General features: G+C 42.7%; 1 protein-coding gene across 3 annotated transcripts; it reads left to right on the top strand.

Moving 5' to 3' along the window:
• The first annotated feature begins 40839 nt into the window (after positions 1-40839).
• Positions 40840-112027, top strand: BAALC (BAALC binder of MAP3K1 and KLF4). Of its 3 annotated transcripts, XM_079108953.1 has the most exons (4): positions 81676-82351; positions 91384-91495; positions 97576-97742; positions 109701-112027. In XM_079108953.1, exons 1-4 carry the CDS (start codon positions 82340-82342, stop codon positions 109809-109811), a joined length of 402 nt encoding a protein of 133 aa, XP_078965079.1. In that variant the 5' UTR covers positions 81676-82339; the 3' UTR covers positions 109812-112027. The 3 variants fall into 3 exon arrangements, with proteins under 3 accessions (XP_078965078.1, XP_078965080.1, XP_078965079.1); XM_079108952.1 differs by lacking the exons at positions 81676-82351; positions 91384-91495 and adding an exon at positions 40840-41156; XM_079108954.1 differs by lacking the exons at positions 81676-82351; positions 91384-91495; positions 97576-97742; positions 109701-112027 and adding exons at positions 40840-41156; positions 42998-44163.
• Positions 112028-114248: the final 2221 nt, after the last annotated feature.

Here is a 114248-nt window from a genome sequence, read left to right on the forward strand (position 1 = left end):
TTGCATTTGGACACTAGACTTTAGTTCTTGCAAATAAGTGGGACCAATTTTGAATAAAGTATAGCGAAACTATGCAGTTTTGTAATTTGTCTAAGTATTTTGCTTGTTTATTTTTTAAACAACTTCTGTTTTTTTTTTTTTTTTTCTTTGTACTGGGGATTGAACCCTGGGGCGCTCTACCCTGAACTACGTCCCCAGCCTTTTTTGAGACAGGGTCTTGCTAAGTTGCCCAGATTGGCCTCAAACTTTTGATCCTCCTGCCTCAGCCTGATCCTCCTGCCTCAGCCTCCTGAGTTGCTGGGGTTACAGGTGTGCACTGCTGTGCCTGGCACATGTTTCTTTTTTAAGGTAATTATAAAAACTTTGATTTTGACAGTATGTCATTTCTGACAGCCTCTGTAAATAGAGGCATTGCTGGCTTTTAAAGCAGGGTTCTCTGGTGATGCTGCCCTTCCTGTGGACTCATAGTCTTCCAAATGGGAGGAAGAAGTTTGCATCTTAAGGGCGTCTCTAAACAGTCCATTCCCTTTAGGAAATTAGTCTCCAAATTCCTTTTTATTATGGAATTTTATATTGTTATTTCACTTAATATTAACTTCAAGCAAACATGGAACATGGGAAACAACCCATACTGCGTCCAGTTTCTAACTCCCAATGGAAACTTTGCATTCTTCCATGCCATCCTAAAATTTATATCTCTAGAACATACGGAGCTTTCTTTTAATAAAACTAAGATCATACTACACACATTCTATCACTCATTTTGCTTAATACTACATCCCAAATACCTGCACATCAGCATAGCTAGAGCGACCTCATTCTATTGACCAAAATCACGTGTCTTTGCCATAATGTATTTAGTCAGTGATGGATATTCAGGTTGTTTGGTTTTGTTTCTTATAAACACTGCTGCAATAAGCATCCTCCTACAGATTGCTGTATACTTGTATTAATATTTCTGGAGGGAGAGACCCTAAAGTGGACTTTGTAGTGCCATAGAGTAAGTATAGTTGAAATTTTGACATACTGCCAAATTACCATTCAGAATTCTAAATTCCAGATGTATTTGGAATGCAGATTTATTTTCAGTTTTCCTTTCAACAAGAGAAAAATTTTTGGTTGTGACGTCAGAAAATTCTGGTTGTTTTCTTGCAAGTGTTCTTTGAGTCAATATCTGTAAGATTGGGGATACCATGAGAGGGTGGTTTTGACAATCTGTGATTGCTCGGCCCACACTATGCCTTAAGATTGTATTTTGACTGTAATATTATTCTGATGAGAGAGGCAGGGACTGTGTCAGGTTTAAAATCCCAGCATATATTTCACACCATGGGACTTCGCATAGCTTCTATCAGGAATGCAGTACAGCAGAGGGACTGAGTAACTCTGGGACCAGACCTCAGCTCTGCCACTGATGAACTCTGCGGTTCTGGGCATATTGTACAACTCCTTCGAGTAAGAGTGTCCAGCATAGGGCTGTCGTGATGAGTAAAGGAGACTCCTTGCCCACTGAAGAGCCCAGAATGTGCCTGGTGAGAGCTTGACCCACGGACTTAATATCCTTGAGGAGTATGTGTAGCTCCTTCCCACTGTTTAATGTGGTAATTTTGAGGAACACATTATTGTAGAGTCTAAGGTCAGTTGTAACTGTGTAGAGGAGGAATGATAGTTTGTGTGTGAAACATAACACTATGACAGTTTGAATGTCACTGAGCCTCAGTCCGTGTTGGAGAATTTCTGTTGTTCAGGGTGGCCACCATTCCTGGGAAAGGACTCACTTGCCTTACTGAGGAGTGTCCTGTTCTTTTAGGCTGGAACTCAGCTAACTTTGAGATTCACTAAACATGTGGAGAACATGTTGCTTCAGCCCTTCACTGTGTTGTTTAGGATGGGAGGACTGGTTGTCCCCATTTTATGTATGGAAAGACTCAGGGTCAAACAAGTTAAGTGATTTCTGTGTTAGAAGTTACAAATTTTGAGTCAGTGTCAGAATTTGAACCTACGATTTCTGACTGCTGGGTTCTTTGTCATGCCACCTGCCCTTCCCCAGGTAGTGTGTGAGTGAGCGAAGCACATCCATCCCTTAACCCTCGTCCAAGACAGTGATACAGGAGAGGTTTTAGGCATGGATAATTGGGTGTTAAATTGTGCTGTCATTTGGCAGGAGCCCAGAACATCCCCAGTGATGGGTGATGGTGTGTTCAACCATTGCATGCTAATTTAGTAGTCTGCAGTCTTCAGCCAAGGAAGATACTCTCCTGCTGAAGTTGCTCTTTAAAGCAGAAACTCTTTGTGGCCATATTCCACGTGGTTTGAATGAGCTTATATCAAGTAGTACCTTTAAAGTAATACTTTGTGTATATATATATATATATATATTCAGCAATGTGAACTTTTACTTGCTCTCAGTTCAAAATTATAGTTCCAAATGTTGGAAATAAAGTATAAGAAACTGATCTAGATATGAGGGTTTTCTCCTTTATTCTCGGCTACCTTTTCTTTCATCTTAAGAAGAAATCAAAGAACATGTGCACAAGGTTAAAAATCACATATGCAAATTTAACAGCGTACAGTGAAAACCTTGCCTGCCTTTAGGATCAGTGCAGTGATCAGTGATCATCTTGTTAACGTCAATAAAAGATGGTGTGTTGGGGGAAGATCCATAACAGTATTACATTCTAGAGAAAGAGAGAACTTTCCTGATTGAGTACTGGTCTCTAAATTGAAGTTCACTCGTTTCAATAATGTATATTCACACATGGTGTTTATTTTCTAGGATAAATAGCATTCAGACTAATATCTGAATATAATTTTTTTTTTTTTTAAATTATGGTACTTTGGAGTCATTTCATTTACCAGCAGATTAACCTTTAGACTTTTTAGATCTGACTTCTATAACATACGAGAGGGAAAGAGAACAGTAAAACCAAGAAATTCATAAACAGTAAAATGTAGGAGAAACAAGACAACCAGGAATGGGCGAAATAATGCAAGAAGAGAAAAGCTTTAAAACAAAACAGAAGGTGGTCAACACACACAGAGGGATATTTCCTGGCAGTTGCTCAGTACTGAATCTGATTATTCTATCCACAGTGGTTCTTTCTTGGGGAATTTAATAAAAGTATAGATTTGTTACTAAACTCTACAGAGATGTGATTTCTAGTCTTGAATAGGTCTGAGGAATAATCTGCATTTTTAACCAGCACCCAGGAGAATCTCACCCAGAGATTTTTTCCTTTGAATCTCAAGCTGGTGTGTTGACTACAGTTTGTGAGTATCTTGAGGCCTGGTACAAATAGTGATTCTCGTTTCATGAGACCACATGCCATAGGGTCATTTCCTGTGATTGGCTTTCCTTGCTTTGTCACCTGAGGAAGCACCCCATCAGAGCCAGTCTGTGCAGATGGCTTTACCCCTGAGATCACAGACTATGGATTGATATTTACAAAAACTGTCCACAGTGATCAAGGTCACATTTTTATCTCTTAGTTGAGAACCCATTTGGCATAGTTTTTCACTATTTATAAAGTGTAAAAGAACAACCAAAACACAGACTTTGAAAGAATGGTATGAGGAAATCAAGAAAAGGGTAAGATGAAAGTGGAGACAGTAAAGATTATTTTTGATGTTAGACAAATGAAACAATAAATTTCATGTACGATATTACCTTGAACTTGAAGGTAGTTGTTTATCCAGAGGATGAATAGAAACTATTCAGAATATTAAATCCCAAGATTTAATATTTATCCCATGTTTTCTGTACTTTGCCATTTCCTACCTAGGTGGATGACCTCTTAAATGAGAGTTTTTAATTATCTTTTTCACCAACACAACTTACTATATTTTATATTTATTTAGGTACATTTTTGGAGCGACTCTTAAAGCAGTTATAAGTAAGTTTTATGTGTAGAAGCATAAATTTACTTGCTTTTTAAATAAAAATTGTGACTACACAGTACTGTATCTTACCACAGGAGGGCACTCTGGCACCATCAAAAAGCAAGCAGGTAGTTTCTTTCCCCTCTCCCTCTGGTGGTTGGTTCTGAAATACACAATTGAGAAAAGCCCACACACCCAACAAATCAGAAACATTCCAGTTTGGAGTTTTTTGTTATAACCATTTAATATAAAATTCTCAGAAAATGTTAGATGACCTGTGTTTATCTTGTGACAATACAGTGTGTGTGTGTGTGTGTGTGTGTGTGTGTGTGTGTACCCCACAACACATTTCAGCATACTTATGCTAACCAGTTGCAAAGTTTTCAACAAAAAGAATGAGATAAAGGTAGACATATGTATGTTTGTGCAACGTGTGCGTATATAATCACTTACTTAGCAGATAGTTTATTGAGCACGTACTATGGACCAGGCAGTATTTTAGGAACTGGGGACAAAGCTGAACAGTTAACTGGAGAGGCATAGCACCTATCTCCATGAGACTTACAGTTTAGTAATCTGATGGCAGCCTTGCATGAAAACTGCTGACTCATTGGCCCCGAATTATGATCAGTGAAATTCATAATCTAAAAATATACTTAATAATGGGTCAACCTATAGTATCAGTTTATGATAAAGAATAATCTATTTTTTTACTATGATCACATAGGTGTGATTGAACACTGTCCAAAATAAATTGTTGTGATGGACTTTCTATGCTTGTGCTACACACTGGGAGAGCCCCTGGCCACTTGCAGCTGTAACTCACTGGAAATGTGGCTAGTTTGACCAAAAACTAGAATTGTCAATAAATTTAAATAGCTACACATGGCTGGTGACTACTGCATTGAACAGGTTTAGCTGGTCACCTACAGGTAATGAGCTCTTTTATCCTTGAGTTTCCAATATACTCCATATCCTTTGGCCTTTTATTGTCTCTATAACTGGAAGAACCAGCCCAGCTTCTATTCACTTGGATTGCCAGATTGAATTTCCCAACAAGTCAGAAAAATAAGGGAAGGACTGCTCTCTGAATCATTGTTGATGTGCCTCAGATTGCTACAGACAGCATTCCCTTTGATCACAAAGACACTTTATGTGCATGAGGATAAACCGGATGCAATATTGAAAGACCAAAAAGCTGTTTGTGATGGGAAATATTGAATCAGCAGAATTGAAAACACAGCTGTGTGGTTCTAATGGGAATATCATTTCCTCTGTCAATCAGTGCTCACTTAGCATCCATTGTGTACACGCCTTCACTTGCCAGACTCTGTAAGGAGATGATGCTCGGCAAACGTTCTTGAATGACGTTACTTAGATCTACCGACCGAGGGATCTGAGAGGTTCATAAAATGATGAAGCAGTTCAGTTCTCTAAAGAAGTCTGTCAACTCACAGGTGCCCGCAGGAAGAGGCCAACTGCATAGGAAAGGGGTTGTGTTGAGCACTGGTGTGTTGGCATGAGTCTTGCCTCTCCCCTAGGTCAGAGGTGCTGTCCTGCAGGACTGTGGGCCCGGAGAGCAGGCACCAGACTCCACGCTCCTCACTGCAGCCCTGCACTCCCCTACCCCAGTTCATTGCCCCTTTTCTTTCTCAGCCTTTGTGTCCAGGTGAGTGGCACATTCTGGAAGCCCCTCTCCTCCTCCTGGCTTTTCTCATCTGACAGCTTCCAAATGGGCTGCTTTGTCCCTGACCTGCCTTCCCCTTCAGTTTACCTTAGTCTGCAACCAGAGGATGGGCTAGTCACTCCAGGCACAGAATAGAGTCCCTTTGTTAAAATTGGGTTCTCCCCTCCCCTGCTTATTTGTTTGTTGAAATTGCCTTCTCTGTGTTTTCTAAAAGCAGAATATGTTTACTGTTTCTTTTTTATTTTGATGGGAGCAGTGTTTGTGAGGAATGGCCAGGGGTCTGCTTTCTCTCCTGCCTTCTTGGAGCTGGCCATGTTGACTGGCATCAGATCTGTGCTAGTGTGATCTTGGGCAGCTTAACATCCTGGGATCTAAACCATTTCTTTATCTATAGGAAAGGGATGATGAGGATAATGCTGTAGGGTAATTGTGACAATGGGGGTTAATCCTTAGATTCAAATTTTCTAACAGGGCCCTGACACTGAGAAGAGGCTCAATATAGTAACTGGCTTTTTTTTTTTTTTTCCTGTTGGTGATCAAAGGAATCAAAAAAGATTCTTGTCTTTGATAGGTGATTGAAATTATTTCCCCTTTAACTACATCTACTTAGAAGGCAGCTACCAGAATCACATGACTAGCAGTTTTACTCCTAGGTGTACACTCAGGAGGACTGAAAACCACATGTCCATATAAAAACTTGAACATGAAGGTCCAAAACAGCATTGTTAGTAATAGCACCAAAGTAGAAACAACCCCACTGTCCATCAAGAGGAGAGTGAGTGGCACAACAAAATGTGACATGTCCTTGTAATAGATATTCCACCATAAAAAGGAAGTACTGATCACGCCACAATGTGGATGAACCTTGAAAAGTGACACCAGACACAAAAAGTCACATATCCTATGATTCTATTTATAAGAAATGTCAGACAAATCCATAGATTCAGAAAGATTAGTGGTTGGCAGGTACCAGGGAAGGATTCGAAGCAGGGTTTCCTAGGGAGTGATAAAAATGCCCGTGAAGTTAGTGGTGATGGTTACACAGTTGGTAAACACACTAAAAAAAAAAAAAAAAAAAACCAAATTAGACACTTCACAAGGGTCAGTTTTTTAGTATGTGAATTATGTCCCCATTAAACCTATCAGGGATTATCTGAAATTCTCTTAATGTTTATGTGCTTAAAAAAATTAATCTGAAGGCCCTTTTTTGAAAGACAAAGAATTTTGAACTTCAGGGTCTCACTTACCAGTTATTCCATTGGTTTGTCTTTTTGTTGGCACTTGCTCCACTCAGCCTCTCTGTCTTAGCTGTGGCAATCTCCAGAGCCCCCTCCACTTCTGTGACTGTTACAGATCTGTCCCAGGAGAGCTCACTCACTGGTTATCACATCAACAATCACCATTCATCCCCAGCAGTCGCTGAAGAGAGGACAGCTGACTGAGGATAAATTGTCAGACTGCTGGTCTGATGATCTCCTTGGTTTAGTAAATGTCAATCACAACTTGCTTAGATAAAAGTGCCCTTAGATCATTCATTCATTCAACAACCATTTACTGATGGCAGAATCTTCAGTCACTCAGCAAATGTTGAATGACTGCTGAATACCTGGATGCTGGGACAGAAGCACTTAAATAACAAAAAGGACTCTGCCCGCCTGAAGCTTACCTAGTAGTGTATAACAGACAATAAACACTTAGTGGACAAGATACGATGAATGTTAGATTTCCATGGCTGTGACAAAACACCTGAGAAAATTGATTTTCTTAACAGGAGGATTTATTTTGGCTCATGGTTTCAGAGGGTTTGGTTCTTTGTTGTTTCTGTTTTTTAGGGGGGCCTGTGGTGAGGCATAACATCATAGGGGTGTATGGTGGAGTGAAGTTGTTCGCCTCATGGCCACTGGGAAGAAAAGAGAGAAGGGAGAGGCCAGGGTCCCAATATCTCCTCCAAGGGCACATCCCCAATGACCTAACTTCTTCCCATGGGCCTTACCCCCTAAAGATTCCACCACCTCTCAATAGTGCCACTGGCTGGTGACCAAGCTGTGAGCCATGAGTCTTGCTTGAGCCTTTGGAGAATTTTGAAGCTCTGAAGCATAACATTACACCTCTAGCACCACAGGCTCATGAATATCCCACAATGCAAAATACATTCAGTTCATCTTCCAAAAGTCCCCAAAGTCTTAACTGTTCAGCATTGCTGAAAAGTCCAAGTCCAAAGCCTCCAAGACTCAAGGTAAATTCACCTGTGAGCCCTGTAAAAATCAGAAAGTTAAACACTTCTAACATACAGTGGTCAGAGCAAACATTCCCATTCTAAAAGGAAGGAAAAGGAAAAGGGCAAGGAGTCGGACCAAAGACAGATTGAAGCCCAGCTGGGCAAGCGTTCAGTCCTATAGCTCCATGCCCAGCACCTGGGGCACACAGTGTCATGATACGAACCCTGAGGGCTTGGGCAGCCCTGCCTGGGGACCTTGCTGGCCACCACTCACCTTTTTTTTCCCTTGTAGTACTGGGGATCAAACGCAGGGCTTCACACATGCTAAGCAAAGGTACCTTCTCACTTTTTTAAAGAGTGTTTTACAAACATATTTCGTGCTGTCCTACAAATACAAAGATCCAGGGAAAATTTAGTCATTTAGTAAGCTTTATTATTAAATTCTTCGGTAGCCGCTCTGATTTCTTTAAAAATGTGATTGTCACCTGCTTATAAAATTATTAGGCATTTTAAATAATGGTTGACACATGTCCATCTGACTCTGTAGTCACACTGTAGTCTTTTGGTAACAGCCAACAAAAGAACAGGGTTTGGGGGGGTGCGGGGCAGGGACACTCATTTCCTTTTTATTTTTTCAGTACGTCTCTATTGCTTACTTCCACTTTCCCTAGTGGGAAGAGTTGTCTTTTTGCTTCAAACTATTACAACCTTGTGGGAGACGAGAGGCAACCTCTGGTCACTCAGCAGAGTGTGAGTATCTTGTACATTGCTGCTCTATTGGATCCCTCACATTCTTCTGGGGGAAATACAACAGCTTTGGGGAGACATGACCCCCTGGTGTATTGAATTGATTGCTTGGGAATGTTAGCCTGCCTTCTGGAATCGGGGTGGGTATCATTAGGCACTTAGGTTGAAAGGAAATGTAAAATTTTCCATAGTTGGAACTATCCAGATTTTCATTGGCTCCCTGCCCTCGCATCAGAGTTCCTTTTCTAAAATAAATGTTTTGGAAGGCTCTTATCTGCACAGCCAGACACCCAGCTCCAGCTCCTGACTAGGCAAGTTAACTCTTCAGCCACCATCTGGTACACACTGCTGTTCCCGTCAGCTTCCAGAACTCGTCAATCCTGCGTTGGAACAGAGTGGACAATCACATATATTAGGCTTTTAAAAAAATTTTTTGTATGTCATAATTTGTTAATTTTTCTAGGCTTCTTCTTTCTCCACCCTATTTTTTGCTACTTAATTTTGTTTGGTCAGAATCTTTTTTTAACATTCTGACTCCCTTTTGACTTTTTCACCTTGGTAATTCTGTTTATTCTTTCTCTTTTCTTCATTTTGGGGTCCCTTTCCAATGAGCTTTTTTTTCTTATAAGGATTGCAGTAAACAATAAATAAAAAATAAAGCATGCTTGTCTGAAACTTCATGCAGCTAAGCAGTCATTTCAGATATTTTCTGAATTTGAGGAAAATAATGATAAAATCATGCGGTGAGATCATGTATTAGAGTTCTCTAGTGAAATGGAATATGGATATTTGTGTGTGTGTGTGTGTGCATACATACGTATATATATTTATGTAATATGTATGTTATACACACACACACACACACACACACACACACACACACACACACACTTACATTAACAAGGAATTGGGTCGTGCAGATCCCTGAGTCTGAAGGCCAGAAGCTGCTGTAGGACTTGGAAGAGCCAATGTTGCAACTTGAAGGCCATCACAGGAGAACTCTTTCTTCCTAGGATCAGCGTTTTATTCTCTTCAGGCCTTCAACTCATTTGTGGGGCTCACCCACGTTATGGAGGGAAATCAGCTTTACTCAGGTCTACCAATTTAAATGGTGATCTCACCTGAAAACACCTTTACGGAAACACCCAGAATGATGTTTGACAGACCATCAGGCACCCTGTGGCCCAGTCAAGTTGACGCATAAATGAACCATCGCAGGCAACTCTTGCTTTCTCAGTGACCACACAGCCCAGCCCTGGGTTTGGGATTATTTGTTTTTCGGTGTATCCAGAAACTAAGCCAAAGAAGTGCTCCGAAACCTCAGTTCACCACCCCCCAGGCGTATTCAGTTTTGCAGCACCCTGGCTTTATATGGGGAGTACGTTCCCTTGTGCTGTGTCCTACGTGTTCTTTTTACTGGTCGCTGTTCAGCTCTCTCCCATTCCCCACAGAAAGGGTTCCAGCTCTTCTCCCCATTTCACAAGGTCACTCCTCAAGCCCCTGTCCCTTCACTCTCTGCCTAAGATCTTGTCTTCACAGATGGGAGAAACCGAGACCACAGCAGCTAGTTGGCTTGCTAAGGTCACACCTCTTCTGAGTGGGATTAATTTGAAGCATTTTGTCTCCTTAGTCCTGGGAGCCCACTGGGTGCTAGATGCCTCACCAAGTGCTAAACACTCTCATCTCCAAATGCCCTAGACTCCTGTATCCCTCTGTTCTCATTTCTGGAAAACTCTGCCCTCCTGCAGCTGGCCTGTGCCCACCCTTCATATGAATGCTCTGCTCTGATCTTACCATCTAATGCCTGCCTTTCTGCATACAGGCCCCTGGCACCTCATTAGCTCCTGTAATAGTCTCCTATTTCCAGTTTTTCCTCCCTTTTATGTGTATGTAAGGAAAAAAGAAAAAAAAAAAAAAAAAAAAAAAAAAAACAAACCTCGGTTCTGTTTCATTTAAAAAAAAAAAAAAAGCCCCAAGGGAATTGGGACAAATCAAGCTGACGGAAAAATAAGTATGGCAGGAAACAAATCAGGTGTTCAGAGACTGCATGAGGAACAAGCTGTGTCCCTTCATGCTGTTTGCTGACGAGTGCGCAGCCATGGAGAGATGCAGTTGTATGGCCCCAGGTAGTACCCAAGGTAGACTCCGTAGGCCTGTTTGACTGTGTTCTACTCCCTGTCCAGGGAGAGGGATTTTCTTGCCTCCAGGTGCAGAGAAGACACCTCTCACATCAGGGTCCCAAGACCTTCCTCAGCACCAGGTCAGAATTATGACCTGCTTCAGGGGAGAAGGGCAGAGGAAGCTGAGAGAGACCTTAGGGAGACAGATGGGCTCTCAGGGAGAGAGAGAAAGAGCCCCTTCCTAGAAGGAGCCCCACATCTGCCAGGCCAGTCACAGTTGTCCCTTCAGTTAGAAGAACAAAACCTCCAGCGTATGCTTGAACCCAATCAACTAGAAGAAAAACCTGATCGATTGGAATAGCACCAGGTTCAAAGAAGACCCCTACAAGGTGCCCACAACTGATCTGTGGCCGAACTGTTTAATCAAGAAGGAACAGTCTGAAGCCCAACTATCAAATAATTGACAAGGGGTTTGATTTTCACAAAAACTTGCCTGGAAACCTGCATTTTCTTCCCAGGAAAATCACATAAGTAGCCCGAGTGGACCCTGGGTGAGTCACTTGCCTTCCCTGAGAGGTGAGCGACATTGGCACCCTGCCTGGGGATGGGTATACCTTTGCTCTGTTGCACTGTCTTTAATAAATCTTGGCCTGTACTTGCTTTCAAAGCATCACTGAAATTCTTTTTCAGAGGCTTGAGTCAAGAACCTGCCTAGGCCAATTTGAGGTTTCACTGACCCACTGCAAGGACCTCCTTAGACTCCTGCCAGGTGACAGGACTACTTCTGCTGCTTCTTCAGGTGCAAATGTGCCCTATTTGGGAGGTAGCATACTACTGGACTCTACTCAACTATGTTGTTAAAACATAGAGCAAAACTCGGTCTGTTTAGAAATTTGTTCTTTTTAGGTATACATGACAGCAGAGTGTATTTTGACATATCATACATACATGGACTCTAACGTCCCACTTTTGTGGTTGTACGTGATGTGGAGTTTCCCTGGTGGTGTATTCATATATGAGCATAGGAAAGTTATGTCTGATTTATTCTCCCGTCTTTCCCATTCCCCACCCCTTACCCCATTCCCCCGTGTCCAATTCAGTGAATCCCCACCTCCCCCATTGTGAGTCAGTATCTGAATATCAGAGAGAACATGCTGCCTTTGGTTTTTGGGGACTGGCTTCTTTCACTTAGCATGCTAGCTGGAGATAAGTTAGCTGATGTGGCCGCATAGTGCAGGATTCAGGCTTCAGTGTGCAGTCGGGACTGAGCACTGGGGAAATCTTGCTTCAGTGTATCTGAAGGCAAATCAGTTTTGTTGTCCATTCTGTTTCCCATAAAACAAAACAGTTCCAGTACTTCCTGATCCCATGTGTTATTTTCATAACACATTGCATTTTATATGTGTGTAAAATATAGTTGATTTTCTTATGTCCTGTTTGGTGTTCTGTTTTTACTTATTTAGTACATTCTTATTTAGTGTGCTTATTCATTCATTAATTTTACTGTAAGTGTTGGGCTAGTTCCTTTTAATGGAAAAGGAAGTAGAATCAGATATAGATGATCATGTTATTCAAATCTATTTTTACTCATAAGTAGCGGTGCTCCTGCTGTTTGGCTATCAGAAATTGAGTCTTAAATAGGAAAGTGACAACTAGTCGTGCCCTATTTACTACTGAACTAAGTCCCACCTACCAGCATTCTTAGACTCCAGTTCTATTTAAAACCCATATTATTCTTTGGGATACTCAGCCAATTCCAAAATCACTGGTATTTTGCCAGTGATCGTTTGGATGGCGGGCCTGGTTGGCTAAAAGCCCACCACGTCCTGGTGTGATGGCTCATGTTGTGGGAACTGGGGATCACCCATGGTTTTGGCTTGAAGGGGAAGGAAGGAGTTGAATCCAGAGCATGTCCTCCAGGTAGCCCTTCCCAGGCACAAATTGGGGAGACCAGGGTCCAGAGCTAATGGGCAGCCAGACTGCAGAACCAAATTGCTTTGGACAAGGAAAGCTTAGGAAAATGCCTTTTCACTAATGTCCTTCCAAACGCCTGGCTGACGGAAACCTTGATCTATATAGTTGGTTGTAGGAGGTCCCATCCTGCCTCTGGGTTTACTCTGTGCTGTGGTAGATAGCAAAGAGAAGAGGGCTGCCTTTCAAGTTGCCTGTAATATCATGCACTTGATGTGAAGAAATTTCTGGAAAAACCTGAAAATTCAAAAGACATTCCCATAGACAATAGAATTTTTCTTTACTTCATTTGAGTTTCAATTTCAGGCAATGAAATTTGAGTCTGTTTGGTTTTCAAACTACAGGTTTTGTCTTATCTCATTTGAAATTTGGCCCCTGGCACGTTATCCGGCAATACTTCCCCTTCCGCAAAAGCAACAGTGATATCACATACATGGCACATGTCTTTATCTCCATTGCGGATGAAAGGAAATTAGCATTTGTCTTTAAAAATCTTGGTAAAATAATAGCTCACAAAAACTATCCATGTATCACAGGTCATTTAAAAAGCATGCACCTCAGTTGGCTCTGCAGCACCTCCACCTTCTCACGTGCTGATGGGCTATTGCCCCAACTACATGAGTTTCCTTTTGGGCAATTTCCCTCCATTGTGGAGGAACAAATTTAGCAGGAAGACCAGCAGCCTTATGTTGGTCCGCCTCCCCTTAGCATCTTGTCACCTGGGGGTTTTCCCTTGGGTGTGGCAGTAGCAGCTGGGGCTCTGGCTCAGGGTAGAGTGGAGGTTACTCTGGGAACCACAGAGGTTGGATGGCGCCGGGGACAGCTAGAATTTCATTTCTTCTCCCATCATCCAGAGCTGCCCCACTGGGCGTGCTTCTGAAATTCTGGCCTGTTCTGAGATCTTTGACCCAAGAGGGATTCTGAACAACCGCCTTTCAGGATCAACAACAGCTGTCCTCACACTGTTCTCAGAAGATGGACAAAAGATTAATTCCACCATGGCAACATATTCCTTTTTCATAATTTATCTAGTCAGTTGATATCTACTGGATTATTTCTATTGTGCTCTAGTTGGAAATACCCATCAGCTGCTCATCAACTACACAGGGAACCTTTGCAGGGCGGTCTGAGTAGGACGATTCCATCATCCATCCATTTCCTGAATGGACGTCTATCTGTTGAGTGCCTGCTGTGTGCTGGTCATTGTTAGTGGCTGGAGAGACAAAGAAAAGAAAAAATTCTGACCCCAGAGAAGCTCATGGATATTTTTTTTTGGTTTGTTTTTGTTTAGCAATATTGAAAGGACTCAGAAGATGGTTCACTCTGTAGTCCGAGGGTCCTTTTTGATCCTTTCCTTGAAACTGAGGACCTTTCTGTTCTACTGCAGTCAGAGGACATGGAAAGTGGCAGCTTAAGTTAGGGATACTCCTGATGGTCCATAAAACAGTGAGGCGACCTCAGCGCCCACTGAAGATCTGGTGAGGATGTTAGGGAGGGACAACTGGCGTTGCCAGGATACACTTTAGAGATGTCGGGTTCAGAAGCAGAAGAAAGACTGAGTTGCTGGGAAGCAGGAACATCTCAGAGGAGGTGGGGAAGGGTTCCACCCGTGTTCCATGAGGGAGAAAGCTCTCCCACTCCTACCTCCTTTTATCTGGTATAATTCTTCACCCCAGAACCTGGAGGGAGCTCAGACTCTATTCATTCTGAGTCCTTAGGACAGAAAACAAGAGTTGATAAACATAGTGTGCTTAGAGCCTAAACTAGCACAGAGCAGAGCTATGTCCGTGTCCGTCTGTGGTTGTCATGCTGTGTGACAGTTCCCAGATGATCAGACATTCACTCCTGAGCTTTTCATCTGAGTGGTTCATCAGCAGTGAGAATGCTGGTCTGAATTCTCTGCAGGCCCCTTTTGGCAGATGGGACATCTCTGTGCCCACCATCTCCAGCGTCATGGGACTAGATTCCCTCTGCTACTTGCAATTAGAGTGTGCTTCTGAAAGTCCAGGCTTCGGGAGGCACAAAAGAGGGGAGAATGGGGACAACGAGATGTCTGCCTTGGGTAGTTCTGGTTCTTTCTGTGTAGCAAAGAGCCCCAAGGTACTTCCTGTACAGAGGTGCAGCAAGAGGATTTTCAACTATTTGCGAGGAGGATGGAGGCTCTTATTGGGGTGTGTAGAATAATAAAAAAAAAACAAGAAAAACCATCTTTTGGGGATGCCCATTATCATGGAGACAGCAGGTAGCCTCATGTCCTTAGTGGTTATGGGCTGGGTTAACCAATCCTCCTGAGCCTCACTAGGACTCTTCCTAGAAGGACCCCAGGAGTTTATCTGGAAATTGAATGAAAGACAATAAAAAAAAAAAAAAAAAAAACAAAGCACCAAAAAGAACAGAAAACAGGTAGGTTGGGACTTTGCTGACAGAAGGGTGCTCCAAGCACCCATATGATACACGTAAAATAAGTGTTTTCATTATAGATTTGTTTTGGTAGCCTGACTGGACAAAGTTTTAAAAAACACGTAGGGCTGGGCTGTAGTTTAGCAGTAGAGCATCCCAAGACCCTGGGTTACATCCCCAGCAACAGCAAAAAGACCATTATAGAAATTCCCAGAACCATTGTTCCCAGTATCCAGCATCTACCAAATACGTAGCGTGGATGATCATCATAAGTTCACAATACTGCCACCTGCATTTATATATTTCAGGCCCTGTGCCAAATGCTTTTGTCATTGTCTCACTTAGTTTTGAGAACATCCCTGTGACAACGATGGTAAGACTCGAGAGTTGGAGTCAGTCACCTGCTCACAGCCCCGGGCCTCTCGGGCAAGTCTGGCTGAGCTGCAGCTGTGTTCTTGGAACCACTGGGCCACACTGCCCCAATTCTGAACTAGAATTCTGGAAACCAGTCAAGCCTTTAGAGGAAGACTTTTGTTTCAGATCTGGAGGAGCAGGGAGAGAATATTACTCGAGGTCTGAAATAAAAAAGGGGCCCAGGAAAGGGTGCGATTTGTTCAGACATCTGTCATTGAATGAAGTGGCAGGATCATGACATTTCAGAGAAAGCCATGTTTTCTGTCCCATCTGCTCAGGATTAGGCCTGCAGGTAGGAAATCTGGATCCTACCCCAGTTCTCATTAGCTGGGGTCAAGTCCTTGGCCTCCTAGAATCTTCCTTTTCTCGAATGGAAAGTGGGGACACTCTCATGGCCTCCCTCAGAACTCAAGTTAGAAACGTCCAGTGCGTCACACACGACCTGCAATGTGTGACCAGGGCAACAGGATCATTTTGGGTAGAAGACGCATTCAGCCCTCCTCCTGAGTGAGGCAAAGCACGCCACCCAGCAAGGAAAGCTTTGCAGAAGGATATTTTTGAGACTGATGCAAAATCCCAAGCAGTGACGTCCCAGTGACTCAGCCTCGTGGGTGGAAGTGATTTTCAATAATGACAGTATCGCCGTCTTCCTCCTCCTACAGTGTCACACATCACCAAACACATGCTCACTGGCCCTCAACCCACTAACTCAGCTGCTGTCCACAGGGCTGAAGTGAACAGAGTGGACCTGTATGTCAGGGAACATCCGTCTGAGCCATGAGGACCTCAGCGCCTCTCTGGGCAATGTTTTTCTCTTCCTTAGAACAAAGCCCAGATACACAATGGTGGTAAAAAAGATCACCTTGTACATCCCTCAGTTTTATACAGTTCTCTGGGAGTTGAGGCGTAATTATAGGCACCATTACCAGGGAAGAGGCCACTTGAATTAATTAGAAAGGGAAGCCACACAGTTAAAAACATTTAGAAATTAGTGACAGTTTTGAGAGAGAAACTGCAGTAATTGTGTTGGGCCATTTACAGATGCCCTTTCAGACAGAGCAATTCAGAAATCAGCTCAGGAAAGAGAGTACAGGTCGTGGCCATGTTCGGAGCTAATGAGTGACCCAAACAGTGCTTGGCCCAGTGGCAGTCTTGTGTCCTCTCTGACCCTGGTTGCCTCCAGAGCTAAGGGGTCAATTAAGGACTTCACCAGGGTTTCCACAGGACTGCTGTGACCCCAACAAAAACCAGGGCCCTGGAGCCAGTTGGAGGAGGAAAGAGAAGGGGGGTTGCTTGCCCACTAGGGAACAGAAGTGAGTCGGAGCTGGAAAGGGTCGTGATGGGAAAGAACTGCCGAGCGCAGACCGTCCACTGTGCCAGCCGAAGCCTGTAGGGCTCAAGCCTGGGTTCCACCCCTCACCTGGGCCCCTCTCAAAGTCTGAGGCCCCAGATGGAGAACTGGGACCAAAAGTGATTTGTTTCATGTGCATCGTTTTATGAAATATTCATTGTGGGCTGGGGCGAGGCTTAGTGGCAAAGCATGTGCTTACTGTGCTCCCGGCCCAGGGCTCCATCCGCAGCCCGGCTACATTAATTAATTATTCAATTATTTTACTGGGAGCTGTACGGACAAGTACAAATTTAAAATGAGGCTTAATTCTTGTCAAAAATAAGTGATTTTCTTATCCTTCTTTTTCTTTGAGCACTTATTTATCTTAGAATGAAGCAGACCAGGTACCCCCACCCAAAAGACCCTTGCCGTAATTCAGCTTCTTCTCTTGTCAGATCAGCAGGATGTCTGCAGAGGTTATTGTGGTTAGTAGTTTTCTTTTTCTTATCCATGTCAGTTTTGCACACAAAAGGTATGAGTTAGTCTGCAAGCTTATTGTACAAAAAGATCATCGCTGACCCCCACCCCCTGCTGGTCATAAAGTTCAAAGAATTTCCAAAATCTTTGTTCAGAGGAAGAAGTTTTAGGCGAGAGCCACCTCTGAACCCTGCAGTCAATAAACCTGCTTCCTGAAAATTCCTCGGGTGTTCAATCTCTTCTGTCCTTCTTTGAGAAAACTCAAAATGATAAATGCTTTCTTCTTTAAAACATATGTAAATGCTTTGGAATACTTGACTAGCATTCTGTCAGCTTTGTGACATGTGAATGTCTTTCTGAAGTCCCAGAGAGCCACCTCTTTGAAAAGTAAACATCTGGAGAGGACGTGGAGGAAAAGGAACACTCATACACTGCTGGTGGGACTGTGAATTGGTGCAGCCACTCAGGAAAGCAGTGTGGAGATTCCTCCGAAAACTTGGAATGGAACCACCATTTGACCCAGTTATCACACTCCTCGGTTTATACTCAAAGGATTTAAAATCAGCACACTACAGTAATGAAGCCACATCAATGTTCATAGCAGCTCCATTCACAATAGCTAAACCATGGAACCAGCCTGGGTGCCCTTCAACAGATGAATGGATAAAGAAAACATGGTCTATATACACAATGGAATATTACTTGGCCATAAAGAATGACTTTATGACTTTTGTCGGTAAATGGATGGATGTGGAGGCTATCATGCTAAGTGAAATAAGCCAATCCCCCAAAAACCAAAGGGCCAGTGTTCTCTCTGATATGTGGATGCTAACTCACAATGGCAGTGGTGGGGTGGAGAATAAAATTTCATTGGATTACACAAAGGGGAATGAAGGGAAGGGAGGGGGGAGGGGATTAGGAAAGACAGTGGAATGAATCAGACATAACTTTCCTATGCTCATATATGAATACACAACCAGTGAAACCCCACATCATGTACAACCACGAGAATGGGATTCTATCAGAATATACTCTATCATCATGTATATCTGAAAAGAATAAAAAATAAAAAACCAAAAAATAAATAAAATTACACTTATCTAAAAAATAGAAAAGAAAAAGAGAGACGCACACATCAAGGTGAACAACATTGTCCCCCAGTTTCTGAGGGATGACAAGGGCCAAACTTCAGTGGCCCCCTCAGAGTTGCAAAACTCCCTTCTCCCGGAGATTCAAGTCCAGATCTCTACTGTAAAGCTCATTAGCTAACCCAGATGCCACCTGACTGCCAGGAGAAGCCAGCACAGGCAGCATGTGATCCGAGCTGCTGTCCAGTCCTTTCACTGAAGGCTTATTTTTGTTTAATTTGAAAACATGTTTGGACCATGGCACCTGCTTGACTGTATGAGGGAGTCGGATCCCTTTTCTGCCTTTGTGATCTCCCTGACTGCCCGAGACGGGCACCACATTCTGGGTTTAATGCTCATCTAGTGCCAGAAGCACGTCATTCTCTGCTGCCTTTGTGGACAGGACTCCTGGATCGGAGATTCATAACAGTGTTTCCCTAGCCGATCCCACTATCCCACAGGGTCTGTTTTGGCCTCCTGCCCACACTCCAGATTCTTCTTCTTCTTTTTTTTTTTTTTTGGTACAGGAGATTGAACCCAGAGGTGCTTTACCACTGAACCACATTGCCAGTCCTTTTTATTTTTTATTTTGAGACAGGGCCTCACTAAGTTGCTGAGGCTGGCCTCAAACTTGCAATCCTTCTGCCTCAGCCTCCCCAGCTACTGGGATTACAGATGTGCACCACTGCTCCTGGCATGCACTCCAGGTTTCGGAGAATAAGTTGTATGTCACTTTGGCTTTCCTATAGCAAAAGTTCTCTTTTAGGACTCAGATATTTTTAAGAGATGGTCTTAAAGCTGATTGAAGTTAAGGATCAGATATCACTATTTTCATTGGAAGAAAGAGGCTTATGGAATCAGGAGAAAAGCAAAGAATTGTCAAATCCCTGCACTTGAGAATGCTCGGTCCATACCTCTCCCACAGGAATCCCCACCATCTTCCTATTCTAATCACCTTCAACATCCATGTTTCTCTCAAATCCCTGTCATGGTCGGTAGCATTATGTTCAACAAACTCTTTTTTTAAAAATATATATTTTTAAATTGTAGATAAACACAATACCTTTATTTTATTTATTTTTTTATGTGGTCCTGAGGATTGAACCCAGTGCCTCACACATGCTAGGCAAGTGCTCTGCCACTGAGCCACCACCCCAGACTTCCATTCAATAAACTCTTAAAAATATAGTGTGCTCCACTCCTGGGTGTCGGAGCAAGAACAATGAATGCACATGTCCACAGAAGGACTTGTGAGTTAATGCTCATAATGACCAAAACCTGGAAGAAACCAAACACCCACTGACAGGCAAATGGAGAAACGAATTTGATGTATCTATACAATTACATGCTACTCTGCCACTAAAATAAACAACTAATACATGCAATAGCATTAGTGAATCTCAAGGACATTATACTGAGCCAAAGAGGCTAAAGACACCAGACACAAGCACTACACAGCATGCAAGTCCTTGAATGTGAAACTGTACAACAGGCCACCTAACCTACTATGACCGGAAGTGGCTTGGTGGTTGCCCGCGATCAGAGTGGGAGGGACTCACTGCAAATGTTTTTGGAATGATGGACACACTGTCTTGATCAGGGAGGCCTCCGCAGGCTACCGCACACACTCACTTCTGCCTCAGCCCCTCGCCCTCTCCCCAACGCCTTCTCTGCTGGAGTGGCTGGCAGAGACATTAGGTCACCTGAGTCAGGATTTCTGGACTGGGAAGCCCCAGGCTGGTGCACGTTCACCCCTCAAGCCCTGGAGGAAGCCCATGATCAAGGTGGATGGAAATCGAATCAGTATACAAGAGTCTCTCTGAAAATCTCTCTGGGATCCCTTTCTGATACTTGCTGACTTTATGGAGTCCATTTAAAACACTGAATTACAGTCGGGTGTGGATGGAGCAGCTTGGGAGGCTGAGGCAGGAGGATCTCGAGTTCAAAGCCAGCCTCAGAAAAAGCAAGGCACTAAGCAACTCAGTGAGACCCTGTCTCTAAATAAAATACAAATAGGGCTGGGGTTGTGGCTCAGTGGTCCAGTGCCCCGGAGTTCAATCCCTGGTACCAAACAAACAAAAAACAAAAAATGCCGAATTACAATCCAGGTCAATGTTCCCCTGCTAGAGCTGGGGATGGGGAAAATAGTCACACACAACCCCTCACTCACCTCCCCCAGCTGATGACACTCAAGGGCAATGTCACTGCCTTCAGGGAACAGGAGTGATGACTTGTATGACAGAGAAGCAGCTTTTCTCTCCACATTAGTTACCACTGACAAAGGTGGTTTTCCTACACCCAACACCGTCTTGTTTTGAGAAAGAATTTTTGTGCTTAACCAAATACAAAACCTGACAAGAATTTTTTCCACATGAATCAGCAGGGCGGAGTTGAAGTGACAATTAAAAAAAAAAAACAATGAAATATTTAAAGACAGCGTTTTCTATTTCTCTCCCCTGCGGAAGAGACCCCTTAATATTCCCATCAGCATTGACATGAGTGAATCACAGTCCTCGGGTTCCTATAAAAGCCTCATGACCACAGAAATGAAGAGCTGTGCTCCATTTGTGTACAATGAACCAAAATGCAGTCTGCGTCATGTGTAACGAAGTAGAACAAACAATAAGATGAATACATAAATGCACGGTGACTCATCACCACCCTGCCAGCTGTGGGCTGCACACGACTCTCCCCACCAAGGCTTTCCCCAGGGAGAGCTGGGGATGCACTGCTCCAGCCACGTGTGCTATTGTGAACAGCCCTCTGTTTGCGTCTTTTCAGAGATGAGGGATAACCCCGATGCCAGCTGGGCACTTATGATACAGTCACCGGGCTCGGCAGGGGTCACTCCTGTTGTTATCCTGAGGTTCCTTTGGATTTTTGACAGAATCTATGATATCAGGGACATCCCTAGAACCTCTGCAGATTGGTGGCATGTGCTTCACAGTCACACCTGTCAGCCCTTCCCAAAGACCTGAAGGCAGAGGCAGGCCAAGGTGATGGGGAGTGAAGGCAAAGGCCTCCAGAAGACGCGCACTCCCCACTTTCTTAGACTTAATGGCAGCCTCAAATGTTCCATATTATCTTATCTGTATGAAAAGTTGATTCATTAAAAGGAGAAAAAAAATCTGTTCATTTGCTGTGAAGTAGAAGTTGGGTTGGCCCCAGGAGGCTAAGACCTGGTCCTTACTGTCAAACAGCTCCCAGGCCTGTAGGGGAAGCAGATGCAGAAACCCAACCCTAACATTCAGGGCTTCAGAAGCGATGATAGTGATAACACGCTGGGAAGACCAACCCACTGTCCCCTGGGGGCCAGAGGCATCCCTATGAGAGGAAGCAGCCCTGTGGCTTCCTTCTGAGTGTGCCGAGCCCCAGCGGATCCTGCTCTCTGTTTGCATTGGTGTTGATCCTGGGGGTGACTCAAGAGAAAGAAAAGCCGATGCAGAGCTTGGGACCTGAAGATGCAAAGAATCCACAGTAGGGAGGTGGGAGAGGGTGAGAGATTTCTGGGCACAGAAAACGGTCATGGGTAGAGGGTGCCTCCTAATCCAAGGGCATACCCCAGTGCCTCAGGGTCTGACCTTACATAGACATAGAGCTGCTGCAGAGGAATTGAAATGAGGTGATACCAGAGTGAGGTAGGTGAGTCGTCTTAATCCAAGACGACTGGTGTCTGTAAGAGGAGGAAGGACACGCAGAGAGAAGGCGGCTGGGTGGTGATGCCGCAGACTGTGGTGAGCACAGCGTCCACCAGCCGATAGTGCCAGGGACTCTTGCCCATCACCAGGAGTGAAGCATGGAAGAGATCGTCTCTCAGAACCAACCCTGCCAGCACCTGGAATCCAGGCTCGTCCGTCACCTCCGGAACTGCAAGAGGAGTGCACCTGCAGTTGTTTTAAGTGGCCCATTAGTGGTACCTGGTTGTGGCAGCCCAAGGAAGCTCACACAGAGTGCTAACACGAGAAAGAACTTGGTGTTTCTGAAGAACCATTGGCAAGCCCTGTGCCGGAAGTGCCAAGAGAGAAGAGAGGAGGCTTCCTGCACCTCTAGCTGCACCATGTGTCTGGTCACTGCCCCGAGGTGCGGGGGACTGTGAGGTGCTCCCAGCCTCACGCTGACCTGCGCCCTGAAGGAGCCTTCAGTGGAATTGGAGGAGCTGGGTTCAACCTCCCCATCTCTGCCTCTAGGGAACTAAATTCCCACTTCCTCACTGTCGCAGGGGAGGATGATGATGACTGTCCTTGGGCTGCCTCTCTTGGGGTGCTGGTGGGAATAGGAGAAACTGTTGGAAAGTTCATTGTGAATCACACGCACCGGGGTGTTAGGTGCACCTTCTCCTGTTGCCCTATAGTCAGCAGAGACTCCTGAGGGAAAAAAAAAGAGCAGCAGCTGCTTATTGAGCAGGGCTTACTATGGTTATAACAAAATTCTCATGACCTGGAGACTGCTCAATCAAAAGAGGCTGGGGACAGAGACAGGGGACAGGCAAAGAGGCCTTTATGATGAGAGCTGATGGAAGGATGAGGTCAGACCTTCTCCCACACCCTCTTACTGTTCCCATTCCATCCCCACCCTTACAGTAAGCCTAGGGAAACTTCCAGATTTCCAAACACCCGACAGGGGCACTCTGGAGCTGGAGGGATCAAGGGACTGACACTTGAGCCGCATTTTAAACCACAAAGAGAGAGTCTGGCTGGGGTGGCCTGTAGCAGCAGAACGAGAATGCTCAGGGGGCTGTACTCACAGCCGCAGGACTCAGGTGGGCCTGCCCATGGCGAGAAGATGACCCCACTGGAGAGGGCTGGCACTGATCTGTTTTGAAATGTGTTCTGCCCCATAGAACTCTCTGCAAGGCAAGTGACCCAGCAGAGTAAGCCTGGGTCTGAATATCAGAAGCCAGGGCCTGGGGGCAGTCATCAGTGGGCAGCTTGAGGCACATCCTCTGGGCCAGGAAACTACAGTCAGGTCCGCTCACAGAGGGGTCTCCAAGGGACCTGCAAAAGCTCTACATGGGAAAGAGTCAGCGTTTGCCATTCCCAGACACCAATTCCGGAAAACTCATATCTGACAAAGTACTCTACTGGGACATCCTACCTTTTAACTTCCTACCACCCATCCCTCCCCACTCCAGGTCTAGAGGTGCCAGAAGAGTACTTGGGCAAGCTGAGGCAATGAGAAGAAGTCCACCATTCCTCCTTCTCTACATTGAGTTGCTGAGTCTGATTCAGGCCTGAGGTGCTTTTGTCCTTGTTGTTAGTGGTGGTGGTGGTGTTAGTTTTTTTAAAAAAATTTTAAGGGGTAGTTCCCCCCTCCACATTTCTTATTGGTGCATTATAGTAGTACTTAGTGATGGGATTTACTGTTACATATTCATACTTGCATGTGGTATAACAGTATGATATGCAGGCCCAAGTTTAAATTAAATTGGTTGTGAGATAGCTTTGATAGTCAAAAGGACTGGACTTTCCAATAGCTGAAAAAGACTGGGTCCAGAGGTACATGCCCGTAATTCAGCAACTCAGGCGGTTGAGACAGGAGAATCATGCTTGAGACCAGCCTCAGCAACTTAGTGAGGCCCTGTTTCAAAAAAGAAAAAGGAATAGGGATGTGGCTCAGTAATAAAGTGCCTGTGGATTCAATTCCCAGTACAAATCCAAAACAAACGAATGAACCCTTCACCCCACAAATACACCAATACCTGAAAAAGGATACTATACCTTAATAAATAGAGTGACTGGAAATGTCATGGGGCTTTTCTTGGAATTCATCCGGGGCAGGTAAGAATGATTTGACAGTAGTTGCTTAAAGAGGAAGTAGTCAAAAAGAATTGAGTTTTTTCTTCTTTTCTTCTCTATATCATACCAATTAGTCTGCCCACAAAGTTATAGTTCGATGAGTGCCAACCACGGAAAATCCTTTTCTGGGAAGGAAAGAATTTGTCAAGCCCACCCGTCCCATTGTAGCCACATAAATATTCACATAAGGGACGTATGTTAAACAGTTATCAAACATGGGTGTGAGAAACCATCATTCTCTGTCATTAATTTTATTTAGATTAAATTCTAATTTAGTAACTGCAGATCTCCACTTAGGAAATGCTCTTTTCCTTCAAAGAAATAAATGAGTCTATTCCTTAAATTGTGCTGTGCTCTGTATGTGAATTGAGATAATTGGAAGAGATTGCAATTAAGTGTCATCATTTATGATGGTGGGCACTTTGAACTTGTTAGGAATGCACTAAATCATAAACTATTAATAGAACAGCCATATAGAATAGAAAGAATATGATACATGATGAATACCAGATTCTGGTGCTTGAATCTGACATAGAGTTAACTCTCCATATCCATGGTTTCTGCATCTACAGATTCAACCAATCACGGAGTAAATATATTTGGGGAAAAATTGCATCTGTACTGAACAGTGCAGGCATTTTTCCTATTCCCTAAACGGTACAACTATTTGCATAGTATTTCCATTGTGTTAGGTATTACACGCAATGTAGAGAAGATTTCAAATATACAGAGGTATGTGCGTGGGTTATATGTAAATGCCACACTATTTACATAAGGGAATTGTGCATCCATGGGTTTTGGTATCCATAGAGATTCAGGAACTAATCCCCCAGGGATACCAAAGGATGATTGTACGTTGCTTTTGGCATAAGAGTAAAAGCAACCCAACTCAAACTAGTTCAAGCTAAAAGATAACACGCTGGTCATGTAACTTGGTTTGGGGCCATATTTAGTTTTAGGCATGACTGGTTTCAGAGCTGCCTCTCCCTCTATGTCTTGGCTCTGCTAGTTAAGTTTCAGTTCATTCAATGAACTTTCCTCATATGATGGGCAAGATGTCTACAGGCCCCGTCTGTCTCCCATTCTCCCTCCTTCACAGCCCAGCAACCACAACTGGCCCATTCCAGCAGAGTCCATCTAGCAGTAAACCCCGTGACAACTCAGGTCACATTCTACTCCTGAATGACCAGATGCCATCCAAGATATGGGAAGCTGTGATTGACAGCTGGTGACATGTGGCTATCTCTGTAGTGGGAGGCTACTGCACAATGGTTGACAGTCTCATTGGGACCTCATAGAATGAACAAAGAGTACCCTCCCCAACCTGAGGAATTAGTAGAAGGAGATGGAACAGCATCAACCTCAGCCAATACCAGTCCCATTTTCTTCTTTATGTACAAAGTTGGCACTTTCTTACCTGGAATTAAAATGGCATTCCTTCACCCTGTGCTACTTTCCCTCCTCTACTTAGAGTCAGCCTTCCTGTCGGAGACCAAATCATGGAACTACTGGTCTGGAGATAGAAATTATTTTGAGTATGTGTAGTTTTCTCTGAACTAAGATAGTAGAGATTATTTCTTAGCCTTTTATCATTTATGTATAAATTATTAATATACTGTGTATAAATAAATCCTAAAGAGTATTTAAGACATCTTATAATAACACAAACAGAGTTTAAAGAGTTGAATGAGAGCAAAAACCAGCAAACACCAAGTAGGAGAGGTACTGGGAAGTAAATCATCCAAAAAAAAGAAAAAAAGAAAGAAAAACCAAAAACCAAAACCACCCAACCAAACAAACAACAATAAAAAAGGAGGCTAAAGATAACTACTTGCAATTCTACTCCTAGTTATGTCTAAATAAGCTCTTATTAGATGACCCTCCTATAAATTATACCTATAAACTCTAGACAATCAATACTTGGAAGATGGGAATGGCATGAGGTGAGTTTTGGGACTTTTAGATTAGGTCAGGCCTTATTCTGCCCAATGCAATGTGGCTAAAATGCCAATTTAAAAAAACTATAGTTTTTCCTACCTGAAGAGTCAGATGATAACACTTAAGGAAGGTGTAGGGGAAAATTGAAGGAGGGGTATGTGTAATTTGGGAATGGAAAGAGCCAGAGAGTCCCAAATTCTGTGTATAAAATGTGCCTGTATATGAAATCTGTATATAAAATTTCTGTATATAAAATCTCTCACTACTAAATCATGTATTCATGGGGCAGATTTCAAGAAAACCAGTGAAGAGAACTTAACTGAGATTTGAGATTCAGCCCTAAAGAGTTTGCAGTTAGAATTCAACCAAGTGAATTGTCTTAAAATTGGTACTCACTGGAGGAATATATCTGAATCCAGAATCTCCACAAAATTGCATTCACAATATCAAGGACATCATCCAAAATCATCCACACACTAAGAAACAGAAAAATACACTCTCAAGAAAAGTGATCGTCAGTGGAGCCTCACCAGAGTGACCCAGATGCTGGAATGAACAGACAAGACTTAAAGCAGTTATTATAACAATGTTCAATGACATAAAGGAAAATATGTTTGTAAAAACTTAGAGGTAAAAAAAAAACTGAGCAGAAAAATAGAAACAATGAAAAGAATCAAATAAGGGGCTGGGGATACGGCTTCAGTGACAGAGCACTCACCTAGCATGCACAAATTCCTGGGTTCCATCCCCAGTACAATAATCAATCAATCGATGCCATAAAACTGAAACAACGCAATATCTAAAATAAAGTCATTGATGGGGTTAATAGCAAAATGAAGATTAAAGAGGAAAAGAGTCAATTTAAAGAGAGTTGAGTAGAAATTATCTCATCTAATTTCTACTTCTACTTTGCAAAGGTCAGTCATAAGTTTACTATCACCAAAGCACAAAGGGAAATCAGATAGCTCATGGACCGTGCTGCTTCCCTGAAGAGTTGTCACATTAGGTTGCAAAAGGCTCTGACAGCCAGTCCCTACCTACCTGGAAGACACTTCATGCCAGTGATTAATCTGCTGACCCTTCACTCCAACGCCTTGCCATACTCTGCTCTGCACTCCACTCTGCTGGAGTGGGTATTCTGCAAACTGCATTTCTTTTTTGCCAGCTGGTTTCTTTTTAGGTTTTTCCACTTAGGGCAACAGGAGACTGGAAGGTAGGAGGACAGGGAGGGAGTTTCTTTCTGTATGCTTGCCATTCCTGTTAGTATTTTCTCTGGCCCGTTTTCTGGCAGTTCCAGCTAGTTCTGCTCTCGACTTCTCCTCTGGGGCACCAGCAGCCACTGGGCCTCTCGCTGTCTCCTTTCTAGAGGTGTATTGTGCCACTTTTGTGACCCCTCTTTTTTTCATTTAATTTCTGATAACCTCAAACTCTTCCCTTTATTCTCTCAACCTCAGGGGTGAGAGCTGCTTCCTGCACTTCCTGTGTGTTAACCTGTTTTCCTTTTGAAATTTTCAGTCTTCTCATATTCACTTTAAATTTTTTGTTAAAATGACTCACTTGGTTTCTGTTTTCCTAACTGGACATACATCCCTTTTAAGACAAATTGTCCATTTCCTCAATGGACATACATCCCTTTTAAGACAAATTGTCATGTATAAAGCTGGCTGTGGAAGAAGACTGTGAAAGACAAAGTGTGTTATTGGCTCCAAGATGCCTCCTTTCAGGTCTCTTACCCACCACAATCTTAGGAGGCCCCTGGGGTCCACAGCCCCTGCCAGGCTGTACCCTCCATTCTACTCCAGGCCCTCAGGGACCACATCTGATAGTAGCAATAAGGGGTCATGGACTTTGATAAGATAAACTAGTTCCCTGGTATGCCAGGTAAAGTATCTACCTCCTGATAACCTACCTCCTTGACTTAGATCAACATGCTTAGAAAATCTTGGACAGAGTGGTTAACCAGTATCTTTCCATGGGTGTTGACCCTGCCATTTGCTCTGTCCACGCAGGAGCTTGGCTATTCCTTCCTTCTCCGACATCTTCTTTCCTGAGCCAGTGGGAAGGTTGAAGATGCTCATGAGTCAGAGCAGTCAGACTAACATGTTCCAACATGGCACTGTATGACAGTGTGGCTTCTAGAGCTTCACAGATGCTAGGAGAAATACAGCGGTTCATTTTTAGCTGGTACAAAGAAATTCATTTGATTTTCTCAGGTAGTCAATTAAACTTTCCTTCAAGAAATTTGTGTTACAGATAATGTGTAACTCCTGTATATTTCATAATTAAACAACTTTCCCTACTTTCCGTGGAAAAGGACTTTATGTACTGTGACTCAGATATCCCATAACACATAGATTTCCAAGCTTAGAAATACTCTCCTAACCATACAATTTAATCAACCGACCCAATGCTTTAAGATGATTCAAGATAGCACATACATGTCACAGGTATATAGTTCAGTAAATGGTAGCGACAAGAATATTGTGCTGGATTGTATTTTCCAAAAATGGTCATGATAATCTTTTCTCCTAGGACACATATTCTTTTAGAAACCTGCCATTCCCCCATCAAGAGTTGGAGTCTACATTTCCTCCCCTTGCACCCAGTTGGGCGTTTGTGACTACGGTGCCTGGTGGAGCATGGGGGACATGATGCTCTGAGCCTTCTGATGCTAGGTCATCAAAGGTGACAGTATTTGTTCCTGTCAGCCCTCCTTCCACCCTGCTTTTCTTTGGAGCCCTGAGATTTTATGTAAGAAATCTAGTTATCCAAAGTCCACCATGATGGAAAGTTCTAACAGCAAAATGACATATATACACTCCAGGAGTCCTCGTATTCCAGCACCAGAGGCTTCCAAGCTGAAGTATCTGACACAGGAATGAACCTTCAGATGATTCTAGCCCCAGTCACCATGTAACTGCTATTGCATGAGAGAGAGACCCCCCCCCCCCCCACCCCTGATCTACAAGGCAATAACACATTATTGTTATTGTGTTAAGTCACTAAGTTTGGGGTTGACTTGCTATATTAGCAATGACTGTTATATTAGCAATACCTAAGTGGGTGTTAAGTCCTTTGGAGGAATTTCCTTATTTAATCCTGACTGTCCCTGAGAGAAGCATTTTTATTCACAGTGAGAGCAAGGATGTAGACGAGGTCAACTATAGTAAATCTGGGATTTCAGTCTGGTCAGGATGGCTCTAGAGCCCAAACACCCAACCACTGAACCCTAGAGTGCAGTATGCCCATCTCTGCTTTTCTGCTGGGTAACAGTATGTCTTCTGACTCACGCTTTTATTGCCCTGTTCCCCGAAGCAGAGAAGCATCATGAGTGGGCAGAAAGACTGTTCTCATGCATCCAGTCAATGCCTGAACCCCAATATTAGAGTTTTATTCCTTTAAGACTGTGAGTTGCTTTTAAAAAATCTCCACTGGCGGTGGCCATGGTGGGTGGATACCTGTTATCTCATATTAGTCACTATACTTAGTGAGGATGAGTACATAGGAAGCTTTCCTGTTGGGAGATTTTAATGGCAGCTGGAGGCAGAAAAGGGAAAGAAAAAGGAGGGAGGGAGGGAGGAAGGAAAGAAAAACAGCAGTGAAGGCAGAGAACGGCATGTAGAAGGGAAAGGATTCATGGGAGGCTGAGGTGCCAAAAGCAAATGTTCATTGTCATTCAAAAATTGTACTGAATGTCTACGATATTCTGGGCCCTTCATTCAGTTAGCACCTATGAATAGAGTTGAACATAATGTTCTGCAGAATCCTACTCCTCCACAGGCAGAGACCAGAGGCTTCTTGGAAGAGGCAGCAGCTGAGCTTCCAGGCCAACAGGCAGTGGAAGGCAGGCAGAGGTACAGCAGGAGCAAGTCCAGAGCCTGGAACTGTTCTCAAGTGCTGAGGGAAGAGAGCAAGGTAGGAGCTTCGAGAGATAAGCCTGGCCTGGAGGTAGGAGACGTCGTCCTATGGGTGATGCTGAGCCCCCCGCAGGTCTTCATTCATTGGGCACTTCTATGGTGTTACCTAGTATCAGTGATTGATTTTTATCATTTAAATACTAACTCCTGGACTAGATCATTAATTTCTTCTAGGTAAGAGACTTAGAAAAATTTGTATTCCCATTTATAATTTGCTCAAAATAAGGTATTCCAGGTCAGGTGCAAGGGCTGGAAATGGAGATGAGATCCTGGCCCAACTTCAGTGAATCCAGTCTGCTTGGGCAGATAGAGAAGGGGAAATACGGTCACATGCCACATGGTGACACTTTGCCAATGACACACCAATATACAGCCATGCTCCCCTAAGATTCTGACAGAGCTAAAAATCCCTATTATCTGTGATGTCCTAGCTCTCACTATTCTAGCACAACGCCCGCATGGCCAGTCATGCAAATGCACAGCACGTACATGCAATTGCATGTAGTACAAACTGTTTGATAACAAGAATAAAGGACTAAACTGTGTATTTACCGTTTATGTATTTACTTTTTTCCATTATTTTAGATTGTGCTCCTACTTATAAACAGCTTACTGTAAGGCAGTCAATTGTGTTACTCTGGAGCAGCCTCATCCATCTTACGTTTAATTCATCTCTTGATCACACCAAAGGCTAGGGATGTAGCTCAGTGATACAGCCTTACCTAGCATGTGCTAGCATGGGATACCACAAAAAAAAAAAAAAAAAAAAAAAAATGAATGAACAAATAAAACCATAAAAGAAGCCACATCAAGTGGTCGGCCTGTGTAACCACCTAGGTTTGCATAAGTACATTCTATGATATTTGCACAAAGACGAAATCACCCAGTTGTGCGCTGCTCAGGACACATCCCTGTGGTCAAGTGATACATGGCAAGATGATTTGGCCTATGATTGCTCTGGCCTTGAGCTGTGTTGGACTCCTGTGGTTTGGAACCATTCTGAACCTATCTTCCTACTTTTTCTCTTAAAGACTCCCTCCTCCCAAGTTCAGAAGTGGCACTCTTGGTCTAGGTTTTAACAACCTGTACTCACGTCTGCAGTCATAGTGATTATCTCAGGGCTGGGCAAGAGAGAACTCTGCTTTCTGGCTTAACAGGAACCTGATAGGGGTGAGGTGGGGGCAACAGCAGTCCTTTCCTATGACTAAACTGTGAGTTCTTTTTCTAGAGAGAAATTCAGTCAGTCTTGACCAATAGAAAACACAAGGAGGTATTTAACTCAGAGGGGGAAGTTAGGGAGTCACATACAATTACACATCCCAAACGTGTGTGTGTGCGCGCGCGTGTGCACACGTGTGAGCATTTGATGAACCTGAGCTGAATCTTGAAAGGCCAGCAGGAATTAACCAGAGTAATTCCAGGCAGAGTGGCAGGTCTGTGCCTGCCTCCTGATATCAGAGTAGGTGAGATTCCAGAACCTTCTGAGGATTGGGGGTGGAGGGGCCAGCACCCTATTCCAGTGCTCCCCCCAACTTCTGTTGAGGAAAGACTCCTTCAGATGTTAATAGATGTACAGAGAGAAAACCAGTCTCCTGAGAAGAAAATTGCTCTAGTTTCTGCTGGTTTTCTCTGAGCCTTTAATATGTTAATGTGCATCTAACAATAGCATGCTTTGTCTGTAGAGCACAGATTCTGAGCCCTGTGTGGAAGGGTTTTGTAAAGTTTATGAAGTGTACTTTTCATTGAGGTGTGGAGTAATAAATGATTCAGTAACTCTTAAGTCCTACCGTCCCAGGTCTAATTGGCTATACTGTTGTCAAAACAAATTACACGATATAAACACATCTATTGGGGCGAACACTGGCATGGTAGATGACTGCAGACTTGTCAATGGTTCTGTCGTAATTCAGCCTCTCTCTGCTTTGCATATGAATGGCTTTTGGCACTATTTGTTCATTGGAATACAGTGTAGACAGCTGGATTACTGCCATGTACAATGAGAGTGTACATGTATTATTGGTTCAGTTTGTTGAAACTCCAAACAAACAAGCCCATTTTCATTAATCATACCAGGGGGATAATATTCCACAGCTGGTTAGGGGAAGGAGAGCCAGCAAGACAGACATAGTTGTGGGGCTTCCAGTGCTGAGGCACTGGACAGAGGTACAACTAAGTCACAAGACATGAGTTTGTGTTACAGCTCCACTGATTACAGGCTGTGTGATGCAACTCATGTAACTTCCCTAAGACTCAATTTTTTCATCTGTAAAATGGGCATAATACCTACTTTCTGAGAGTTCAGAGAACTAAGGTATGTGACATTGTTTTTCAAACTGGGAACTGTGTAAGTGGGTCCAGGTGATCCTTTTCCCCAAGACTGAATCAGCCTGGGTCACTTTAAGAGGGTCTCTGATTCTGACCTCACTTTCTTAGTGTGAACTCTAGTCCACTCAAATTCCTCCCCATGCGGAGACTCCTAGGCAGGAAGCACTTTCTGCCCAGGGGTCTTTTTGCTCTGAGCACCTCATGTCCCTGCTGAGGGTGCAACTGGATGGACTAGGGGTGGGCCAGGCGCTCAGAGGAACAGCCCAGCTATGGGTCCTGCGTTGGACACCCAGCCCTCTCCTGTAGAGACCTCTGCCTGTCTTCTTGGACTCTTCTCCATAAACTCCTTCTTGTTAAGGTAACTGGAGGGTGTGGCTGTGTCTCTTAGCTTAAAGGAGCCTGTCATGGAAGAATCTCAAGATCCCAAGGAGAGAATGGCATTAGCTCACAGTAAGGAGCTATTGGTGTCTACTGCTTGGGGCCTGGTAAACAACAGCGGAAACCTGCAGTCAGAAACAGAGCAAGGACACTCTTTAGGTACTGATATGGAGTGATCCACAAGGCATTTCCTAGTTGAAAAGTATGAGTTTTGCAATGGTATGTATAATCTGCATCACTGTGTACAAAATGGAAATCATCAAATATCTCTGGAATATTACATAGAATCTAATGACCCTGGCTGTCTATGAGGAAGCAATCTTAGAAGCTGGGGCACTGGGGGCTATGGTAGGAGAAAGAATTTTCACCGAACAATCTGTAGCACTTTTTCTAAATCTTTAAATCACTACTTAAACCATCAAATTAGAAAAATATATATTAAGAACAGCCTATGAAGTCAAGCAGTCCTGGATTTGAAACTGGCTCTATAATTTATTGCTGTGTAATGCTGAGCAGGTGACTCAATGTCTCTGAATTGTTTTCTCTACTGTAAAACAAAAAGCAATGCCTGTCTAGTAGTAATCTTGTAATAGTCCATCCTTCCCAGAATCTAAGTTGCTCAGTCTAGCCTCAAACTTGCAATCCTCCCGACTCAGCCTCCTGAGTCACTGAGATTACAGGCATTCTTCTTAGCTTTCTCTTTGAATCCATTTTTCTCTTCCAGCCTTCTAAAGGGTGGTTTCCTCAGGGCCTGAGCTTGGGTCATTCCTTATCTCTCCGCACCTACTACTCTCTCTATATGGAATCTCACATTCTTGTTCATAGGGATATGGTACTCATTACATCCTCCATAGTGTGTAAAATGTACAGTGGAGGGCATCATCTATAATATTTAGCACGTAGAATCAGTAGGTAGGCCAAGTCCAGAGCTTCACCAGGCACATATTAAACAGGCCCCCAATAAATTTTCACTGAACAAATAATAAAGTATTCTTTTGTAGTAAGTCAATTCTCGACTCTAAAGTCAGTTTTCCACACAACTGATCTTAAAAAAGAAAGAGGAGAGAGATTATTCTTTCTTCTGACACTACTTCTTATTCTTTAAAAAAAAAAAAAATCAAAATTGTCACCCTGGTCTGTACCAGGCACCTTGGCTTTTCTCTTGGGCACTCTTGTTCCTTCTGGGTACCTCAGTCTCTGCCAGTACTGGGAGCCCTAGAGGTGCCAAAGTGAATTTCTTTCCTGTTTCATCTAAGAGGTTGCTGAGGGGGTAAAATCTATGCCCTGACATCAAACAGCTTTGAATGAAACTATTTTCTAACTTTTGCACAGTCTCCTCCTTTCTATGGGATCTGGGAGAAGTTCATGGTGGAAGGGAGTTTGGAGACTGGGTTCAGGCCTGGGGAAGGAGGCCAGACTGAGCAACCAGCACCAGGTTGCTCAAGAATCTTCCCTGTTTCTGACAGCTAAGGCCTGGCTTTTCGAGGAGACTGCTTTCCCGAAATCTTCCTCCCAGGATGCTTCTCAGTCTCTCAAACAAATAGAGCCCATCTAGCCCATCAGTCTAAATATGTTTACACACATTTGAACAATTTAGTTTTAAATTGTCCCTCCACCTTTAAAAAATTCTTATCACCACCTTCTTTTCTCCCTAGAACATCTGTCTGCCTTCCTGTGGGACTCCAAAAGGTCCACTGTTCTTTCTAACATGAGGCTTATTTAGAAAGTTGTTCTTTTTGATTTTTAACAATCCTAAAGTTCTATTCTTATTGGAGATGCTTTGATAAGAGGGAAGGACCTGCATTTTGACGTGCATGATGCCAGTGGATCTTCGAAATTCATTAAGTAAGTTTCTTGCTGATGGCTGAGAAATGGAAATGCACATCGGTTAGTTCAACCTGATAAAAGAATCTGTCAGGAGGCAAAATCAACAATGTGGATAGTTCCGACATTCTAGCAGCCCACACATAATTTTTACTAGCTCATTTCTCCCTGGTGCTGCCAGAATAACACCCCATGCAGCACAGATGATAGATGAAATCAAACCACCATTCATATTCACAGCTTGCTCCTGGATTTGGCCATATGCCTGTTTATGAGGGAGCTCTAAACCGTGGAGGGACTGTTTTTCACCCTCTTTCCAGTAAGTGTTTTATTTTTCTCAATTTTGAACAGGATTACTCACAGCATAGATGCTGCTTGGAACTGGAAAATTTCCCCCAGCATTCTTAATAATCTTTGTTTCACCCCCAACCCCATGACTTACAGGGAGCTCACGTAATTTCCCACGATGGGGCTGTCTGTCATTTAAGAGGTCCTCACAGACTTTCCACGGGGCCCTGTGACGTAGCCATTTCTTAGATGCGTGCAGGTCACTGGTCCCATGGAAACTGCTCTAAAGTAGGGGACTGATGTTGTAACTGTACCCAGAAACCAGATCTTTCTGTTGAATTTCACTTCCCTGGCCCAAGGTGGAGACACCAAGAAAAGGAGAGAGTCCTCCACACTTTCAAAGTGCCCCTGCAAGGGTCACCTTCGCTTGTCCCTGTTCTTTGTCTTGCTCTGAGAATGTCCGGACTTTAAGGACATTGGCAGTAACACATAAGCTACAATATCCAAGGCAGGACAGAAAGAAGACTCAACTGTCTCAGTCAAGGAAAAATGATGACCAGAACAACACCTTTAAAGATTTAAAGAGTAAAACACTCCCCTCTGCACTGTTGTGTGCCCCTCTGTTGGGGGGGACTTGTCTCTGACGCTTGCCAGGCATGGCCCTGGTTTCCAGCAAAACTGTCAAGCAGGTACCATGGGTTTCTGAACATGGGTTTATCTGTGGGAAGTGGGAACAAAACCAATTCTAAAGCTTGATTTAATCATCCTCAATTCAGGCAGAGTCAGATCAAACCACCCTACCAGGCAGCATCCCAGGGGCTTCATGCCTGTGGACACCACTCATCTCAAGACGCCCCATGAGCTGCCTCTGCTTCTTTCCCACCTGCTGCTTCACTTGGGCTCTCCTGGGAGGCCATGTTTTCGCAGGGTTGTCTGCCCTGCTCATTTTCCCCTCGTCCCTGCTTACTTTAATCAGGAAGTCATGTTTGTCACTTAGGATAAAGCAATTACTCTTCTGGTGACTAAATACCAGCAAAAAGCACACTGAACCTTATTTCCACATTTATGTTATGAGGACAGAATGGAGAGGTGGCCCGACTTCCCAGCTGCTCACTCCTCTCTTCTATGTCTCTACCTTACCCGACCTAAGCCATCATCGCGATAGCCACCATTGAGATGGCATTGGCAGAGTAAGTGATCTAGTCTGTTCTCTACCCTGGGAAATGATAAATATCATCACTGCTTCCCCAAGCCCTGCTGTGGCAAGATCTGACTTCATGCACAAATACAACTAGCAGCCTGGTCTATCCCAAGAAGTGACAGAATCAGTGTTCTGCAAGTGTTTTTTGTTCAGAGCAAGAAGGTCAATTATCTGACCTACTTTGTGCTACATGAACATTTCTGAGAGCCTTCAGGAGCTCCAGGAAACAGTTTGCCTTCAAGATCCAGGCATGGTCAGAGGTGAGAACACCGTTCTATGCCTTGAGCTTTACCTTAGAAACCCAAGCCTGTACTCCTGTACTCTTGGCATTGTAAGATAGCAATCTTCTGCCAAAAGCATCAGCCAAAATCATATTATTATTATTTTATGTGGTGCTAGGGATGGAACTCAGAGCCTCATGTATCCAAGCAAATGCTCTATCATTAAGATGTACCTCCAAAATCTTCTGTATTCTATTTCAGTTCTTCTCTTTTCATCAGATTATATTCCTACAGGCATCCTATTGATTCTCATACTGAGTTTTAGATTCACTTACTGAACTGCTATATTCTGAATTTGTGGATCCACTCAAAATTCATATGTTGAAACTTAATCCCCACTCTGATACTATTGAGAGGTGGAGGTCTTTGGAAAGTGATCAAATCATGAGGGATTAAGTCCAATGCTCATGAATTGAATTACAGTCTATATAAAAGAGAGTGAAGAGGGGCCAGCAAGCCCTTCCAGTCTCTTCTACCATATGAGACATGGCAAGAAGGTGCCATCTTGGAAGCAGAAAGCAACCCTTACCAGACACTCAAGCTGTGGGCACCTTGCCCTTAGACTTCCCAGCCTTCAGAACCATGAGAAATCAATTTGTTATTTATAAATTAGCCAGCCTAATATATTTTGTTATAGCAACAGGAATGGACAAAGATGCATGCTGTTAAACTCTTAATAGGAGTGTGCGTAGAGAGCTGATACCTGGCATTGAAACTGCTGCTCTTCAAAAATGCTGTACAAATACTTGGAGTCATAAAAAGTGCTCTTCCTCCAAATGTGGGGAGAACTTGTAGTCTTGTAGTTCACTCTTTCTCTAAGTGAAATTCTATGTTTATAGACTAAGAGATCTGGGGCTGGGGAGATAACTCAGTCGATAGAGTGCTTGCCTTGTAAGCACAAGGCCCTGGGTTTGATCCCCAGCACCCAAAAAACAAAACAAAACTAAGAGATCTAGGCTCTAATTTTTCTGTCCCTGACATTCATAGTGCCCTTTAGCAAATTACTCAAAAAATTTCTTTGTTCCAATAGAAGAGAAAGTGCAGAGGACAGTATTATGAACTCATAACACTTAATAATTGCTGGGGTCCAGCCCTAGTAGCTGTCGGGAGTCCAAGGTGGATGGGAGGCGTCGGCGCCGTGGAGAAACAGCACACAGAGACACCAAGTGTTCTGAGGCTGAGTCTGAATCTTTATTGTTCTTTTTGTATGTTTTTTCTTTGGTATTGATTATATCATTTCATGGTTAATACAAGGAAATGTTAAGTAAAAAATCTTCAAGAGTATAATTAATGATCTTATTCAAGAAACATATTCTTACTGTATGATAGCTTAAAAAAAAAAAAAAAAAAAACCCAGTTCGCAGTAAGGTAGAGGGTACCATGCTCTGTTTCGTTTTAATTTCCCTGAAAGAATACATCATTAAGTTTCTATAGCAGTTACCCTTTCCAAGAACTCTAATGTTAGTTATTAACAGTGGAAAGGTTTTGTTATTACTACCTGAGAATAGAGGAATCAACTTATAGTTAATATTTATTCTATTTCATGTACTCAATGGTGGACTAAAACTCTATTTTGATCTTTAAAGAACTAGACATAGGAAGAATACAAATTGTACTTATGATCAATCTATTTATCTTATTAAGTGGGAAAAATATCCTTAAACTTATTGATAAACACTAAGAAAGCAATGAAGACCAAACACCACATCAAAGCTCAGAGGAATATACTCTCATATACCTATATATAACTTTTAGAGAATTTGTATGCTAAAAGAAATCACAGGCTCCTTACAAATCATAATTGCTTATTTATAATTTCATCTAAGTATTAATATTAAACTTTATTGTATGTTATTTTGTGTCCCAGCACTATGAAATTTCCCCAGTATTCTCTATAATCTGAATCTAAGGATATATTGATTATTAGTATTAAAAGCAACTGCACATAGAGACATGCCATGCCTTGGCCCCCAAGAGGGAGGATGATCTTTCTACAGATCCGTGTCAAGTGTTGAATCCTCTACTCCAACAGAACCATGTCAGGTGTTGGAGTGGTAGAAAACAGATGCAGCAAATAATGTTTCTGGAATTTTCTATATAAAAATTTTGGAATTCAGTTGACTGTGGGTAAATGAACTGAGAAAGTGAAACCAATATTCCTCCTCTACCTACCATTTCCAGATCTCTCCAAGTCACTATGTATGTATGGTATTTCCTTCCTCAGTGATTGGCAATCCTACCAGTTCAAACCCTTGTATTCTCCAACATCATGTCTTCTTTCTAAAAGCCGCCTAGTGCTCTCCAGAATCCACTCTGGGCTATCTGCGCACACATTTTCCATCTGCCTTCCAAGTGATGGTTTCTAAAGCAGATCTGATGTTGACAGTGTGTGGTTTAAAGTCTTCCAGTATGTTCTGGTTTTGTTTGTTTTAAAGTACAAAGTTCAAATCTTTTTCTAAGATCCTTTCCACCCCTGTATGGCTCCAGCCTATTTCACCTCACCTCACATTCACTTGGTCCTTTTCTTACCAGGCTCTAGTTCCAGGGCTTTTATTTTCTGGAAGTCCCTGAGCATCTTCCAACTCAGGCACTCTCTCTATCCTGACCGATTGCTCTCATATAGACTGTGATCTCAACCTGAGAAGGAACCCCTGGTCTTGGTGCTATGAGTCCGTGCTCTCTTCTATCTTATAGATTCTTTTGTTGTTGTTCTGCTTAGTTATACCTGACAATAGAATCCATTTTGACACATCATACATAAATGGAGTATAATTCTCATGGTTGTACATGGTGCTGGATTTCACCGGTCGTGTAATCATATAGGCAAATAGGGTCTTAATGTCCAATTCGTTCTATTATCTTTCCTACCCCCATATCTCCTCCCCTCCCTTCACGCCTCTCTGTCTAATCCAAAGTACCTCTATTCCTTCCTAGGCCCCCCCACCACTTATTGTGCATCCACATATCAGAGAAAACAGTCAGCCTTTGTTTCTTTGGGACTGGCTCATTTCACTTAGCATGATATTCTCCAGCTTCATCCATTTATCAGCAAATATCATAATTCATTCTTCTTTCAGGCTGAGTAATATTCCATAGTGTATATATATCATGTTTTCTTTATCCATTCATCTGTTGAAAGCATCTAGGTTGGTTCCATAGTTTAGCTATTGTGAATTGAGCTGCTATAAACATTGATGTGGCTGTGTCACTGTGGTAGGCTGATTTTAAGTCCTTTGGATATAAACCTAGGAGTGGGATAGCTGGGTCAAATGGTGGGTCTATTCTAAGTTTCTGAGGAATCTCCATTCTGCTTTCCATAGTGGTCTGTCTTTTGGATTCTTATTAGTACCAGCCTCAAGGGCTGCTTACAGCTCCAACCTAAGCTTTTAGGATTGAATTGCAATAATTAAAGTGAATTTCATTACTACAAAAGGATACTTCATTATTGTCCAGTGAATATTTATTGGGGGCCTATTTATTATGTGCCTGGTGAAGCTCTGGACTTGGCCTATCTACTAATTGCATGTTAAATATTACAATATCCTCTAGTGTACATTCTACACATTATGTAGAATATAATAAATACCATACCTATATGCTATATACTTTGTTGTGTTAAACAGAATGTGTTACAATCTAAATATAATAATATATATGATTTATTACACAGCTCATTATATATACTGCTACAATGTCTTGCCATAAGAATTTAGCAAACATACTTTGAATAAATATGATATTTAACACCATATTCTATTCTAGCACAGACTAGTCAAACCCTTCACCTTTCCCAGCCCTCTAGGATGGTTTCCTTCTTTTACCTCCTGTTCTAGGTTCTTTGGGACAAATTCATCAGTTTATCCAAGTCTGAGCTCTAGGTCTGAATCCCTATGGACTTTAGAGTGCACCAGAGAAAGAAAGGCAGAAGATTGCGGGGGTGGAATTGAAGAACTGGTCAAGGTCACTCCTGGGTTTGGAGGGAAGCCTGCCATGGCTCCCATACCACCCAGGGAAGGGTCCTGGACGGTCCTGGTGATCTTTCTTTCCCTTGAGAACAAAGTTCAAAGAATCGTGAAGTTGCAGCACTGAAAGGCGTGTTATATACAGGGTCTAGTTCAAGTCTCTGAAATCATAGGCCCCACTCCCCAAACCAGCCCAACAAGGCATTCACTCTTCTTAATTCTTGGTGGCAACCCTGTCTCAGTTTTCTAGGACTGCCCAGCTTTGCTGCTTCTAGAACAAGTGGCCAGAAAGCTTGTGAGCCCCTTTCTAGGAAAGAAGAAAGGGAGGGAGGAAGGAGGGACAAGTGGGTGGATGGGTGGATTATGCGTGAATGGATGGAACCATAATCCAGGCAGGAGGGGTCGAGTCCCTCCGGAGACCCTCCTCTCGCTGCGGTGGCTCCTGCACCCAGGCCTGCTCCAGAGCACTAAGGAAGGGTGTAGAGAGCGGGGGACTTGGGACAGGGTGGGGGAGAGGTGAGGGGAGGTGGGGAGAGGTGAGGGGAGGTGGGCAGGGGGAGGGCCTCAAAGCAGAGAGGAGGCGCAGCAGGAGCTCCGCGCGGGCTCCCAAGCGATGTCGCTGCCGCCGCCTTCTCTGCCGGGGCTGCGCCGCCCGGGCTGAGCCACAGCGCCAGCAGCGAGCCGAGCGGCCGCCGGGCGCGCCCACAGCGCGGGAGGATGGGCTGCGGCGGGAGCAGGGCTGATGCCATCGAGCCCCGCTACTACGAGAGCTGGACCCGAGAGACCGAGTCCACCTGGCTCACCTACACCGACTCGGACGCGCAGCCCAGCGCCGCTGGCCCGGACAACGGCCCCGAGGCAGGAGGCCTGCACGCGGGTGAGTGAGCTGCAGACCCCCGCCTGGCCCGCCGCTCCCTGAACCTGAGCGCGGCCCTGGCCACCCAGAGAGAAGCCGGAGGGGTCGAGGCGGCAGGAGTGCGGCACAGGACCCTTGGGGACCCATGGCGGGTCGGGGGCAGTGACAGACAGGACTGCCCAGTGATGGACTGGCTGCCTCAAGCTGGGGACGGGGCGGGGGTCAACAAGAGCTGCTTACAGAGGGCTGAGCTAATCCTGAGCTGCCCACCACCCAGCGCTTCCTTGCCTTGGCCAGTGCATGGCGCCGACCCGGGAGGGATTGGTGGGAGGACTACCCATCTGGTCCAGACACCTACCTCACAGCCCACGCCAGGGCTCCCACCCGATCCTGTTTGCCTTTGCCCTGCTCTGGTCCAGCTTCCCCTCTGGTCACCTGCGTACTCAGTGGCTTCATCCACTGGCCACCTGGACCCTCTCTTGCGTGATTTAGAGACAAGACGCAGGACGGGGATTGCCTGGGTGGAGTCTTCTTGTTGATTCCCTTATCCTTCCTGTTGGGCTTCAAAAATCAGAATCCCGATTCAGGGCAAAATAAATGCATGCCTGCCCTATCATGACTTTAACTTACTTTTCAAGCAGTTATTTCCCAATACAGAACTTCCTTCCCTACCCCCGTCGTCTCAATTATAAGGCAGGGCATAAAAATGTTTAACTATAAATTGAATACTCTTACTTAGGTCATTCATTCTCCAGCCACCAGAAATCTCCTAGAAGGATTTGAAAAGAACTTTCTAGTCCAGTCACAAGAAAGGATTGTTTTTAAGCAAACACTAATAATTACAGAGATGAAAACTGTTGTCATGTACTAAACTTTGATTGTAAATGGGTTGGTGACACTGAAAGGGAAAAAAATCACTACTTATTACATGGATGTTGTCACAAGCCAGATTGATAACTGGATTTAAAAAGTTTTGTTTTCTGACTGCTTTATGTAGGCATTTTTGATTGAAGAAATTTAAAATTTAAAAATAAGGCTAATTTGAAGCATAATGCATATTATATGGAGGAGGAAAGACATGTGAACTACTTTTAGGACTAATAACACACAATCAATGCCTTTTAAATAAGAGCTGCCACCTTAGCCTTGCAAATAGGACTCTCCATCTTTTTTAGGACCAATGCTGGTTTTGTTTGTTTGTTTAAACAAGAGGGTTTGGCTGTGTTGTCCTGGCTAGCCTTGGACTCCGATGCTGAAATGTACCTCTTGCCTCAGCTTATCCAGTAGCTGGGACTATAGGCATGTGCCTGTGTGCCTGGTCTGGCTTCTTTTTCCACATAAAAAAATGGCTTTTTTTTTTTTTTTTTTTTTTTTTTTTAACTGAGAACAATCTGTGAAAGCTGTCAGATCACTGGATTTCTTTCTAAATTTCCTGACTCAGAGAGGCAATCATAATGATTATTTTGTGTGGCCAGTGCTTTCAGCAAGTTACCAGGTGGTAGTAGGTCAGTCAAATTCAGTGTCAAGATAAAGATAAGACATGAGCCTCTAAAGGGATTGGTACACATTGGAGGTAACAGCATTTCCCAAGGAAGTGGTGGTACTTCTCTGCAGAGATTGAGGCCAGGGCTGCCCAGCAAAGAAATAAGATTGAAAAGATCTAGCATGAAAAAAGAACAAAGTACAGCTTCAGGGAATGGTTGCCGTGGTGACAGGGAGTGTATGGTGTGAAAGGGAGGGAGCGAGGGGGAGAGAACATGAATGGGTGTGAGAGTTATTATGGACTGGCTAAATATGTACATATATGCTCCTCAAGTCTTTTCCAACATTTATTCACTCATTTCTCTGCCATCCTAACTCAGATCCCATCTATCAGGAGATCTGATCCCTTCAACAGGTGGGGATTGGGACAGGCGTGCGGTTCATGGAACTTTGCCAAACATGGGACAGCCTTGCCAGGCAGATGGTCCTGAAGGTCTGCATCATTCATAGGATGGACTCAGCTGTAGCTCCGCGACATCATGCTATAATTGGCAAGACTCGTCGATGGGCAGCAGTATTTCAATTCTCTAGAAATTTCCATCAGCCTTGGAGGAGAGGGACATTTCTGAAGACAAAGCTTGAGCCAAGACTTTTCTTGGAGTACATTAGTATTCTCGGGAGTCTCTGGAAGAGTGACTTGATTCCTGTGGCTCTGCAGCCTGGAAACTGGTCATCTTTAGTAGTGGGACATCCGAGAAAATTACTAATCTCCTGGGTTTCTGCCACCCTGGGAAATTAGCCAGGATTCATTCTTTCTTTATTTTTCCTTTCTTTCAGCTCTCCCTGCTTTTCCCAGTCCTGCCAGTACTTTAACCATGAATTCAATCCCATTGGGGACCTCTAACGGACCTCTGTGACTATGTGGTCATAGGTAACTAGAAGACCAGTTTTTCTTGTTCCTAGCAGTCCTTTTCTGATGGAGCAGGGAGGACAAATGGAAGAGCTGGATTCAGGAGAGTTCAGATTATAAAAATCCACCGGTCCAGTACAATGGTTTTGCACTGGATTCTAGAGCTAGAGAGGGTCTCTGGAAGTCATCTACCCAGTCAAATGGACTCTTCAGAGAATTGTCCCAGTGTGTACACTCTGAAGCTCTTACTTACACCCAGTTCCCTCAGTCCTCAAGAATACTTTCTTTCTGGGCCCCTGGTCACTCTCCTTTACTATCAGACTGAAATCACCTTTCTTCTGGCTACCTCAACCTCAGGACCTTAGCAGGTAGGGAGTGGACCTAAGTCTTCTCTGTGTCTTCCATGCTTAGCACATGTGTGACATAGGTTGGTGTTTCATGAAGATTTTCTAAATAAGCAGGTGATCTGTCCAATGCTGCCCTTCATTCCCATCAGCTCTTCCTAGAAGCCTCTTCTTCAGCTTTTCCCTGTCATGCTTGCCATTGAACTTTCCCACTTAAATCTATTTAATATCAGTCCCTCCAAGTACCTTTCTGATTCCAGTTTCTGTTAAAACAAACAAACAAATAAACAAAGCCTAGCCCCAACTTTATCACACACTGCTGAAACTCTGGCCCGTTCAAACACTCCATAGGTCCCCACGCCCCAACTCCATAGCTGTGTCAACTGAAAAACTCCAATAGGCATATCTGCTTTTATTTTTTTATTGTTTGTTCTATTTAGTTATACATGACAGCAGAATGCATTTTGATTCATTGTACACAAATGGAGTACAACTTTTCATTTCTCTGGTTGTACATGATGCAGTCATACCATTCGTGTAATCATACATGTACATAGAGTAATGATGTTCATCTTGTTCTACCATCTTTCCTTCCCCCCACCCCACCCTTCCCCTCATTTGCCTCTACACAATCCAGTGTTCCCCCATTCTTCCCTTACCCCCCTCCCTCAGCCCCCTGTTATGTATCAGCATCCGCTTATCACAGAAAACATTCAGCCTTTATTTTGGGGGGATTGACTTATTTTACTTAGCATGATATTCCAGTTCCATCCATTTATCAGCAAATGCCATAATTTTATTCCTTTTTATGGCTGAGTAATTTTTTTGTTGTACATCTAAACCACAGTTTCTTTATTCATTCATCTATTGAAAGGCATCTAGGTTGGTTCCACAATCTAGCTATTGTGAATTGAGCTGCTATAAACATTATGTGGCTGCATCACTGTAGTATGCTGATTTTAAGTCCTTTAAACCAAGGAGTGGGATAGCTGGGTCAAATGGTGGGTCTATTCTAAGTTTCTGAGGAATCTCCACAATGCTTTCCAGAGTGGCTGCACCAATTTGCAATCCCACCAGTAACATACGAGTACCTTTTCCCCCACATTCTCATCAATACTTATTGTTGCTTGAAATCTTGACAATAGCCATTCTAATTGGAGTGAGATGAAATCTTAGGGTGGTATGGCAAATCTACTTTTAAATCCCACTTTAATTTCTTATACTCTATCCAGATAGTCATAAGACAGTGTTCAGTAAAATTTTGTTGAATGAATTCTGCACTTCACTGTGGGGTGGGTATGTTTTTCACTTCAATGAAGGACAGAGTGTCTTGTCCCTCCTCCTCACTCAAAAAGTGATCCTAAGTTCCTGGTCCCTGTCCTTGGAGATTATCTCTACTAGCTAGCAGAATTGAATTAAATTTTTACATTTGACTATTTTGTAGGCTGGAATTTAAAACTTAGCTGAGGCCAGTGTCTGATATCCATTATGTCTCTGTTACCAAAATCAGTCTATCAAAGAAGGAAATTAAATTTCTGACATGACTTAATCCTTATAAAATCAGTTTGCTAGACTGATTTTTACTTCTGTTGTCAGATGGGAATCTCCAAGGTGATGGGGAGTCTGAGGTTGTCATGACCCATGCTCGCTCAGCCATTCCATACATTAATAACTTCCTAGCTTGGTCTCAATTTAATTGCAAGTCCCTTTTTTAAAATTGTAAATATTCTCTTTAACTTTTTCTCTAATATCTTGGGAGAAAACAACATTTCATATTATTATTCTATACAAATTATTTTAATATAATAAAGTTTGAAGAATTAGAGACTCACAACAAAATGATTTACCTAAATAAAAGTCAAATAAAATGACAAACTTGAATATTACTATCAGGGACCAGGCACCATACCTGGCACTTTATGTAATTCATCTCATTTAATGTTTACACCCAGGATAAGGTAGGTACCATTACCACCTCCCTTTTACAAGCCAGGGATTGAGGCTTAGAGTTGAGTAACTTTTCCAGCTCAGGCTGGTATCCAACTCAGATTCCAAAACCCACACTCCTAACTACTGCCTTCCTTGTTAATTGAGATTTGCTGTAGAATTCTTGATTGGCAATTGATGGTACCCAAAGTTTAGTGCATCCTCTAGATGGTCCAGTCTCTCACAATTTTCCCTGCATCATCCCTGAGGATGGGCCATTTCTTCTTAGGAAAGGGGGTCTCCTCATGCCTTTGCAGAGTATCTTCCCTGGGATTTCCACTGGTGAAATTTGAACTTGCACAGATAGCTCCTTTCAATCCTTGAAGATGCTTTCCATCTCCTCTTACCTCCTCCAGGCCAAACACATGCAGTTCCTTAATCATTTCTCATGTCTCTTATGGGTCTGACCATATTCCTCTAAACATACCACTAGGTTTGTCAAAGTCTTTCTAGATACAAGGAACCTAGGGTTAGCTCCAAACTCCTGCTGTCAACTCAGCTGCAGAGGGCACCTGGCACATTCTGAAGTGGCCACAGAAGGAACCTCTTTCCTCCTGCAGGTAAAAATCAGGTTAGGATTGTTTTTCTGTTCTTGTTGCCATGTTACCTGGATGACTCACACTAAGCTTGTGATTAGTTAAAACCCTGAGATTTTTTTTCTAATTAAATTGAAGTTCTGTGGCATTAGGGACACTGTATTTTCTCTGCTATATTCCCAGAACCTGGGACAGTGACTGAAATATAAGTGGCACTCAATAAATATTGAATGAGGTTTTTTCCCCCTGTGAATCTTGCATTAGTACTGTTGGTTTCAGTAATCACCAGTTGAGATTTTTGCATTTGTTCCTGTTAAAATTCATCTTGTTGGGTTCCCTTTAATGTTCAACATTGCTGATCTTGATTCAGGTTATAGTGCTATAAAGAGAATATTCCAGGGTTTTTTTTCCCCTGTGTTGACAGACTGAAGATGAAAGACATTTGCTCTCTGTTCCTTCAACAGACATTGGGCACAAAGTTAGGTAAGATACATTTGACTTTTAGAGGTTAATACAGGGGACACAGACACAAAAGTGGACACACTTCAGGTGAGCATGGTTCATACTGGAACAGCATGAAGGAAAAGTGCCAGAGGTGTCAGGGGACAAGCAGTTCATTCTGCCTGGGAAGGAGGTAGTGTGTGTACAGACATCTGTAGGAGCCCAGCTCAGGAAGCAGGTGTGGGTATAGCCCTTTCTAGCCAGGAGAGGTGGAGGAAGGCAGCTCAGGCTGTGAAAGGGTCGTGGCTTCCTGAGGGACAACCCTCCACTCCAACCCCCTTCTATATATTGGTTACCACTTGTGGTTTTATTTTAAAATGCTTAATGACCAATGCCTGCTACCCTTAAGAATGGCTGTCAGGTTAGATAAGGGGTCTTTTCATTCACCATTGTATCCCCTGTGTCTGACGATGGTATGACTTTGAGTGAGCTCTTTTGAATAAATCTCCTAAAATTTTTAAGTGTCTTTTTCCCTCATAGACCTCTGAGCTAATGATGTCCTTCCTCGTCAGTTCCATCTGCTTCTCTTTTTTTGGGTTCTTGTCCATGTAATTGATTACACAGTCAGAAAGGTCCCCACCTTCCTCATGCCCCTTTTCCAAACACCAGCCTTTTTGTTATAAGGGTTGTTTTGCAAAAACTAAAAGAAACAGGTGGTTACTGTGCAGTTTATGAAGTTTTAGGAAATCTTATGTCCTCTGGCCCTTGTCTCCCAGGCAGAGCATCACAGCCTGCTCTGTGAACCCAGGAGAAACACTGGCTGGATCACGTTGCCCAAGCTCGCTTGTGCTCTGCCTGTCCAGGTAGGCTGTGAGCTCTTCCAGGTTGGGGACCACCTTACTGATATCTGCATACCTGGCATCTACCACATATTTGTTGAATGACTATGAAAATGAGTAAATGGATTAATGAGCTAGCTATGCAAATGAAGCTTGGTCTGTCTGTCTTACAACCTCTTTCCTGGGTCTCATCTTGGATGTTTTTTGTCTTAGATACTTGGTCCATGGAACCTTGTCTTTGTTGTACTCCAGAAAGGCAATTCCGACCCTCACCTGAGATGAGTTTAAGGTGACTCCATGGCTGGGTATAATAGCTTCTAAGTGCGTTCCAGATTCCCTTTCTGACGGTTGAGGACCTGGTGGGAATGATAGTCTCCTCTCAGACATCAAGGGGTCTTTTCCTGGTCTGCCCTGTGCTCAGCATACTTCAAACTGGACCCCTCAGGTCTGCCTTCACTCTAGGGTCTGTGCCCTGTGACCCACAGCACCTTCCTGCTGTTAAGACCATTTGACTTATTAGTGAACTTGGGTGTCTGAACCTGTTGGTCTTGGCTGGTGTTGCCTCCAGCCTCCAGCTACTTCCAGTAGACCAGTTGACTTCTGCTGCAAAATTCTGTCCCTGTCAGGTCAGGACTCCCACAGTTTCTTTGGCCATTCCGAGTGTCACCTTGGCTCCCCCTAGACTGCAGATTTGATGGGTATACCCTGTGTCTTAGTTCAAATTGTGATCTAGCCCCTTCTAGTTTAGCTACCAGGAGCCCTCGCTTCTTCCCATGCTCTTCCTGTCTTCCCCACACCCAGTCACCTCCATCCCCATGGAGATGAAATTCTTTTAGAATGTTGCTATGGGCTGAGTTGTGTCTACCCCAGTCCCACCCCAAATTCAGATGTTGAAGTCCTGATCCCTAATATATAACAATATAATCTAATTTGGGGATAGTCTTTACAGACTATCAAGTTAAAAGGAAGTCCTTGAGGTCCTAACCCAGTATGACTGTATCCTTATAGAGACAGAAACGAATACACAGGGAGAACACGGGCAAATATGGCTACACTTCTACAAGTGAAGGGGCACCGAAGGTGGCAGAAAACTGCTAGAGACTAGGGGAGAGGATCAGCTCTCTCTGCCCTTAGAAGGAACCAAGCCTTCGGCTGCCGTGATCTTGGACTTCTAGCTTCCAGAACGGAGACTATAGATTTCTGTGGTACTTTGTTATAGCAGCCTTAGAAAACTAATATGAGTGTATTTGTGAGCACAACTGTGAACATTTGGAAATAATGAGAGAGAATTTCTGCTCCCTCACATTCCCTTCTGAGATTGGGTCTATTTCCTTGACATTGAGAGTCAGATAGTTTTTATTGATCATCTACTATACGTGAGAATTTTTCTTTTGGATATCAGTTCACATTACTCTCCAAAGTAACCTCATAAACTATCATTATAACCGTAATCTGGATGAAGAAATCTCAGTTTCCGTGAGCTTTAGGAACTGAGCGAGGTGACCCAGCTAGAGAGTGAAAGAGACTGGATGGGAATTCATCCCTCATTTCTAAATCCAGGGCCATGTCCATTGTGCAACTGCTAAGCATGCATTTAGTACCCTCATCCACCCATCTGCCAGGTGTGGGAGCCTCTGCCAGCATTTACAGGGCTGAGGATGTGAATTTGCAGCTCTGGCACTTAGGCTACCCCCTTGCTGTGCCAGTCTCTGCAGAGCAGGGATGCTCTGAGAATCAGCTGGATCCCAGTGGACAGAATAATGTGGTCTGTGGTTTCAAATGAAATATATGTTCCTTATAAAACTTAGGAAGTATAGAAAAGCATGCAGGAGAAAACACCACCTTGGTCAGCATCTAGGCTTCATTCTTCAGATCCTGCACCTGGTTGTCAACTCGCATGATCCATTTGATGTGGGGGTGATGTTTAAAGTTCGGTGGGTGTGGGGGAAATCTCTCAAAGTGTTTGGAAGCTCAAGGTTCAAGACAAAATATAGTTTTTCCTGTGTTTATAAAAATATTTGGAGAGAGCTGGAACCAAAGTCTCTCTTAAATGGAGGAAGAGCAAGGCCCTGGATAAGGGAGGGGACTTTTCTCCCTTTATTTTTTCCATACTAAGCAAATGTCACTGAATTCAGCTACTCTCTGCTGACAGTAGCCAGAGGCTGTGAGCTTTATGTGGAAAGGCTTCAGGCACCATTGGCCAGTTACACAGTTAATATTTATTATGATAAACACATACTGTGTGATATAGTTCCTCCTACATCCCCTCCACCCCGTGCAATGGACTCATGATGATCATGCAGTCTTATGTTCCAGCAGTTTTCTGGAATGTACATCCTTTACAGATGTTGAGGCATAGTCTCTGTGTGCTTGCATTCATGCATGCATGTGTGCGTGTAGGGGGTTCGGGTGTAGGAACCAGCTCCCTGAGTTTCGAATGCTTATGAAGTCAGGCAGGTTGGCTTTCCAGTGTTCCAACTGCCCCCTCCCCCCCCATATGCACCCAGCCCTGGGTCTCTGTGTCCAGTCAACTAAGTATGGAGTGTCTGCCTGCATCTTATCATGTGGTTTTTGTGTAAGGAAATAAAGCCAGAAGCCTGAGTAGGTTGTTCTTAATCTGGCTCCATCTGCTTTCCAAATGGTACAAATTTCTCCCAGATTCCAGGATTAGGTTCCCTGTTAACCTTCATTGGTGGCAATATTGTCATGTTTCCTCTGTGTCTTCATGAGTATTTTGGTGGGCAGTTAGACAAAGCTGAATCAGTGGCAGCTGGCCTGATGCCCTTTGGCTGGGAAGTCCCACCCAGAGCCTTTTGACCTTCTGCAAGCCATTGTGCTGTGCTTCGATGCAGCCACACCCCCAGGACCATGCCAGATCTGGTCTTTCTGATTAAACTTCCCACACTTCCTTCCTAATGAGCCATTTCTCCTTGAGCCTCAGAGCCTCAAGCCCTTGGTCCTCTCCCTGCTGTCTTCATGCAACACCATCCATGCTACTTTGCTTGGAGATGGGATAGTTCTGTGGTGAAGGAAGCTGGTGTTGAACAAGGGACAGTGTCAGCTGTGTAAACTTGAGGTTTTCTTAGCAGTCCTGGTTTTGATTCTCAGTCAGATGGGAATCATAGAAGAATTAGTATATTCACAAACATAAGGGGCCCAGTTTCAGTGCTGCCCATGCTAGCAGCCGGATCATTTGCCTCCCTGGGCTTGATGGTTCATCATGCCAATCTTAAGCCACGGGTCACCCTTCCCCTCTGCTCCCTACATCTCTGTTTCTGAGCTGCCTGGCACTGCTGGAGAGGGTCATGAGTGACCTCGGGGGTCTTGCCATCTTTGGCAATTCTACTAATTCTTATTAGTACACTGTGACAGTCCCTATGTAATAACCCCTAGTGCTACCTTATTCTTTTCCCCTGAATACCAAAATAAAGACATGCTACACATTCTTTCCAGTCACCCACTATGCCTACTTCTTGCCTCTTCATAGTTTTGAAAACATCTTTAGCCATACTTTCCTCCAGCCTAAGTGAAGGGAAAGGATTCTAAGTGCACAGATGATGCCATTCCTTGTAACCACAGCGAGGACCTCATAGGCAGCTCCGTTTGGGTGCCAGTCTCCTCTACATCTCCACTGACCCTCCCTGAGCCCATCTCCTTCCACTTGGACCTCTGCAACAGCCCACTCCCATTCTTGCCCTTAACAATGCATCCTTATAGCACAGGAAGAACAATCTCTTAAGCACATTTATCACATCCTGTCTCTGCCTTGCTTAACACCTTCTAATGGCTTCTCTTTCTACTAGAGGTAGAATAAACCCCAATCCCTCCCCTTGTTCTCCAGGGGCCTGCCTGACTCATTCTCTGCTGCCTCTCCAGCATTGTTTATTCTGTTCTTCACTCAGAGTTTTCTAGCCGCACCAGATTCCTCTCGATTCTTTGAACACACCAAGCCCTTTCCAGTTGCCAGGCCTTGGCAATTGCTGGAATGTGCTTTCTCTGCACAGGTCAGACCCCTTTACATAATTAACCCCACCGCTCCCTTTAGCTCTGGGTTCAGATGTCACCCTCTCAGTGACATTAGCCTTCCCCAGTAACTGTCTGGTTATTTTCTTCCTAACGCCACAGTCATTATCTTATTCTTTTACTGTTATTTCTGAACTTCCTCACTCCATGAAGGCAAGGGCCCCACTCACTCACTCACTCACTGTTGGAGCCCAAGTGTGTAACCACAGCACTCAGCACAGAGTGGATATTTGTTGAGTGGAGGGAACCCTTCTCACCTCTTATTTGGCTGCATGAACAGAAGGCAAGTTTAACAAGTTAACAGTTTGCACCCCAAGTTTGGAGGTGGATGCTGCACCTGCTCAAGGATGCTCTCAAGAATCTGGGTCCCTCTGAGTCTGTTGCTCTGCAGTCCTTAGTGTGTGGATTTCATCCTCATGGCTGTTTTTTAAGATGCTGTACTGTCTTATTTGAGATAGGAAGAACCCAGTAAGCTATGCTTGGGTCTCACTGACTGGAGCTGTGGGACATCCTACTGGCTGCAAAGTAGTCTAGAGAATCAAGACTTCTAGTTGAGCACATGCCATCCTAAAAGTATCAGGGTCCTTTTGGCAAAGGAGAAAGAGAACAGACCCTGGGTAGGTTGCCAACAGGGTGGCTGCATCTTTCATCCCAAGGCTGTGATCAGAGAGCAGATAAGATTAGCAGGAGCAAGGAGTAAAGGAAGTAGATAGGTGGGGAGGGAGAAGTCTGCCAACATGATTGCTGGCTTTAAGATTTTGCTTTAATAATAATGTATTTAATAATAATGTGTCCAATGAGTGCTTAATGCAAGCATATGCTACATATTCACATATTACATGTGCTAATACTGAAATATTTCTTAAAATAATGCAACAACACCCTAAAGACTTAAATCTTTGACCTTGGACTCTGCTCTCTTGCATGAAATGAGTGGTAAGCATCCCTTTGTTTTCTGTTTTGTTTTCCTGTAAGACTAATGCCAGCCAGAGACTGATGTGCAGCTCATATTCCATGGCACCAGTTTCCAATTAGTGAGAACATTTGTGGAGGTTCCCTGTGCAGGGTCACACGTCTGCTCAGCCTGGGGGCTTCTGCGGGAAAAGCTGCAGTCAGTCCATTGACAAATATAAAAGAGTTGACAGCGTTTCTTGTGGAAGTTCAAAAAAAAAAAAAAAAAAATCCCCTTGCTGCTGTCACCAGGGCTTGTAGACTTCAGCATATGAGGAAACCAAAGGGGTTTGTAGAAAACAGCAGGGCTGTTTGGAGAACCAGTCACCATAACAACAGGGCAAGGCATTGGTTACAATGAACCTGAAATTGCCTGTGTACCCTTCAAAAGAGGAAGGATTTAGGTTTAAGCACCTCAATAAACAGTAAGTGTGTTTGAAACCAAGTCCTCATCAAGTTATTACCTTCAAGAATCACTTCCCAAGGACACTCTGGACAGTCTTTATAGTAGCCAGGCTCAGACTTGCCGGGCTGATCGTGATGTATGTGCACAGCCTCTGCCTCATGAGCCTGGCTTCCATGAATCAGGTGCTCTGCCTGTGCAGGTGCTGCATATTTATTACCTATGTTAGCTCCATCTTACAAAGACGGGCGTCCAAGAGGTGAGATGACTTGCCAAAGTGCAGACAGGTTGTAAGTAGTCAGTGGGGTTTAAGCCCAGATCTGTCTCATTCTGAGCCCTGTGGCCTTTCCTCTGTGACAGTTCTTTGGCTGGCTACTAGCTTTGCTTCTCATTGTCTTTCACTTAGACATTTGCAATAGCTTTTGGACTCTTCCCTCTCACCCCCATTCATGTCCACTCCAATCTCTTTCACACTCTTGCCTGGGGAACATTCCTGAGCCAAAGCTGGGACCGTTGTCCTGCTGTTCTGCTCAGAGTGTCATAAAATGTGAATGTGCCTGCCATTTTAGGCCTTCTTGCCAGCCTTGTTTTCCATCAGTTCTCTGCAAATCCTCTCCACTCAGTCTGACTGGGGCTGGCCTTTGAAGCACCCTGTCCACCCACTGCCTCTGCCCCAAACATCACCAGTCCCGCCCTTCCAGTTCAGCCATGTGCTCCTTTCTAGCGCATGCCTTTTAGGATACTTACTCCATTTTGGAATTTTCTCATTTACAGCTATGACTTATCTTTGCTACCAACCCACATTCTCTTAGAGTTGGTTAGCAGAATCTGATGGATTCCTACTGGGGAGAGTGCCAGGGAACACCAGATGTAAGGGGTAAGGGGCATGGCTGGGGCAGAGGAAGTTGAATGGCTGTTGCAACAGGGTCCTTGGCTGGTCCCTCAGGAGCTCTGGAGCTGCTACAGCCCTTCAGCAATTGAGCAGGCCATTCTACCCTACATCAACTGGACGCAGGCAGCCCCCAGCAAGAGGACAAGATGGTGGGTGGGGCCACTTCCTTCCACAGAGGGTGACTCCTAGAGAGGAACTTGACTGTGTGCATGCTGAAGTCAAATCTACCCACCTCCTGGCACCCCACAACTGAAGGATCTGTGTTGCAGGCAGCAGGGAGACCTGGTCAGGCGCTCCAGTAGCCTCTACAGGCAGGAGACACCATCACCATATTCACCTTTCTGTGCCCCCGTGTAGCTCCATAATGATTCACCAGGGAAACCTCAGACAAAGGCTTCACTCCTGGGGCTTCTGATTTGGTAGGTGAGGTAGGACAAAAAGCCTGCATGTCTAACAGGTTCTCTAGGCCAGGGAAGAGACAAGTTTCACAGGTCTGGGATGCCACAAAATTCTGCATTTTGAACAAGCTCTCAGTGATGCTGATGCAACAGAGAGCTGCCAGAGGCCCTAGATCAAGGTTGGCGAACTGTTTGAGTAAAGGCCACATGGTAAACACTTTAGGCTTTGTGGGCCATGTTTTCTCCTCAATGTTGCTATTTTAGTGTCAAAGCAGACTAAACCCTGGATGCCTGATGAGCATTTTTGTGTTCATGCCCACTCCTGTCTTAGTTCACTGTGAGCACAGCTAGTTTAGGAGTCACTGTCTTTAAAGCCGAAGGCAGTGTGAAAGACAGAAAAGAACAGAGTTTGCAGGTACTAGTGCCGGCCCTCAAACACACCTGTAAATAGCTCAGCACATACCTTGTACTCCATGCTTATAAAATGAACAAGGAATGAAGACATGGGATAAACTTATTTCTCATTTTAAAGGTAACCCTTAAAAGCTATTAAATCCTCTCTGATGATATGAGGTCATTAAGGTACCCTAATCAGAGATCTTATTATGCAAATTATGCTCTTGATTTGAGAAGAATATCATGCTATTACCCAGAGGAAGGCAGAGGGCGCCTGAAGATTAATTTCATCCCCTTCCTGGTTCTCAAAGGAGCTCTCCCTGCGTAAATATTGGGGCCCTTGTGCCCCTCCAGCACAGGTCACTGTTGACCAGTTTGGAGCAGCCGCTGTGGCCTGAGTTGTTTCCCAGCTGACCTTAATTCAGACAGTCCCCATTCTAGCTGCCCTGAGAGGTGTGAGGAGATGATCTCCCCGTGTCTGAGCTCCCCTCACCTTTCCTGAACTCTCAGTTCTTGCCACAGGCTGGAATGCCAGGGTTGAGGGTTTTTAGAAAGTCGCTGCACGTCTGGTTGGTTCTGAGTCTGGGCAGGCGATGAATGGGGTTCTGTTATGATGTTTGCTTTACTGAATCAGGTGTTCCTTTGCAGAGGTAGGGGGGCTGCCAGCCATTACATAAGAAAACACCCAGTGAACTTCCTAGAAAAGGCATCATTTAAATAGAATCTGCTAAAAGTGTTAAGAAAGGGACCCAGAGTGTGTCCATGCTCTTTAGCCCCCTTTTTTTTTGTACATAAATTGAAAATTCAAATACTATTTTTGGGACCCCCCCCCCCCAAATCTCATAACCATATGTAAAAGAAAAATAAGTGGAAAATGTAAGAAAAAGTTACACGAGAAGGTGATTCGACATGATAGCTTCATTTGAGCAGCAGACACCATCTGGTTGCCGGTGCTCGGTGTAGTTCTGGAACCCCTTAATCATAGATAACCTCAGGCATTTATTTTCATAGCATTTCAAACTAGCATTTACAACTTTAAAGCAATACCATATATTTCAAGCACATACACTATACACATGTAAAGTCTGAGCAGAGTATAATGAATCTGTGCACCATTGCCTAGCTACAGTAATTAACACTTGGCAAATCTTATTTTATCTCTGCCTCTATGCTCTTCATCAGTTGGATAAGTTTTAGGCAAATTTTAGAACTCATGTAATTCATCATAAATACTTCAGTATGAATCTCTAAGAGGTAGGGGCTCTTTTAAACAAGATGTTAGATTTGACCATATGAAACTACTATTTTTATAGATTCCTACTGTGCAATATAAGCAATCCCATATGCTTCAACCTAATATACAACTGGAATACCATCTCAGACCTCAAAGTTAATGGAAATGCCTTCGTTCTGATATACAAATTCAATCAGTGTCCACTTTCTTTAAAAGGTTTCATAAGTTTCATAATTTGTTTGAATCAGGATGGACAAATGAGGTCCATCCATTGTATTTGATATTTTCTCAGGTTTCTTTTAATTTTTGGATTTCCCATTTCCTTCCGTTGTCTTTCAATTTATTTGAATAAATTGTTTTTGAATAAACTTGTTTTCTTTCTTTTTTTTTTTTTTTTTTTGGATTTTGCTGACTGCATCTCTATGGGGTTGTTTAAAATGTCCCAGTATTTAGTCAGACAGAAAATTTCAGGAAGTCTATTGTAGGAAATGGTGATTATAGTTAATTACAATGTATTGCACACTTGAAAATTGCTAAGAGTAGATTTTGAAGAATCTCATCACAAAAAAAGTACGTGAGTAATAAACGTTAATTAGCTTGATTTAGCCATTCCACAATGTAGACATATGTCAAAACATCATGCTGTGTAGCATGATGTTTTTTTATATGTCAATTAAAAATTTAATTGAACAGAATGTTCCAGATTCCCTGTAAACTGGTGATTAGAACTACAGGCTTGATGAAGTTCAGGTTTGATTTTTTTTTTTTTTTAGTAGGAAGACCTCATGAGTTATGATGTACTCTTTCCATTGTGACATACCAGGAACCACATGGCACCTGGTTCTCTCTCTTTTTTTGGTTAACATGGGCATATACAATCTGATCCATCCATCTTAAAGTTTCTTATCAGCTTTCTACCTAATGGCTTTAGGAGTTATTGATAACAATTAATGATTTCATTAAGGATCACAAAATTGTGATATTCTAACATCTCTTCAACATTAACTAGAATTCCTTTATACTACACTTGATTTTAGCCAAAAGCCCAAGAAGCAATTATGATTCTTTAAGAACGTTTCCTCATTGTGCTGAAAAGGCTGAGTAAATGTCTAATTCTTTTCCTTTAATTATCAATTCTCAGTTTCTTCCCTAGTACTCCATATGACCAGTAAGTATTAAGGTATTATTGTGAATTCATGGGATTTAGCATGTTTTAATTCATTACACTTATTATTAATTTTGCACTCAAAATGTCCCATCTTTGGCTAAGGGGAGCTTCTCAGTTTGACTCTTGATTCCTTTTGCAGAACTCTAATAATTTTAATAATCCTTCCTCCTTGGTATGGTTCATTTTTCTAGGCTTTTATTTTTCCTGAAGTTAGCCAATTCTTTTTTTCTTTTGGTACCAGGGATTGAACTCAGGGACACCCAACCACTAAGCCACATTCCCAGCCCTATTTTGTATTTTAGAGATAGAGTATCACTGAGTTGGTTGGGGCCTTGTTAAGTTGCTGAGGCTGGTTTTGAATTCTCAATCCTCCTGCCTCAGCCTTTCAAGGTGCTGGGATTAGAGGCATGTGCCACCATGCCTGGCTTGAAGTTAGCCATTTCTTTAAGGAGCCTCATTCCTTTAATTGAACTATGATATTTATACACTACAACCTGGCACTGGGATGTTTGTTGCTACTGGTTTTGTTGTTGTTCTATGTCTTTTCAGTGAACAGAACTAGGAATAATTTATTTATTTTGAAAGAAACAACATGTTTGCATTGATAGTACAGATTCAAATTTTTTATCTTTAAAAAATGTGTTTGTGCTAAAATCCTGGATTCCTACCAACCATTATAAGTACTTATTTGCTTTATGTTATGTAAATAACAGTATAATTATTGAAAATTTAAAGTTTTTTTTAATTTCTATCCTTAGGGTGAATCCTAATAGGAATATATAATTAAATTACAATTACTAATTTTTTCTTTTTTTTTTTTTTTTAATGGTACTGAATATTGAACCCAAGGATACTTTTACCACTGAGCTACATCTCAGTCTTTTTTATTTTTAAATTTTATTTTGAGTTGGTCTTGCTAAGTAGCTGAGGCTGCCCTTGCCTCAGTCTCCTGGGTCACTGGGATTACAGGCATGCACCACCACACCCAGCTACATCACTATACTTTAAAATTATTTAAAATAATGTCTTACTGTGTGGTTAGGCCATCAACTTGCCATACACATAGGTTCACTGCTTCTTTTTGCTTTTGGGGGAAAAATTGCTGTTTCTTTCATTCAGTTTAATTTTGTTTTGTGTTAGTCAAATACTTCCATGGTTCCAGTGACAAATCTATAAAATAAGCTCCATTTACAAAGTCTAATGTTCATCTCTGCCCCCCTACTCTGCTCCTTTTATCCTCTTGCAGAAAATCATCAGTTTTTTTTTTAAATAAGTGCATGCATATACACACAATATATACAATATATACATATAGCATACATAATATATACATGTTACACTATATAGTCATATGCTGTCCCTTAAGTTGAAAGATAGCATTCTATCTCACTGTTCTATACTTTGACTTTTTCATTTAACAATATATCAGAGATCACTTCAAAGAACTATATAGATAAGTTCCTCATTCTTTTTACAACTACATAGTGCCCAGTTGAATGGGTGTATTCTAGTTTCCTAACTCAATTGCTTACTGATGATCATTGGGATTGTTTCCAGTCTTTTAGTCCTATCTATGTCCTTTTGTCTTTACCAGTGTCTATTTAGATATATTCCTAAAAAGGTTATGACAGGGCCAATTGCTGCATGCAAATGTAATTTTGCTAGATCTTGCCAAATTTTCCTTCACAGAGCTTGTACCATTTTGTATCTCGTCAGCAGTGTGTCCAAGTACATGCCTGTTTCCCTATAGTCTATTATATATATGTATAGTCAAACTTAGGGATGTTTGTCACTTTCATAGGTGAGAAATTGTTCGTTTTAGTGTGCACGTCTGTAAGGTTGATGTCATTTCATGTGATTGTGAGTAAATTGCCTCCCTGCCCCCCATGCAGTCTGTTCACATCTCCAGGCCTGTTCTTTTGATCATATTCACAACATGCAAATCTTCATCCTTTGAGGATGACTGAGATGTTTTGAAAAGCAGAAAGTCCCTAAGGTTATTTAGTGAATAAAATTGCTGGGTTTTGCTGTCAGATGGAGCAGCTGGGACTGGCTGGGCATCTTTCTCTCAGCACAGTTCCAGGGCTTCTCCATATGGTCTTTCTGCATGGGCTAGTTCAGGCGCTCACAGCATGCTGACCTGAGGGCAGTTAGACTGTTTACATAACCGCTCTGAGGCACTGCATGCCTCAGCTAGCAAGGGAGGAGCAGCCTTGCCTTTTATGACCTAGACTTAGAGTTCGCGTAGCATGGCTTTGCCTGTGTTCTCTTGGTTACAAGTGAGTCACAGGCCTGCTCAATGCACAGGGGAATTAGATTCCACTTGATGGAGGCATGGCAAGGTTCTACAAAGGCACTGCAGTTTTTAAGAACTGTAAGTGACCTGAAATTTTACTCTACAGTTAACCCGTCATTGTCTCATGGATGCCAGTGAGACATGGAACTCCTGGGTCAGAAACAAAGGACTATGGCGTGGCGAACTTCCTGATTAATAGCATATTTCCCCCAAGTCTTGCGGGGTGAAGCACATGGGTCCAGATGGATTCCTGTACAAATGTTACAGATTTCTGTTTCTACAGTCACTGAAACTCTCCACATAAAAGTACCACTGACCCTTTGAAGGTACTCATTTCCCTTGACCTGCCTGCAGTTTCCGGCACCATTCATCTGGCCAATATCCTCTGCCCACCATTTCCTCCCCACTCTGAAAGCCACCATCTCCCATACCACTGTCTCTCTCCCACCTCTGAGGGTGTTTTGTCTGCCTCATCCTCCTTACCTGGCTCCTCCTTCCTGGTTCCCCCACACCCCTCCCAAGGCTCCATGACGTCATATCCTTTTCCCAGCCTTCTTTCCTTATTCATCAGGCTCTGTCTTGGTGAGCTCATCCACGTCTGGCCGTCCCTAGTAGATGCCTCCCACTGCTCCTCCTCCAGACTTAAGACCCTCATTTCCAACTACTTGTAAGACATCGATTATCAGCCAGCAGCCTCAAATTCAATTTATCCCAATCAAATTAGCCTTTTCTTCCCCACACCCACCCTCCCTCCTTCCATATACCTGCACTGGATTAATGGCACATATAGTCTATAAGACAGCTGAAACACACTGTAGTTTTCTTTCCAGAGCAAAGTACATTACTAGCATAGGAGCATGTCTATCTCAATATACTTTTCTTAGAGTTTAGTAGTAGGATACTGTTGCTATTTGTCATTTAACTTTCATGGTTAAAATGTGAAACACTGTGGAGCTCCTAATTGAATATATGTTTATGGATTGGGTTTCTTTTACACCTTCCAAATATGTTCCCCTCTACCTAGAAGTCTTTGCCCCTAACTAGTTCCACACTTTTTTTGGGTATAGTACTAGGGATTGAACTTGGGCCTCACACATGCTAGGCAAGCACTGGACCATTGAGTTACACCCCAGCCCTTTTTATTCTGAGACAAGTTCTCAGTAAGTTGCCAAAGCTAGCCTTGAACTCTCAGTCCTCCTGCCTCAGTCTTCCAGTAGCTGGGATTACAGGTGTGCACAATCATGCCGGGCTTGCAGTTCCATTCTCTTGAGCCCTCACTGTTTCCTTTCATCCTTTCTCTGTCTCTTTAGTCCTGCAGTTTCCTCAGAAGGAACATGTTTCGACCCTCACACATATTGTGCAAGTCTAACCTAAAGCCAACCCCTCCACAAATCCTCCCTAGGCTCGCCCCACACGGAACTAACTCTGTTTTCCCCGTTTCTTTATTTTATTTTTCTTTTAAATATTATTTCCACTGCTATTGGGTTAGTACATGTACACAGGTCTGCCCTTCCGTAGACAAGAGGGTTTCTTGGGAGCAGAAATTGTGTCTTGCTCGTTGTCTTTCCCCCATGAAAGCTTACATGAAACAGGAGTTTCATTCATGTTTTCTGAGATTGGCAAGACAGACCAACACCTACTTTGTTATCCATTTTACATTTGCATAATAGAGTGTTGCTTGACTACAAAACTGTGGGATTTAAGACATGGCTCTATGGATAGTCAGCTGGGTGGTTGGATGGCTATACAAATGTGTGACCATTAGCTGTATGAATGTGTGGAATCTCCCTCTCTGGCCACAGTCTGCATGGCTCCATGGCTATGTACTCCAGAACCTTGAAAACCCTCCCTTTGTTTTCCTATGAGTTACATCATCACTTCCTCCAACATTCCAAAGTGGATCATAGGCTCCGTAGGGGAGCCACTATGCATTTGTGTGACTGCAGCACATCCTGCATTACATGTCCCTATACTCGGCGACCAAAACCAGTATGGCTCTCTTGTCATCAAGGCAACCAAGAATGTCCCTGACCCTTTCCAAAATCCTCCTCTTCCTACCTGTTAAGTTGGTAATGAGCACAAGTGGGATAAGATTGTGAGCACAGAGGAGGAGATGAAGGAAAAGCTACCAACAAGTCGTGTTCATCAGAAGCATCTTGTAGCTTGTAGGGAATCTGAGAACAAACTCTGAGATTTTTTAGGAGGTAATCAAGACAAGAGTTTCAAGGCCTGCCTAAAGCCCCGCAGCTTATGAACAACAGGATCCAAATTAGAACCCATTTTCTGATCTGTACACTGGGAATTTGTAAAACAAACACTTGTGTATTCTACTTACGGTGGGCCTGTGACTGTTCTACCTGTATAACAAAACCCACTTGGTGACTTTTTTGAGTGAGGGCACATACCAGGGATTGAACTCAGGGGCACTTGACCATTGAGCCACAACCCAGTTCTTTTTTTGTATTTTTAATTTAGAGACAGGGTCTCACTGAGTTGGTTAGCTCCTTACTTTTGCTAAGGCTGGTTTTGAACTCATGATCCTCCTTATTCAGCCTCCTGGGCTGCTGGGATTACAGGCATGTGCCACCACGCCCGGCTACAAAACCCACTTGGGTACTTGTGACAACTTAGTGGTCAATCACCCCCACTTTGCAGAGGGTGCTGCACAGCTGGTAAGGCTCTTGCCCTCTTTGTCCTGCAGTTTTCTTATAATACCTGCCTTCCCCAACACAGGTACAGATGGATGATGTAATGTATGTCAAAGACTCGGAAGTGCTTCATCAATGCCAGCTATCATTATCGTGACCACATGACATGTCCTCCTGGTACCCCCCAAAATTCTCCCTTGCATCTAGCATGGGGGTTCACTCCTTTCAGCTATCCTCTGTCGATCACCAGAGCAGGTTCTCCATTGTTTGCTTTCCGTGCAGTGACCACACGCTGTCAGTGCAGGATGAGGACATGTCCTGAGGAAAGGTCATCTTTGTCCACTGTCTTTTAATGACTCAGAATTTAAGCTTCTACCACTCCACTTCTTGCTTGCTTCTTCAAGTACACTTGCTTCTGAAACCTTTGTTTCTGTCAGGCTCTGATCTTGAAATGCTGCAGGCCTGCTCTTGGTTGTTTTGTTACGGTGAGTGGAGAACAAGAGGGACAGGTGACTGATACAAAGGAGAGATGAAAATGTGCTCTTGACAGAGAGCAGCAGAGAGTCCTGCTTCCTTGAACGGCTTTTTCCTGTCTTTGGAAATATTTCGTTTCCAGGGAACTTCTTGAATCAGGGCTTAAAATGAAGATGTGTGGGTAGAAGGGAGACCTGAGGGCAGACACCCTGTTTTGGAATGGACAGGGTCACTAGCAAGGTGAGTCTCCAGTGGCCAGTATGTTGGGTAGAGGGGAATAGTGGTTTTACTGTTGTCCTGAAAAATTTTTATATTTTAAAATTTACTTAAATACATTTGAATGCATCACTGGGTTGTTGAATTTGTTCAAATCCAGTGAACACATTAACCATTAATTAGGTGCTTGTGCCTCTTTGAAAACCTGGTAATCATTCTCTTAAAAGGAAATCATACCTATTTAATCTCTTTCTTTGTGTGTAATGCTAAATACAGCATCTAAACTGGATTTCTAATTCACAGTGCCCCAAGTGACTTAACTTGGTACAAAGGTACACATTAGGATACATCAAATCTAAATGGACTCTCAAAAACACACCTTCCAGGCTAATTTTCATGATTGACTCATAAGACAAATGCGGAAACTCATTCTAGTAACAGGCAAAATATAGTCCTTTGGCCTATGTGAGTCAGTTAAGTCCACCATTATACCCAAAATGGTGCCTGTGTTTACTTTGTAAGACCTAAGTTTTAATTTTGTTTGATGCAGGTTTTGCTTTTGGAGAATAAAAGAATAGATACTATTGAAGAGCTCAAGAGACTAAGAAAGCCCAAATGTAAATGGACTTTCAGGGCAGTAGTCTCACTGTTGACCCTGAATGAGTGAATTTTGCTACTCAACCAGGTATTTGAGGAGCACTTTCAAAGTGCTGTCCCAGGCAGTAAGGACAGATCTATGATGAGCCCTAGGCAAATTTACAGTTTAGAGTGGTGCTGTCCAATAGAACTTTCTGTGATGATGGAGTGTTCTGTTTGTCACTATCCAGTACAATAGCTGTGGTCTATGGATCACTTAAATAGAACTTGTGCTGTTGAGGAAATGAATTTTTCGTATTACTTAATGTTAATTTAAATTTACATAGCCCATGGTAGCTAGTGGCTATCATATTAACACAAGTAGAAGAATATTCAAATAAACTGATTCACACAATTCATTACTTGTGATTGTCATGCTACACAAAGGAAGAGTTCTACTTTCCAGGTATTGAAGGACAGCCATTGTGATTGGAGGAGCCTCATGATAGCAGTGAGGAAAGGAGGGAGGACTAGGGACAAGGTGAAGCTGAATCACATAGGATGCTTGTGTCATAGGACCTTGGACTTATGCTAATAGTAATGAAAAGCTGTAGAAAGGTTTTAGGCAGGAAAGTGCCTTGATCCAGTCTTATTACATATAATAAATTTATACATGTGCAAACCAAGAATATCCTCAAGTAGCTTCCTGAGTAGAAGGTGACATATTTTGAGACTTTGCATCTCAAAATTTTCTTCATGCCTTGTACATTTCACTGGTATTTTGGCTGGGTATAAAAGTCTAGAATGAAACTTGTGTTTCCTTAAAATTCCGAAGGTGTGGCTCCATTTCTTCTAGGTTCCAATGTTACCATTGACAAGTCTGGTCTCATTCTGATTCTTTATTCTTTGTATAAAGTTTATCTTTCCTTGTTCCCATCCCTCTTGCCCTGTCTCTGCGAGCATTAAAAAAAAAAAAAAACTAATAGCCTTCAATTATGGAAATATTTTCTTAAGAAAATTAGAGTACTAGTTTAGGAGAAAAAAAAATAACTTATCTTTTCTCTCCTATTTTCTGTCTCCTTGATTTTTTGCTCTATATTTGGGGAGTTTTCCTCAACATTATCTCCCAAAGTTTCTGTTGAATTTTTCATTTCTCTTTTAATTTCCAAGAACTCTTTTGGAATTCCTTTTTGTAGCATTCCATTCTCATTTTTCAAGGTGCACTATGTCTCTGATGATATCAGTTAGATTTTCCTTATAGTGTTTGTTTCTTCAAGTTTATTTCCCCCTTTTGTTTTGCTGTCTTTTTTTTTTTTTTTTTTTTTTTTGAGGCTTTCCTCAAACATCTGGTGGCCTTGACTGTTTTCTCATATTTAAGGAGAGACCACTAGGATGTTGGTTGGAATCTCTCATAGGAGGATGGAGCTGGAAATCTGTTTTTTAGGCCTCTGAGGAGGCGGGTGATTAGATTCCACTAAGAAGATTCTTCTAGCTTCCCACCTGGCTGCCTGAATAGAAAACTAATATTTTTAATATTCCATACAATAGTCCTGACCTCAATTGCTCTAAGTGATTCTCAGTTCAGAAACTGCCCAAAATATAAAACTACAAGTCCTTTAAGGATGGAAGAAGGGCAATCATTCAGACTCTCTGCGTTGGGAAGAGAATGTGGAGTTCTAACTGCTATCTAAGCAGATTCTGCACAAATACTTTCCTCCTTCCAAAAATATTCAGTGCCTCTGATTCCTGAGTTCCTTGGGGACATAGGGATATAAACTATGTCACTTCTTAACTTTCCCCTTTACTGTTTGGATTCAGCTTTCTTGAGCTGTTAAGATAGTAAAGCACTATCTTACCTCCTTTCTGGCTTCCAAAATTGTGTAGTCTCTCTTCTCTTTGTCCTTGTGAATTTATGCCTTTGAAAATTTTCTTACATTTGTCTTAGTGGGATTTGAGAAACAAAACTAGTTCCTTTTGCAATTATAAAAATTGTCATTTCAGAACTGGGATTCAGTGAGCCTATTTAAAAAACAAAATACCTTATTTATAAAAATTGAAAAAAAAAAGGATTTGATGATTCTTGGTGCTTTTGATTGGATGGCATAGGGGGTGAATTGAATTCCCTAGAAAGATAAGTTCAAGTCCTAACTCCCAGTACCTGTGAATGTGACCCTATTTGGAAACAGGGTCTTTGCAGATGTAATCAAGTTAAAATGAGGTCATACTGCATTAGGCGAGCCCTAATCAAATGACTCATGCTCTTATAAGAAGAATGAAATTTGGACACAGACATAGAGGGAGAGAGTCTTGTGAAGATGGAGGAAGAGGTTTGAGTGACACATCTACAAACCAAGGATTGCTGGCAACATGAGAAACTAGAAAGGAGATAGGAAACTGGTTCTGTCTCAAGGCTTTCAAACAGAACCGACAACCCCGCTGACACCTGGATTTCAGACACTAGCTTCCAGAAGTGAGAATGTGTTTGTTGTTTTAAATCACCTAGTTTTTGGTTCTGCTACAACAGTCCTATGAAGCTAATACAGATGAGTCTCAAACTATGCATTTTAGTGTTCTTAGAAATGGTGGTGCTTCGACAATAAGTACATGAAAAAATGTTCAACATCCTCAGCAATTAGGGAAATGCAAATCAAAACTACATGGCGATTTCATATCATACCAGTCAGAATACCAGTTATCAAGAATGCAAATGATAATAAATGAGGGAGAGGATGTAGGAAAAAAGGAACACTTTACACGGTTGGTGAGACTGTAAATTAGTATAACCACCATGAAAATCAGTATGGAGATTCCTCAAAAGACTAGGAATGGAATCACCATATACCTCTTTCTTGATATTTACCCTGAAGAATTAAAGGCACCTTACTACGGTGATACATCCATACCCATGTGTTTAGCTGCACAATCCACAATAGCCAAACTCTGGAAACAGCCTAGGTGTCCATCAATGGATGAATGGATAAAGAAAATGTGGTGTATATACCCAAAGGAGATTTATTCAGCCATAAAGAAAAATGAAATTATGGCATTTGCAGGAAAATGAATGAAACTAGAGACTGTTACGTAAAGCAAAATAAGTCAAACTCAGAAGGTCAAGGGTCATGTTTTCTCTCCTAAGTGGAAGCTAGAGAGGAAAAAGGAAAACAAAGGTGGGGGTGGAACTCCTAAAAAAAATCAAAGGGAAATCAGTGGAGGAAAAGGACCAAGGGGCAGATGGCGGGGAGGGGGGAAGTGCTGGGGAGTGATATCCACATTCTATTGTTATATTGTGCGCATGTGTGAATATGCAACAACACATCCCACAGTATGTACCACTCTGATGTATAATGCACCTATTAAAAATGCAGAGGAAAAAAAGAAAAAGGAAAAAAGAAAAGGAAATGGAAGTGCATATCTTTTGTTATCTGGCAATTTCTTTCAGTAAATGCCCTAATTTTTTCCCTCAACACTATAAAATTGACTGTGCAGCCTGTATCTGTACATGTCTTATTTTTCTGGTTTACTTTTAAGATGCTTATCTGACTCCTTTGGAAAACTATCAAACCAGACAGAGCCAGATGAAATTTAGGAGCGTTAATAAGGAAAGAAGAAGAAAAGGAGTCCAAATACATCTCCAATAATTTTGACTCAAACAATGGAAAATTTTCCAGTAACAATGAACTCAGAGGATTTCCTCCTCTATCCCCTACCTCCCAAGGTTACCAGAATCCCCCAGAATCCAACTCCATGCCATCCAGATTCTAGTCCTTTCACAAAAGTGCTTACTTTTAAAGAACTCCCTCCTCCTTCTGAGGACTTCCTCTTCTCTGTGTTACTTAATCCTCCACCCACTTCGAGAGCTCTCACCCCAGCTGTGGCCATCACCAGCTTTCCAATTGCCCCTGGGCTGTAGCTTTTCCCAGAGGATGGGAACTCTAGGTTTTTTTGTTGTTGTTGTTGTTGTTTTTTTTTTTTTTTTTTTTGGGGGGGGGCGTGTAGTTTACTAAGAATTGAACTCAGTTACTTGAACACTGAGCCACATCCCCAGCCCTATTTTGCATTTTATTTAGAGCCAGGGTCTCACTGAGTTGCTTAGTGCCTCACTTTTGCTGAGGTTGGCTTTGAACTCACAATCCTCCTGCCTCAGCCTCCCAAGCTGCTGGGATTACAGGCAGCACCACCACACCCAGCAGGGAACTCTAGTCCTAAAGGATACATTCATAAACACTGGGTCTGTGGGGACCTGTGTATAGCAAAGAGCCATCATGAGAAAGGAGCAGCCACAGTAAGAACTTGCCAGCACACTTCCTGTCTCCCCACCTCTGCACGGCCCTCCCATCAGCGTGGCACCTGGAGAACTCAGGAGACCCAGGCAAGACTGGCTTCCTGTCAGAGTTCACTACTGCTGACAAAGTGTCCCCAAATCTAGACTTCACACGAGAAAAGAACAGACTCTATGTCAGTCCAAAGGTCAAGGCTTCACAAATAAACTTGCCCATTAGTGAATCTGCCTGGATACCTGAGCACTTTCCCCAACTTTGGGTTCTGCATCAACTCTGCAGCAGCAGCCCCTTCCTGGGATGTGTTAGTTCAGGATTTTTTTTTGAATTATAAATATATATTCATAAATTATTGTTATATAGCAAACCATCCAAAATTACTTATTTCCTAGTTTCTCTTCAAGAACTTTTATTTTTACTTTATTTAAAATTTTTAATTGATATAATTGTACCTATTTATGGGGCACAGTGTGATAATTCAATACATGTGTACAGTGTGTAACCATTGATGGAGGCTAATTAGCATTTCCATCCCCTTAAAGTCCAGGTTCTTTTCAGTATAAATGACTAGGCTTTCCATTAATCCACTTCTGCCATCCCAGATTCTCTTAAAACTGCTGTGTTCCTCTTCCTGCTCTAACCACAGACTCCACTCTTGTCTGTTTCTGCTTCTACATGGGACAGCATATAGTTCTAGAAAACTTTTGTAGACTGAAGTAATTGTAGCTAATTTGAGGGTATTAATCTTTTTTTTCCTTTTTTCTTTTTTTCTGGGGGAGGGGCACTAGAGATTGAACTCAGGGACGCTTAACCACTAAACTACATCCCCAGCCTTTTTATTTTGATACAGTGTCTCACTAAGTTGCTTAGAGTCTAAGTTGCTGAGGCTGACTTTGAACTTGGGGTCCTCCTGCCTCACCCTATCAAGCCACTGGGATTATAGATATGTGCCACCATGCCCAGCTTGGGGTATTTATCTTTTGACTTTTTCCCACTTTCAGTACAAAGAGCATTTGAGTAGCTTTGACAAATGGATATTTCAATGAAAATGGTTTTTAGTGAATAAGAATTTGATAAAATGTTGCAGAAATAAGACATCTTATTCAAGAAAACCTCCTTTGCTCTAGGAAAGCAATAGAAGTTCATTAGTATTAGGTAGCCTGAATTCTATTCTGGCATACTTCTTACTCTAAGAGGCGAATTTCCATATCTCTAGTTTCCCTGTAAAATGGGAACAATAATGCCAACTTCACAGGTGTAAGGATTAAATGATTCCAAGGATTACTTGTAGAAACGAAATGATGTATCTCACTTGTGTACAATGAATCAAAATGCAGTCTGTAAAAAAATTTAAAAAATTTAAAAAAAAATAACAGAAAACAATTTACTTTAAAATGTGCATATTAAGTTTGGTTAAGCTATTCCTTACAGCTCATAAGCAGTCAATAAAGCAAAACATAGTTTATAAAGGAGAGACATACAAACTAGAAATCCAGTAACATTCTGAATAATAGCATTACTTTAATACACCAAATAACTTTGTTTTGTAGAAACTGAAATGCAAATAATTGGTTTTAGTTGTAGAAAGATACATTCTCTTATTTTTTATCTCACTTTTGCCCACTGGATTGTTTTTTGATTTTTGAGCATGATGGATCATCAGTTTCATTGTAGGAGCAATGCCAATATTAACCATCCACCATTGCATTGGAAACTTTCGAGATGAGAATCATGTGCCACACAGATATAAATTCCATCATTTCCACACAGAGCCTCTGCCTTACCTGATGTTGGATGTCAATTATACCACCCTCTCTCTCCTAAAATGACTCTGAAACAGTCATCCATGGGGCCATTTTACCTTCATGTAGTACAGAGATCTCATTTACTTGTCTTTTCTCATACCCCAAGATCACTAATGGAGTTAGTACCAATTTAGCCCTTAAAATACAAACGTGATCACCAAATCATGGAATTCTACTAAGTTGAGATCATTTGGATGATCCCAAATTGGTTTATAATTTTTTCACAATTATCACCCAAATGGAAGCATGATAATATATCCTAAGCCCCTCAGAGGTTTGCTAACAACTGTGTTTTTAGGCAAATTGAGCAACATGGAGGAGAGCTATGCATATAGTAGACATTTGGTAAACAAGTTTTTATAAACATTATTCCAAAACTATCCCTTAAGGACAGAGACTTCCAATGTTTAAGTTTTAAATTTTTATTTTATTTTATTTTTGGTACTAAGAATTGAACCCAGGAATACTTTCCCACTGAGCTATATTCTCACCCCCATTTTCACCCCCCTTTTATTTTATATTTTGAGACAGGTCCTGGCTAAGGTACTGAGACTGGTCTTGAACCTGTGATCCTCCTGCCTCACTCTCAGAGTCACTGGGATTATGGATGTGTACCACCATGCCCAGCTACATTTAAATTTCAATTAACTAGATTTCAGTGACTTCATATTTCAAAGTACTAGATTTAAGTGATTCCATGTTTCAAAAATTAAAAGAGTTAGGGGAAATTACTCAACTTAATCGTGACCAAGTTGAACTGGGATCTAAGTAACTAGTAACTGTGGTGCCAGAAGTGAGTAAAGTGATTGCAGAATACAAAGTTAACATGGTTCTGCCCACAGTCCTGCAGTCTCCGTGAGAACCAGAAGGCCCTCAAGAAATTCCTTTTAAGATCTACCACAGAAGGAAGGAAGAAGCTATGGAAAGGGCAGTCACTCTCATAATGAGCAAGGCCGACCTTGTAGAGAACATAGGTGACCTTGATCCATGCACGACCTAGAGGATAAAAATTATAGCTGGGCATGGTGGCACACACCTGTATTCCAGAGGCTTGGGAGGCTGAGGCTGGAAGATCACAAGTTCAAAGCCAGCCTCAGCAACTTAGTGAGCCCTCAGCAACTTAGCAAGGCCGTGTCTCAAAATGAAAACTAAAAAGGGCTGGGGATGTGGCTCAGTGGTTAAGCGCCCCTCAGTTCGATACCTGGTACAAAAAAAAAATTACATAAAAATTATTCAGAGTCCCTTTTGAAAGATTCAAATTCCAGAAGCTGAAAGCTAGTTAGACTCTGAAAGGGGGCTGGATTCTGAATCCATTCATTCCTTCTCTTCCATCAAGATGGACTTCTCGAAGGAAAAGTGCAAATATGGAAATTCTAATTTGATTGTCAGGAAACCTCTCTGGTGTCTTCTCTCTCTCCCTGACACACACACACACACACACACACACACACACGCACACACACAAGTACCAGCACGTTCTGGGAATGCAGGAGAAAGTCATTTGTATTTGCTGAGAAAAATAGGTGAGAACGGACCATCTCACGCCAGGCACAGCCAGGGGTCCAATCATAAGGCAAAACTCATGCCAAGTCCTGGGAAGGGCTTTCCTACACATGGCCTGCTATGAGGCAGACTCTTCTTGCTGAGACCTTGGGTATCTGCTACTGGGATGCCAGCTAGTTGATTTTCCCAGCTTACCTATAAAATGCATGATGAAGATGAAACTGTGTAGAGGAAACTGGGTAAGTGAACTTGGAAATATATTATACAAATATATAAAATATAAGGGGTGATTTGTAACCTAGAAGAGACCTGGGCATACAGACAGCCACTTCTCTAGTCACTCCAGGAAGGCACCTGGACTCAGCAAGCGTGGGCAGTGCTCCATACCATGAACTCCTATTAGAGTCACAATGTAGATAGGATATTAAAGGCAGTGAGAAACTTACAGCAAATAGACCTGTTCACCAGGTACGGTGGGTTCAATGGTGGCCCCAAAGCTAGGGCAACAGTCCTAATCCCCAGAAACTGAATATATTACTTTACAAGGCAAAAGAGTGAGTTAGGTGACAAAGCCGGGGTTAAAGACCTTGAAAGTAGTAGTTTTTCCTGGATTATCAGAGTAGGGGAGAGAAAATATCTTTTCTCTGCCTATCCTTTTATGGTTAGACCCTTTTAGCAAATGACAGATTAACAAACGTCTTTACATTTATTTAAGTTATGTTTGACATGGAAACAAAAATGAAGACCCAAAGAAATGGTTAAACCTGTGTATTTTGATGCTAGGTTTTCTGAAAGAGAGCATAGTTATGGAGAAATGGCACGTTCTAATGGTAACAAACCAGGGAAAATAAGCAAGGTCTTTTTCTTCAGATTCTCCTATGTTCCTGCGTCTTCAGAAAAGGAGACTCCTGGTCTCTTTTTCTTTGGGTAAAGGGAGGGTGCCTCTCACACAAAGGTATTATTGGGATCTGCTTCAGGGGAAGGTTAGAAAGTCTTTCCTAGATTTTCAGGACCTGCTTCAGGGTAGAAGGAGAGAGGGAAGGTTAGAGAGACCTTCCTGCTTCTGCTGCTCTTCAGTGTGTCAAGGCAGCATATTTTGGGGTAGCATATCCTGAACCCTAACATCAGGATGGAGTCTATAAGCAATCGCATGTAACTGTATGAGAAAGACAGAGGATAGTTCAACATTATACCACACACAGAAGAGAAGGTGATGTCAAGATGGAGGCAGAGGTGGGGATGATATGGCCATGGGCCAAGGAATGCTGGCAGCTACCAAAAGCCACAGACGTAAGAAACACCAGCAGAGGGCAGCTCTGCCCTGGTAACACCCCGATTCATACTCTGGCCTTCAAAACTACGACAGGATGAAGTTCTATTAAGTCACCAAATCTGTGGTCACTTGTGACAGCAGCCTCAGGGAACAAACACTCTTTTGTTTGGTGCAAAGTTGACCAAACTTACAAATTTATTGTAACCTTTTTATAGGACACTAAGTTTTTATGTAAACACAATGATCTCTGGGAACAACACTGGGGGTGAATTCATGAATGACTGACCCAAATCTACAAGTCTGGATCCGTTCTTAGCACACTAGAGTTCGCAGGATGGCCAGAAGCCTGGGGTCGTGCCATGTGCCTTCCTTCGATTCTCTCATCAGAGAAGGCATCCTGTCATTCCTTGCTGCTTCTTACCTCTAATCTAGTTGTGCTGTTTTGTCTGTGGGATGTCACATGCAAAGCATGCTGTCATTTCCTACCACCAGGTCACACAGATGTGCTGTCTCAGCTTCTTGAATGTTTTTGTGATCTCTTCCTAGGTTGTTTGGAGGGAGTCTTCTACTGCTGGACTGCACAAAGAATATTAGGATGCTTAGGAACAGAAACTAGAGGGTCTCACACGGTTTGTTATTTCCTGTTAAAGCTGAGGCTCAGCCTGTGCTCACGTATTACCTATTTTGCTTTCAACTCTCTGCCTGGAAATGACCACATAAAGGGAATTCATGGTCCTAAGCTTCAGTGCTTTTCCAAGTGGGGAATCTGACCCGTGTTGGATATTTGCAGAGGATTTCTGGATTACCTACTCAGTACTTGTCCCCTTTAAATACTATTCATGGGATCTGAGGGCAGAGGTTTTGACCACATTTTCAGCCTTCTCCCAAACGCCACCCCAGAACCCCTGGATTAATTCATTAGAAATTGCCAAAGATGCTGGATGTGGTGGCACATGCCTATACTCCCAGTGACCAGGAAGCTGAGGCAGGAGGATGGGGAGTTCAAGTCAGCCTCAGCAATTTATTGAGGCCCTAAGCAACTCAGGGTGATCCTGTCTCAAAGTAAAATATTAAAAAGGGCTGGGGATGTGGCTCAGTGGTAAAGCACTACTGTGTTCAATCCATGGTATGAAGGAGGCAGGGGTGGGGTGGGGTGGACACAAAGAAATTGTCAAAGACAATGTCCCCAGTGGACCCTGGCAGACAAGGAACTATGCAAATAGGTTAGAGAGTATAGCCTCAACAGGGAGAAATTGGCATGGTCTCCACACCAAGAATTTATAGTGGAAAATTTAGATATCTTTTCTGAATTTTACATGGAAAATGAAAAATAGGTCAATGGCCCCTGGCAGGGAGAAAAACAACCCTGAGGGAAAAAAAAAAAAAAAAAAAAAAAAAAAAAAAACAAACCACATCACTTGTTAAGAGTAACAGATTAGGCCCCCATGGAAGGATTTTCCTGATATTGTGACTTAATGGATGGTGACAAATGACAGGACCAGTTAGGCTTGGAAGGACTTACGTCAGGACACACTCCACTTTTGAGTAATAGAAAACCCAAATTTAAACTGGATTAACTAATAGGGAAATGCACAGTTTCACATCGTGATAGTGCTGATGTTGAATGATTCAGGGTTTGGTTCATTCCATCCTCAGCCTGAGAGCAAGGTCACCACAGCCATCCCAGGAACCGTGGCCACACGCAGCAGCAGCAGCAGGAGGAAAAAGAGAGACTGCTCTTCGAGGAAGGTCTCTGTAGGTGAAGACCCACCTCTCCAAAGTCCCTGCCCACCCCTGGCTGACTTCCCAGTGGTTTTGATGGTCAAAGTTATTAATTCCACTTGAATCAATCACTGGCAAAGAGACCAAAAAGCCCAACACTTTTGAAATTCATCAGCCAGTAAAGTTTGAAAAGGACACAAATTGTGTACATTTAAAAAGAGAGAGAGAGTGTGTGTGTGTACTGCTAATAGAGTTACTAACTTTTGATTTGTCAAGGTGTGAAAAAGGGCTGTCATTCATTACTACTATCTCATTGAAAAGAATCTCTCTCTCTCTTACACACACACACACACACACACACACACACAGAGAGAGAGAGAGAGAGAGAGAAAAGCATTTCTAAATGAACTTAACAAGTGTTTATTGACTGCCTATTATGTGCCAGGGACTATGCTAGACCAGAATACAATGGTGACAAAATTAACAAAAATCCTTGCCTCTGCTTGAATTCTAAGTATAGGGTAATAGATTAAGAAAAGCAAGCCAGCATAGTGCTATGGGGGAAAAACAAAGCGGGGAGTGGGTGGGGCAGGAGGCCCTGGCTGAAGGTGGTGGGAAGCACACAGTCTCTCTAAGGATGGGGACTCCCTGTGCCCACATAGACACAATATGCTTTCTCGTGTTTCTCAATGCACCACGCCCTGGGGAAATCTTCTCTGTGACCCAACCTTTGGAAACTTCTGCCCTGTGCTCTCCTAGCTTCACAGAGGTTGATGGGAGGGACCTGCGAGACGGGACAGACTGTCAATTCCTAGGCCTTGGATTGGCTGAGACAGGATCCAGGAAGTTTCTCACTGCACCCCAGTATAAATGGATATGTCAAAGGACTGAGGAGAAACATGACAACTGGAGCCCGAGGAAGAAGAAAACCACCTGGGAAAACCGGATCCAGGGAGGGGTGCAGAGAGCCACGTGAGGTCCAGGGATCCACCCTGGCCAGCTGCTCTGGCCCAAAGGTTATGAGGAGTGTTTCCCACAGTGAGTGGACACAAACGCTTCTGCGAAATTGATAGCAGTGGTCAGTTCTTTTCTGACACAGAGGTTAGAGTATCCACTCCGTGACCTCAAATCCATGCCCCATGAACCTAGGCATAATTACTGAAATTGATCCCAGATGTGGAAGTCATGGTTGTGTCACCAAAATACCTAAGTTGCAGAGTGCTCTGAGGTATTCACTGAATTCTGGGCTGAAAACAAGATGGGAAAACACCTGTGAGGTCAGTTGTATTCATTCTCTGTTGGCCACACACTGAGTCACGTGAACAACACAAACTTATTTTCTTCCAGTTTTGTAGGTCAGAAGCTTGACGGGTGTTGATAGAGCAACGTTCTTTTCTGAAGCCTCAAGGGTTAATGTATTGAACCCAGGGCCTCACGAATACTAGGCTCATCCCATCCTAGCTCCTTTAGATTCTCTATCTTCTAGATCTCTCTCCACTTTTGGGGGTGATGGGTGCCAGGGATTGAACCCAGGGGTAAGTTTAACTACGGCGCTATATCCCTAGCCCTTAACATTTTGAGACAGGGTCTCGCCAAGTTGCCGAGGCTGGTTTTGAACCCATGACTCTCCTGCCTCAGCCTCCCGGGTGACTGGGATTACAGTTATGTATCTGGCTTCTCTCTTCCACCTTAAGGACACTAAAGCTTACATGGATCTTGTCTGTTATCTCAGGATAACCTATGTTAAGGCCAGTTGGTCATCAACCTTAATTCCATTTTCAATCTTAGCTCCCCTTTGCCACATAATCTAGTGATTAGGAGTGAATTTTTTTTTTTTTTTTTTTTTTTTTTTGGTACTGGGTATTGAACCTAGAGGCACTTAAACATTGACCCACATCCCCAGCTCTTTTTTTTATATTTTTATTTAGAGACAGGGTCTTGCTGAGTTGCTTAGGGCCTTCCTTGCTAAGTTGCTGAGGCTGGCTTTTTTTTTTTTTTTTTTTTTTTTTTTTTTTTTGTGGTGTGATTGAACCCAGGGCCTTGTGCTTGCAAGGCAAGCACTCTACCAACTGAGCTATCTCCCCAGCCCCCTGAGGCTGGCTTTGAACTAGTGACCCTCCTGTCTCAGCTTCCGGAGCCACTGTGATTATAGGTATGTGCCGCTGCACAAGGCTAGGAGTGGACATCTTTAAGGGGCTGTTATTCTGCCTACTATATCATGTCACTAGAATTGTGCTAAATACATAAAGAGCTTCAGGGAAGAGATCTGACATTTATTCAGCACCTATTATGTGCCAGGCAGTGTGGGTACTTTATGGTTTATCTGGTTTAATGCCTCAACATTCAATCCCTATTACAAGTGAGAAAATGGCTCAGAGAGGTTTGGTGACCACAGAACTCAGTCCACATGTCCTCGAGTCCATGCTGCCCCATGTTACCCTTTGCCCCTTCCTAAACAGGCCAGAAGGCCTCAAAACATAGTGTTTGTGGGAATAAGGGACAAAAGCACAGTACGAAGACACCTTCGGAACCTCCTCGGGTCCATCGAGCCCTGGCACCTAGTGAGTGTATGTCTGCTGAGTGGATGTCTGGGGGCCACTTCCTGCGTCCCTTTAGGAAGGTTTCCCTGGCATGATCTAAGGCACCTGCCAAGGGTCAGGCCTGCACCAGCCTCTCTGCTGTCCTCGCTCTCCCCCCACGAGGGGGGCACTACAGTCTCTATCTTATTAGATGAGGAAACGGAGGCTCAGAGTCATAAACCGCCTAAGATCACAGAACGAGGAGCTGGTGATAAAGGTCCTGGCCCAGCTGCTTGCTGGCCAAGCCAATGCTCATCGCACTGCCTTCAACAGAAGATGCCAATAAAAATGTGGGGCATAAATCAACCTGGTTCTTTCTGAAGATCCCAAAAGTCTCTGCTTCTTCTCACTGAGCCCCACCCCGGTTGCCCACGGGGATTGTTTTCTGTCTCGAGGTTTCTCCTTCAAGAGCTGCCCTTCCTGTCCCCCCTGGAGACCCTTAATTAAATTCCCGCTCTCTCAGCGTGTGCCTTCTAATGCCCATACTACAGTGTCCCAGTCCCAGAAAAGGGACCCACAGCGGAAATTGGTTTCTGGAGTTTATTATCCTGTGGCTATAAGTAAATGCACTTCTGAGTGAGAGAACATCAGTGGGTGATCTTGAGCCAATGTATTTTGTATGATTTGAGGTGATGGGATTTTCCAAGTTTACTCCAAATGAGTAAACTTGAGTTTCACGGGTCTCTGGATTCAAACAGGCTCACATGGAAAGCAATGAGCACGATCCACTTCTTGCTGTCACTTACTCTCTCAGGACCTAGCCATTCTGCAAAGTATCTCAAATTTCAGGGAGTCCCCAGACTGTCTCTCACAAATTATTCTGGCCAGGAGCCGTTCTGTCACTATGGCGTCCTGGTTTTGGTTTCTGTTTCAGATACCTCTCTTCATTATCGTCCCTTTCTTCCCTGACACATATCCTGGGTGCTGACATGTTTTCCAGGCCTTTTTTTTTTTTTTTTTTTTTTTTTTTTTTTTGCACTGGAATTATTTTCAGGGGGCATTTAAGACCCCTCTTAATTAGTGCTACAGACTATAATGTCATAGAAAAGTGGTTCTCAACTGAATGATTCCCCTCCACCCCGCACCCCCACCAGTCCCAAGGACATTTGACATTCTGGGTTGTCATAAATGGAGTGGGGGATACTATTGGCATCCAGTAGGTAGAGACCAAGGGCACTGTTGAACAACCTTAATGCTCAGGACAGCTCCCACAACAAAGGATTATGTTCCCCAATGTCAACAGTGCCTCAATGGAATATTACTCAACCACAAAGAAGAGTGAAATTATGACATTTGCTGGTTAATGGATGGAAGTGGGGACTGTCATTCTAAGTGAAATAAGTAAAAAAATAAAAAAGGGATAAATGTTCTCTCTGATATGTGGATGTGTGGATGCTAACACAAAATAAGGGATAGGGGAAGAATAGAAGCACTTTGGATTAGATAAATGGGAATGAAGGGAAGGGAGGGAGGATGGGGACAGGAAAGACAGTAGACTAATCAGATATAAGTTAACCTGTGTTCATATATGAATACACAATCAGTGTAATTCCACATCATGTACAACCACGAAAATGGGAAGTTATATTCCATGTACGTATGATATGTCAAAATACATTCTACAGTCATACATAATTAAAAAGAACAAACACAATTTTTTAAAAAAATAGTGCTGTGCTTGAGAAACCCTGCTCTAGAGCTGGGGTTATATCGTAAAGTAGGAAAGAAGAATTTTCTTTTTTGTGTTTTGCTATGATCCTAGAGGGGCCCCACATCTCAGGCAATATTTTGGCACACAAGTTTGTGGGTCTTACTTATGCGCCTCCCTCCTCTCCGTTGGGTGAAGTTGTAAATGGAAGACAGATCTGAAGGACAGATGCCGATTCTCTTTCAAATGCTCCTCCCCTCCAGCCGCCAAGGCTGCCCCTCTTCCTTCCTGGGTGAGCTCGCTGGGCTCAGCTCCCTTTCCCCGGCTGTGTTTAATTTTCAGGAGGCTCTTTGGTCCCTAATGCAAGCACCCTGCCAGCACCCACGAGTTTGTCCTGACATGTCTGAACTCCAGAGCAGATCCCAGCTTCCATACAGACAAGATAGAGAATTTTTGTGAATTGATGCCCAAGTAATACAGAACTTGGATAAGTTCTTGAAAGGTTGGGCTTGTGGTTTATACTGTGTCAGGACTTTTGGTGGCAAGTAATTAACAAACACATCACATCAGAAAAAACAAGACCCTTCTGAAAAAGAGGGTGGGTTGGGGACTGTCTCGACTCGGTTAACAGGAAGACTAAATGTAGGGATGCCCTGGAGAGAGGGTAGATTTAAGGCTCAAGTGATGTCACATTCCATGTCTCCCTCTTCCCTCCTATGCTGGATTCATTCTTTTTTTTTTTTTTTTTCCCATAAGTTCTAACGCTCTTTGACAGTCTTGAGCTATCAGGCATTTAACATTTCAATGTGCACTTTTTTTTTCTTTTATTTTTTATTATTGTAAACAAATGGGATACATGTTGTTTCTCTATTTGTACTTGGTGGATTCATTCTTAAAAGGCCTTACTATGACAGAGACCACTGCCACAACCCCACCTCGCAGATCCCAGATTCAAGTCCAATAGGATAGCAAGCCCCTTTCCCAATAACTACTGCAAAAGACCTGAGATTTACTGACTCAGGCCATGTGATGCCTTGGAATCGATCACAGTCCAGGAGATTCATTAGTTTTCCCTCAGTCACATGCTCCAACCCAGCCCACATGGTCTGAAAGTGGGTGAGTGGGGCCTGGGGAAAAGGAAATGCTGAAGGACAAGCCCACTGCATGTGGTTTAGATCTAGTTTCTGTTTAATGGGCTACGGAATGATATTGGGTATGTCAGGAATGGGGTATCTAATGAACAATGCCTCCTTTTAAAATAAGGAGAAAGCAATGATAATTTTGTGTTTAAGAAAATCAGAATGCATGTTGTGGAGGACAGGGGTCTGAGAAATGTAGAAATTTCTAAAGGAATCTCTGAAAGAAATATGTCTATCTGCTCCTCAACTTAGTTTTTGCAGTCCCATAATTAGGCATGCAACTCAATTTTGAGCTTTCAATTTCTAAAGGTTATAAACACTTAGATTTTTGCTTGATAGCATGCCAAGATGTATCCAATACAGACATGTATGTTTTTCTATATATTGATTTATTCGTGTTTTAGATTTTAACTAAAATTCCCTGTGGAAGCACATCTTTGTGTAATAGGCAACCTTGTAAAACTGTTCCACAATTTTTTTTTGAAATGTCAAAAATACTTTTGAAGTACTTTTTTTTCCCCTCCACTAGACTTCAAAGTACATTTTTCAACATACGTAGACACTTTTTTTTTTTTTTTTTTTTTTTTTTTTTGCAGTGCTGGGACTGAACCCAGGGCCTTGGGCATGCTTAGGCAAGTGCTGCTATTGAGCTACACCCCCAACCCCCATCCTATATTCAAACACGATTTTTAAATGAAAACCTTTTTAAAAAAAAATTGGGGGGCTGGGGATATAGCTCAGATGGTAGAGTGCTTGCCTTGCAAGCATAAGGCCTTGGGTTCAAATCCCCAGCACCTCAAAAAAAAAAAAAAAAATTTGTCCTTTTATCTGCCTTTCAGTTCAGTAGTGAGGATTAAATAAAATAAAGCAATTGGTTCAGTGCCTGATGTAACAGATTTCCTATAAGTAAAACTCCTTTCTGCTTATGTTTTAGAAAATTTAAAAATGCTCAAAAAATAGAATATTCACTCCAGTTTGTAGACAGGGTAATTTTCATGCTTAGGATATAAACCTAAGATACAGGGTTTTTGTTTTTGTTTTGTTTTGGTGCTGGGGATTGAAACCAAGGATATTTTATTACTGAGCCACATTCCCAGTCCTTTATTTTTTATTTTGAGAAGGATCTAAGTTACCCAGGTTGGCCTCAAAGTTGTGATCCTCCTACCTGAGCCTCCTGGGTCACTGGGATTATGGGTGAGCGTCACTGTGCCCGACTATCTTCATGTTAAATAAAGTATCTTTGGCCTCAAAATATACGCCAGTAATTAAAATAATGTAACATGCATTAGAAAATAATGAGAATTTTCAAACATTATTGCATTTTTCTATGCTATAAGAGAAATAATATAAATGGATCAAAAACTAAAATGCCAGAGCTCCCCCAAGAACTTGCTTCTTCCCAGGTTAGCAGAGGTGGCTAGGCAAAGTGATATACTTTTTTGGGGGAACTGGGGCACTGGGAATAAACAAGAATTGTTTAGAGCTCAGTTGTGTGATACGGACGTCAAGTGGCAGATGCACCTTCAGAGGTGGGTAAGGCCTTTAATTAGAACCAAGCCTGAATAATTATCATGAGCCCATAAGAGGGAGCACTTGCAAGCCAGGCAGAGTTGCTTGGATCTGAGGCAATGGGGCAATATGGTGAGAGAAAGGAAGGCTTTTGAAAGAGTCAACCTTGATCATGATCAGGATGTACTGGGCAGTGGAGAGAGACTAGAGTCAGGAGGCCAGCTAGACGTGTGCAGCAATCTAGAGGTGAGGTGACCTGGACGCTTTCAATGAAGAGCACAAAGCCACCCGAAGAGGTACACGGGATCAGCCTCAGACTTGATTATAGAGAACGGAGTAGAGGGGAAGCTCATAGTCTGTTATCCAGAGGCTAGAAAATTGGGGGCACGGTTGGCAGAGATTGCAGTCAGGAAGGGGAACTGACTGAAGGTAATAAATGCAACAGGTTTGGACATGTGAATATGGAGTTATCTGGGAGACCTGCTGGTTCTGCAGGGCTGTCCACATGGATTCCTGAATCTCCCTAAATCTCTCTTGAATCCATCCTGCCCAAGTCCATCCCTCTGCTCGCTAGAGTGGACGGCCTCATCGACCCTTGCCTCCACGCTTGTGATAGCCCTCGCTAATTTTCCTTTCTCTTGTCTCCTCCCCTTTAATCCATCCTCCTTCCTGTCTTCAATCTTTTCTCTCATGTTTTCATTATGCTCATAATTTTCCTGGTTATTAATTTGGTATTTATGTAGGGATAATATAAAGTATTGCGCTGGATTAAAAGCAAATAAAGTTAGAGAGTAATCTGTATCCTTGAGAGTATTGAACAGTCTTTCCTTTAATGCTATTCTAAGATTGCACCAACTTCTATTTCCAGCTCTCACTAGATGGTAGTAACTGGAGGGTGAAGATGCTAACTTATGCCTCCATGAAACGTCTGGAGTGTGTAGGGGTTCAGCAAATACTGGCTGGGATGAACTAATAGGAGCAGAGAGTTGGGTATCAGATTTGAGCAAAAATACTGAAGATGGATAATGGTTTCTGAGAGAACACACTAGAACAAAATATGAAGAAAAGTCAAAGGCTGACTATTTTTCCCTTAGTAGTACATGAGCCATATGTGATTTTTTGGGGGGGACAGAAATTTTAAGGTCCTGGGTTGGTAGTGTGGAGCCTGGATAGACCAGTTTCAGTATTGCACATAAGCTCCTGAGTGACCTTGGGCCCAGGAGGTTTTCCATAGGGATGCCTGTCTTCATGTGCACCCCTGAGGTCTGATCCACATATTCTGAATGGCAACCTTGAAGAAATTTCAATTTTGATGTTGTTTGACACTGAAGAAAAACTGCCTGAGAGGAAGGATCATAGGAGGAATTTTGATGTTTCTCAGTCTTCGCATCTCCCGGTTCTATTAGGTCAGAGCCAGTAGAAGTTCCGCTTCAAAATGGAGTCTATGCAGCTAAGGTGGGATTGGATCACAGCTGTTGACTATGTGGATGATCATGATGTCCAAATACTCCCGTTGGAAGACAACCACTTCCATGAATGTCAAGAATGGTATTGTAATTTAAAGCAAATCCAACTGTACCTATCTATTTCCAAATCCTTGCAGGAATTTGTCCAAAGGGAAGATCTTAAACTGATATCTCAGAAAAGTAAGCCTAAACCACCTTTAAATCTATTCTAGGAAAGCTAAAGGATAGGAACTGGGAAATCAAGAGTCAATTACTGGGGCTGGGGTTGTAGCTCAGTGGTAGAGCACTTGCCTAGGATGTGTGAGGCACTGGGTTCGATTTTCAGCACCACATAAAAATAAATAAAGGTATTGTGTCTATCTACAACTAAAAAATATTTTAAGAGTCAATTACTATGTATAAGAAATACAAAATCAAGTCAGTCCAAGTGGAGTTTTTATTTTATACTGCCAATAAAAAGTCCCAAACATCACTGTCTTATGTGGCTCCTGCTGAAGAGATTTTGGATATCACCACCCACTTACACATTACCAGACAGCTCCACAGGGGTAGGTTGTTAAACATCATCCTGTTCCCTCTGATCAGGTGCATTTGAACTTGTTATTGCAAACCTTTTCATCTACAGTGTGGTCACAGATGATTAGCCTAATTAATTAACTATTGTTCTGAAGTCTCCCTTTCTTTCTAAATATTTAATTGTACTCCTTAGGTGAGATTTTTGGCAAAAGCCACCTTTCCAAAATGGTATCACTTTGAGTCACAGTCTGCTAAGAGTGGTTTTCAATTTGAAGAATCCAACTGGGAAGATAATATCTTAAAACTACCTTCAAAGAGTTAAGAGAAACTCCAGAAGGTGATGAACCTCAAGGTCAGGCTCCCCCGGTGGACTCCCTGCCTCCATGCCTGAACTCTTCAAAGGGATTCTCCACAGTATTCCAAGACAGTGTTCAGACTTAACCAGGAACATATGGACACCCATAATTTGGCCTCTGTCTCTCTTTGGCCTGCCTTTTGCTTTACCCACAGCATTACCCCTGAGACTTCTCCAAATTCCAAATACCACCTCCAGAGATGGCAAGGACTGAGCCTCTCTCTCACCTCTGGCATATCAGAGAGGCACAGTAAATATTTGGTGCAGAACTACATGATATACCCCATGATAGGCTTTTCTTTGCCCTGTCCATTTTCTTCACCATGACAAAGACTCAGTAGGTAGCCAAGCCCTAAACTGTCCTTCTAAAGAAGGTAGGGCGCCCACACACCTCATGAACACGATGCTTCATTCTTCACCCTGTCACAAATCATATCTCAGCCCTCTGATCACGTGCAGTAAACAGATCCTGGGACTATCAATGACAGCAGTCGGTCCTGTCAATGACAGCAGTCAGTCCTGTCAATCAGCATCTCTCACTTCAGATTAGCCTTTCACTTCCTGATTGGCTCCCTGGGGCCCCTTAGTCTCTAGGTCTAAGTCCCTTTAGGCATTGCTATCCACTGAATAGATAGGGAACAAAATTATAGCAAAGTTGACCTTAGATACTCTCTTGTCCGTACTCTTTTTTCCATGACTTGCCTTTGCTCTTAGGAAAGAATCTGAAATCAAATGTTGGCATGTCATTGTGCCTGGGGGTGAGAAGGTGTGAAATTAACCCTGACTGTGTGCCAGCTCACCTACTCTTTTCTTTGATCCCTGATCTTTGATGTAGATATCATGATTCTCATTTTATATCCAAGAAAATTGAAGCTTAGTGATGTTAAGTAGTAGGGCAATGACCCAACCAGTGGATGGGAACAAGATGTCTTTGGAGTAGTAAAAGATCTGGGTTTTGAGTCCTTGCTCCACCACTGGCTGATTGTCTCTGAGGAAGTTATTTAGCCTTTCTGAGCCACCATGTCCCAGTCTGTAAGAGTGGAGTAACAGTACCCATTTGCTTAGATACTTTACACAGTGGAGTATTGCACACTTGGTAGACAGACACCTGGTAGATTCTCATCTCTTTGGAAAGATCATACAGCTTGCAATAGGCAGAGCTGGGGTTTGACTCCCACTCCACTGAAGCACACCCTTTCCAGCACTGTCAGCCCACCGCCAAGGCACCTGTTGAATGAACATGAATTTAAGTCATGAACTCACAGACACTTAAGGGCCTCAAGAAGATCATCCTCAAAATGGGGTCAAGTTCAGATACATGGCAATGAAATGGGGGTAGAGTACAACTCAAACGCTGCTCCATGCCACAGGAAAAATATCAAAAGGAAGGAGCTTTCCTTTTGGCGTGCAACGAAACCTCTTCAAAATTTTTGTTTTAAACCAACCCAGAAGACATTCCCCCCCAAAGCTCTCCTTCCTCTCCCACTGATAACCACTCTCCTGTGCTCCAACCCTTCTCCACCCAAATGCTATCAAATTTGTCCATTTAATGCCTTTTTTTTTAGCTTCCTTTCCATTGGTGAATTACCTAGGTCTTTCAACCGAGAAATAAGCGACAGGATCATTCTTGCAAACAAAAATCCCGGGCCTTTAAAAAATTGGGGGAGGTAGAGGTTGCAAGTACATCCAACATAATATAATGCTATTAATTTCTGGCATGGAAGAATGTGACTTGACGTGTTCCCTTTCAACTCAAATGCAAGCTGTGAGGTTGTTTTAATAAACAAAGACCCTCTGCCCTGAAAGATTGGGAGGTGGAGAGGGGCAAATTTAATTTACCATAGTCCCACTCTGGAGCTAACTAAAATTTTAAGCCTTAATGCTAATCACAGAGTAGAAGATTCTGTTCCCTGATATCAGCCTTTGTCATGATAACAAAATACCTCAGACTGGGTAAATTATAAAGGACAGAAATTCTCACAGTTCTGGAGGTTGCAGTCAAGACCAAGGCATTGGTGGAGACATGCTCCTCAAGGAAAGAGCCTTCTATGTGTCCTCTCACAGTGGAAGGGACAGAAGGGCAAAAAGGGAAAGAACACTGTATTCTTAGCTGATAGAAGAGCAGAAGCCCAAAACAGGCCAGAGCTGGCGCTTTTTTGAGGCACAATTTCCTTCACAAGAGTGGCTCCCTCATGATTTGGTTACTTCCCCAAAGGCCCCACTTCTCAATACCACTTGGGGCTTGTTTCAACATGAATTTTGGAGGAACACAAACAGTCAAACCATAGCACCTGGGTAAGGAATTTCAAGCATCAGCAAAAAGGAGGGAGCAGTTTTGAGCTTCGGGCCCCTTTCTATTGGCATAAAATCAACCCCATAGGCCTTCCAGCCCCAGTATCGAAGGTTCAGAGGTCAGGTCCTCAGCACCTGGCTGGAGTTCCACATCAAAGCTCCCCTTTCCAGCAGCCATGCAGCCACCTGTGGCAAGAGGGACAAGAAGTCCACACAACTCTTGTAGCTTCCTCACCAGCACCCCCACAGGATCCCCAGGCTGTCACCAGCCCTCCTGTTGTTTGGATTCAGGGTGGTCTTTACTCAGCTGGGATCACAGGAGAACTGCTTTAACTAGGGGGCTCTGACTTTCATGAAAAACTGTTCTGTCTTTCTGTTGCTCAAACCAACAGATAAACATGACCACTCAAGACTTCAGGAACGACCTGGAGAAGATTGTCAGTTCTGCCCCCCAGTTTGCCCTCAGCTCTAAACAAATCCTAGACAGATTCCAGCCTTGACTGGGAGCCTGTGGGGAGCCAAGGTGAGCTAAAGAGGAACGAGGGGCCCATGGCAGGACTTGCTGGGTCCATTGCACTGTGCACGAGCTGGTCCTCTCCCTCCCAGACCTCCACCCTAATCAGAACAGCAAGCACGGTTCACCTTTGCCCCCGCTTCCTTGGGAATCTCAGCTGTTTGGTACATTAAGAGAAAAAAGCACCAACACCTAGATGTTCACATGGCAGCTTTTTCTTGCACAGATAATACTTTGGAAGTCCACTCAACAGTCTGAGACTCAACAAACATTTCTTGAGTGCCTAAAGAACACTAGGCAAGAAAATGAAAGTGACAGACATGGTCTTTTGTCTTCAGGGAGCTCCTGGCTACTGGGGCAGGCAGGCATGGAAGAATCATTCCAACAGTGATAACGCTCCAAAGAGGAGGGACAGCACTGGCAAGGGAACAGGGGGGCCTGGCCTTATGTGGTGGAAGATGTGGGAAGACCCTTCTCAGAAGCCGGGTTGCAGCTGAGATAGAGAATTAGCCAGGCCGTGGGAGCAGAAGAGAGAGTGCAGTAAAGGCTACAGGTGCCCTAAGGAGCCCTGGGAGCAGAGGATAGGAGAGGGCATAAACCCAAGGCCAGAAGAAAGCAAGAGAGAACCTGGGAGGCATGTAGGACTTGGGTCTGTATCCTAACACTTGGAGAAGCTGGGGAAGGGGTGGGCCCATATCAGATTCTAAAAGATTGTTCCGAATGCCCGTGGAGAATGGAATCCACAGACTGCCATTTCTCCTCTTCTTGGTTTGGCAGCCTCTCTCTGTCCCCTTGGTCACACTGCCAAATGTTTGCAGCACCCTGGTTTGGTGAGCTTCTCTGGAATTATTTTCTCTCTCAAAGCACAATCTCTCTAGAGTAGAGGCTGACCAAGGCCACCTGACTGCACTCTTGACATGAGAGTGTTGAGTGCAGAAATAAGCCTGGCGGTGTCTCCCTAGTGTTATGGAATACATGTCTGATCTTCAGCTGGGGACCAGAGGGCCAAGCGCATGGCCAGAGGGCAGTTTCACTTGTCTAAGAAAGACAATGAGCCGGGGAAGCGCATCACAGACTGCATTCATCTCCTCACTGGTCCCTGCAGTGTGACATGCTCGATTCTGGAAAGCAAGTTACTTGAATTCTAAAGATCTGCTCCACCCTTGAGGATAAGACAGTTGAGCTACAGATTATCTTTAAAGCAACAAACAACAAACCTTTCATTTATTTTGATGACACCATACATCCACTCATTGTTGCCTAACTCTGAAAAGGGAGAATATGATTCATTGTAGGTTTGTGTTTTTTAAATGATGTGAGTAAACATAAATGCATGCAGAAGCAAAGGTTTCCAACTCTGGCAGACCCAGAAATGGAGTCCTGGCCCTGGCACCAACCACAGGACCCTAGACAAGTTACTTAACCTATCTGACCCTGGGTTTCCTCTTCTGGGAAAATGAGAGGGGTGAACACTACCATCCATCTACCACATTGATGTGACAATGAAGCAGAGTTGGCAATCACACTCTGACGCCGTGCTTTTAACTATGAATCGTATCAGGAGTTTTTGTCTTCCCCTCCTTAGCTCTCAACTTGGGGCTGGCATGCGCCCACAGATGTGAATCTCTTTTTTTTTTTTTTTTTATTAATCTTCATGCCAACAATGCTCAATCTTTCCTTTTAAACACTGCTCAAGAATCCCCCCTCTGTGGCACATGAATGTAATCCCAGCTGAGGCAGGGAGATCACAAATTTGAGGCCAGCCCAGGTAACTTAGCAAGACCTTGTCTCAAAAATGTAAATGATAAAAAGGGATGTGAAGAAGAAATATGAATGGTGAACAAATATCAGCATACTCTAGTGATGTGGCCACACCAATGTTTGTAGCAGCTCAATTCACAATAGCTAAACTATGAAACCAACCCAGACACCCATCAGCAGATGAATGGATCAAGAAAATATGATATATATACATAATGGAATGTTCCCGTAAAGAAGAATGAAATTATAGCATTTGCCAGTAAATGGATGGAACCAAAGACTATCATGCTAAGTGAAAAAAGCCAATCCCCCAAAACCAAAGGCTGAATGTTCTCCCTGACTTGCAGATGCTAACACACGAGAAGGTGGAAGGGAAAAAGAAATGTTCATTAGATTACACAAAGGGGAATGAAGGGCAGGGAAGGGGGATGGTAGTCGGAAAGACAGTAGAATGAATCAGACATTATTTTCCTAGGTTCACATATGAAAACATGACCACTGTAACTCCATATCATGTACAACCACAAGAATGGGAAGTTACACTCCATCTATGTATGATATGTCAGTATGCATTCTACTGTCATGTAAATCTAAAAAGAAGAAAAATTGTTTTAAAAGAATCCCAGCTCTGTGAGAACTAACCATTCCTTATTTCAGTCACATAAGTAACCCATAGCTTCTTATAAACAACTACAATTCATCCCATCCACACATATTGTTGGAATGCCTCAGTGAACCTGTCTGACTGAACCAGAGAGCTGGACTTTTCATCTCCTGATTTTTGAAGGGTTGAATTTCTCTATAGAACAGGACATATAGCAATGTATTAATTCTTGTGTGTTGTTCTTGCTCTTGTGTTATTATAGATGGCTATTTTTTTTTTTTTTTTGCGGTGCTGGGGATTGAACCCAGGGCCTTATGCTTGCAAGGCAAGCACTCTACCAACTGAGCTATATCCCCAGCCCTAGATGGCTATTTTTGATAGAATATTTGATGATTTAGTGTAGTCTAATAAAAATATAAAATAGCTTTGGGTCCAAAGCTATTACTAATGAGAAGAGGCGGAGTATGATATAGCTCTATTTTTTAAAAAACATTATTTCATAAGTAACAAATGAAAATATGTAGGAATGTTATAAAGAACAGTCTTTAAACCACCCCATGATCCTGATCCTTTATCTTTTCCTTGAAACAGACATTGTTACCAGTCTGTTGGACATCCTTCAGGCCCATTCTCTGTGAACATGCACTGTCCCCCACCAAACCCCAATAAGATAGCATGCAATGATTTTCCAAAATAAAAGCTATCATTAGGACATAATTTATGCTCTACTTGCTTTTCCATTCATTATATGTTGGACTTCCATCTATAAATCTACTTCTTACTTCTAAATGGTTGCATAGAAGTCCCCTGAATAGGCAAACCACAACTTATTCAGTAATAATCCAAATGATGACTGGTGGCTATGCTGATGACATTCTTCACTATTGCAGCGGCATGAAGAGCATCCTCAGCAGGCCTTGTTCTGCAGTGGCATGAGGTTTTCTAAAATAGACGCTAAGGACTGAATGAAATTGCCGAATCATAATGGTATGCCCATTTCAAACTTGGCTATATTGTTAATTGCCTTATAAAATCATTATTCACACTTCCACCAGCAATATATGAGACAATTCATTAACCCTCATGCTTTCAACGCTTAATAGTCAGACTTCCTAGATTTTGCCATTCTGATAGATAAGAAACTATAATTTTGCATGACTCTATTTCAGAAATTCTTAAGTAAGCCATAAGTTACCAAATTGAATTACAAAAAAAAAAAAAAAAAAAAAAAAAAAAAGATTCAGACAGGTCAATGTTTTATATCCCCTAATAATAATATTCCAATGCATGGTATAGGGTAGGATTCCCTTTGGGAAGATTTAAAAAATTTTAAAAATTAGAACAATTCAATTGATCAAATTCTTCTAATTTTTATTGACCCTAATATATTTCTTGGATCTAATAAAGATATATCATCTCATTTCTAATGTCCACTTCAGAGAACAATTTAGTGCTGACTATATCCCATGTGGAAAAAGCCTTATAAAGAAGACAGTTGTACTAAACTCAGAAAATGTCAAGAAGAAAAAAACGACTAACCAGGAAATCACTTGCCCCTGGCTTAAAGGGTTAACCACTCTAAAAGTGATTGAATCAGGCTGCTATTACAAAATAACTTCTACTGGGTATTTTTATTATTTTAAAAATATTTTGTGTTATCAGTGGACTTTTATCTATATGTGGTGCTAAAAATCAAACCCAGTGCCTCACACATGCTAGGCAAGTGCTCTTCCACTAGGCCACAGTCCCAGCCCCCACTGGGTAATTTATAAACAATAGAAATTTATTGCTCAGAGTTTTGGAGGGTGGGAAGACCAAGATCAAGACACCAGCAGATTTAGTGTCTGGTGAGGGTTTGCTTTCTGCTTTAAAGATGGTGCCTCTCATTACTTCCTTACTTGGCAAAGAGGTAAGGCTCCTTTTAATATTTTATCAAGGTATTACTCCCTTTTTTCCCTTTTTATTTTGCAGAACTAGGGACTGAACCCAGGGGTGCGCTACTGCTGAGCTACATCCCCAGCCCTTCCCCATGTTTTTGGTTTTTTTTTTTTTTTTTTTTTTTTTTTGAGACACTGTCTTGCTAAGTTGCTGTGGCCGGCCTGGAACTTGCCATCCTCCTACCTCAATAGCTGGAATTATAGGTATGCATCCCTGTACCAGACTCATCTTAAGGGCAGATCCCTTATGACTTAATCACTTCTATATGGCCCACCTCTTAATACCATTGCATAGGGGTTAGGTTTCAACAAATTTGGGGAAGACACCTACATTCAGATCATAGGGGAGTGGAAAATTGTATTTGAAGATTGATTCCCTTTGAGAAAATTTCACCATTTAAGAAAACATTTTAAACCAGGTGCCATGGTGTATGCCTATAATTCTAGCAACTCAGAAGCTGGGCATGAGGATCACAAGTGTGAGGCCAGCCTGGGCAATTTAGTGAGCACCTCAGCAACTTAGCAAGACCCTGTCCCAAAGTAAAAAATAAAAAGGGCTGGGAATGTAGCTCAGGGGTAGAGCACCCCTGGTCCATTCCCAGTACAGAAGAAGGAAAAAGTCTAAAGGGCAGGCCATCAAGCCTTGCATGGTTCCAGACACTTTTGAAACAGTTTAAGGGAGTCTCTTCCCTATTTAGATCTGCCAACTTTATAGAAAGAGGCCAGACCACAAGCAGGACATCTTGTCTGGACATGTAAATAAATGAGATGAGCAACGTAACCCTCCATATCCAAACAGAAAATCCACTAGAGGGACAGATTAACCCTGAGGGCCACTTCTCACATCCAACTCCTGTGACTTTCTGCCCAGGCATCTGTTGGTCTCCTAGGAGATCATTCTAGGAGAGCATCTATTGATCATCCTAGGAGAGCATTCCATGCTAAGGGTGGCAGCTTAGTGGGATACCTAGGGTTGTACAGGTAGACAATTCCCTAGAAAGGCCATTTGAGTCTGAGAAGGTAGGATCCAAACTGGGTCTTATGGAAGAAAAAAGGGGAGTTAGACACATGGACAGAAAAGATTCATTTACCTTCTGAGTATTCTGCAACTTGCCTCATCTTCTCTCTCTCAAAGAGAATTGTGTCAACACTGGACCAAATCATCATCTTCCTTATCAATGAGAAGTCAATCTTTGTCTTCCACCTATCCACATCCAGGGACATGGAGAGGCAGGAAGAAAGGGAAGGTGGGTGCAGAGAGGATTAAGCTGAGAGAATAAAATCCTAGTAAATTTTTAAGTCTCAGGTGTAACCCCTGCACCCAGCATAGTGCCTGGTACTCAGTAGGCACCAAAAGTATTTTTAATGGCTGATTAAAAGACAAATGATAAAAAAAAGGAATAAATCATTTGTGGCAAGGAAGAAGTAGATGAAGGAGGAATGAAGGATGAGTAGAAATGTTCATAGATAAGGGTGGAAAACAGATCATTATCTAGTGTCTCTTTTAAAACTATACATGGCATCTGCATTGAAAACAGTTGAGGAACATAATAGACAAATGCCAGTTATTCCTGGTTTTAGACTGTAATTTTCATTTTCTGTTTTTTTTTTCTTAGTCTAGTCTTCTACATGAAACATCTAGTTCTTAAGTAAAAAAAAAAAAAAATTTATAAAAGGAAAAACAAGGGGTTATAGGTTGAATCATGTCCCCCCTAAGATTCACATATTGAAGTCCTATCCTAACCACAGGTACCATGGAATATTATTGCATTTGGTGATAAGACCTTTAAAGAGGTAATTAAATAAAATGAGGTCTTCTGGATGAACCCTAGTCCAATATGATAGGTGTACTTACACACAGAGACAATGAGGACACAGACACACCCAGAGGGAGGCCACCTGAAGACAAAGGGAGAAGACATCAATCCATAAGCCAAGGAGAGAGGCCTTGGGAGAAACCAACATTTTAAACATTCTGATCTTGGCTTTCTAGCCTCCCAGGACTGAAAAATAAATTTCCCTTGTTTAAACCACCTCTCCTGTCCTACTGTTGTTATGACAGTCCTAGCAAATGGAGGCACACACTTTAAACAGTTAAGAGAATAATTCAAGGGAAGGCAAAGAGGAAAGGGAAGACTGCCAAAGAAGTGTTTTAGGCAATTTGAGAGAAAGGCTCTGGAAAATAGGGTACTGCTATGGTCACAGCAATACTGTACACTTCAGAAACAGACTCAAAGCGCATTTGATGTGAGAGCGCGTTGAACTTGAGAACAGCAGTAGCTAACAGAAATGTTGTTGAGTGCCTGCCCCCAAGAACCTGCTCTGTGGGGATCTTGGAGCAGAGGTGATGCTTCCAAAAGGGAGTTGCCATTGAGGGATCAAAGGGAGGGAGGGAACTAAGTACAGCTTTGGAGAAGACTGATGGGTTCCAAGGATAGCAGCAGAGAGGAGAGTGAGGTCTTGACTTCCCCTCTTGGCCATCTCACAGTTGCTTAGCTTACCTCCTGGGCATCTCTTAGACAAATTCAGGTCAGATTTCATGTAGACATAGACTTCTGTCCTTGCTTCTGTTCACTGTCCTCAGTTCTAGCTGTTGCTCTCGGCAGGTGTCCTCACCTGCCACTAGGCACCATAGGAAAGCCATTTCCCTACCAACTCTTGTGACCAAGGGCAGATGTAACCAGTTGGTGATTCATCTCAAGGAGAAGAGGTTTCTAATGCTCTCTTAGATTAGGACCCATGGCATCAGGGGGCTGTTGCTAATACTGTAAGGGACCTTAAAGACTGACTGTACAAGTTCACAAGTTGGTCTCTTTGCTAGACCACTTGCTATTCAAGTCCAAACATGCTTCTTTATTTTCTTTGATCAATAAAACATTCCAAAATGCATTGCTCACCATTTTAAAAATACTAGCTTTGTTGAGCTATAATTCACATACTATTCAATTGACTTATTTAAAGCATACTATTAAACTTTTTTTTTTTTTTTTTAATTGTCAGGGCTCTGCAACCACCCTCCAAATCAATTTTAGAACACTTTCAACACCTAGGAAAGAAACCCCATATCTACTAATAGTCACTCCTCATTTCCTCCAAAACGCCCACCCCTGGGCAACCACTAATTCACTTTTCTATCTATAGATTTACTCATTTATGAACAATTTATAAGGCACAAGCATAAAATATGTAAACTTCTATATCTGGCTTTTCATTTAGCATAATGTTTTCAAGTTTCATCACTATTGTAGCATGTATTATTACTTTTTTTTATGTGTTGCCCAATAATATTTACCCATCCATGATAAATATTTGTTTCTACTTTTTGGCTATAAAAATAATGCTCCTATATGACCATTCTTGGACATGTCTTTGTATGAACAGAGGTTTTCATTTCTCTTGGGTGTAAACCTAGGAATACCATTGCTGGATCATGGTAACTCTGTGTCTAACCATTATGAGTACCTGCCAGACTCAAAGCAGCTGCATCGCTTTACATTCCCCCAGCAGTGTAGGAGGGTTTCAAATTCTCCATCTCTCCATCAACACACATATATATTTTTATTACAGCCATTCTAGTGGGTGTAAAGTGCTATCTCATCTTGGCTTTGGATATGCATTTTTCTGATACCTGATGATGCTGAACATCTTTTCCTGGATTTATTCATAATTTGCATATCTTCTTTGGAGAATTGTTTATTAAGATCCTTTGCTCATGCTTTAATGGGTTAACTTTTTAAAGTGGAAAGTCTTTGAAAGTAAGAATTCTTTATCAGGTAAACAATTTGCAAAAATGCTCTTTCATTTCATAAGTTATCTTTTCACTTCCTCAATGTTACCCTTTAAAGTACAAAATATTTCAAATTTGATGATGTCCAGCAGAACTATTTTTTGTCATCATGCTTGTGCTATGGGGATCATTTCTAGAAACCATTTCCTAATCCAAGATCGTGAAGATTTGTACGTGTTTTTAAAAAGCATTTTATAGTTTTAGCACTCACATTTAGATCTTTGATTCCTTTTAACTTTTGTGTATGGTGTGAGGTAGGGGGTCCATTCTTTGGCATGCAGATACCCAGTTATCCCAGCACATTTGTTGAAAAAAAAATTTATTATTTTGTCCAAAGTCAATTGGCCATAAATGTAAGGGTTACTTAACATTTCTAAAAATATTTTTATAATAGCTATACAAAAGTGCTCACATCATATTATAGTATGCTGCTGACAATTATTCATCACATTGAAGAAATGACAGACACCTTTCTATTCCAGTTCATTTTGAAAGAAAAGGAGACAAATTCTAAGTGGTTAAGTAGTCACAATTTATATATTAATTCAGACAAAATTATCATCAGCCATGTGATTTTGGACCTGAGCCCAGACAGAGTTTGATGAGCCAGATTCTCATCTGATGTGACTTTAGGAGATTCTTCTCAAATAGATTGTTAATATCTTATACTTTGGTTTTCTGTCATTGAGGGGAATGTCTTGCAGGTAGTGTTTGATGACTTTGGACAGACTCTGATCATCTTCTCCAAGGAGAACCAGGTGCTGGGGTCAAGGAGAAAACCTGCTCTCCATGTGGTTCCCAGCTACCATTTTCAATTTCTATACTCTGCCCTCCTGCCCAGTTCTACTTCAAAAATAGCAGGCAGCTTTGGCAAGAAGTCACTGGTTGCAGTTTACCAACAAGCTTTGGACACAGCTGTTTCCCATCTTTTGGCAAAGTCAGTGATTTGGCTTCTCTCCTGGATGGGATAAAAATTTTGAGGAAGGTGTCAAAAAAGACACATTCCAGGGGCACACAAATGTCTCTTAATTTACTGCTATATGATTCATTGTGGAAAAAATATGGATGAGACTGTAGATGCAACCCTCAAAATTAGTATAGGTGTCAGTTGGTCAGACAGATATATACAGATCTATATCCCTAATATAAAAAAGTCTTTTCAGTCTTTAGAATCTCCTGTATCAGAATCTCTGGATTGTACAGGGACTTCCCAAAAATTCATATTCCTGAGTCCCCATGGAATCAAAATTTATGGGGGAATGGCTTCACCTATAAAATAAGAGCGATTCTCCCACCTCCCCGACTTGAGAGGGGGTAGGGGTAGAATGCAGTAGACTTGCAGATGGAGCCCAGGGTGTGGGACAATGAAGACACTGAATAATGATTCCTACTCCATTGGACCCCTATAAAGATGAAACGTACAACATGCAGAAAGGTTTTTAACAGTGTCTGATACATGCATTGTACCTATTTATGGCACAGAACCAGCTGCCTTGTCACTTCATGCCCCTATCATTAGCCACATTAGTTACATTCTTGACTTAGGAGTCAGCAATGAGCCAAGTGCTGAGCTGCTGGCACACTGAGCCTTACAATAAGCAGAGAAGCTCTGATGAGCAGAAAAATAGGGCCAACTCAGGGACAAGCATTGCCATCTAGTGAGCAGGGGTCATCTGCTCAGTGTGGTCAGGAGGTCACCCCAATGGGTCAGGAATCTGGGGGTCATTAACCCATACTTATGCCTGCAACCAACCAGGTGTTTTTGCGACATGGATTTAAATTATATTTCCTGGTTTTGGTATTTTTTTTAAAGACTCAATCTTAGAAAACTTGCAAAATACAGAAAAACACAAAAGAAAAATAATTTCTCTTTCATCATCCAGAGATATGCTCTGTGTAGAACAGAACAAGCCATTTCAAAAATATGCTGTTTTAGAGCTGAAGAAAATTAAGGAGGCTATTTTTTTTTTAATTTTAAGAAAAAAAAAAAAATGTCCTCCCAAAGTAGCACCGATGGGCATGGTGGCACACACCTATAATCTCAGGGGTTTGGGGGCTGAGGCAGGAGGATCACAAGTTCAAAGCCAGCCTCAGCAACTTAGCAAGACCCTGTCTCAAAATAAAAAATAAAAAGGGTTGGGGATGTGGTTCAATCCCTGGTACCAAAAAAAAAAAATAAAAATAAAATAAAAAGACAAATTCTTGGATTGGGGGGTTAAGAAATCAGTTATAATTTTGGTTCAGCCATCAATGAAAAGTGAAAATGTTGAACCAAATGAGAGATTTTTAGTCTTTTTCTAGAAGCCCCTGGGAATGGAGGAGCTGTTGAGAGGGAAGTACTGGCCATTTGCTTCTCAGTCACAGCCAATCTGCTTCAGCTGGGCCAGCTTCATGAAAGTGCAACCAACTCAGCGGCACAGGACCCACCCAACCCCACAGGGTTAAGCAGAGGCCCTGGTTTGAATTTAAGGTTCTGCAGGTGCATCTTAAAATTTTTAGAAATTTTGTCTTTGAATTTGAGGGTTTTTAAAAATAACTATTTTTTTAATGTAGTGCTGAGGATCGAATCCAGTGCCTCACATGTGCTAGGCCAGCCCTGAATTTGAGTTTTGTTGAGTGAAATTCAAAGCCCTTGAGTACACAGTCCTTCTGAGAGGACTCACTGTTGTCTTCCTAGTAGAGTAAATTGGGCTCCCTACCTGGCTGCTCCTACCCGCTATGTGGCACCTCCCCTACGTGGGGTGTGCTTTCTGGGTCCTTTTCTGTGCCCCATCAGATATTTTTCATCCTTCATGAATTCTTCAATGTCATCGTCTGCTTGCTTTTCAGTGAGACTATTTGTTTAAACTTTTTAAATTTCTTGGCATTTGTTATGGGAGGTGTACATGCATAGTTCAACGCTGAGATGGAATTATGCAGCAATCTCCAAATAACTTTCAAGTCAGTAATCTTTCTTCTAGATATTGATCCCAAGGAATTAAGGATAAAGCTTTTGCCAGGAGTTGTAGCACATACCTGTAATCCCAGTGACTCAAAAGACTGAGGCCAGAGGATCACAAGTTCAAGGTCAACCTCAGCAACTTGGTGAAGCCCTGATCAATTTATTGAGAACTTGTTTAAAAAAATAAAGTATTTAGAAAGAAGCAGCACCAGAGAATCCTTAAAAATATAAAAGAAAACTTTAATCAGGAGGAGTTTCATCCTAGTAACGCTTATTAAAAATGGGAAACAAATATACAATCAGAGAGGACTAATTAAATAATGGTGATACATCCATACAACATGTTTAAAATAATGACTGAATAGTTCGTGATATGGAAAAACATCAATGTCTTACGAGAAAATTTCAGGTTACAAATCTATTTTTAAATTTCATTTTTATAAAAAAACACATTCTTATAGAAAAGGACAGCTCTCCATGGTGGGATTTCTGGTGAATTTTTCTTTCTTTTTTACTATCTTTTTCTCCAAAATCTTGGGATTATCTACAAAAACTGCCATGTAAAAGCCTCTGGTGCTACCCTCTGCTTACCTTCCCAGGTGTGCTGGAAGATGGACTGTCCTCTAATGGTGTTCCCAGATCTGCAGCCCCAGGGGGAATATCCAACCAAGAGAAGAAGATGAACTGTGGAACCCAGTGCCCGAATTCCCAGAGCCTCAGCTCGGGCCCGCTGACCCAGAAACAGAATGGCCTTTGGACCACAGAGGTAGGGCTGCGACCACACGATTGACTGGGGACTGAAGAACAGAGGTGGAACTTGCTCTAGGTCAGGGCCACCCAGACTGTCCAGGGAAGGAGGACCTCAGCAATAGATACCCTCTACCTTTCCTTATAAAAATTGCTGTAAATCTCAGCCCAACCCCTGCCATTTTTGTTGAAACAGCAGAAATGGGTCCTTGATATTTGTACTTTAAAGGAAGTGTGTGTTTAAGCACAACTTTGTTTCAAATATATTTTCTGAGACAGTGAAGACTGTCCTGGTTACAAGAACCAGTCTAAGTCCAGGTCGCAGTCCAGTCTCAGGTTGACAGGCAGGGAGAGGAAGAAGCTAGAAGATCAGTGTGGTAGGGAGCAAGTCTGACATTTTGCCCCACACACCCTCCAACCAGATGGGCAGTGGAAGGTTCCCCAAGGATGGTTCTCATTCGAATGTGGTGACGGCATCACTCCAGAGCAGTTGCTGTTGGAAAGGCGGCAGGACCATGGCATCTCTGAACCTGGCTGGCATCTTTTCTGATCCTTTTCCTCCCAGAGCTATTGTTGAGAAGTGTTTCTCCTGCCACCATCAGGTCCATCAGGGTGTGAGAAGGCACAGGCCAGGATCCTGATGGTAGGCCAGATTCAGGGGGCTGCAGTCTTCCTCTTCCTCCTCTCCTCCCTCCCACTTCATCTTCCCTATGCCTCCTCTTCTCCCCTCTGTTAAAACACACAACTTGCTGTCTAATGATAGAGTTCTTGCTCATGTCAATGAGCTTCTTGCCTAAGCTTTGGTCAAAAACTTGTTGCCAATTCAGCTCTAATGTTCATTAACCAAGGAACCTGGCAGAGATCAATCTTTCTGAAATTCAGGCTCCTTATCCACATAACGGAAATTAAATAGTACCAACATGAGTAAAAGAGATGGGCCTGCTCTTATAAACTAAGATGTACACAAAAATGGCAGTAAGGATTAACAAAGGATAGTTCAATACGTGACACCATGACCCAATTAAAGAAACACTAATGGGAGTCCTGCAGACACTGTAGAAGGCAATGGGGGTTGGATCTGAATGCAACGGTGGCTTCCTTGAGTCCTTTATTGTCCACTTTGCCTGTGCATAGCTGGCCTTCTGTAGACCTAAGCACTTTGCCATCTCTCAAGGCAGTCTGGGTCTGAGAACCATGCTCAAAAGCTTGGTGACAGTTGTAGTGTGGACCCAGACATTTGTCCCCTAGTTTCCTCCCAACACACATGGCCCCATTCTAAGCCAGGATGGGCCACAGCAGGGAGGAGGCACAACTGCCTGGTGGCTGTAATGATCCATGCATTGTTTCCCCACATTACTTTCTGCCCTCATCATCCATCACCTCCAAGCTGTATTTTGCACTTTACAAGGTATTTTTAGATCACCTGGCTCATTAAGTCTTCTGAAGAGCTTGGTGAAGCAAGTAGCATTCCCATTTTGTGGGCAAGGCATTCTGGGAGCCTGTGTGGCAGTTAAAGTAGGGCCAGGCAGAGCCAGCCCCTGTGGGGTTTCGGCAGGTTCATTTGTGTGTGTGACATGAATACAGGACCTGGATAAAACTGTAGAAATGCTAGAGATGGGTGTCATAACTTTACAATGAGAAAGTTGACTATTATTAAGGTGGACCAGAAGATCTTAAAATTTGTTTTTTTAGAAGAATAATAACATATAAGTTAACTATTAATGGCATAATGCTGTGTAACAAAGCATGTCAGTATTCAGTGGCTTAAACAACCACCTTTCCTCCCTCCCTCCCTCATGGTCAGCTGCAACTTAAATGGGCTAAGCCTGACTTTAGCTTCCAGGTCTGGCTCAGTCTGTTTCATGTGTATTAGTCTGGAAATTATGCCAGGAAGCAGCACCTCTCTAAGGCATGATTTTCTCCTAACTCTGATGGAAACTCAGGAGGGCAAAGCCAACAACCTGAACACATTTCATGTCTCTGTTCACATCACATTCACAAACAGCATCTTGGTCAAAGCAAGTCAAATTGACCAGCCCAACATTAATACAGCAAGGAGAGAAGTGAGGAGAATGAAAGATTAGGAGCAATATTGCAGTCTATCTTGCATACCATACACACAGAGAATGCACAAGTCTTAAATTTAGTGACTATGACGACACAGATGGGCAACCATCTTCCAGATGAAGACAGAACATTACCACCCAAAAGTCCTCGCTGTGCCCCTCCCCAGTCACCATCCATCCCCCACAACATAACCACTCTTCTGACTTCTAGCATTATAGATCAGTTCATTTTTGAGATTTTCATAAATGGGATCATACAGTGTGTCTGGCTTCTTTTGCTCAACATTATCCTTGTGAAAATCACCCATGTCATTGTGAGTTGCAACAATTTCCTAATTTTAATTCTATATATTTTGTTATGTGACTATATCACATAACACAATTATGTGACTATATCACAATTTAACTATTCTACTTGATGGACATTTGGGTCATTTCCAGTTTGGAGCTATTGAGCAACACAGCTATTAATATTTAAAAAAAATTTTTTTTAGTTGTTGAACAACACAGCTATTAACATTTTTAAAAAAAAATTTTTAGTTGATGGACTTTTTTAAAAATTTACTTATATGTGGTGCTGAGAATTGAACCCAGTGCCTTACACATGCTAGGCAAGTGCTCTACCACTGAGCCACAACCCCAGCCCTATTAATATTCTTGCACATGCTCTGGTAGAATTTCACTTCCTTGAGTTATATACCTAGGAATGGAATTGCTACATTGTAGGATTGGTCTATATTTGACTTTAATAGATTCGGATACATAATTTTCCAAAGTGGTTGTGCCATTTTACACTTTTGCCAGCAGTGCACCGAGTTCCAGTTCAGAATTTAAAATCAATGATTTGTACTTAGTCTGACTTCCGTAGGCCTATGATAGCAGGCCTGTGTGTTCTAGGTACAGCATAAGGGCCTAAACACCAATGTATCACCTCACTTAATCCTCACAACATTTGGATCAATATCTAAAATGCTGATATCGTCATCTCTAGTTTACAGCTGAGAACTAACACTCAGAGATAGCTAAAGAAAGCTCTTCTCCACACAACTACCCCCAAATTCTGGAAGCCTCTGTGGTAGTTAAAGCAGAGCCAGCCCCTTCAAGGTTCCCCAGCAATAGATGCAGTCACAGGAGAGCATTGACTGCACACGGACCAATGCAGCCCCAGGTAGATGCACACAGCAGTAAGTTCTCCGTGCAGCTTTTGTTTTCACAAAACTAAGGATGGCTGTGTTGTAACTATTTCAAAATAAGATCAGAAAGCTGATAGCTTTGGTTTTAAGATTTCAGACAATGGCCAAAATTCATCAGTGGTCCTTGCATCTGGCGAATCATCAGACATCAGACATCCTGAGTCCTTCGAAGGCCAAGGCAAAGGTTTTCTATTGAAGGTGTCAGTTTGCAAGGCAAGTTTACCTCTGATTGAGGCTTCTGCTGCAGAGCTTTCTTATACCAACACTCTAGAGGGCTTTCAGGTTATCTAGATCTGCCTAAAGAAAAGAGTGTTCTTTTTATTGCCTCCTAGGCCTCGGATTTATGGTTTCTTTCTAATTCATCTTTTACCCTGGGCCAAAGCTTCATACATTTTCATTATCTGCTGGGCTTCCTTTGCACACCCCCACCACCAAGATGACCTATACCCATGGTCCCCAGGTGACAGTGCTTCGACTGAATGATTTTTCAACTTTACAAAAGCACAGTGACAATGGACATTATGTAGAAACCTCATTTTAAGTCTACATTTGGATCTTTTCCTGAACTATCAACATGCGGTACAGTCCTCTCAGCTCCCACTCAGCCTGACAATCACAAGGGGACTGCGTTGCTAAGCTATGATATTCAGAAGATTAGGTGTACTAAATACATTTTCGATTTATCATATCTTCAACTTGCAATGGGTCTCTTGGAATGGAACCCCATGGTAAGCAGAGGAGCGACTGTGCTAGCCCTTCAGTGTTCCCTTGTGCCCCATCAGGCTGTCTGGCTGATGGTTCTTTGGCATTTTCTTTTTAAAGCTTTCCTTCTCCCGAAGACCCCTCTGGGGAAGCTTGCGGTCCCATCCACATGCCCACAGTGGCCCTACCATTCAGACAAGTGTGTGTCTTAAAGACAACCCTGCTAGGTCTGGAAAATGTCCTCACTGGTTCCTATAGTGCTCTTAAGAACCATTCATTGATGTCCATTAAGCCCTGTTCTAGTGCCAAGGTTCCAGGAGGGGAGCAAAGCAGATGTGGCATTTGTTCTGTAGTAGCTGCCGGGTTTAACTGGGCTGAGGACTGGAGCAGATAATATAAATAAAGCAGTTCCAGACTGGTGCTCTGAAGGAGCTGGAAGGTCACTAATGGGGGTAGTGACTCTGTTTAGCACAGATGAACCTCACAGTTCAGATGGCTTTCTAAAGGGTGATGAGGCACAACTCGCGTTGCCTACAACAGGGAACAAACAGCACCCGCTGCGTTGAGTCCTTCTCCACTTCGTGTGCCATCAAACAGACCATACCCTGCTTTCTCAACTCCCTCTGGCCCCTGCCTTCTGCCTAGTGTTAATAGGTGCTAACTGGCAAATCAACTGTGGCAAAAATGATCTTTTGCAAATTGGGTGCAACTATCTCAGTTGGGAGCTCTTTCTCTACTGCACCTTGGTTTCCCCTATCATTTGGGACTTTATTGACTCTGCAGTGTCTGATGACTTATTAGCTCAGTTTCCTTCACCCAGCCCCCGAGCTGTGCTCAAACAACAGGAGAGAAGGCCCTGCAGTTGCTCATCTTCTGCTAATTAGTTGTTCAGGAACTCAGGGCTGCCTCTGATAATTCTCTAGCCCTAATGTGCCATTTCCTTGGGCTTAGAACGCCTGTCTCCAGCCCTGCCGTTCATAAACCAAACAAAACTACCTCAAGTCCTCAGAGAAGGAAGAAATATATATGTGAACATAACTGTAAGCAGACAAAGCTCCAAGTATGTGGCCAGCCTCCTAGAGAGCCTTCACGTCTTCAAAAGCTGCATATTTTCCAGTTGCTTTATTATTCTTGGCAAAGTGCCCAGACCGTGTTAAAGGAATTGGCCCTTGTCTGGACTGAGCTCTTAGCTAAAGGGCTTCCTCCTTCTGCCCACTCCCATGTCTGGCCAACAGTTGGAAGGACGGCTGGAGCCTCACAGAGCTGGGAGAAGAGGTCAAGAGAGCGGGATTAGGATGGGCCTGGAATTTTTCCTGGACAGCCGTAATAAGAGCCATATCAGGGAAGAGTTTGGAAAGTTATGATGAGCCTTTCCTAGGAAAACAAACTCCAGACGTCAAGAGGAGGGAGAGAACAAAAGGAGGGAGAGAACCACTGGGTAAAGCCAGAAGGGAAGTTGTTAGAAGTACACTGTGACGCGGTGACTTTAAGGGAAAGCTGGACAGGGTGCTGTGGCGAGCTCAATATTCCCTCCAGGCTTGGGGTTTTCTTGAGACTTTTGCCTTGAAGTAGGGTCTGATCCCTGCCTTCCAAGACCAACAGCTGGCCCCTGATGGAGTTGCTAAGATGGAATATTCCCCAGTTGAAGCCAATCGAAGCTTCACATCAATGCTATGAAAATCATGAGACAATAGCAAACCACTTTATGGAATTTGGGAACAACTAGAGGTTTCTTATTGTCTATACCTTTAATGGAGACCCGACTTGAAAGAAGTCAAGCATCTCGAGTTGCAATGTATAAGGCTCTGATCTTTAATCTTCTGAGGAGGCAAAGAGCAAACATGTTTGGAGTGCCTACTATGTGCCAGACACACCATTCATAACATTATCTTTAGCCCTTACAACTGTGAAAGGCAAGGTGTCCTTCCCCATCTGAGAGAAAGGCTCAAAAGCTGGATGTTTGGCCAGTATGACCCAGGGAGAAATGACTTGGCTATGCTAGAATTCTACCTCCCATCCGTCTGCCTCCAAACCCCATGTCCTTCCTTCTCATTATCTGAAGCATAATGGTGGAAAAGTTAGAGTGAGCTTTGGCAAAATTGTGGGAGGCTGGATGTGGAAACTGGGGCCACCATCTCTGACTTGACTCACCACCAATATGATGTTGGCCTTGGGCAAATTGCATTAACCCGGATGACCTCAGCTATCTCACTGCAAAATCAAACACAGTGAGATTCTCACCTGTTTCTCAGGGATGTTGCAAGGAACAATCAATTATGAGTATAATTGAAATCCAGGAGGCAAGCTGTAGGGCATTTATGCAGGGCAACACAAACGGGTTCTCTTCCTGGAATTTTCCTTGTCTTTTCTTTGTGAAGATTTACCTTCTCACATGTGTTCCTCCAATTATTTATGAGGTGTCTATTATGTGACAGACACTAAGTTAGATGCTAAGGATAATGTAGTGAGAAAAACAGACTGGGCCCTGATCTTCTTAAAGTTTATAATCTGATTAGAAGATAGAAAATAAATGAGTAAGCAAATAAAGGTACAGTTCAAGCTGTGGTTAAAGGCCAGGATGAAAGTAGAGTGTGGGGAGAGAGAATAATAGCACTCTGGTGGTGTGTACTTAGAAAATCCCTGCAACACTCCCTAGAAAGTTAGTAGCCAGTATTACCTGTGGGGACAGCTCTAGGGGCCAGAGCCTGCAATCAAGTGTTACTTTTCACTGTGCCTTTCTCTACTCTTTAATTTTTTACTGTAATTATGTATTGCTTTTATAATTAAAAACAAAAAACAAAACAAAAAAAAAACACTAGTAATATGGCCAGGTGTGTTGACCAATGCCTGTCATCCCAGTTACTTGGGAGGCCAAGGCAGGAGATTATAAGTTCAAGGCCAGCTTGAGCAATTTAGTGAAACTCTGTTTCAAAATTAAAAAGGGCTGGAGATATAACTCAGTTGTAGAGTACTCCTGGGTTCAGATCCTAGAACCTCCAAAAAATTTATATATTAGTAATACAGAAAAAAAAATAGCATCTGATAAATCAAATCTCAGGAAGCTCTGCTTTTCTTTGTTATCTGCAAAGATCTGTGAAAAGGTTTGTACAATTCCATGCTAGGTACAGACAAAATTTGTGGAATCCAAACAAAGCTGAGAAAATCTCTACTTCCATTTGGAGGGAAACTGAGAAAAGACTGAGCAAATTTAACAGCTGTCCTGAGTCCAGGTCTCCACAGAGCAGCCAGGCTGCCCCTATCACCATGGGGAATGAGCTGCAGCATTGATTTCTGAACCTCAAGAGAAACCGGTCCATCTGGTTTGGAGACTGCCAAGAAGTGATCACAGTCAACTGGTTACCCTTGAGAAATGGCAGCCAATAAATGACTTTTAATTAAAGAGGCAGTATCAGGAAGACTAAAATTCATGATTCACAGGATATAAAACTTGCAGAAATGAAAATGAGGCAAGAGAATAGAAAAGCTGTCAAACTAGGTGAGACACAAGAGGTGTCAATGGTGACAGATCACAAAACAAGAATATTATACCACCCTTCCCACCCCATTCCCCCCTCCCTTCCCATGTATAATTCAAACAAATTAAAAATTTTTTAATTAAAACAAGAATATTAGAAGTGGGGAAAGAATTGAATTAGCAGACAGCTGTAAAAGATAAAGGTGCCAAATAGGAGTTTCTCGTCATCAAATTGAGAACCCCAGGACTTTTTAAAACCAGTGATTATAATAGGGACATATTTTCTTTTCCTGTCATTAAAAAAGGGGTGGGAATAAATACGCAAATGAGGTTTAACTAGCTGAAAACCACATAAAAGGGGGATCATATCTGTTATATAAAGTGTCCTGAGAGACAAAATGAAAATTTTTCCTTGTACCTATGTAGCTCTTTTTTTTTTTTTTTTTTTTTTTTTTTTGGTGTCGGGGGAAGGCAGGAAGATCCCTGCCCACCCCTCTCCCCCTTTTTTGTTTTGTTACCCTGGGAATTGAATCCTGGGCCCCCTGCATGCTGGGCAAGTACTCTACCACTGAACTACAACCCCACCCTTAGAGAGGGTACTAGCATTGTAGTCTTTCTTGTTCTCCTCTGGGGTTGGATTCTAAGCTTTCCAAGCTGTAACTAGGCTGTAGTGACTGCCAACCACCTTGCTATCCTCACAGCTGTGAATGGAGTGGGTACCTTTCAGTTGACTTCAAAGCTTTCAGACTCCAAAGCTTCTCTTTTAAAAAAATGTTTCCAGGAAAACATGTTGTTGTTCTAATTGTTTACTTTGTTAAACTTAATAATTATTTGAAAGTGAACTTCTTTGTGGCTTGGAACTTTCTGGGCTTATCACTGAACTACAGAACTTTAGTTGGTTTTTTTTTTTTGTTTTTTTTTTTTTTTGTTCGTTTGTTTTTTGCAGTGCTGGGGATCGAACCCAGGGCCTTGTGCTTGCAAGCACTCTACCGACTGAGCTATCTCCCCAGCCCAGAACTTTAGTTTTTCTTTATCCAAAAGTGTATCTTTTAGAATCATTATTATTGTTGTTGCCATTTAGAAGTAGTAGTTGTAGTCATCATTTTAGGATAAGGTTTTTGATATCAATTTGATATGTTTCACTGACACAACTTTCAAATGAAATTAATGACAATAGATATAACTGGGGTTACTGACCGCCCTGATTTGTTAGGGCCTGGAGAAGATTCTGCAGTGTGGGACTTTTATTTTAAAATGGGTCAGTCCTGGGAAAAACCAGAAAGTGATCACTCTTTCCAGTGCTGAGGGACACACTCAATTCTCTCCAAATATCTAAGAAGCAGGCATCATTTTCCTATTTTTCAATTAAGAGAATGAGACTTAGGTGAAAGCGACAGTGTCTTGTTACAGCTAGCTGGTGGCAGTTTCCCACTAGGTTCTGCTCTCTCTGACCCCAAGGCTAATGCTCTAAGCATTCCATGGTACAGGCTTCTGATATGCAGATTTAAGAAACTGCCCCACTGTAGTTGGGATTCAGTGGCTGCTCCAAGAATTTTGTACCCTTTCACTCTTTACACAGGCTTAGAAATTCAGAATCATCCAACTACTGAATTTTGGCTTAAATTTTTTAAGGCTCTAAAACTTGACCAAAATATAGCAGAACATTGTCTGTGTAAAATCTTTAATAATCTTTTGTAATATCTTGCCAACACTCTGTTCTAAAGATAAGTACTTTAGCAGTTTGGAAAGTTTGTATTTCTATTCTTGAAAGCTCTTTTACCTCCTACCAACTTACAGGGACTCTGACATCAATTTGGCTCATTTCAATCATGGCCTCCACGTATTTCCCTCTTCCTGTTTTCAAAGCATTCGTGTAACAACACCTCACATGGAAGTCCAATGGAACTGGCCTTGCCATCCCCACACCTTTAGGTGCCTTCTTTTCCTGCACAGCACCTGTGGGATGAGCAGGCAGGAGGTAAATATTAAGTTCAGTGGCAAGTGGGAAGATGAAGTCGCCTAGGAAGAATGTTCAAAGGATCATACAGGAGGGGTTACAGAAGGACAACCAGAGATGTCTAGTGGATGAGAGGTTGAGTTCTGTTTCTCGGGGGAGAAAAACCCATGAAACTCACTGCCAGCCCTGATGCCAGTTCTAGCTTCACAGACCTAGGTATAAGACAGAACCTAAACACTACTGGTTAATGATGGTTAAAGCAAGAGAACCTGGACAAGGGCAGGGTGCTTATTCATTCATCCATCCATCCATTTACTCAAAGTTTAACTGAGGGCCTACTATGTCTCAGAACTGATGAGAGGCACCAGGAACATTAAAGAGGAAAATAATGAAATCCTATTCTTGAATTAATGAATAAATCTAAAGTGACAGTTGAAATTATCCTTGAATGCCCCTCAGATCACTGATAAATGAGTGATCTTACATAAGTTTCCCCAGAAGCAGCCTAAGAAGATGACTAGTGCAAGGAATTGATTGAAACCTGCATGTTAGTGCAGGTCAGAAGGTCAGGTCTGAGGAGCAAGTTCAGCAGGCATGTGAGCTGAGCTGAACAGATGCAGTATGGACTCATCTTCATCTGACAAGGAGCTCTAGAGCATGAGTGGCTGTAGATTTGCAGCTCCGTGAGGCCAAAGAAGTAGCCTTTCTATCTCCAGTAATCAGACACTGAATAGGGATCCTATCCAGGAAATAGGGTGTAACTTCTTTGGCATTTCTGGGGTAGGTGGCTCCAATCAGATGAGGACAGTTTTCAGAAGAGGCCTGCTATGAGTATTTAAGAGCCAAGACTCAGTAGCTGGGAGACAGATGCATCAGCTATAAAGGGAAAGTAGTGGGCACCACCAGCAGCCACTACAAGAACACAGGTTTTATATGACACGACAGAAACCTACCTATCATTTATCGATAAATTCAACAGAGCAGCTTATTTTTTTGTCCAGTGGTGGAACAGTCCACATTCTTCGGATGTACCACAGATCAGACATCCAGCAACCCCAGGCTCACACTGAGCATGAGGAGATCCTTGCTCTGTAAGAGCTGCTCCCACAGGATCTGACACTGTTTTCCAGAAAGCAGACTGGGACATTCATTCCACAGGATGTTCATTAGGAAGTGGCCCTGGGGTCACCACCTGTGGAAGGGAGGAGTGGAAGCAGGAGGTGGCAGAGGGGGACGATGAGCCACAGTGCAGGCAGACAGCGGCCTCCACCTTCTGGGCCCCTGGGCACCTGCAGCTGAGTGGCGCACCAGATCTGGCCTGCCTAAGACCGAGAGGGCAGGGTCTTTCTGTCCTTCCCTTTGTCACCACACTGGGCCACCTCCAGAAGGCACAACCTTGCATGAGGTGACTCTCTGAAGCTGAGACCACTCCTGAAGGGACAACTGTAAGCTGTTTGTTGACTGTGTTCCCTGAAGCTGGGCAACAGGTCCCTCCTGGAGGGGGAGTTGGGCAGCACAGGAGCACATGCATCCCTGGGGAGGCCACTTGGAAAGCTCATCTCAAGTCACTCCAAGCTCACAGTTGTTCAGTGGAGTGGGCAGGAAATAACCCCCTCTTCTAGTCAGTCATGTTCACTTCAGGAGAAATGGTGGGTAGGCACATATTGAAGAACTTAGAGTTTAGTTAATGCTTTAATACTTTAATCTTGGGCTTTATCATTGATCTGTCTTCACCTAGACATGGGTAATTCTACTTTTATAGAGTTTTTTCCCCACCATTTTTATTTAGTAACAGGCAGTGTGCTAAGTACCTTACATACATTGTCTTAATCCTTACAACAACCTTATGAGGTAAGTAATATTATTCCCACTTTACAGATGAGGAAATTTAAGATTAGTGAGGTTAAAAAAATACTTCCCCATGGTGAATTTATATAAACTGTGTTTGAACCAAAGTCTGACTCCAAAGATCAAAAACTTAAGCATCCTACTAAAGCCAGCTGTGAACACTTTTACCCTCTGATGGACCTGAACTAATTTATTCACTCAATAATGTTTCTGTCTTTCGCCAGGTTCTGTGTTAGGCTGGCATTATAGAGTCAACAAAGGAACCTCTGAAAATAAGTGTGTGTATATAAAACATCATATTACCCCATTAATATGTACAATTATTATTAATTGTTTTTTTGTTTGTTAGTTGGTACTGGGGATTGAACTCAGGGGCACTCAACCACTGAGCCACATCTCCAGCCCTATTTTGTATTTTATTTTGGGAGAGGGTCTCACTGAGTTGCTTACTGCCTTGCTTTTGCTAAAACTGGCTTTGAACTTGAGATCCTCCTGCCTCAGCCTCCTGAGCCACTGGGATTACAGGCATGTGCCGCTGCATCTGGCTCAATTATTGTGCTTTTGTGTACTAAATAAATTTAACTTAAAAGGCCACTGAAGAGGAACTTGCATACGTATGTTCTTATAGGTCATTCTTCTAGCCTGTGTTTGTAACAATCACCAGAAATTAATGTCAAAGTGAGGATCTTTGGATATCTCCTAGTAACTCAATTCACTGTTTCAAACTTTTTAACAGGCCAAAAGAGATACCAAGAGAATGTCTGCAAAAGAAGTCACCATTAATGTTTCAGACAGCATCCGACAGATGGACAGAAGTAAAAGGATCACAAAGAACTGTGTCAATTAGCAGAGTGTCCAAGTAGAAGAGCAGAGGGACTTCTGTGGGTGTCCTTCATGTTACTGGATCCCCTCAAGCAACCTTGAAGAAGCGGGCCCCATTTGCTCAATGTGGACACTGCTGAATGCCTTGAGAAATGGTTTTACCTGGCAGCAAGCAACTACCTGAGCTGTTGGGACTTTCCCAGCCTCTTTTTGTCGCATACAACGATTGTATTGAACAGTTCACGAATCGGTTAAGCTGCCAATGCATGGTTAGGTTTGGCTCTTTGCAACTCCTGTAAGAGGGTCTGATGTAGAAGCAGGGAGACAAAGTCACAGGTTGGTTTAACCAACAGTTCAGTAGGAGTGGATTTCCTGGGTGAAAGATTAACACGCCAGTGCCAAGCTCGCCTGGCTTCGGCAGGGAACAGTTTCAGGCAAGCTCATCTTTTCTTTTTAAATAGTGTCATAACAAAACATACTGTTTTCACTTAAAAGCTGGCTTTCACCCAAATCCCAATCCAAAAATATCAGAACCTGAGAAACAGGAAAACTCTGTTATTCTTGTTTCCTTAGCTCAGATTAGATCCAGTTTCACAGACACTAACTCCACTGGAGTCTCTCTGGAAGGTCTCTGATCTGGTCAGACATATTTTCATTGACCTGAAAGGTCCTCCTAAGCTGGTGTCCATATGTTGGCCTCCAAACTGTAACGTCATGATCCCTGTGGCCCCTGCATCCAACCTGGGACACCTCCCCCATCAGGGCTTACCCTGACATTGCACTTTTTCAGAGCTTTCCAGTTCCCTTTCCTCCTCTTGAAGATTTTTTTTTCTCTCCATTTGGGTCATTTGCAATTTTAATCAAAGACTGGACACTGCTCACAGGAGGGAGGTCACCCAGGAACATGCGGCGGCACACATGGCTTCCCTTTGGCCTCTCTGTGCACAGCCCCAGGACTGTATCATCTTGGTATCTGCAAAGTAATTACTTTAGAAAACCAGTACCTGGTTGATGTGTATTCACATTGACATCAGACTGCTACGCACTGTGTTAGAAAATCAGCAGCTAACACAGTGGTGTTTTGATAGGAATCATTTTCTAGCACTTTTTAAAAACGTTCGGCTTGACATATTTTCCTTTAAAATAATGTAGCATGATTTTTAAAGGATTATTAACATGGCTGAGATTGGAAGGGTTCAAGTTGTACCAAACTATACCAATAAACCACAGTTAGCAGAAATAGGCAGCCTGATGGTGTGTTTATGTAAGATAGTCCAGAGAACTAACACGAGCTAAAACAGACTAAAACTCAGATACTCCACCTTCATCTGCTATGACTCCTCAAACACAACTTAGTAGTCTTATTTGTTCATCATTTCATTGATAGAAGACATCTTTAGAAATTAAACATTAAATGCCAAACCTGTTCCAGCTAGCGTGTAGATGTTGAGGGATTTGGAGTCCAGCCAATTACAACTGTACATCCTGACTCTAACAGCAAACTTAATTAGGAGACTGACTGAGAACCTAAGGTACAGCGTGCGCTGTGAATGACTGCAGCGGAATCTCGCTTTTACACCAAGGGTGGATCTGTGTCAAACCACAGATATAGGTGTTCTCCTCATCCCTGGACAAGCCTTTACCATACACAGAACCGCGCTTTTCCTACCCTCAGTCATTTTGATTCCTTGTTAAAGGGCTTTTAGAGAATTTCACATTCTGAAATTTTTAAAAACAAGCAAAACGTGTGACTTTTATGTGCGTGGCGGTATCGCTCAACAGGCGCCCCCAACTGCAAGGTTGGCCATGGTCCTGTGAGTTCAAGGGCTCGTCCCCCCAGGGCATGCGTGCTGTCCAGTCACTGTGCTATGGGCCCTGGCTAAGCCCAGCTTCTCTTTATAACTTTGTTTCTCTCAGTTCACTGCTGCACATTGTTTGGAATTTATCAACTTGAGGTGTCTCTGAGTGTATTGAAAACACTTTCTCACTTCTTGGGGAGAAGGGCACGGAGAGCATGGCATGTGATCTGGCCCTCTGCAGAACAGTCTGGATTCCACCAGGGTGGTGGCCAGAAGCTGAACCATGGTACTGAAAGTTCATCTTCTCTGGTGTGTGTTTAAGACAGGAGCCGATTCTTTACTATCTGTCCTACTGAGTTAATACTTTCCATTGCAAAGTTTGTGTCAATAAAGTCCTTAATTTCACATATATACAGATGGTTATAAAGAATCTTTACTGGAACCTTAAATATGTATGTAGAGCTATTCAATTTTTTTTTTTTTTTTTTTTTTTGGTTTCAACAAAGGCCTTTTTACAGGCAGAGTGAGTTTGTACACTCTTATAATCCTAGCAACTCAGGAATCTGAAGCAGGGAGACCCTAAGTTTGAGGCTGCCTTAGCAATATAGAGACCCTGATTCAAAATAATATATAAAAAGGGCTGGGGATTTAGGTTAGTGATAGAATGATCCTGAGTTCAGTCCCCACTACCAAAACAAACAAATCCCCAAGTCTTTTATATAAGTGACTCCTGTGAATCTTCCAGAAAACCTTGTGAGGTAGAGGTAAGAGGAATGCCCTTAGCAGCAATTTAAGTATTTATAGTCTGCTCAACCAGTTGGTGATCATGCTGGGACGTGAGAGAAAAAATGTACCTGCAAAAATCAGTGTTTTCCCACCATAATCTGATGCCTCTCCTATGTAGAAACAAAGTCAGCCTGGCTGGAAGGGTTAGCATTTAGAGCGAGTTCTCACCAAGCCTGAGACTGGGCCAAGCCCAGAACTAACAGGGTGACTTGGGCTATTGGAGAGGACTGGTGAGCTCTTGGGGAGTTTGGGTCTGGCCCAAGCTCAATCATCCTTCCAGAGAGGGTGACCCTGACCATGTATAAGAAGGCACCTTCAGCAAAGTGACTTTAGAAGTCAAAGGATACGGAACTTGTACGCCTTAGAATAACTACCTAGACTTAAAGGGAGGGAAGCAGGGTGGTCCCAGGCTGCTGCCTAGGATGCTCAGGTGGAAGGCTGTACCTCACCGTTTCCCCACCTTCACAGTACTGCCACCCTCCAGGCTACCTGCATACATTTGTCTAAACCTTGCTAACCTTCCCGTTTGACCCTCCTCAGTCGACTCTGCTGGCCGTACCACTTGTCACAGAAATGCACCCCATCCACATTTGCTCCTCTAAGAGGTTTACCACTCTCCACTGCTGGCAGCTCATCCGCTGAGACCAGATGATGGACTTGCCGTGTTTGACATGCTCTGCTTCACAGGGAAAACTTGGGAATTTCACATAAATCACCAGCTCTGGCAGAGACTCCTAGTTTAGAACTCTGCTGTGCACTCTCCCCTTCCTCCTTAGCTAGGCACAGCTAGTTCACTTTGAATAAAGTTTACATTTGCCAGTCTCCTTTGTAGCTAGGAGTAGCTACATGATTAAGTTCTGGCAAATGAAACGATGAAAGTGAGGCATGGAAGCTCTCTGGAAGTCTCTTTATAAAAGAACATTAGGGTTCCTCTTTCCCTTTTGCTTCCTGAGCCTGGAATGAGATGGTAATGGCTGGAGTCACAGCTGCCTGTTAGGCTAGGAAGTGATTTGGGAAATGAAGGCCATGCCAAGCCAAGCAACAAGTTCGTGCCTCCATGAGCCCTGGACACCCTCAGTGCGCTCTCGCTCGCTCTCGCTCTGTGTGTGTGTGTGTGTGTGTGTGTGTGTGTGTGTGTGTGTTTGAGAGAGACTTTTACTTCACTTAAGCTGCTGCTTCAAGTTACTATTCACAGCCAAACCCAATTCTAATTGATACACAAACTTTCATCTTCCCTTGAAAAATTGGAAGCTCTTTCCCCCTTGTGCTGTCCATGCCACTTGGCCACAGTTGACTGGAGCTGCTAAGTCTGCACTGGTCAGAGCTGGGGCTTCTAGATTGTGATGATACTGACCATTTGCTGTGGCTTGCACATGGCAACCTCTGCATTTTTTGTCACCCGCTGGAGACATTTAAGTTTATAAACTCTGCTCCAAATTGTGCTCCCAAATGTCTAGTTTTCATGTTTTACTGAAATATAGATGATTCTCTACGTCCCACCCACCACCTAAGGTAGTAACCTTAGGAAATTTTTTTAAGTAAGCAAATTACAAGTGTGACCTAATATTTAAAATTATGCATTTATTTGCTCTTTCATTACTCTAAATATATTTATTGAGAAGTTTTAATGTGCCAGAAATTGGGAATAAAGCAGACTTGGTCCTTGTCATCATGGAGCTGATGTTTAAATAGAAGAAATAGGCAAAAAACAAAAACAAAAAACAAACAAACAAAAAAAAAAACCAAAGAATGATCACAATTTAAGATGATTTAAGGTGATAAATACTGAAAGGAGTGCTAACAGGAAAGGAAGTAGAATGGAAAACCTCTTTTTGCTTTACTTCATAGCAAAATTTCCCAAAAAAGACTAGTAGAGA

The sequence above is a fragment of the Sciurus vulgaris genome (assembly GCF_902686455.1).
Source record: "Sciurus vulgaris genome assembly, chromosome: 1".
NCBI classification, from domain to species: domain Eukaryota; kingdom Metazoa; phylum Chordata; class Mammalia; order Rodentia; family Sciuridae; genus Sciurus; species Sciurus vulgaris.

What these genes read in the sequence shown, in the direction of transcription:
- BAALC (XM_079108952.1), top strand. Translation starts at nt 40,997, where the DNA reads ATGGGCTGCGGCGGGAGCAGGGCTGATGCCATCGAGCCCCGCTACTAC. An exon ending in GGCAGGAGGCCTGCACGCGG is followed by an intron (nt 41,157 to 97,575) that starts GTGAGTGAGCTG and finishes TTACCTTCCCAG; the next exon opens with GTGTGCTGGAAGATGGACTG. An exon ending in ATGGCCTTTGGACCACAGAG is followed by an intron (nt 97,743 to 109,700) that starts GTAGGGCTGCGA and finishes ACTTTTTAACAG; the next exon opens with GCCAAAAGAGATACCAAGAG.